At 51.0% G+C, this 122,358-nt stretch overlaps 4 protein-coding genes, 1 long non-coding RNA gene and 1 pseudogene across 19 annotated transcripts; 2 read left to right on the plus strand and 4 right to left on the minus strand.

The window, feature by feature from the left end:
- Nucleotides 1–13,593: 13,593 nt before the first annotated feature.
- Nucleotides 13,594–15,957, minus strand: LOC101725067 (opioid growth factor receptor-like protein 1 pseudogene; annotated as a pseudogene).
- A 32-nt stretch (nt 15,958–15,989) lies between these two features.
- On the plus strand, nt 15,990–37,144 carry Pomgnt2 (protein O-linked mannose N-acetylglucosaminyltransferase 2 (beta 1,4-)). Of its 14 annotated transcripts, XM_087210657.1 has the most exons (7): nt 16,172–16,529; nt 18,811–18,917; nt 20,512–22,745; nt 24,143–24,255; nt 25,142–25,589; nt 32,808–32,878; nt 33,877–37,144. In XM_087210657.1, exon 7 carries the CDS (start codon nt 33,982–33,984, stop codon nt 35,722–35,724), a length of 1,743 nt encoding a protein of 580 aa, XP_087066783.1. In that variant the 5' UTR covers nt 16,172–16,529; nt 18,811–18,917; nt 20,512–22,745; nt 24,143–24,255; nt 25,142–25,589; nt 32,808–32,878; nt 33,877–33,981; the 3' UTR covers nt 35,725–37,144. The 14 variants fall into 14 exon arrangements, with proteins under 14 accessions (XP_087066786.1, XP_021113437.2, XP_021113439.2 ...); XM_087210655.1 differs by adding an exon at nt 16,005–16,136 and having other exon boundaries at nt 16,422–16,529; nt 20,512–25,589; XM_087210654.1 differs by adding an exon at nt 16,007–16,150 and having other exon boundaries at nt 16,422–16,529; nt 20,512–25,589.
- Nucleotides 37,145–38,084: 940 nt separating this feature from the next.
- On the minus strand, nt 38,085–78,730 carry Gask1a (golgi associated kinase 1A). 2 transcript variants are annotated; one of them, XM_021257753.2, is made up of 5 exons: nt 78,447–78,730; nt 46,650–47,912; nt 40,015–40,137; nt 39,197–39,300; nt 38,085–38,986 (listed from the first exon to the last, which is right to left on the minus strand). In XM_021257753.2, the coding sequence occupies exons 1-5, from the start codon at nt 78,447–78,449 to the stop codon at nt 38,971–38,973; spliced, it is 1,509 nt and encodes a 502-aa protein (XP_021113412.2). In that variant the 5' UTR covers nt 78,450–78,730; the 3' UTR covers nt 38,085–38,970. The 2 variants fall into 2 exon arrangements, with proteins under 2 accessions (XP_021113412.2, XP_004835137.2); XM_004835080.4 differs by having other exon boundaries at nt 38,085–38,866; nt 78,447–78,728.
- Nucleotides 65,370–69,635, plus strand: LOC110348971 (uncharacterized). Its single transcript, XR_002394618.2, has 3 exons — nt 65,370–66,081; nt 66,255–66,352; nt 68,660–69,635. It is a non-coding gene; the product is annotated as an uncharacterized LOC110348971 (long non-coding RNA).
- A 12,058-nt stretch (nt 78,731–90,788) lies between the features above and the next one.
- On the minus strand, nt 90,789–93,461 carry Krabd1 (KRAB domain containing 1). Its single transcript, XM_087210650.1, is given in 4 exon segments — nt 90,789–91,863; nt 92,278–92,370; nt 92,969–93,095; nt 93,447–93,461. Coding segments are annotated over 4 exon segments (294 nt in total). The 3' UTR covers nt 90,789–91,804.
- An 11,532-nt stretch (nt 93,462–104,993) lies between these two features.
- On the minus strand, nt 104,994–119,733 carry Ackr2 (atypical chemokine receptor 2). The gene is given in 3 exon segments (XM_004835085.3): nt 104,994–106,058; nt 106,061–107,199; nt 119,596–119,733. Coding segments are annotated over 2 exon segments (1,146 nt in total). The 5' UTR covers nt 107,172–107,199; nt 119,596–119,733; the 3' UTR covers nt 104,994–106,023.
- Between the last annotated feature and the right edge of the window lie 2,625 nt (nt 119,734–122,358).

A 122,358-nucleotide genomic window follows, 5' to 3' on the forward strand; every position in this document is an offset into this window, starting at 1 on the left:
AGACAATGAGGATCACAACCCCAGGAAACCCAGCAGAATGAATCCATTGGGCGTGACAAATTAAACGCAAAGGGGGAGAATCCAACAAAAAGAAAAAGTCATGACAAGGCTTTTAAAACTTTTGACTTCATCTCCCTAATGAGTGTATAATTCAATCTTATTATTGTACTGATTAGTATTTTTCTGATTCTAGAATTGCACACCATTCCTTGTGCTATACTGGCTATTTATCATCTTCTTATGTCTACATTTTAATTGGGTTGTCTATTAATGAGCTCTAAGAATTCTTTATATATTCTGCTCATAGGTTATATGCATTATAAATATGGTCTGTTTAAGGACTACTTTTCAATTTAATGATGTCATTTAAAGTTCTAAATTTTGATGGAATCTCATTTATCAATTTTTTTTCTTTTATACATCATGTTTTTTGTATCCTAGGTAGTTCTTGCCTACCCTGAATTCATAAACATTTTCCCTTATAATTTCTTCTTAAAGTTTTATACTTTTAGGCTTTCTTATTTAGGTTCATAGATCCCTTAAGTTATTTTCATGTATGGAAAAAAAGGGTTGAGGTTAATTTTTTATATAGGGATACCAGGTGTTCTAGTGCTGTTTGCTGAAGATATTATCTCTTCCTCGGCTCTTGAATCGAGTTTATATTCTATAAAATGCTAATGTTAAATAATCTTTCAAAACTCAGTGGACCATATATGTGTGGTTCTATTTCTAGATTCTCTGTTTTATTCAAATGATCTATATATGTCTTTCCTTACACCAACACTGCCTTGATTACTGGAGCTTTAGAAGAAGTCTTAAAATTGGGTGCTAAACATCTTCCAACACTGTTTTCGTTTTTGTTTTTGGCTTTTCTGTGTCCTTTGTACTCCTACATAACTTTTAAATTTCAATATTCAGGTCTTCATTTATAGCAAGTATACACAGACCTGAATTTTTATATATACCTTGTGTTTTCTAATCCTGATAAATTCAAATACAAGTTCTAGGGGCTCCTAGAGATTTCTTAGTATTTTCTCTGTAGATGGCCATTTCATCTACATATAAAGATTTGGCTTCTACCTTGCCAATCCTATCCTAGTTGTGTCATTTTATTCCCAGACTATTTTGGTTTAGACCTATGTTTCAAAGTTTAATGGACAGATGAAGAGTAGGCATATGTGCCCCTGTTCCCCACTTTAGGGAGAAAGTATTGTATCGTCTCCATTCATAGAAGGAGTTTTTGTTGGAAGTATGGAGTACATGTCTTTGATCTGTTGAGAAGGTTCTGTTCTACTTCTAGTCTGATAGCTTTTACCATGAACAGCTTTAGAATTTAGTCCAATACTCTTTCTCCAACTAGTGACAGAATCATATGGCTTTCTCCTTTCCTCTGTTAAAATGATTACTTTTGGGGGTGGATCTTCCAATGCTGAACCAACACTGCCATTCCTATAATAAAACCACTTTCTACATACTGCCAGATCTGACTTCTAAGAGTTTTTTTTTGTTAAACAAATTTCTATCTATGTTCATACTTTTTTCTTCTATTATCTTTATCCAGTTTTAGGATTAGCACAATGTTGATTTCCTAAAATGAGGGGAGAAGTGTTCCTTCTTTTTTCTGCTTTAAATGTTTGATATAATTTATCAGTTAAAATGTTTATGAGCCTGCGGTTGTCATATAGGTAGGTTTTCAAGCTAGGAATATACTTTCTTTAATAGGTGCTATTCAAATTTTATATTTCCTCCAGAGTTAGTTTCATTAATTTGTCTTCTAAATTACTTCTTAGAAGTTGTCAAATTTATTTCAAAAAAGATTTTTGTAATATGCTTTCTATAACCTTTTAAATTCTGTAAAATCTGTGGTAATGTCTCCTAGATCTTAATATTGTAATTTTAAAAAATGTATAACTGATATTGTGTAACAGGAAGAAAAGGTCTAAAAGAGCAGGGGAATTGGGAGGGGTAGGGGAAGAGAAAAAAGGAAAAGGAAAAAATATGAGAAGAGGAAAAAAATGGAAACAAGGTCTTTGCAAATAGGGAAGGGTGGAGGGGGTGAAGGGAGTGCAAGGGAAGGGGAAAAAAAATAAGAACCAGGAGACTCATGTAATGGTACAAGATCCCAGTGATGAATGTAACTGTATTTTATACCTAAAATGTACCAATAAAGTTAATAGGGAAAAAATTTTAAAAATTTAAAAATTAAAAAAAAAGAATGTGAGTCCCCAAGCCGAGCCACATACACAAGTTTGAGTTTTCTAGGAGCCACATCTAAAAAGATTTCCCACTGGGGAGTAACTTGGTACAGCACGAAGTGGAATGCTGTTGAGAAACAGGACCTCTGCTGAGAGCTTTTCCTCTCCCCATCAGCCCGCCGTCCCTGGTGATGCCCTGGTGATGCCGCCCTGGGCAACACATTAGAGTCACCTGTGATCCAAGCCCACAGCAGCTGAATTTCGGGTGGACACAGACATGGCTGTTTTTAAATGTGCAATCTTGGGGTTGGGGAATGGTGGGCTGGACCAGAGCTTCTTGCATTTATGCATCAGAATCACTCTGCTCCATGGAAAATTGACTGCTGCCTACTGGTATGTCTGACTCAGTAGGCCTGTGGTGTGAGAAGGCAGCTCCACGCCTACTTCTCTACCCAAACCCTCTGCCTGCCCGTGCTCCCCACCTCCTTGGCTGTCTCCATGGTTACAAGCTGCTCATCCTCAGACTGCTCCCAGGTCTGATCACTACTGGTTGTGTCCAGTTTCCCCTCTCACCCTCCTGGGCATGACTCTCTAGCAGCACTTCTTCTCCCTCCTCGCCTACCTGTCACCCTCCTGGTGTTGTGGCAAAGCAGAACAACTCTGTGCTATAGCCAAGTGTTACAGCTCTGAGGCCCAGCCGAGTGTTATAGCTCAGTGCCCCAGCTACCGCAATTTGAAGACTCAAGAATCTGAAGGTCACTCGAAGAGGTGGGGAAAAAGCTTTATTACACCAATGGGCTCAGTGGAGTTCATACTCTGAAGTCGGAGTGCTCTGCCAGAAATGAGAGTCTCCTTATACAGGGATTTCCAGGGTAGGCAAGCATGGTCCCTGAAGCGGGGGTGGAGTACAGAACATTCCTGAAAGGGGTGGAGCTAACAGAACATTCCTGAGAGATCATGAAGTTCAAATAGTTACAAATCATTTTGATACATTGGGCAGGAGCCTGCCCAGCAGCACTTACATTTCTGGAACAAAACCATGGAGGCAAGGCAAGGGCCTGCCTTTTTCTATTTATAGTATTGCTCTATACTGGGGCCTGCCCCAGCCGCAGCGTTCTATCTGTCTACCCTCAGCCCACAGGGCCAGAGTGTCCAGTTGGTTTGTCTGGGATCCCTCAAAGGGAAGTTTTTCTGGGGTTTTAAGGTGTGTCATTGGCTGGCTGTGGTAACATGCCTGTGATCCCGGTGCTCTGGGAGGCTGAGACAGCCTAGGACTTAGTGAGACCCTGTCTCAAAATAAAAAATAGAAAAAGGCCTGGGGATGTCGCTCAATGAAAAGGCCCTGGGTTCAATCCCCCACACTGAAAAATAAAAGAAGCAAGACATGTCATTTGCCAGCTTTATGATCCAAATCTAGTTTTGCCACCTTATCTTGGACCTCAATTTTCTGACTCATGAAATAAAAGGATTGAACTTAAATCATTGCTAAATTCCCTTTAATCTCTATAAAATAAGCAATTCCTCTATGACCTGAAGTAAGAGAGGAAACCAACCCTCCATATGGAATTGGGCAACTATGGGTTAAATGTGTTATTAGGCAACTATGGGTTACCTGGGTAGCTATGCTCTTTGTGGGATGCACCTGAGTAGCCATGACAACTTCTGTAATCTGTCACCAAAGGAGCGGAACAGACTCAGAAAGTCCTGCCAGAACTCTGCTCTCCCCGCCCTCTGCTGCTCTGCTTTGTGTAAATCCTGCTTGCTGTATTCCCAGGGAAGCTCCAATGGAATTAGGCTTCATAGATGTAAAAAGAGGTAGATAAAGAAGAACAAACTTCTATTCGGGACTCTCTAGACTGACAGGAGTCACTCGCTGAGCTGCCGGCATTAAAGCCAATTTGCTCCTTCTTCGTGTGTCAGAGTAGTCTGACTGGGAATCCCATGTAGTTTCCTGCTGCAGAAGGAGTGAACGATTGTCTCACTTTCTTGGTGCAATCCACCTTACCTCCATGGAATAAAGTATATTAATGATGAAGCAAATGGAAACAAGCACCCACAGCAACAAATAAAATTATGTGCTTATTAAAAATAGAAAATGATGATTCAAAAACGCCTGTGTGCATCTCCAAGGCACTTAAAGGAAACTGGTTTGGGCCAAGGCAGTCAGCTGCCCTCATCCAATCTGCTTGGAATCTCCTAAGAATCTCTGTCAGTTTGAAAAGTCTCTTTTGGCAAAACACACTCACTACCTATGGCTAAATGCAAAGGGCAGATCACAAAAGAATGTGCAAGGTGAGCTCCCTTTGCACATGGACATACCACACAGAGAAAACCTTTTGGCGGTGACATATCCATAGGCCAACTGCAGCCTCTCAGGATGATAGCTAAAGAGTAATTTTAAACAGTGTTGTTTTCGGTTATAGTTACTTTTACTTTTGCCTATAATGAACCTGTTATCCCAGCTTCAATATGAAAATTGCCAACCCTTTTTGGAAACACCTGTTTTTTCAAACCTGTACCTCCTGAGTAGTACACTAAGCCTTTCTGCAAGGAACTGGGTCACAAGTATCATTTTGTCAGCAGATCCAGCCACCTGCAACATGAGCAGGAGCCTGAGTCCAAGCATCTCCTGGGAAAAGAGACAAATTACTTCCTCTTTTCAGGCTTATAGATTTTATTAGGTGAAGGAGGCTCTTTCCAATTTTAGTGACCATGACCTCCTGTCCTTTGATTCTGAGCGAAGCAATGTGCCCTACTTTGGCCAGTGGAATCGCTAGCTGACTTGACACAGAAGAGGAGTGAGAAGGTATTTCTACAACTGGATCTGCAGTTTTCCCTTATCTATCGAAAGAACAGGCCTTGACACCCTGCTGGTGGCCCCAGGAGCTGGATACCAGGAGAAGCAAAGCCACCCTAGCCCCTTGTGGGTGTGCAGACTTGTGAGTTAGAGTAACAAATGATTGTTGATTTGTGGTGCACAAGAGCTAACTGATAAGAAGTTGTCATTGTATATATTTTAGAGAGAAGAAAATTAGCCCTTAGAGAGGCTCAACAAGTTTATAGGGGTCTCTGTGATGCCTTCACCCACTCCTTTACCCAGGCTTCTGTCTAGGCACAGAGCTTAATTAACCCAGCATATAAAGCCCCTCAGGCATCTGTGAAATAAGTTCTACTGTTGTTACCCTTTCACAGGGGAGGAAGCAACTGACTTGCCCAGGGTCACCAGTAGTGGTGTGTGGCTTGAAACTAGGCCTTTCTCATTCCAATTTCTCTTCATCTTGCTGCTGCTGCTGCAGTAGTCTTGATGCCAGGTGGGGAATCACAGGTGACACAGATAGAGGGATGAGTTAAACACCCCAAACCACAGAGTTTGTGTCCTGACACCCACGAGTAGAATATGTCAGCACCTAGGACTCTCCAGGCCGTGTCTCCAACTCCGACTACAGTGATGTTGGCACCTGTATTGGCTCCCTTTCCTTCCCTTCCTGTCTCATTGCTCACTCCCTGGTGGATCTTCCTGGCACCAACTCTCAAATCATCAGCTCAGCTTAAGAAAGGCACAACAATCAGGAGCTCCAGAGAGGAGAGTGCTCCCCAGGTAAGATCTGGATGCAATTTATGCAGCATTGTCCTAGTCACTTACCTCCTCCCTGGGACACAACACCGACACCCACAATTTAAAGGAGGAGAGGTTTATTTTGGCTCATATTTCAGCCCATAGTTGGCTGGCTCCAAGGCAGGATGGCATAGCAGAGGGGACTGGCAGAGAGCTGCTCAGGGCATGGTGGACAGGAAGTAGAGAGTGAAGGCACATAAACCCTTCCGAGTCACACCCTCATAATCCAGTCATCTCCCAAACACATGGGCTTTGGGGCGCATTTGAGATCAAAACCATAGCCAGTGTCTGGTGTGACAACTGGGCTTCGAAAGCCTGGAAGGGGAAAGGATGCAGAGGGAGCTCTGCGTTGCAAAGCTTCAAAGGAGAAAGGAGCAGCCACACTGGAGTCCCTTCCTGCCCCAGGGAAGGAAATGCTTCTCTGCTTAGCAAGGTGCCTTTGGCTTTAGAATTCTTCTACCTCCCCTGAAGGAATAATTTCCCTGCTCTGAACTGGAAAAGTTGAATGTGCCAGTGAGATCACTTGTTCTTTCAGTCACACTGATGGATCAAACTTATTATTATGTTTGCTTTTACAAAATGTCCCTTCTTCCATCCAGGATCAAGTACTTGACAAAAGAACAAAACCCAGGGCAGAGCAAATGATAAAGCCTGATCTGCACCCCAAAAGTCGGGCTGAGGGCTGGCCACTTCTTCTGCACACTGACTGGGGTGGGGATGGCAGTCTGTGAGGCTCGCAGGGGACAAATAGAGGGCTTCTCTGTCCCCCAGAGCATCTGGAATATGTGCCAGGTAATTGCCCCAGGTGGCCTGGCTGGGAACCAAACCAGAAGAGGTTTTCAAAAAATAAGGGAAGCAAAGCCAGCAGGCTCCCAACTTTCTCCTTGGAGGATGTAGCAGCCTGAGGTCATGCAGGCTGAAAATGTACCTTGAAGTCCCTCCAAAGCATTGACCAGTACCCAAATGATACATTGCCAAAGGAAAGGGTTGGAGAGCAGTGCTCCTCACTGTAGATACGTAGGGAAAGGGACAGATGGATAAGGAAATAATAGGATGAAGGCCTCGGTGAGCTTCCTGACGAATCCTGACCCGAAAGAGTTAAACCTTTGCTAGAGGGAGGAATTAAGAAGAAAAGCAAGGGAACTGATGAGCAGCATGGCTCTGCCAGGTGCCCCAGCTAAAGTTATTTGCCCCTCCCCACCAGGCAGTAAAGTATGAAAGAGATCAAAGGGGAAGGGGACTACATAACAAAAAAGTCAGTGTATAAAACATATACTCATGCCTGGATGAGTAGATATTCTCTCACTATGTCTCCCTTTACTTAATTGCTTACTTGACCTTGCATTTAAGCCCTCCGCCCATAAATTTTGGAGTTAAGACCTTGATGGGACGAAGGAAAATCCAACGGTGCTCACCTAGGAATTTGCACATAGTCAGTGGTGGGGTTCAGTACCTAAATTTAGGGTCTTAGGGCCTGAAATAGCTCATCAGGTTGTAACAAACTCCAGGAGGGAAGGTCTTTCTGCCACACTAATAAAAAGGGCTAAAGGGAAAGGCCCTCGGGTCCTACATTTTTCCAGAGCCCCCTACTCTGATTTACCAGGGTAGCTAGTGCTCCCTTTTCTCCCTTTCCAATAAGATGTCTTCCTTTCCTTAAACTTTGTGTCTTTGATCCTTTACTGATATGGAGTTTACAAATCCCGGTGAGCTGCCCACCTGCGGCAGAACTTGTCAGAGTGTTGGTGCTTGTGCCCTGGACACAACAGGCCCAGAGCCCGAGCTCCCCTTAGTCCGTAGCACTTCCTGTGGGGCCATGGGGTCCTGCACAGCATCCAGGTGACATCTGTATCATCATGCCTGCAGTGTCATGGTTTCCGGTTTCTGAGTGAGAGATTTGAGGATGACAAAGGTCACACCACAGCCAGCACTCCCAGTCAAATCTGACTGCCCGTCTGAACCCCAAATGCTGCCTTCTCACATGCGCCTCCCACAGTGCACCCCCGGGATGGCCATAAAGCCACATGGAAGCACCAAGGAAGAACACGTGATAAACACGCGTCGAGCAAGCAGCATGCAGACAGGGGACAGTCCCTGTGCTGATCAGCCCCAGCCCGCCCCCACCCCACCCCACCACCCCATGGGCACTGCAGAGTTCCGTGTTCTTGCTGTGTGGCCTCCATTCTCCAATCTCTCCTTCCCTAGGTCTCCTTGTTCTCTCAGAGACCCCCCAGCCCATATGGCCCCAGTGACACTGTCATGGTCTAGATCTCAAAAGCCCCGAAAACCTGCATGTGTGGAAGGTGAGCGGATCGTGGGGGCTCATGGTCAAGTTGCTCTCAGGAGGCGGGGCCTGGCTGGAGGTGGGCACTGGGGTGGGACCTGGAAGGGCGTGCCTCCCTTCTTCGCTCCTTCCTTCACCCTCTCTGCTTCCTGGTTGTCATGCCGTGAGCAGCTCTCCTGCACGCAGACCCTTCCGCCATGCTGCTTCTGCCTGGAGCCACCAGACATGCAAGGACTGGACCCTCTAAAGACGTGAGCCAAAATAAACCTCCTCCTTTAAGCCAAGGGAGTCTGGTATCATGTCTCAGCAGAGAAGGTGACTAGGACAGGCACCAAATGTATGTCTTTTTCCCTTCAACCCTTCCAAGGCAGCTTAAAGGGTGGAAAAGAGAGACCCTTCCCAATGCCCTTGTCTATCAGCTTGACCCAAGTGGTGGAAACCTTAGTTAAGCTGGATCAAGCAAATTGAGGGGGAAAGGAGAAGAGGAATTGATCAGCTCATGTTTCTGGAAAGCACAGGGATTTTAGCTTCAGGTCTGGCTGGATTCAGGGGCTCAGGTGATCTATTACTTTCTCGCCCCTTGCATGGTCACTAGGGGAGGTGTCTGGGCCTCACTCGCTGAGGCTTCAATACTGACGGCGAGGGGAGGAGACCCAGTCGGGCTGACACACAACGTACAGCACAGGACAAACTGATAGTGCTTCATTAGGACGACCCTCAAACACAAATCCCTACAGGATTGTGGCTGTCACACGGCTGGCTGGGGCCGCTGAAATCGTCATTCCTCCACCTCCCTAGTGTCACAGCTCTGCCTCCCCAACATGTCTTCTGGGTTTGGAGAGCCTGCGAGGCTGCCTCCAACGCCCCCGCGAGGGCACCCTTAGGGCCTCATTCAGGAAGACAGTTTAGGATGGTGCCACAGGGGCCACCTGGATCTGGGCTCTGAGTGCTGTCCTCACATGGGTCCCTCTCCCGCACAACCCTGAGTTTGTGGAGGATCGAGCAGCCCTGTCATGAGGGCCACCCAGTCACCACTGCTCCCCCGAACACGAGGTGACCCTAGGAGAGGACAGCAGTCAGACAGTGACTGGAATGCCCAGAAGGTCTGCGAATCACCTTGGGGCAGAGGACCTCTAACAAGGGAACCCCGAAAATCGCACTCCCCTTCTGGGCCCCCCCTGCCCTCCCTGGGCCTCCTCGGACCCCGGAGCCACAATGTGTCCAGCAGCACCCCAAGTTTGAGGGGAGCACTGTGCCAGAGACCCCACAATCCTGTGCATCTCCGGATGCCTGCAGGGCCCAGGGGGAGATGTGTGTGCCTCTCCCCACCTCTGTCTTTTGGCTCAGAGGGGCCCCTGCATCCCCTCCTGCACCCACCTCCTTCCGGGAAGTGCTGTTCACTTCCTGTTTTTTTCTTTTGAGTCTGTATTGCCGGTCTGGCCTCCAACTCACAGCCATTGTCCTGCCTGAGCCCCTGCGTGCTGGGATCACAGGTGGGTCCTACACCCCTGGAGTGTTGTTTGCATGGTTTTCCATCTTGGGAAGAGGAGCCGCTGATCCCTGATGCTCACCAGGACATCACATCACTTGCAGTGAAAACCCATGTCCCCTGCCCCTGCCCAAGCAGGCAACTGCGCTGGGTGGGCACACAGGCAAACACATCCCCAGGACACTCCCAGCCCTGGGACTTCCAAGGCGGGAGTTCACGCATTTAAAGATTTTCCGTTCTGACATCTCCTCCACCAGGACGGCACCTCTGGGACAGAGTTCCAGAAATCTTCCCAATATCCATTCTCCCTTAATAATCAAACAGGTACAATCCTGGGCTTCCCTTGGGGATACAGCTAGCCAGTGAGATACAGGCAGAAATTCTGAGTGAGACTTCTAGAAAATATCTTTATTTCCAGCCCTTCTTCTACTTCCTCGATGTATTCCTGTTATGATGGTAGGAGATACAGCAACCTTGTTATGACCTCAAGCATGGAAGAAGCTGTGTTTTAAGGATTGAGAAACAGAAAAGCATACTAAATGTGGGTACCCGAATGACCCCTTATTTCTCATAAGTAAACAAACAAATGTCTAATTATTGCAACGTACTTCAAGCAGGCCTGCAGTGATCCATGCTTAGTACTGAGAGTGTCTTTCTCCTTAAACCCTCCCCAGTATTAGGCCTCAGGCACACCCCATATCTGAACATTAGCTGTCCAGTGGGATTATCCTCTAAGAAATGCAGATTATGAAGCTGGAGATGTCAAAACCAGCTATGTACAGGGGCAGCCACATCTGCTTGGATAAATGAGCCCTGGAGAGAGACAAGGAAGTGACCCAGGATGGCTCTGCAGGTGGGGATGGCCGGTCCAGGGTGCTCAGCGAGTCCCCGGCGTGTGTGGCACACACCCCGCCTTTCCAGGGCCTCTCCCTTCTCCATGGGTCCCAGACAGAAACTTCTCCCACTAGCCCACCCAGGCTGGACAGTTCAGACAGCGGCCATCTGTAGGGGCAATGGGAGAAGGCCGCACCAGGGAGGCAGTGAAAGGCTGGGGAGATTTTTCATGGTTTTGTGACACAGGGTCTCACTATGTAGCCCAGGCTGGCCTTCAACTCATGCCAAGTCCTCCTGCCTCAGCCCTCTGAGTGCTAGGATTACAGGTGTGTGCCACCACATGCCTGACCATGACTGGGATGATTTGGAATCATGCAAGTTGCACACCTTACAATTTAACATTCACAAAAAGCTGCAATAGGTTACACTTCCGCCTCAGGACGCGAATGTGTCTTTTGATGCTTCTGCCGCCAGGCAGCGTTTAATCATCCCCACAGCCAAGGGCCCACAAAGGCCTGGCCCAGCTCCTGTGTCCAGGGCAGCCAGTGGGGGTCACCTGTGGCAAGCGGACTTGGCAGCCAAGTGCCGGCCCCACCACCTGTCAGTGCCATCGGCCCGCAGGCCAAGTAGAACCTGAGTGAATGGAAATCGTGCGAGAAGGAAGATTTGAGAAAATTACACTTTCTCCATAGAAAGTGTTTTCAAAGCATGTTTAAAAGCCTTCCACCTCATTTCGCAGCCGTCTGGAAGAGCAGCCCCAGAGAGGGCCCAGGAGGCTCCACCTCAGCCTTCCTGTCACCCAAGCCCGGGCCTCCCCCTGGCCTCCCCATGTGCTTGCTATAGGCTGTGACCAGCTGCCTTCCTGGGTCTCAGGATTCCTCCTAAAACCCAGATAGATGCATGGGCTTGACACCTAGGTGAGCTGTAACAAGTTACAAGAATACACACCCAGGCCCCCTTGGACCAGAACAGTAGGAGCAACCAGGGCGGGGGAGGAGAGCAGACCCTGCTGGCTTGGAATAGGTGTTTGGGTGAGGCTGGGCCAGGGGCACCAGAAGGGAGATGTGGCTGCAGAGTGGGTGCAGGGCCCACCCCGCTGGGCCCCATTTGCTAGCCACGTGGTAGCGGGCGAGGGTGGAACTGACTCCTGGTCTCAGTGTCCTCATCGGGAACAGGGACGGGAGGGATCAACACAAGGGGCTGTGGGGAGACAGAATGAGTGACTTCTACAAGGCCCAGCTACACGACCTTGTTCTGAAACCTAGTGGCTGGAAGTTTCCAGGACTACTTTATTCGCTCCGTTTCTACGGGTCAGACAATTAGGCAGGCACACGGGAACTGCTCCTCTCGGCCTTGTGGTGTCTCAGGCAGCAGCATGGCTTGGAGGCAGGGGCTGGACCCCACTGAGGGCACATCGCTTGGGTGGCTGTTGGTGGTCAGGACCTGGAGGAACTGCAGCCAGCTTGCTGTGGACTGAACCACGTCCCCCCAAATGCACAGGTAACCTCCACCACCTCCAAGTGACGACACGCTGGGCCGAGCCTTTACGTGGTGACTGAGTTAAAAGGAGGAGCTCAGGCTCGTGTTCAGGTTAAGCCCGAATCCAACGTGACCATGACTGGTGCCTTCACAAGGACAGCAGGAGACAACAGCACATGCACAAGTGCAGAAGAGCCTTGCCAGGATGCCACCTATGAGCCACGGAGCAAGGGCACAGAACACACCAAGGCTGCTGACTCCTTGACCTTAAACTTCCAGCCTCGAGAACGAAGTTACACAAAGAGAACCATGGAGCACATAATCTTTTGAGACCTTTTTCACCTAGCATGATTGTATATATCAACTGTTTGCTACTTTTTATTGCCAAGCAGTATTCTATGGTATTGAACATATCATAATTTGTTTATCCACTCATCTATTGACAAACATTTTGTTTATTTCCAGATTTGAGCAATTACAAATAAAGAAGTTATGACCAATTTCATAAGAACAGGAGTTTCCATTTGTCTGGGATAAATGCCCAGGGCTGTAACTGATGAGTCATAAGTGTATGTTTCATTTTTTAAAGAAATTACTGAACTATTCCCACCAGCAATGTATGAGAGATCCAATTTTCCTCACGCCCATTAGGATTTGGTTTCGGAACGTTCTCTTTATAAAAACTTTTTAGCTGTTCTAAGGGGTGTGTGGCGATGTTCCATCATGGTCTGAACTTGCATTTCCTCTTAGTGTAATCTTGAACATCTTTTCATGTGTGTATTTGCTATCTCCATATCCACATGGATAAAATATCCGTTCATGTCCTTCGCTCATTCTAAAACTTAACAGCCCAGGATGCTGTTTATCTTAACACATGCATCCTGTGGGTACTTTAAAGGAATGTGTCCTGTTGTTGGCTGGGGTGTCCTGACAATGTCAACTAGACCACAGACTGGCGCTGGTGTTGGTGGAGCTTTTCTCTGACCTCAGTGACCTCTGCCTCGTTGTTCTATACGTTGTGAAGAGACAGGTGTTGGGGTCTCAGCTATACTTGCATATCTATTTCTACTTTTAGTTCTATCAGTAACTGATTGGTTTCTTTTGAGGGTCTGTTATGGGGTAAATTGACATATAGGTTTACCTATAATTTTATAGGTAAATTGACCTTTTATCATTACCTCTTTTTTATTCTGGGTAATTCCTTCCTGCTCATGATTCAACTTTATCTGAAATTAGCCTTCTAATTTTCTATCACTATAAAAAAAAAGTCTGCCTTTGTGCTCATTCACACTTACTAGAAATTGGTTATAGGCTTTCAACTCCAAGTATTTAAAGACTTTTGACTATTGACAAATTGCCCTGCATAAATATACTGCCTCAGCACTTGGGCATTATCAGCTTAACATAATTATAACTTTTCAGGGGTGGGAGGCAGAAATGTTATCTCCAATTCTTTGGGGGTGAGGGCAGACCTGGTCAGTGCACCCCCAAATGACTTAAATCCTCATGGATCCTAGCAAAAAGTCAAGAGTTTTAAAACCCATGAATCAAGAAATGGAGGCAAATGTGTGTTCTGAAGCTCTGCTTAAATTCCAGCAGCAACAGCAACAGCCCTAAGAACTGGGAGTAGGGGATAGCCAGATGTGCTAGGGCACAGGCAGGCGGCTGGATCCCAGCAGCAGAGGGCTGGGGTGTTCATATTTAAGCCCATCCGGCATTGCATGTTTTAAAAGCAGGTCACCTACAAGCACACCTATGTTTATAGCAGCACAGTTCACAATAGCTAAATCTTGGAAACAGGCTGTATGTCCATTAGCAGATGAATGGATAAAGAAAATGTGGTATTGGGCCAGGGATTTGGCTCAGCGGTTTCACCGTCTGCTGTGCAAGTGTAAGGACCCGAGTTCAATCCCTGGTACCAAAAAAAAAAGGAAAAAAAAGAAAATGTGGTATTTATACACAATGGAGTACTACTCCACCATAAAGAAGGACAAATTTCAGTCCTTTGTAGGAAAATGGATAATGCACCTTGAGTAATGGCAAGTGAAATAAACCAAACACATAAACTTAAATATCGCATGATTTCTCTTATATGAGAAAGTATATATAAACTAAAGAGCAAAATAAAAGACAGATGATAGGAAACAGGGAGATAGATCTTTTCCAAACAGAAAAGGGACCAGGAGATGTAGGGGGGGAGGGAGGAAGAGGAGAGTGGAAGAAGTAAAAAGAATTAACATGTGTTATGTACATGTACAAAACCCCACGGTGAATGTAATCATTATGTACTACAGATAAGTACTAAAAACATTAAATAAATAAAAGCAAGTCATATATTACTTATTTTGCTGCACTTGGTTTATCAGCAGAACTTGCTTTTAAATTTATTACCAGAACTCCCATAGCTGTGTAATTTTTTTCCCCTAAAACATTCATTTATTGGCTCTCATTTTAAAACTTAAGTATCTGACTGTCATCCAAAATAAAAAAATGACGAGATGTTTACAATGGAAATCACAATCAGAGGGCTGACATTTGACATGTGACCTTGTCGCTGTTCTTTAACATAAAGTCTTAGGCAGCTTTTCCCTCTTAACCTAAACTGGGCTGTGGCTTTCTGGGGTTTCACTGTCACGGAACCTCATGGTGGCAGCTGGCACTCTCAGCCTTGTTCCTGTAGTCTTTGCTATGATTTTCACCCTCTTCCTCTTTTTCAGAAGGTGATGAGCTCTTGGTGTTTTCTGCAGGGTTGACGGCTGTTTTTCCAGTTGCGAACTTGCACTTTTAGCCCCACTGTCCTCGGGGTTTGTGGGCTTTGCAGGGTCACTGCGGGGCTCTGGGCTGGGCTTCCCCGTCTCTTCCCCGGGCTCTTTGGGTAACACTTTCCTCTCTTCGGCTGTTTTGCTATTTAGGTGAACAGCGGTGGAGGAATTTCTAGCATCCTTGGCTTTTTTTGTGCATAGAAGTCCGACCGTTGTGACTGGAACCGGGAGGGGCAGCCACCTTCTGGTCCTTGCCGGCCTCTGCCTGCTCTTTCCTCGGCGGCCCCTAGATAAAGTTCTCAGAAGGCCTGTGATGTTTCTGGGCAAATCGCAGGAGCTTCTCCTCTCTCTCCTGTCTCTGATGCTATAAACAAAATACTCCAGCGCACTCTGCTTAATATTGGGAATGGAGTTTTCCACAAGGGCTTCGTGAAGAATAAATTTTACAAGAGGAGATTTAAAACTTTCATATCCCAGCTCACCGAGGCTTTTAAGAATACGGGTGATTCTAAGATAGTTGTGCCGAGACATTCACATAATGAAATCTTTCCTGCCAGTTAACAGCCCGAGGAACATTACCCGTTTTATCAATCAATTTTATTCCAAAAAACTCTAGCATCATTTTATAAGCCAGGAGGAATCTTTTAATTGCTTCTTTTGTCTTTTTGAACACCTCGATTTCGTATGTAGTTAGTTCTTTAGCATAAAAGTCCAAGCCTTGCTCTCTCAGGGGAAACAGCATTGAATGTAAGTGTGGCTGTGCTCCCCCTTTCCGTAATCTCCTTTCCATTTATTTAGAACTTCGTCAATGTAAACACCATCTGGCTTAAATGGAATTTTATTCTCATAAAAACGAAAATTGCTCAAGTCATTTTGATATCGGATATCTTTGTGGGTACTGGCGTCGGTATTTGTACAAATCTCTCGCAGCATAAAAACTTTTCTTGGTTTAGCAGTTGCTTGAGTGGAATCACCGTCCTGCCCGGCGCCCGCCGCCTCCGCGTCCCGCGCGGGGCTGCCGCGCTCCTCCGGCTCGGGCTCCGGCTCCGAGTCGGTCTGCCAGGTGGAGTCGCAGTCCTCCACGGTGGTGGGCTCGCGGAGGCCGACCCCGCCGAGCAGGTTGCCCATTGAGAGGCGGCGGCGCGGCTGCAGCAGCTGTGTAATTCTAACGAGTAAAAGCGGCTCAGGACACAAACACTACTCCGATTGCGCAGATGAAGCTGGCAGGGTGCCCGCGGATGTAAACTACAACTCCCAGCATTCCGCGAAACTGGGCGGTGCTGGCCGAGGCTGGCGCAGAGTTCCCTGTCTGCGCACGCGCACATGTCGCTCCGGGCTCGCCACCCGGTAGGCGCACGGCGGCACCTGCGAGCCCTCGGCTGCTGAAGAGCTGGACAGCTTGGCGGGGCTGCCCTCGCTGCCGGGGCCTCCCGGGCTCGGGCCGGCGGCGGAGAGGCCAGGGCGGCGGCGAGGTCGCGAGGTGAGGGGCTCCAGGTGAGGCGCGCTGGGGGTCAGCGCCCGGAGGGGACGCGGGGCGCCGGGCCAGTGAGGTTCACGTCACGGCGGCGGGGCGAACTGGAGGGCGGGCCCGAGTCGCAGGTCCTTGCTGAAGTGGCGGGGCGGCGGCCGGACCCCCGCAGAGACCAGCCCCTTCCCCAAGAGTCCCGATCCAGGTGCAGCCCCTCGGTCCTGGCTCCCCGTTACCGGCTGCGTGCCCGGGAGCCTCTCGCGCACGCTCCCAGAGCCTCAGTTCCTGTACCTGCAGACCGGGGATCAGGCATCTCCATCGCAGAGTGCGGTGAGGAGGGAGCGCCATCGAGCTGGGCAGGCCTTCGGCGGACGTCGTGCGTGCGACACACGGGGCGTGTTAGAGGTGAGACTGGGCGCTGGTCTGACCGACGGGAGCCCGCAGCCCCCACCCCCCGGGGTTTGGCGATTGCCTAGCTGATCCCTTTCCATTCCAGATGAGAAACCTCAGTCCCAGGAGGTAGCAGAGTCAGGAAAGAGCACAGGTCCCACGTCCTCAGGGGAGCGTGCTGAGACTGGTCCGGGGTGGCCAGGCCAGCGTCCTGGTGGCCTCAGTGTGCCGGATATCCGAGCAGCCTTCCGGGTGGCCGGTTCTTGTTATGAGCCTTGCTTTAGAAAATAGCAATCGGTAAATAAAGGCTTCTAGTGATCGCTGAGCTAACCAGAAAATTAAATTACTAGTGTTCCCCAAGGGATGGCGTTCATCTCATCTTGGCCACCAGAGGGGTACTCTCCCCCAGGACCTGCTTGCTCTGTGATTCTCTGGGTTTTTCAAATTGGATGAAATAGAATGTGAAAGGCAGAATCCAGAGATGTCATTATGGGGTTGGGAGTCAAGCTTGGGTTCGAATCCCAGCCCCAGCACTGAATAGCTATGCACAGAACAGCCCTGAGCATACGTCCTTGCATGAGAGATGTAATTAATGATGCCTGCTTTTGGGCTGTATTGGGGAGTGAGTCAAGCTTGTAAAGCACTAGTATTGTGCCCGGCATAGAGTAAGGACGGGTAACTAGCTGTTATGTTGTTATTATGGTTAAGGATGCTATTATGAAGATAACTGTCAGGCACAGTGCTTTGCCTGTGTTGCCTGTTGGCATTCACAAACCTGGAGCCTCCCTGTGCAGTCGGTGTAATTGTGCCTGTGTCTCAGGCCAGGAAGTGAGTGTCTGGAGGGGTGAAGCGCTGGCCTGGTGCTGTAGCTGCTGAGACAGAACCAGAGTTCCCGTGCCTTTTCATTCTCCTGTTCCGCTACCTGTGGCCTTTGCTCTTCTCGGACCGGGTTATGACCTGGCAGCCTCTGGTGTCGAAGTTGGCTGCACGTGTGCCCTCTGTGACTGTGCTTGGGTGACCGGTGACACTGGAGGGTTTGGGAGTGAAGTGTTTGAAGGAGGCAACCCGGAAGCCAGAGGCCTCTCCAGGCTCGAATACTCCCGGGTGGGAGAGCAGCAGCAGGGAGGGCCCTGAAGGCTTGGTTAGGATCCGGGTGTTCTTGTTTAGCTACTGGGAAAATGGCCTGAGGAGCAGCCCCAGATGGAGCCGGCGGGCTGCCGCTTTCACCCTGCTGCCTGTGATCTCACACTGCTCCCAAGATCTCGTCCATAAAATAGTTGGAGAAAACCATTCTGAAGGCTCTTTTAGCTCTGAAAAGTGGCGGTTTTGTAACTGTGTATTGATGGCTTCACCTTCTTAGCACAGAACCAGGGCAGCTGGGATCATGATGACCCCAGGTGCTGCCTAGAATCTCCCTGGGCCAGGGAATGACCGCAGCTCCCTAACCACACAGCGGTGGGGAGTCATGACAGCAAGAAGTCTTAGTTGCTAAGTTACCAGCTAGGACCTGTGAGACTGTGTTCCCAGAGCCGTCCACACCTGTGTGCCCTCGAGTAATAAACATTCTCTGGTTTGTGGTCTACCCTGCTTCTCTGCCACTGACGTTCCTTCAAGTCTGATGACAGATGAGCACAGTACTTAAAAACAAGAACTGTGCGTGAGAGACAGTCAAATCCTGGTGCTCCTGCTTGAGCTGTAAGACCTTAACCAAGGGACTTACAGCCCTACTAAGCCCAAGATTTTTCATGTTAGAAGAAATAGGGTAGGGGTGTATCTTCATAGTAGAGCTACAAGGAGGGAGGGAGGGAAGAAGGGGTAAGGAAGGGAAGGTAGAAAATACTAGTACCTGCATTGGAGCTTTTTTATGAGGCTTAAGTGATACAGGGCAGGAATGGGGTTTAGGAGACCCTGGTACATAGGAGGTGCTCTGTAAAGTAAGATGGTGGTAAACTGACCTTCGCCTCCTCCCCCAGAGTCAGCATCCTCTTCTCCTTAGCAGGCCTGGATAGGGATTGATCTTTTCATTCCTCCTGGATTCCCATGTCCTCATTGGTACCTGCCCAGGGCCCGGTGTCCGTGAGAAAGATCTTTCACTGTGCCAGTGGCGACTGCTATGGCTACAGCCTTATGCTAAGAGGTTTTCTCTTTGCTCCATTTTGCGGAATACAGCAGAGAGCTACCTTCTTTGCAGTATAGTGGGTACCCAGCCCAAGCAAGCCTCAGGAAGGGGTTGGAGACCCTTGTCTGCTGTATTTCCACTCTTCCCAGTACAGGTCCTTGTGTGGCATCCTTTTAGGCATACGCAGTGATGAAGCACAGCCCGGTCCTTTGACAGTGAGGGTTGGCGGCAGGAGTCCTGGCCCATCCTGAGAGGGAATCAGGAGTTGTCCTTCCTGTGTTAAGGTACTGGAGAAGCTGCCTCGCATGCTCTGTTCAGGGGCTTCTTTCTCAGGGCCTGCCTTCTCTCTGCTGGTCAGTGGGAGGGCATCTCTGTCTCCCACCGGTGGCTGCTTTAGGCCAGGCCCACCCTTGATCTAGGGAACTATAGCCCAGAGACCGGGACTCATTTGTTGCCACTTGCATGCCACAAGCAGTGCCATTTGTATGGGAAGGAGAGGTTTGGGACACCTTTTTTAGCAGGCTTAGCATGTGGCTGCTGCTCCGTTTCCCTAGAGCTCAGCAAAGGCTGGGTCAGAACTGTTCTAGCCTTTAGGATGGGGAGGGTTATCCTCATTTAAATCATTCCTTTACCTGGGCTAGACAGAAATGCCTTGCTGAGATTGCAGAATTACATAGTGTTGGGATAGTTTAAAAAGCCTCGAAGCAGTTCCTGTTAAAATCAAGCACACATAAGAATCCCGTGGAAGGCTCCTGGGCCCTGCTTGCAGAGAGAATCTGGTGCAGCAGGTCTGGGGTGAATGGGGCCCAAGGTTCTGTATTGTGGAGTGGGTTTTTTTGGTACCAGGGATCGAACCAGGGACCTTGCGCTTGCCAGGCAGGCAGCGGTACCACTGAGCTACATCCCCGGCAAGGCAAGGTTCTGTATTACTGATGTCCCAGTGACCCAGAATCTACCGGTCCTGCTTTGGAGGTCCCTGTGACTTGCCTCTCTCCACTGGTGCACTGTACCCCAGGCTGGTCCTGAGCAGGGCCACTTCCAGGCAGGGCCTCTGGGCTTAGACAGCTCTGACCTTCAGAGAAGTCCTTTTGCTGCCTGCACACTAGAGTGGGCCTGGTAGGTAGAGTCCTGGGTGCCTGGGGCCAAGGTAGTGCAGGTCATGTCACGCCCACATGGGTCCACACAGGTGGAAAGGGTTGCACCCATCCCTGGAGCAGCCTCACTCTTGAGTACATAGCTTCATAGCTGGGGTGGGGCTTCTTGTCTCAGGGACGTGAGCATCCATGCAGGATGAGGTTGTTGACCTTGCCTTATCCTGTGTCCCACGGTGAGTGTCCCAGAGAGTCCCATGGAGCAGGCTCATCTCAGAGATCAGGTGAGTAGACTGATTCCTGGCGAAACCAATCATAAGGAAACACCAGACAAACCCAGGTTGAGAAGCATCCTAGGAAACAGCTGTCTCTGGCTTAGGGATTGTCAAGGTCATAAAAGTCAAGAAAGGATGGAGGAGCTGCCCTGGATTGGAGAGCAGAGGGGCAAGGTAACTGGAGGCCACGCCTCACCCTGGATTAGGTTGTGGACCAGGGTAGAGACCGTGGACTAATAATAGTATCATGTCAATGTGAATTTCCCGCATTTGTGTTGTGAAAGAGAATCTTCTTGTTCTTCAGAAATAAAGTATTAATTGTTAGGGCCTGAAGAGGTAAGATGTCCCCAACTTATTTTTAAATGGTTTAGAAAAAAGAGTTTGTATATATAAAGAGAATGGTAAAACAAGTGTGTCAGAAAAGCAACTGATGGATTGGTGAAAGGGTAGGAGAGTTCCTTGTACTACACATGCAGCTTTTTTGTAAGTTTGAAATTATTCCCAAATAAAAGGAAGAAAAGACCTCAGACACTAGCAAGCCTGCGGGGATGGGGGTCTCGTCGCTGCTTTGCTGTAAGATGGGCAGCTTCCTAACCGCCCTGGGCTTTGGTTCTGCCATCTGGATGATGACGAAGCTCACAGGGAAGCGGAGAACCCTGCACGTTGTGACTGGTCAGTGGACGTGAGCTACAGTCGTGTCATCGTGGTTAGGAAAGGGAAGAGTCCGGGTGACAACATAGTAATAGGACCAAAGGAAAATCCACAGGGAGACCTGCCACGCCCTGCCACTTGCTGATGTGAAGTTCCTGCCTCCCTGGACAGGGACTGCTGGTTGCCTGGCCACAGCAAGGCTTCCCCTGCGAAGGGCCACACTGTGCTCACCCAAGCCCTGGGGCTCTGCTTGCAAAACCTTTCACCCCATGCCGTCCCTGTCACTGCTGTGGTGCCCGGCAACAGGGGCAGCCCAGTCTACCTGCCTGTGCATCAGACCTGGCCATCCCTGTCTGGGGTGGCGGAGGACCCCCAGCTCAGGGCAGACAGTGGTTCAGCAGTGCTTGCTGTGGACGCCTCCCAGGAGCTACTGAGAACTCGGCCTGCCACACCTGCTCGTGTTTCCTGTGTCTGATTTGTGCCTCCTTCCACAGTGTCTTCTGACTACGTGAGTTCAGCCCTGTCGCTCTGGGCCCAGAGGCCCATCGGGATCTGTTACACACTGGGGTCTGAGTGTCGCCTGTGAGAACTGTTTTTTTTCAATTTGTAGTTTCACCTTGAAAACTTGGCACACTGAGTGCTGCGTCCCCTTTGTGAACCTCATGTCAGGTTCCCGTTGTTCGGTTCCTGTCTGTGCCTGTGTGTGAGCGCAGCAGGGTGTAGTAGTGCCACTCTGTACCCTGAGAGGACCACAGAGGCAGGTTTTACTTCTAGTGTCCCCGTGTGCCCAGCAAAAGCAGATGACACAGCAGGCTGCGGCGAGCAGAGGGGCTGTGTCACTTGGAAGTGGGGCAGTCAGGTTGCTGGAGCCCCTCAGGCTGGAGTGGCCCCCTGCCCACGCACACACCCTGGGCACAGCCTTCGCTGAGACTGGCAGCACAGGCACCAGGTGAGCCAGACCGGATTCCACAGGTTCCCCCTCCTGCGTCCAGGCATCAGCTGCTGGCTCAGGATTGGCATCTGCAGCTTTGAGTTTGCTTTCTCTTTCTCCTGTCACAGTGTTAGTTTAAGAATGTGAGCTCTTAGTGACTATTACATGTGCTTCAAAATTAAACATGCTAAGTTTACAGGGGCACTCGGAAGCTGGCGGTGTTTTGCCAAAGGATAGCCATCTTTGCCAGAAACTGTGCTCGCCTATAAATGTGCCAGTGTCGGTAACACTAGAGTGACCTGCGATTTGGTGCACATGTAAGCATCTCTTACTAGTGCCGACACCACATAGCACTTGTGGTGGGAAAGAGATGATGCTGAAGGTAAATTTGGTCTTTACCCACCGTGTGTAGATGCATTCATGCAGGGCCCAAGGCTTCCGTAGTTCAGCACTCGTAAATTCAGCCTGCATTTGGGATAAAATACTTTTCAGTGAGAAAAGGAATTCTGTTGTTGTCAGGTGTAAATATGAACAGTCCTTCAGATCTGATTTTGCTCACCTAAACCATGCCACGTTCCTGGGCTGGGTGTCTGGTGAACCTGTGTCTGGCAGGTGCTGGCTGCCTGCCCCAAGTCCCATGGCCCTGCTGCTGGAGGGCTGACTGACGTCTGGCAGTCTCACAGCTGGACGCAGAGTGAAGCCAAAGGAGGGAGGCGTTAGACCAGAGCTGGCGGGTGTGGCCTGTCCTTACCAGGCAGCAGGTCCCCAGCCCCCACCCGCGGGCCGGTGTGGTCTTCTTCACTCCCATCCTTGTGGTTGCCAGGGGTTATAGAGTGGGACATCGCACATTTCAAATGGATCTGGCTTCTCCGGAAAAATCAGGGTGTGCCACCTTCCTCCAGTCCACGTGTCTGGCCCTGACCCCGGTTACTGTATTTGGAGATGGGGTCTTTAGGGGAGCTGTGGCCGGGCCCTAATCTGACAGGCCTGGGGTGCTCCTTTCTCTCTCCCAGCACGCACAGAGCTAAGGCGGTGGACACAGTGCAACTGAAGCTGTCTGCAAGCCCAGAGGGGCCTCGCCAGACAGGGGCCTCCAGAACCGTGAGGAAATACACTTCCCTCGTTTACGCCCCACTGTGGCGGTGTAGCAGCCCACGCTGACTGGTATGAGCAGGTGCCCTCCTCAGGCCCACAGCCCCAAGGCTTCTCCCCCTTCCTGGCCCTCAAGCCCCTGGGGTCGCCCATGCCCAGCTCTGGGCGAGTCACAGACGTGTGTGCTTCTCAGAAGGGTGCGTCCAGAGAGGAGGATCGTGTTCGGGAATCTGTCAGACTGAGTCACCCTGGGGCCCAGTGAGTGGCTGGGTGAATTGGCAGCATCCTGCCATCTGCTTGAGTGTCTGAAGGCTTTTTATGGCATCTTTTAGACTCTTTGCTTATCGCTTCTTTCTCTTTCTTTTGGAAAAGAATCTTCACTCTGTGATGCTTTGTCCTGGCTGAGCTGCTGAGCTCTTTGCTCCTCATGCCAGCTGGGCCCTAAATCTGGTGCCTGAGGTGCAGGAGGCAGGGCTGGTAACCTGGGACATCCAGGTGCCCTGAAATGCGGAGGAGATGTGGTTTGGTTGGTGCCAGGGCTGTTAGCTGAGGAGTGCCGAGCGTCTGTGTCCAAATCCCGCTCCGGGCCACACCGGCTGAGGGACTGAGACAGGCTTACTTCCGCCTCCCAGCCTCCATGTCCCGAGCCGTAGAATGGGGTATTAGAAAGATCGTTAGCCTCTTAGTGTTGGTTTGAGGATTAAGTGAGAAAATGAATGTATAGGGGTTTTTTGTTGTTTTTGGGTTTTTTTGAGTCAGGGTCTCCCTTTGTAGTTCAGGCTGGCCCTGAACTCACTTTGTAGCCCAGGCTGGCTTCGAACTTGCGGCGATCCTCCTGCCTCAGCCTCCCGAGTGCTGGGATTACAAGCCTGTGCCACCACGCCAGGCTCTTATAAATATTCTTTTTTTTTTTGGTGCTAGGGGTTGAACTCTAGACCTTGCACTTGCGAGACTGGCATTGGAACCACTGAGCTAAATCCCCGGCCCCCGAGTGTATAATTTTTAGTACACACGACCTGGAACATAAAGATATCAGAGGTGGTGGCTTTGATCCTTTATTTTTATTTTTGGCAGTACTGAGGATTGAACCTAGAACCTTTACTCTGAGCTACATCTCCAGCCCTTTTTTTGTTTTTTATTCTGAGGGAGGGACTCACTAATTCACTAAGTCGCCCAGGCTGGGCTGGAACTTGTGATCCTCTTGCCTCAGCCTCCCAGAGTGCTGGGATTATAGTCATGTGCCACCTTGCCGGGCTTGATTGTGTATTCTATCCAGAGAACTGGCCAGCAAGGCAGGGAAGAACTTTTGTCAACTTATGGAGCCCTTGCAACAGGGGAAGGGAAACAAGTCATGGGGTGAGTCCCTGAGTGCGCCCCCTAAAGGGGCAAGGTGAGTGGGGTGCAGTCCCTGTGGGATGTGAGGTGAAGCTGTGTCGCTTACTTGGTTCCTGGCTGTCACTGTTGAGTAGAAAGAAGCCCTAACGGAAATGTAGCTGTGGCAGCCGAAGTGTTCGGAGGCCCGTGTCAGAGACTCACTGGTGATCCTGTCCACATGGGAGCAGACTGCCTGGCTGCCTGGCTCGTGAGTTGTGCAGTTGGTTGAAGCCCGGGCAGCCCAGTCTCCAGACCCCTGCTTTACCTACCACACTGTTCATTTCTCCACTCCAGCAAAGCTCTCTCCCCGTTTTCCCCCTTGCAAGGCCACTCAGGAAGCGGAAGTGCCTTCTGTCCTGCCTTCTGTCAGTCCCATGCCCGCCTAGTCCGGGGCCTTCCACCTCCCACCCTGGCTCCTGTTTGCCCCACAGGCCCCACCCTCCACGTCTCCCAAGTGCGCGCTTTGCCCCACGGTCCCGAGCGCAGTGCTTGGCTGCCATTGGCCACCGCGCACACAGCCGTCTGGGCCCAAGGAAGACCCTGGTCTCCTGCCTGCTGATGGCCACTGCCCACGTCCCCACCACTCCCCAGGCTGCCCTGGACCACGGACGCGGGGGACAGGGTGTGCAGGTTGGAGGTGGCCGCCCCTCTTTCCCGAGGGCCTTGCTGCCGGACGGCCCCTGGGTGGCTCAGCTTTTGCTTCCCAGCTGAGATGAGCGTGAAGCGTGTGCCAGTTTATGCTGTGTGCACGCCTGCCTCTCACCTCCCCAGGGAGAGTATTGATTCATTTCTCCAAATACTAATTTATGTCTTTCCTCTCTTCACAATTCTCTTGGCATTTGTAAGCGATTTATTTATGTTTCCCTTTAAGCTTTCTCTTACATCAAACCCACACAGAAGAGTCACGTAAAGGGTCCCGTTCCCCTCTTCCAGCTTCAGAATCCTGCCTTCCGCTCAGTCTCCATTCCTGTTCCATGGAGTGTTTTAGAGTTCACAGTATATGTATCACTTCAGCCATAAAGACCCATATTCTCTTGTTTCTAAAGTTATCTGTTTTTATAGCTTTTTATTTTGAAACAGTTTTACCTTTGCAGAAAAGTTGCAAAAACTACTTCGGCCATCTTCCCTTCATGGTGACATCTTGCATAGCCATCGAAGAATGACCCAAGTCAGGACATTCACACAACACTTAGCAAACTGCAGACCTTGTTCCCGTTCTGCCAGTTGTCCTAGTGTTAACCTTCTTCTGGCGAGGACGCAAGCCAGGTCCCACGCTGCATTTCATTGCTGTGTGCTGAGTGTCCGGCTGTCCTCTGAGCAGAGACAGCTCCTCACCCTCCTGGTTCCTGGGCCCCTCACTCTGCTGACGAGAACTGGCCAGATGCTGGGAAGAACGTCCCTCCATCCCTCCGCTTGAGTTTGACGTCTTCTCCTTCACTGGCCCGCAGAGCTCATTCAGAGCTAGAACTGGAGCTGGAACCGAAGTTCACGACGAGAAACGGACAGAACCGGTGTAGGTTGTGTGAGCAACCACAAAAACAGGTGCCCTCCTTACGGCATGGCATGGAGGGCTGTGGGGTCGCTGTGTTCTGCTGGGGATGAGGCCAGTGACTCTGCTCAGGGCTGTCTGCAGGCTTCTCTACTGTACCTCTTGATTTTGCCTTTGAAAGTAAGAATCTCATGGGGGAGAAATTTGAGACTGCAAATATCCCAGTTCTCACCATTCTCTCCCCCGCTGACCTAAGCCTCTATCAGCAGATCTCTGTGCAGTGGTCACGTGGTGACTTTCTTTTTCCATCATTGTTTCTACAGGAATTGGAATTCTTCGAGGAAGATCTGTCTCTTCTTCCCTCTCTATTGATTCAGCTGTGGTTATCAGTATTGACTCGTGGGTGTTATTGTATTCCACAGGCTGCAGGCCGTTGCTGTTCCTTTTTCTCACGTTGTTCCATATTCAGCTCCTGGGAGCTCCACCGGGTTGGCCCCGTGTCTTCCCTGTGTCCCCATTTTTTAGAGCACCTCCTTTCACCTCGGCACTGCGTGGTGTCCCAGGCTCCTCTGATACTTTCCCTGCCCTGCCCTGGAGTCGGTCACTTCTCCAGCAGAGGTTCCTTCTAGTAGAGGGAGATACAGTATTTAGAAACCAGGATCTGGGTGAGTGTGCGCCTTGCTGCTGCCATGTTGCTGCCCCAGGCCCTCCCTGGGGAGAGGACTGGGAGCTTCCATGTGAGGGTGCACACTCACACGTACCCAGCTGTCCCTCCCTGTCAGCCTGTGGCCCCTGGGCTGAGGATTTCGGGCTGGGCTAGCCACCTCCTGGGGAGACTGCTCAGCTTGCCTTTCCATTCCCTCCTTAAGCTTTCTGTACCTTCCCGTGTTTTCTGCTTTCCCCTCTCCCACCCTTGAGGGTGAATGAACTCTCCTCCATTCTCTTTCTGGCCCCTGGCTCCTGCAGCTGCTGTTGTGTTTCAGCACACAGGTTTTCTCTCTGAGCAGTCCACAGCAGTGGTAAGGTAGCTGGTACCTGTGGCACGGCCAGGGACATTGAACAGACATGGTCATAAAACCACTGTTGAATGCAGTTCAGCCTCAGCACAGTAGTTGGTAGCTAAGTGGACTGGATGGAGAATTAGCAGGTGGGGGCCTGTGTATTAGAAAAGCATATGCAGTGAATGATTTTATATCAGAAAAGTGAAATAAAGCAATGTAGATACAGATACACAATACCGACTTCAGGAAGTGAAGTTTGATGAAATCTTTGGGTCTCAAGGGGCAGATATTAAAGGAGAGAGAGAGCCAGTGACTGAAGGAGTCTCAGGAAGGGGATATGGCTTGTTTGGGCCATGAAGGTTTCTCTTATCAGTGGGTCTGTGGGTCTGAAAAGACTAGGAAACACTCAAGTGTAAGCAGCTCTCACTTGCAGGGTTCCCAGGCTCAGAGACCTCCCCTGGAGAGCGGGAGGCCAGGCTGCAGGTGCAGTTAGAAACTACCGAGAGGGCAACCACAGCTAGCCTGCAAGTTCTTGGCCTCATACTGTGTAGGCCCACTGTCCTCCTCACTGTAGGCCCCTGGGGCAGCTGTGGCTTCACCTTCTCTCGTAGCTGAAACGCCCACTGGGAGGTGAGCAGTGTTTCCTAAGGGATTAGCTTCAGGTCTGTGGCGTTTCTTTAACACTGAAGTCATCTGCAAACTCAGACTTGCCGTGAGTCTGGTCTCCTCTACCCTAGCCTGGCATGGTCCCACCAGGCCCTTGTCCCCTGTGAGAGTGGGGACTGAGCCCAGAAGGGAGCTCCTGGCTGGCTTTCCCCCCATTCTCTCTGCCCCTCTGGACACATCTCCAAGTCCACATTCCCTGAGCTGCACCCCAGCCTGCTGCCTTGGCTTGGGCTCACATTTCTGAGTTTCTCCCCACCCTCTCTGTGTGAAGCGTCCACTCCAACGGGTTGGGCTCCTTGGATGGTGCCTCCTTCCTTCCAGCCCATACAGCAAGTCTGGCCCTCATGGTTCCGGGAAGCGGAGAGCGGGAACAAAGTGGGCGCCTACTTCCTGTGGGGCTCCTGGAGCGCCTGCTGCCTGCACCGAGACACTTGCTTTGCCCTGGCCCTCCTTCCCTACCAGCAGATGGTGCCCAGGTGTGATTTGTTTCCATTTTCCTTGCAAAGGCCTTTTCACCTGCTCCAGTTAGAAAGGCCACAGGGAAACTAAGTAGTGCCAGGGAATTCCACTGGGGCAGAGCCCAGAATTGAGATGCAGGCAGACCCGGTGTGAGACCCTTTGCAAAGCCATCTCCTGTGCCACTCAGCCGCTCCTGTGTGTGGGATGCCGGGACCCCTCCCAGCCTGGACTCTCCGATGGGGAAAGTTTCACCTCTTAGAGCAGGAAGGTCAGGGCCTGGAGGTGCCGTCCCTGCCTCACGTGTGTCCTTGGTGTTCTGTCTTTGCCCTCGAGCGGGTTTCTGCTTGGTCAGCGATCCAGCCAGCACCACGGGCCAGCACCTGCCCCCCTCTGTGCGCTGTGTGTTAACCTGGAGTGGGACTCCTCCCCTGCGGGCTCATGCCCTCTCGGGCAGTGTGCGTGCAGGGCCGGTTGCAGGTCCTGACGCATGCTCCATCCCCAGAGCAAGGGCTCTTGGCTTCTCTGAGCTCAGTGAGGGTCGGAAGGCAACTGCGCGAGTCGGGGCTGTTGTTGGGAAGAGGAGGACGGACACTGGGTAGAAACCAGAGTGCCTGATGTCGTGTGTTAGGATGCTTGGCCGGGCCTCACGTGCCACGGGCCTCACGTGCCACGGGCAGCACGGCTGGTGTCGTTCACTGCCTGGTCTCGGGCTCCGTTTCTTCGGAAGTGAGCTTCTCTGGCTTAGGTTAAAGTCCTTTGTTTCCAGTGCCTGTGCTTGGAAGTGACAGTGCTGCGTGGGCACTGAGCAGCTTTTGCTCCGAGCTGGGCAAGGCAGCTGGGCGTGTCTAGAGTATCATAATCAGCTTTCTCTCTGACCTCTCTTTTCCTCTCTGCTGCATACTTCACCTATTAGGTAGAAACAAACGGAATGAAATTGCCAGTTTCATACATCTGCATTCAGGAGTTTCACCCAGTATGTTTATTCTGACTTTCCACAGCCCTGTGAGGAGGGTGCTACACTCTCGTATTTACTGCTGAGAAGCCTGAGATCAGAGAAGACCCCAGAGTCCAGGGAGGTGGAGTTGAATCAAGTCCATCTGGCCTTTAATCTCCCACACTTAGTGTGTACCCTCTTTGGGGAACTGCCTGCAGCCCACAGTGCACCCTAGAAACTCAGCCAGGCTGGCTTGGGATGCCACATGATAGATATGGTTGCTTAGCACCAGTGTTAGGGGTGTCTCCAAGAGAGCAAAGCTGTCTGTCCAACTCATTGCGGAGTTGGCTGCCCACGGCTGAGGCCAGCCCCAGGCAGTGGCAGAGGCATGGTGTGGGCCAGTAGAGGGATTGGGGGGGGGATCTCCTCAGGTGCAGCAAGTGCCAGGGATAGAGTGGGCAGAGAGGGGAGGAGCCCCTCGTAAGTCACACCTGGCCCAGGCCCAGACCAGGCAGGTAGATGAGAAGCAGAGATGGTCACTGGGGATCATCAGCTTCATTAGAGCTGAACATGGATGCAGTGTGGCACCTGCTGCTGACCTGCAGTTCTCCCCAGCTCAGGGTGCTCTGTCCCCACTGGGAGGCTGCTTTGTTTTACATCCCAGCCATGCCACAGATGTGCAGTGTGGTTATTAACAGCAGCATTCCTCCTTTGGTTAGTCTGGCTAACGATTTATCAATATTGTTTATCTTTTCAAAGAACCAACTCTGTTTGATTGATCCTGTATATTGTCTCTGTCTCATTAGTATCAGCTCTGATCGTTATTGTATCTTTCCTTCCAATGGACTTGGTTTTTGGTTTTGTTTAACTAAGACTTTGAGACACATCATTAGATTATTTATTTGAGATCTTTTTCTGATTTTTTGATATAGGCACTCATGTCTACAAATTTCCTTCTTAGAATTGGCTTTGCTGTATCCCAGAGATTCTAGTATGTTGTATTTCCATTTTCATTTGTGTCTAGGAATTTTTTAATTTCCTCCCTGATTGCTTCAATAATCCACTGGTCATTCAGAAGTGAATTGTTTAATTTTCATGTGTTTGTGTAGTCTCTGTGGTTTCTTTGCCAATTTCTAGTTTCATTCTGTTATAAGCCAATCTGATAAGATACAATAAGTTATTTCATTTCTTTTGTATTTGTTAAGGCTTGCTTTATGATCTAAAATATGATCTGTTTGGGAGAATGTTCCATCAGCTGCTGTGTATTCTGTAGTTGGATGGAGTGTTCTGTCAACATCTGTTAAATCCATTTGCTCTATGGTGTAGTTTAACTCTGATATTTCTCTCTTGATTTTTTTGGTGGCAGGGGGTGGTCTGGATGACCTTTTAGTGAAAGTGGAGTATTGAAGTCACTCACTGTTACTGTATTTGGACCTGTATATCCCTTTATGTTGAGTACTGTTTGTCTTTTGAAATTGGGCACATTGATTGTTCTGTGCATATTTATTTACAATTGTTTTGTTTTCCTGGTGAATTGTTCCCCTTTGTATATGCAGTGGCCTTCTTTGTCTCTTCTAATTTTGTTTTGTTAGATATGAGTTTAGCTACTCCTGTTTGCTCTTGGTTCCATTTACATGGAATATTGGTTTCCACCCTTTTACTTTCAGTCTGTCTTTGCTAGTGAAATGTGTTTCTTGCAGTCAGCAGAATTGGATCTTGTTTTTTAATCCAGTCTGCCAATCTGTGTTTTTTAATTGAAGAATTAAAACCATTCTCATTCAGTTGTTTAGAAAGGTATGTACTAATTCCCATCACTAAGTTGTTCTTCTCATATTTAGTGCTTTCCTCATTTTCAGTAGTTTATCTACCCTTCCTCCTCTGGGTGTAGGATTCCTTTAAGTATCTTCTGTAATACGGGCTTGTTAGTTGAGAATTTCTTTAGTTGTTTTTTTTTTGTTTATCTTAAGTTGTTTATTTCTCTTTCAATTTTTAAGGATAGTTTCACTGGATATAGTAATATGGATTGGCTATTACTTTCTTTCAGGGCTTGAAGTACATCATTCCATGCTCTCCTGGCCTTTAGGGTTTCTACAGATAAGTCTGAAGTTATTTTCATGGCTTTGCCTGTACAAGTAGCTCTGCATTTTTCCCTTGCAGCTTTCAGTATTCTTTCCTTGCTCTGTATTCTTGCCATTTTAACTATGATGTGTTGTGGCGAGATTCTTTTCAGGTCATGCCTGTTTGGTGTCCTAAATGGCTCCTGTACCTGATGTGTCAGTTTCTTTCCCAAGACTTGGGAAGTTTCCTGTTACTATGTCATTAGATTTTCTGTACCTTTAGTCTCAATCTCAGCATCCTCTTCTATACCAGAAATTCACAAATTTGGTCTTTTGACCATGTCCCAGGCTTGCTATGTAGGTACTGAGTCTTGCCCTGTCTTTCCTGCTGGGTAGGGCAGTCATTGTGTCTGCCTCGGGGCTGTGTTCACCCTAGCAGCTGTTATTATTTGTTTGTGCCTTTCTGTGTCCCCTAAGCCACTGCTGTTCCCCACTAGCTTTGCACCCTGTGGTCTTCTGAGGTGCCCCACTGGCTCCAGAGGCCCCTCTTCCCGTAAACCCAGGGATGTGGCAAATGTCCAAGCCGAGGCATAGTCCTTATCACATTGCAGATGGGAAAAGCAAACAGATCATTGAGTTCTGTCCTGGAAGGAGAACAAGGCAGTCTGCTGGACTCAATCTCACTGCTTTCGGATCCAGCTCCTCAGAAAACCACACATAACTGGCCTGGCTCCCCACACAGAGGGCCACAAGCCTGAGCTCCCACTGCTCAAACTTCTCAGGGGTCTTCACCCAGCTCTCCCTCTCTCCATGCCTATCTCTCGTGGCCCTCTTCCCACCCGGTCACTGTGGTAGGGTGACCCCAGAGACTCTGAAGTGTGGTTGTTCTGCCTCCTGTTTCCCAACATAGCCCATTTTCAACAATAAGGCCCTCTCAAAGTGGCTTCAAATTCTGTCCCTCCTAGATATGCAGGTGCTGCGGTGGATTTCTTCTCCAGTGCCAGCCTGCCATGCAGAGGGAGTCACTCTTACAGTGAGACCTACTCTGTAGTTGCAGCTCACCTTGACCATGGTTTTTCCTGGACAGGTGCTGCAAGTCCATTTCTCCTCCCTAGGGCCGTGGGGCTGACCCTGTGTTTGTGGAGGTAGGTGTCCGTATACCCTCCAGGTGTTCATGTCCCCACCAGCTGCGGTCAGTGCCCCAGGGGGCTTCATTCCTTTCTCTGCATTGTCTTCTGCCTCTCCACGATTTCTAACTTCCCTGCCAGCTCTCTTGATTCCCAGAGCTCTTCTCTTAATCCTCACTAAGTATTTGTTCTCCAGTTGTCTCTACTCCAGGTCCAAGAGAGGCTGTGATCTGCCAGCTTGAGTCTGTCCTATTGAAGCTCCCTTTCCTGTCTCTTATCAGGGCACTTTTATTGGAGGTAGGGTCTCTCCTAACACAGTATGTGCTCACTTCAAGATCCTTAACTGCTGACTTGTACAAAGACCCTCTTTCCAAAATAAAGCCGTCTTCTGAGATTCTGAGTAGACAGGAATTTAGGAGGACACCGTCCAATCACTGTGGAATCTCCAGATGGGAAGGGGTCTGGCTCTTCCTGGAGCCAGGCGGAGGCCTGGGACCTTGACCTCTGCCATCCTCAGCAGCCCCAGCAGTGAAAGTGTGCACACTGTTAGGCACCCTGGCATGCTGGCAGCCCTAGTTCACCTCGTCCTGTATCCTCATTTCTTAGGGATAGTGTCCTTCTGGTTACCATGGCAGATGACCTTTGAGTGGCTTCCGTTTGTCCTCAGAGCTGGGAAGTGCAGAGCCTGGCACCAGGCCATCAGCCTCAGTCCCTCCCTCCTGCTGTGCCCCGGCAATGTGTCAGAAGGTGTCCAGGGTTGGGCTTCATGCGGCCCATGGATAGGATCACGGCAGGTGACTCAGAAAGCCCCAGTCCATTCCTTGGGGAGGGCCACATGAGCCGCTTCTCCTTTCTCCTCCCTCCAAGAGCAAAGCTAGGAAGCTGTTCCTTTGTGTCTGGCCTTAGCTGAGCTGTGTTGCTCCTGGTACGCTGCTTTATACTGGGGTGCTAAGCCGGCCTGGGCTTCTGACACTGACCTGTCCACTGTCACACAGCAGAATGACAGGCATGTTCTCTGGTTCCACAGGGAGTCCAGAAGATGTGCACAGTGAGGTGAAGCAGGACAGCAGCTCACAGGGCCGCTGCCGTGCAGAGCGGGTAATAATGCACAGGCTGCTTTTGGCCTGGGAGTGGGGCTGAGATGGACCAGAAAGCAGCTGGGAGACAGCGGTGTGATTAGAAGGGTGACAACAAACCGACTGAGTTTATACACATGCTCAAGCTTGTAACATGACTTAGACCTGGGTGTGGTTAAGAAGCACTTGGCCTTTCCCACCCCTGGCTGCACCTCACAGTGCCCTGGACTGGGAACACAGGCAGACGCCAGGGAGACAGCAGGCTCTGGTCAGCATGGGGTAGGCAGTTCATCTCCGTCCCTCCCACTGACAGATCTGAAAACACTGTACATGATAGGCCAGGGAGCGAACAGGACCAGTGGGGAGTGGAGCTTGAGCAGTAACACAAGATGAATTCCCTGCGCTGTCACCTTCCGTGTGCTCCAGATGGGGCCAGGAAACACAGAGTGTAGACCACAGCAGCACCCAAAAAGCATGGACTTCTTGCAAAGGGCGAGAGAAGGAGCAGACGAGCAACCACCTGGACTCTCCGCCCTAGAAGGCCTGGGTGGAAAACCGGGGTCGTAGGGCCTTTCTGACGGCCTCTGCCTGTGACGCTGGAGCTGCTCCTTCCAGTGTCTGCTGGCTGAGCGTGGCTGGGTGTGGCGGGTGGCTGGCTCCACTGACTGTGTGGCTTTCGGGGGTCTCTGGGGCTGCGGAGCTGGACGGGGCCTGACAGCCACCCTGCCCCATGCTGTGCCACTGCTGGGGCCAGCAGGTGAGCCTGGGCACACTCCTCTCGCGGCAGGGCCGTTGGGGGCACTGCCCATCTCTGTGTCTGCTCGCCTCTCACTGGTGGAGCAGGTTGTGCAGTCTGAACGACAGTCGGGCGCCCGCCCATAGCCCCCTGTGTGTGCTCTGCGGTGAGGGCCCGCTGCTGGATGGCTCAAGGAGCCAGCAGTGCTGGGCAGCCTGGGAGCAAAGGGTGCTGGGACCCACACTGCCTGTGCCAATTCCTTGTCCTGTGCTTTCTCCCCTCAGGCCCGCATTGCTCCTCGAGTGCACACAGTGATGGGCACAGCCCGCCTGGCCGGAGGCTCGTCCCCACGGCTGTCATCCCCTTAGCCCTGCAGTGGTGGCCTTAGGATGCACCTGTCTGCAGTGCTCAACGCCCTGCTCGTGTCGGTGCTGGCAGCCGTGCTGTGGAAGCATGTTCGGCTGCGTGAGCATGCAGCCAGCCTGGAGGAGGAGCTGGCCCTCGGCCACCAGGCCCTTGAGCCTGGGGCAGCGCTGCACATCGACTACCCCAAGGCCCTGCAGATCCTGACAGAGGGCGGCACGCACATGGTGTGCACAGGCCGAACGCACACGGACCGTGTCTGCCGCTTCAAGTGGCTCTGCTACTCCAGCGAGGCTGAGGAGTTCGTCTTCTTCCACGGCAACTCCTCCGTCATGCTGCCCAACCTGGGCGCCCGGCGCTTCCAACCGGCGCTGCTCGACCTGTCCACCGTGGAGGACCACAACACGCAGTACTTCAACTTCGTGGAGCTGCCCGCCGCCACCCTGCACTTCATGCCCAAGCCTGTGTTTGTCCCCGATGTGGCCCTTATTGCCAACCGCTTCAACCCCGAGAACCTCATGCACGTCTTCCACGATGACCTGCTGCCCATCTTCTACACACTGCGCCAGTTCCCAGGCCTGGCGCGTGAGGCCCGGCTCTTCTTCATGGAGGGCTGGGCCGAGGGCGCCCACTTCGACCTCTACAGGCTGCTCAGCCCCAAGCCGCCCCTGCTGCGGGCCCAGCTCAAGACCCTTGGCCGCCTGCTCTGCTTCTCCCATGCCTTCGTGGGTCTCTCCAAGGTCACCACCTGGTACCAGTATGGCTTCATGCAGCCGCAGGGCCCCAAGGCCAACATCCTCGTGTCTGGCCACGAGATCCGGCAGTTCGCGCGCTTCATGACAGAGAAGCTGAATGTGAGCCACGCCAGGGCCCCGCTGGCCGAGGAGTACATTCTGGTCTTCAGCCGCACCCACAACAGACTCATCCTGAATGAGGCCGAGCTGCTGCTGGCGCTGGCCCAGGAGTTCCAGATGAAGACGGTGACGGTGTCCCTGGAGGAGCACGCCTTTGCAGACATCGTGCGGCTGGTCAGCAACGCCTCCATGCTGGTCAGCATGCATGGGGCGCAGCTGGTCACCGCGCTCTTCCTGCCCCGAGGCGCGGCCGTGGTGGAGCTCTTCCCCTACGCTGTCAACCCCGACCACTACACGCCCTATAAGACTCTGGCCACGCTGCCCGGCATGGACCTGCAGTATGTCGCCTGGCGGAACCTCATCCCGGAGAACACAGTCACGCACCCCGAGCGGGCCTGGGACCAGGGTGGCATCGCACACCTGGACCGCGCTGAGCAGGCCCGCATCCGGCAGAGCCGCGAGGTCCCACAGCATCTCTGCTGCCGGAACCCCGAGTGGCTGTTCCGCATCTACCAGGACACCAGGGTGGACATCCCGTCCCTCCTGCAGGCCATCCGGCGTGTGGTGAAGGGCCGGCCAGGGGCGCGGAGGCAGAAGTGGGTGGTCGGTCTGTTCCCTGGCAAGGTGCGGGATGCACGGTGCCAGGCAGCGGTGCAGGGTGCCTCCGAGGCCCGGCTCAGCGTGTCGTGGCAGATACCCTGGAACCTCAGGTTCCTGAAGGTGCGGGAGGTGAGGTACGAGGTGTGGCTGCAGGAGCAGGGTGAGAACACCTACGTGCCCTACATCCTGTCGCTGCAGAACCATACCTTCACTGAGAACATCAAGCCCTTCACCACCTACCTGGTGTGGGTCCGCTGCATCTTCAACAAGATGCTGCCCGGGCCCTTTGCAGACGTGCTGGTGTGCACCACGTAGCAGGCAGGCTGTGCCGGGCAGGGGGCCCCGGGCCTGTGACCCGCCCAGGTCCGGGCCTGCAGGGGTGACTGCAGTGATTGGTTAGTTTATTGAGCAGACTGCCCCGCACCCTGTTGTCTCCCCGCCAGATCCCTCCTCTGTCCTGGTTGTCCGTAAGGAGAGCTCCTTAGCAGGAGGAGGGCGTGAGAAGGAGGGGAGTGAGAACCCAGGACCCGCTGTGGCTCAGTGACCTCGCTCTTTCCTACCAAGTCCTGGGGTTGGGGTTCAGGCCCCCGGGAGCCGTGTGATCGCATGGTTGGCAGTTGCTGTGGTCACGAGGTTCACCAGTGGCCCAGTGGCAGTGTGTCCAGAGCAGTCAGTAAGCGATGGTGAAGGCCTCTGTCGAGTGTCCTCGCTGGGCCAAAGGAAAGTGTCAAGGTGGGTGCTCTGCCACCTGTCGTCCGATGGTCTCCCGAGGAGGTCGTGGAGCGGCGGGCTGCGCTGCTCCATCCCCAGCCCTGTGAGGTAGAAGCTGGAGTGGGTGGGAGAGCGTGTGGGGAGGAAGAGGCATCCCCGGGGCCTTCCCTCGGGCTCAGCCAGATCCTCAGGCCCAACACCTGGGCATACTGTCCCTGCTGGCAGGTTCCCCTGAAGCTTCGGGGCCCCTGAGGGCCTCTTCTCCCGGGGACTGCTCACGTGGGACGAATGCCATCCTCTTCAGCAGCTGCATGGCCGCCTTGGCTCAGGGGCCCCTCAGGTCCCAGTCCCTTCAGAGCCCACGGTCACAGCCCCAGTGCCCAGCGCTGCTGAGCTGAGGGGCCACAGCGGTGGCTTCTCAGCCCATGCAGCCCAGCTGCCGCTCACCGTCCTGAGTCCTTCTTCCCTCAGCAGCTCCCCAGCCCTGCCCCTGACGTCCAGGAAGTCTGGCTCCAAGGTAAGAGGGCACTGTTCAGATCATCCTGGGAGGAGGAGACTGTGCAGGAAGAATGGCAGAGGTGTGGCTGACCAGAAAGAGCCCCAGTCTGTGGCTCTGTGCAGAGAAGGCACCTCCAGCCTTGGGTTCCTGGGCCAAAGCTGTCTTCTGTGGTGTTCCTGCTGCCCAGTCACTGGCCCATGGCTCATCTTCATGGGTGCCATGTGCCTTTCCCTGACCGTGGCCTCCATCTGCCACTGTCCCAGCTCCCACGTGAGTCCACACACAAGACCTAACTCAGAGCCAGAAGTCTGGACATGGATGGGGGAGGCAGCCACATACTAGTTCATCTGTAAATTTGATATAATCCCAGTCAAACCACCAAAGGGATTTGGAGGGCAGTGGGAGAGGAAAGCTTGATTCCTGTCATATTTCAGAATGCACAGAAGTCGCAGAGAAAAAAGGATGGAAAGATGGGAGCTGGTCCTACCGTATAACAAAAAAATAAAGGAACTCATTAAAACAGTGTCACATTGATGCAGAAGTTGAAAAATTAGTATCAGTGGGACAACACAGATGCCCCTCTGTGTGGAACATAAGGTAGGACATGACACTTGGAGACCAGTACAGAAGGAGGAGTTGAACACTGATGTGGAACAGCTGGGTGTCCATTCGGGGGAGGATGGAACAAGTCAGATCCCTAACTCAGACTGCTCTCAAATCTAAATTTCCTATGGATTTAGAGTGACTATAAAAGCAGAACTACGTGAAGAGCATTTTAACAAGCTTGAAGCAGTGACAGCCTTTCTAAGCAGGCATGAATCTAGGAAGACTCAGAGTCTTCCACCTGGCAGACTCCAAAGTCAAGACACATGTAACAGACTGCACGAGAACGCAGCCACCAGGTCTCCCACAGGCGAGCGCGAGACCACACTAATTACGTCCAGAGATCTCGAGCAAATTGGCAGCACCCAGAGAAGGCTCGAGACTTGTGCATAGGTAACTTCACTTGTGAGAGTGGAAATGCACTCTTTGTTTTTTTTCTTTTTGGCACCGGGGATCAAACTCAGGTCCTTGTGCTTAGGGGGAGGTGGTGGAACCACTGAGCTAAATCCCCAGCTCCAGAAATGCAGTCTTTAAAATAGGTTTTCCCCCATATTTATTTAAAAAACAACTCTGAGAAGATCAAGTGTTGGTGAGGGCAAAGGGAACTAATCCATTCTCTGCGCTCATGGAGAATGTAAATGGACACATTTCAGAGCAGTTCAGTGTCTGTCAAGTGCCAGGCCTTTTGACCCAGAAGTCTGTGTGTGGAAGCCCTGATGTCCGCAGCAGCAGTGTCTGCAACTTAAATGTCCATGTTCATGGGGAAGGCTGAGTACAGACAGCACATTCCTCCGAGATTCCCTGGAATCGGCAACAAAAAGTAGCCAGTCCAGATGGAGTCAGTAAAGTAAAACCAGGAAACTGACAAGCATGATGTTATTTTAATTTGCATGTAGTGTGAGTGTGACACACATACACATCTCTAGGGGGTTCTAGGACTTTCACTTTTTGTCTTCTATGCTATAATTTGCAAACTTCTTTTTAGGGAGCATGTATTTATAATTTTTAAGCCAGAAACAACTAAGAATTGAACTTTGAAAGCCCACGAAGACAAATGCTTAGTGCCTAATTTCTCAGCACTTGGGGCCACAGGTATTCCCGGAGACCCTTTATTTGACTTTGTGTTGTGTGCGGTGCATGCACGGCACACTGCTGCTTCCCTGCCCCGTGCACACAGGCAGTGCACCAGTGTAGGTGTGTGGTGCAGTTTCCAGAGCGCCCTTGGAGCCATTTAGGAGTGCAGGAGGATGGAGGCAGCCCTGAGAAGGCAGAAGGGCAAGCCCGGCCCCACCTCTGCCACTCAGAGCAGGTGATGCCCACATGTCCTGCTTTCTAGCACCGAGGAAGCCTGGCCATCAGGATGGATGCTGTCAGCTCAGGGTCACATCCCATGGCACCCAGCGGCTGAGCCGGCCTGCCTGGGCAGTGGTGGCTTCCAGGTCCTCATCCCGGAAGAGCGTGAGGTTGTGCTTCCGGATGTGTTCCAGCAGGACCTGTCCCCGCCACTCCAGGGTCTGGAGGACCCGTGTCAGCCCCGGGGCCCTGCCTTGGCTCTCCCAGAACACCGGGTCCATCTGCAGGGACTTGAGCAGCAGGTTCTGTAGACAGCCGGATGCCAGGACCCGCACAGCTGCCTCTGGGAACCTGGAGCCCACGACAGGAAAGGCAAAGTGACCTCAGAGAGTCCCGATGAAGGTGAGGCAGGTGGGCAGCCTGCCCAGGCCAAGTCAGCCTGTGAAGTCCCCAGGTCACCCTGCTGACCCTCTGCAGGAAAAAGCACACAGAAAGACCTGACAGGTCACCCCTGCCACCCAGGCAGGGCCAGCATGAGCTCCAGAAGGCTGGGCGTGTGGCTTGGGCCCAAGAGGCTTCTGGCTGTGGTGCCCGGGGAGCAAGCTCTGGGCTTCCCAGCACCCCCTGCCCCAAGCCCAGGTCCAGTAGAGTGGGCTTCCACCCCGTCTCTGGGCCCCTTACCCATCTATGCCCTCCAGCAGCCGGAAGTTCAGCTTGTCCTTGTGGTGCTGAAGCATGCCGGCATTGTCGATGTAGACCAGGCGAGATGGGTCACTGCTCCGGACCTTGGAGGAAGGAGATGGGCAGAGGCGGTGGGCACGGGAGCAGGTGGTGGGCAGCCCACCCTGCGTGTCCAGACAGTCCCTGTGGCTGAGCACCTCCCCTGCACTGGGTGCTGTGCTAAGTGCCTCCTAGGTATTATTTATCTCTGAACCCTGCCCGCGACCTCAGGAGGAAGCACTCGTGTCACCCGTGACAGGAACAGGTGTGGAAAGGTGAAGCCACGTGCACAGGTCACAGCTACCCCGGGGCCAGGGCGGGGCAGGGGGCCTTCTCGCCCTCGACTCATCCCACCGCCACCCTCTGCCACCTGTGCCTCGGGCCGGGCAATGTCCTTTACCTTGGAAAGCCCTGGCCACGCGCCACTCCACGGGAGTCTGCCTTAGGCCGTCCCCAGACTAACAGAATTCCTGGGTGCCTTAAGAATGAGGTGTGGCTGGGAGCGCCCCATTCTGAGGCCCAGTCCTCAGATGCCTCTTCCAGAAGCCATGGGGTTCCCTGGAGTTTCTTGGGGGCCCAGCCCTTGCCCACCTCACCCACACCCCCAAGCTCCATCTGGCCTGTTTTCTCCAGTGTGGCTTCGAGAAATACCATTGGCGGGGGGCGGGGGGGGCGGGGGGGAAGAACAGGATCGGAAAAACCGGTGCAGCACCTCAGCCACAGCATCGCTGCAGGACACAGCAGACCCAGGCCTGGGGGACAAGTCTCAGGGTCCATACCAGGATGTGCACCAGCCGCAGCTCAGCCGGGTTCTGGCATTTCTCTCGAAGCCTCTCTTCCACACAGGGGTCTGAGGGCTCAGGCTGGAAGCCGCAGCAGTAGCGATCCAGCCGGTCATGCACCTGTGGGGACAGCCAGCCCCTGGGGCAACAGGGCCGCCTCCAGCCATAGGGGGGTCTCCACCCAGCTCCTGCCTCAGTCCAGCCATGCTCCCCTGGGCCACTGGTCATCCACACGGTTGCTCACCCATCCGTCTCCATTACTGCTTAGGGCCAAAGGTGATCTCAGGAGGTCCAGGTGTAGGAGGACTTGTTTGGCATGAGACAAAAAAGGTAGCCTGTTGCTGTGAGAGGGGAGAGGCCTAGAGAGGGAGGGCACATGCAGGGACAGCAGGAGCCAAGGGCGACCTGTTCTGCTCCCCCTGTCTCCTGGGTGCTGGTGAGGGCTGAGCTTTGATCCTGGGTGGCGCGAGGCACGAGGAGGGTAGGACTCACTCAGGGCTTGTGAGATGGGGCTGGTGTGCCTGTGTCCCCCGGGGGACCCTGCTCTGCCGACTCTGTGGAGCTCTGCAGGGCACCTGGGACACCTCTGGGAAAGAAGACGCCAGCGAGGACTGGAGCGCTGGAGGGACGTGTCAGGGCGGAGCCAGGGGTGGCAGAGCCGGGTCAGAGCCGGGTCAGAGCCCACAGCGAGCCCAGGGCAGCTGACCCCCCCCCGCTCGTCCTGGCAGGATCTGAGGGCCCCCACCCAGGGCAGCTTCCTGGGACAGAACCCTCGCCCACTTCATCCCACAGCGTGAGGCGGTACCCGGCTCCCACAGCGCCCCGAACTTCAGCTTCTGCATGGAGCCCTCTGTCCAAACTCACAGGGACAGAGCTGTGCCTAGGACCCCCCCGACCTCCCCGCCCGCCCTTCACCTGGCTGTGCACGTTCCCTGTGAGGCAAGTGTTTCCAGAGCACTGTCTCTCCCTCAGACTGCTGATTCCCGGAGAGCTCCTGCGAGATCTGGCTGTGACTCCGTCCCTCAGCAGGACAGGCGACCCGAGACCTGGACTGGCTGGCAGGAGCCGTCCTGTGGGTCTGACTGACTCCGTAGAAGTGGGAGAATCTAACCAGACGGCCGGCCAGGACGCAGTGGACAGGGGACTGGTGTCAGAAGAAAGCGCCACTCCGGCGGCCAGGTGGCCGGCATCACCGCCGTCGCTCCCCTCACCACTCCTCCGGCACGCGTGCAGGGAGGCCGGCGGCCCTGCCAACTCCTCTCACTCTCAGGGCCGTGGAGTTCGACGTGCCCGAGGTCGTCTTTGCAAACTCAGCACAGCTGGGACGGAATCGGATGAGTGTGTCCCTCGTTTGTGTTGCTGAGACTTTCATGGGTTCCCTTGGTGCCCAACCTCCGGGTCTCCAAACAAACAAGCAATAGGAAGGGGGACTGGAAGGGAGCTGGCCAAAGCAGAACCACGTCTGTGGCTTGGAGATAGAGCTGGAGCGTGTGGGCACCCAGGGGCCACGGGGCCACCACTGCCCTGGTGCAGCTGGGCTGTCTCTTGCTTCCTCCGGCAGTGTTGAGGGCTCCCCCACCACAGCGGCGCCTGCCTGGGATCTCTGTCAGTGGCCGCCTGTCCTCACACTGCTCCTCGGGGACCCATAAGCCTTCCCTGCTGCCGACTGACCCTGGCGTCCTCACTGGTCCTCTGCACGCCAGGCCCAACGTGAGAAGAGACCCGCACTCCCGGCCTCCCTCCTGCCCAACTCCCCGGGCTTCCTGGAGCCTTGCCCGGGGGACCTCAGTGTCCTGCCCGCTGCACACTTTTCTCACCAAAGCCAGCCAGCTGCCGTGTTGCTGGACTCAGGGTCCCCCTGGGTTTTCTGCCCCGGGCTCCCCATGCTTGGTTGCTGAGACTTTTGTAGGTGCCCTTGGTGCCCGCCCTCGGTTCTCAAGGCAGGGAGCTCTCTGGCCTGGGACAGGCACAGCCCATCCGTGCAGCCCACGGAAAGTGCCAGGAGATTAGCATCCCTCCCCGGGAGCAGCCCAGCCCGGGCCTTGTGGGGTTGCACACCGGTGTCACAGCCCGGTGACTGCTGGAGTGCTCTGTGCCACTGCACCTGGGACCCCAGTCCCTCCCCGGGGGCTCCAGGGGGCCAGGGGCCAGGCTCTTCGGGACCAACATTCCCATCGCATGGCCACCAGCACTGCTGCGAGGTTCAGTGCAGAGCGAGGCTCAAGCTGCCCAGGACATCGTCAAGACCAGGCCAGCACCTGCTGGTCTCGTCCAGTCCTTGACCCTGTTCTGTGTGCCCCAACGGCTGGTCCTCCAGCCCCAAGTGAGTCTTGGCGGTCAGCACTTCCGTTTTCCATTCCAGTCACTCTCTGCAGCCTGTGGATCTGTTTCTGGATCGTTTTGCTTCCCCACCCCTGCCTGTCTCAGGTCATGTGGTGGCCACACCAGGAAGCCCCTCTGGCAGCACGTGTTTCTGCAGCCACGAGGCACAGGAAAACCTGACTCAAGGAGATTAGGGTCATGCATAGCAGGAAGTCCGAGGCAGGGCAAGCTTCGTGTTCTGCAGCTCCAGGATAAGGATGCCCCCTTTCCCACCCCCCTTACCAACACCTGCTATTAGTTCAGTCAGCCTGCAGGGGGCCAGTGTGGCCATGTGTTTCCTTGTCAGTGTCCTGCAGTAGAGGATGAGAGAATTTCTCCCAACCACGGAATCCAAATCCTTCCCCTGCTCCAAGTCAGGGAGCAGCCAGCCAGCCAGTGGAGGATGGAGGGTTCCAGAGCCCTCTTAAGCCTGTTTCCCCATCTGTAGGCTGTGCTCAAATTAATCGACTTGCCTGGACAGACAGATTTCCAGAAAGGATCATGGAGCACTGTGCTTATCTGTGGACTCACTGATGCTCATAGATGAGTGTGCAGCCAGGAGAAGGCCCAGTTGAAAGAGGTGGTCACTGTGGGGGACTTAGAGGGTCTGTCTCCTGCTGGCCTCTTCCTCCAGGCTCTGCTTCCCAGCCCCCATGAAGTGAGCAGCTCTGCTCCACCAGGCCCTTCCACCAAGATGCTCCTGCCTCGGAGCCGCAAGCCAGGGACTGCACCCTCTCAAATCATAAGCCAAAAACCTCTCCTCCTTTATATTGTGGGTATCAGGTAACATGCAAGCTGCTGTGCATATCGTGCAAATGCTGCAGCAGTGTGAAGCATTGTCACACAGGTCTGTTCTGGGTCACTGACCTGCCAGAGGCAGGGGTGGGTCATGACTGTCATCCTTTCTGCCTCTGCCACTGTTCTGTGGGCTCTAGAAGAAACGGCATCAGCCTTGGGATGCTTTGGGCTGTGTGGGAAGGAATGAGAATCGAGGATGCAGAACGGAGTGTCGCTCAGAAGGAAAACTGTACAGCGACCCTGGAAGTTCGTTCATTCGTTCGAAAGGACTCAAGTAGGATCAGCCTAGGTGTCTTAATCACTTTTCTCATTGCTGGGACAAAATATCCAAACACCTGTAATTCATTCATTTATTTATTTATTTTTCTGGTAACAAGATTTTTTTATTTTGTAAACTATACATAAACAGTAAAAAAGAAAATTCATTGTACTTTAAATATTATATACGGTCAACATTAAAGATTTTATTTAGAAAACACCTGTAACTTAAAGGAGGAAAGGTTTATCTTGGCTCACAGTTTGTAGAGGTTTCAGTCCATAGTCTGTTGGCTTCAAGGTGGGGAGGCCTGGCAGAGGGTCCTGGAGAGCAGCAGGGAGCTAATGAGGAGGGGCGGGAGGCTAGGAGAAGCCTTTGCAGGACACGCCCCCGTGACCCGCCTCTTCCACCAGACAGGATTCCCTAACAGCAAGTCAGCTGCCAGAGCCCCACCTAGAAGCTCATGAGGCTTGGGGGTCATGTAGATATAACCTCAACAAAGGGCTTGCTTTGTTTGTCAGGTGCTGAGGATGTTGTAGTGAGTCTCACACACACACACACAGGACGGGGTAAATATGGCAGCAGATGATTATTTGTAAATATGATCACATAATGTGCTGATGAGAGTCAGGCGGAAACAAGATGGCTGCTATGAAAGAAACGTGACAGCAGTGAGGAGGTAGACGCCATCCAAGCAGGAAGCCTGACGAGGAAGGCGGGCGCAGACGCCCCAGGCCCGGAAGGGGCTGCCAAGGCTGGTGCCGAGAGAAGCCAGAGAAGGAAGGGACTTTGGGGTCACTGCCTTCACTGTCCCAGAGGAGGACTAGGAGCCTTTCACCAGAAGAAATGCAGCTCTGGCTGCAGGCAGCCCCGACACTAAGCGGAGCAGAGGTTTTGAGCTGGCTCCTCCTCCCGGACACTCCTGCATGCACGTGTGCAGAGTGCTCGACGTGTGTGTTTGGAGAGGGAAGCACAGCACGACTGGTTTGATCACGGTCCACAAACCTCTCCCCTCGCTCCAGCTGGGCAGAGCCGCTCTTCCCGGGCGCTGGGCCAGGCTCCGACTTGCTGTGGCCAATGGGATGGTAGCAGAGGTGACGCTGGCAGATCTTCAGCTGCTTGTGTGGTTTGCTTGAGCTCCTGGGCTTCTGCCAGTCGAAGGGCAAATTCTTGTGTGGCTCCTCCGGGCCGGGCGGCAGAGTGGAGAAGCAGAGCTGTCCTGAGCTAGCCACCCACCGACCCACAGACCCTGCAGCAAGAACTACAGAGCTGGCTCTGAGCCCTGTGCTTGGAGAGCTTTGCAGCCATCACTAACTCCGTGGGGCTCTGAGGCCAGCGAGGGGTTTGGTGAGTGGAGATGTGCGGGTGGCACTGGTGTGCTCTGCCACGGCCAGCTCTGTGGTATGTTGGGAGCCCAGGAACACGGGTGTGGACCACCGCAGTGCAGGGTGTCTGGGGTTGTGCCCAGCCCTGGGTCGGCAGCAGCCTTGCGTTCCTGTGCAGAAACCCCATTCCACAGTCCGGCCAGGGCTTCTAGGAAGGAGGCATCGGCCAGACAGGGGTGTTTGACTTGGCCAGTGTCCAGCAGGCAGAGGAGAGGCTGCTTGAGCCCAGCCAGGCAGCATCTGACTGCACCGCCCACCTGCGTGGGCCTTGGCTGGGCCGTTCGTCCCCACAGCAGGCCTCATGGCCAGGGACTCGAACAGAGGGGCTCTGTGGGGAGCTTGGGTGGCACTCAAGACCCTGGGCTCTCGCAGCGTCCCCTTCCTGCCCTCGTTCATGCCAGCTGGACTCGAGCTCCTGTGGACAGCACGGGCTGTGGACTTGACCATCTGGGCTGCATCCCAGTCCTCCAGCTGTGACCTCAGGCCAGTGGCTCACCTGGCCGGGCCTCAGTTTCCCAACTTTAAAGGGTGATAAGCGTAGAGTCTCGCCCGGAGGGTCCCATGAGCAGGGGTGAGCCAGCCCCTGCGCGTCGATTGAGTGCCTGCTCACCCGGGCACGGCGCTGCCCTGGGCACTGCTCAGCTCTCACACACAGAGGCCATGGGACCAGGGGTTCATCTGGCCCAGGCTGGAGCCCAGAGACCGGGCTGGGCCCTGGAGACAAGACCCACAAGGCAGAGTTGGGCCCCAGGACAGGGAAGCCAGCGCTGGTTGCTATGCCGGGTAACAGGACTTGGGTCCCGCTGAGGAGTCAGGCCCAGGTACCCATGGAGCCTGTCCATCACAGAGCAGGAGGAGCCCATGGCTGTCGGACAATGGGGGTGCAGCTGTGGCCAAAGGAGAGGGTGGCAGACCCTTCAGCTTGGGTGATTGCCACCCTGTGGGAATGGAGGCCTGGTGTCACCAAAGGATCTCAGAGGAAGTGGGATTTTTATGGGCAATCTCCAAAGTAGTACATGTGGCCTGGGGATTTTTCAAGGCTCTTGGGAACCGGGCCTGGACACACCCAGCACAGCACGCTGGGACCTGGCAGCCCAGTCAGGACCCGGGGGTCTGCCCACTTCCTGATGGAACCCAAGGACAGGGGAGCCTCTTCCAACAGCAGCCGGAATGGCAGGAGGCAGGACCTCGGGCCAAGCTGGACTTGGTGACCCCTCCACCTCTGTCCTCCTTTCTCACTGTCTCCGCTTCTCCCCCGGCCCCCATCAAATTACACAGCCACCTCCATTTCTTGTGACTCAAAGAGATAAAGTGATAAAGGGTGGTGGACTGGAGATGGGCAGCAGCAGAGGGAAACCCTGGTTTGCAGCATTTTCTGATTTCCATGGTATAAGCCTTCGCTCCCTGTCAGGTTTCCACTATCAACCCTATCAACCGAGAGAGCGTGGGGTTGGCAGCGCCAGGCATAGCACCGCACAGCAGCCACAGCAAAGATACCACAGGGAGAGGTCACTGCGTGGGCACAGTTGGCAGCAAACACATAGTGCAACCATTAGAAAGTGGCTGCCCCCTCTGTCTAATAGAATTGTTTGTTAGCTTGCATAACTTCTTGTTGGTAATGGGTGGGGCTCACAGCTGCACCACAACATCCTGGATATCTTAGCCATCGGCTCGTGTGAGTTGATGTGAAATGGCTCCAACTCCACTGCATAAGTGAACGGACGCAGAAAAATAACAAACAGGTGCTTGGTGGTCTTGGAACCAGGACTGCAAGGAGCATGCCGACCCACCCTGAGTGGACAGTCCAGGCCCCCAGATCCCTGCCCACTTACCTGCAGCAGGAAGTCAAAGAGCGCCAGGCGTGCCCACTCAATTCGGTGGATGCCCAGGCATGGGGCCTGGCCTGGCCCACTGCTGCAGCCGTGTGCCAGCAGGGCCTGGTACTGCAGCCAGCCCAAGGCCAGAGAGTTCTGGTCCTCTTCCGGGTCCTCCAGATGCTGCACATCAGGTGCCCACCAGATGACAGGCCTGGCAATGCCGTCTGTGTAGCGGTAGGGGAGCAGGGGGCTACGGAAGCGGCGGGCTGCAGCAGGCAAACTCCGGCACAGTCCCAGCACACGATCCAGGTGGAAGGACAGCACTTCTAGCAGGTCCCGGGGCCGCTTGATCAAGCCACAGAGGCCCTGGGAGCAGTGCAGGCTGAGCCTAGGAGGGGCCGCATCCCGGTGGGTGCCCTCAGCAGACAGCTCCACCTGCAGCACCTGCCCATGACCAGGGACGCTGGCTTTGCCCACCACCTCACCCTGGGCCAGCAGCTGCAGTGTCTGCACATCATGCTCAGTGAGCCAAGGGGGCCTCTGCCCATCAGACCCTGGGCCAGCCAGCGGCTCAGTGTCACACCACATGGACCCCTGCAGGTCCCCAACAGAGCCAGGCCATGGATGGGCCCCTGACAGCAGCATGGGGTCCCCTGTTTGCTTCCCACCCATGAAGACTCTGTCCCCCACTCCCAGCAGACCCCTGCCTTCTGCCAGATGGAACCAGGGGGTCGGCCTGGCATCAGCTGCCCCATTGGTCCATGCATGCCGGCTGCCTGGGCTGCCTGAGTCATTCTGCATCTCCTCCATGGGAGCCTTGTGCCCTGGCTGGGCCAGGCCTTTGTCTCCTGAGTCTCTGACCTCTTCCTCTCTCAGAAGACGCTGGGTGTGGAGTCCTTGGTCTCCTGTCCAAGTCACATCCCTCCTGATTCTACCTGGATGCTTGCTGTCCCTTCCTGGGGGCTGCCTGCTTCTGTCCGCTTGCCCCCTGTGGTCTTGTTTCTCAGCACCAACAGTGGTTGGATTCCTAGGCCAAGCCTGGCCTTGCCTGAGCTCCAGCATCCTCATCCGCTGCCTCTGACTGGAGCTCAGGACCTGCCAAACATGGGGCATGAGGGTGCCAGTGTCTCCCTGGGGTTCCAAGGAACCAGGGTCCGGGTGGGTGGCTGGACGCTGTCGGGGGAGGCAAGTGATGGTCACCGCCAACAGGGTCACCAACAGGCAGAAAGCCACCACTGTCCACCTCTTCCCATGCAGCCTTCTCCACAGCCAGGACGCCTGGGGAGGGACACAAGAAGACCACTTGAGACCTAGGAAGGGTAACAGCCCCAGCCCACAGGACAGTGAGGACAAACAACGGAGCACCTTGATGCCTGGCGGCATGAAAACACACACGCCAGAGAGGAGTCCCCAGAGTGGAGGTGGTGGCCAGCCAGTGGCATTGGACTCCTGAGCCCAGCGCATTCTGCCCGTGGGCACCTTTGCTGCTACTTCCCAACCTCCTCTCTGGATAAACAGCTACAGAGCACTAGCTACCACCCTCACAGAGGACTCTTCCTGTACTTGTCCCCACTGTGAAGCACGGATGACTTTACCTGGCCTCCCTTGCCACTAGCATGGTGAGAAACTAGACCGGAGATGGCAAACCTTTTAGAACTTTCAGTGATAACAAGCATCTGGCTGTGACACACATGCTATAGTTTTTCGCCACCTCTGGACTAGATCCAGTAAGTGTGACTCTCAGAGGTGGCTGGATCTAAAAGTGCTGGCATCAAGTGCAGAAGTCTGCTTGAGCCCTCTGCCTGCATCCAGCAGAGACCAGTGGTCTGACTGCTTTCCCCATCCATCAAGTGAGCAAGGACATCCCTCAACTTTGATGGTTGCCACAGTCTAGGGTGTATGGACAGAGGTGCCTCTAGAGCAGTGAGGCACCTTACAAACCCACAGGCCCTAAAACTAGGAGAAGAAAATCGTGACTTGCTGGATTCCAGAACTACCAATCCTTAGAAAGAAACCACTCATTCAAAAAGACAGAAGAATTTTTACTACTCAGTTTTTCTTTCTTTCTTTTTTCATCATTGGTGTTTTAGGGTTTGGGTTTTTTCTCCTTTTTCCTTTTCTCCTTTAACCATTCTTTTCTTATTATTTTTCATTTTCCCTTTATTTTGCTCTCTTTTTCTTGGCTGTTCTTTTCTGTTTCTTTTACCTAATACTATTAATTTCCTTTTACTGAATAATATCCTTTACCTCACTTTTCATTTCTCCTCATCTTCCATTGATTAATCTTTCAAATTCTACTTTTTCCATTTTCTGGTTCTCCACACTGATTATCCTTACTAACATAACCATTAAGTGTTATGAACGCTCAGCTAGAAAGTTAATTCTGTACTGTTACCATTGAATACTGACCTATTGTTAGTGGAAGTATAGTTGTTGTACTTAGCAGATAGTTCCTGTAGGTCAGTATTTGATTTGCCTTAGTGTTTATACTATAATTATAGATGTTCTTAGATTATGTCAATATCCAGCTTGTCTTTGATGCTATTATTGTTGTTGATTTTATTGCTATTGCACAGCAGCATAGTTGTTGCTCTTAATAGTTCTTCTCTTTATTCCAGTGTCTGGATTGTCTCTGTGTCATTAACAACATTGCTGCCAATTCCCAAAGAGCTGGGTGCTGGACCAAATACATTGCATCTTCCCTTCCTAAATAAACAGAGGTGGCTGGATTTGGGGATAGAAACAAAGGCCTATAGATAGCAATGCCCAGAGTGCATCACTGAAAAGCAGACACTAAGTAAAGAGGCCTCCATACTAGCAACAAAGTCTCCCACCATAATCAACCTGTAAAGCATGCACACACATGCACACACACACACACACACACACACACACACACAATACAAGAAGACAAGGCAACAAAATGCTCCCCAAAACTTCCTACTCCCCCAAAGCTGATCCATGAGGGATGGAGGGAGAGAGAATGAAAAGTCACACAGCCAAATTGTTTGAAAAGATAAGAGGAGATTAAAAATAGATCAAGAAGATAAAAAGTAGATCAATAAGATACTCAGTGTGCTCAGAGAAGATAAAACTAAACAGATAATGGATTTAATAAAACAATTACCAAGTTTACAGAAGACATTAATAAAAACCTAGCTGAGCTAAACAAAATGATAAAAAACTTAATGACCAGTATAGCAAAGAATTAGAGGCCATAAAAAGATATAAAGAAAAATTTAAAATTCTTTTAAAAGTATGAGCAGCAGAAATGACCAATAGAGGACAGAGTGTCACAGCTAGAAGACTGCTGTTAGAGACCACTTATTCAGAGATATCTTAAAAACAACAAGAGAACAAGAAAAAAATGGATCCAAAAGCTGCTAAGATTAATTAGAATTAGTGAAAAACCAGAAGACAGCACAAATGGCATAAAACCCCTGTTTACTGAAATAATAGCAGAAAACTTTCTAAATATGGGGAAAGAATTCAACATACAGATAAGTGAGGCATATAGAAGGCCAAATTGCCATGATCAGAAAAGAAACTCCACAACACATCATAGTCAAAATTTCAGAAGTCCAAAACCAGGGTCAAATCTTAAAAGCTGTTAGAGAAAAGCAATGAATCACATAGAGAGCTAAACCCGTTAGAGCTACAGCAAATTTCTCAACACAAACCTTAAAGGCCAGAAGAGCTTGGAGTGAAGTGTTTCAGGCCCTAAAAGAAAACAATTTCCAACCCAAACTGATATATCTTGCAAAACTGTCTTTCAAAACTGATGGATAAAGAAGGTATTTCCATGACAAAGAGTGAGTACCTTAAGAAATTCATGACTACCAATCCAGCACTTAAATTTCTTAAAAATACCCTAGAAAGAAACAATGAAGCTAACAAAGCCAAAAGGTCTAATAGATTAAATACATCCATCAAGGCGAGCTGTTGTGTAGAAGGTGGGGAGGAGGGAATCAGCAAAAGGAAAAAGGAAACTAATGCAATGACAGGAATAAGTCAATATCTTTCAGTAATAACTCTCAGTGTGAATGGCCTCAACTCCCCAGTCAAAAGACATACTTTGCCAGAATGGATTGAAAAGCAAAACCCAGGGCTGGGGATTTAGCCCAGTGGTTCCGTCACCTGCCTTGCAAGCACAAGGACCCAAGTTCGATCCCCGGTACCAAAAAAAAAAGAAAAAAAGAAAAAAGAAAAACAAAACCCAAAAGGCAGTATACAAAAACCACATTTAACCCAAGAAGAAATTCATAGACTAAAAATCAAAGGATAGAGAACATTATGCCACATAATGGAAATTCAGAAATGAGCAGGAGTAGCTATCTTATTTTCAAAGTGGGCTTCAAGTGAAAACTGATCAGAAGAGGCAAAGAAGTCATTACATATTGGTTAAAGGAACAGTTCAACAGAGGAGATAACAATTGTAAACATATATACACTGAACACCAGCGCACCTCAACTCCATAAAACAAACACTGCTGGACATAAAGATCAGATAAACATCAACAAAATTATAGTGGGGAATCTCAATACCCCACTGTCACAAATAGATGAATCACCTAGACAGAAAAATGAACAAAGAAATATCAGAGTTGAACCAAGCCTTCAAATAAATGGACTTTAGAGCTACAGAATGTTCCACCCAACAATATAACACACATTCTTCTTAGCAGCTCATGGAGCTTTTTCCAAAATATACCACATACTAGCCAATAAATCATGCTTACATAAATGCAAAAGAATTGAAATTATCTCATGCCTATTATCAGATCATAGCACAATGAAACTAGAAATAAATGGCAAAAGAAACCACAGAAATTATGCAAACATGTAGAAATTAAATAATGTTACTCTTGAATAATCAACGGGTCACAGAAGAAATCAAGGAAGAAATTAGACAGTTCTTAAAGTCAAAAGATAGTGCCAGACAACATACCAGCACTTATGAGATATGACAGAAGCAGTCCTAAAAGGGAATTTGTAGCTGTGAATGCCCACATCAGAAAAACAGAGAAAGCCCAAATAACCTAATCGAGAAAAATAAGAAGAATCAAAACCCAAGGTTAGTAAGAATAAGGAAATTATAAAGATCAGAGCAGAAATCAATGAAATGCAGACTAAAAAAATACAAAGAATTAGTGAATCAAAGAATTGGTTCTTTGAAAGAATAAAAAAAAAAAATAGACAAACCTGTAGCCAATCTTACCCAAAAAAGGAAAGACACAAATCAGTGCAATTAGAAATGAAAAAGGTAAGTCGCAATGGACACTACTGAAATCCAAAAGATTATTAGCAACTGCTTTGGAAAACTGTACTCTAATAAATTGGAGAATTCAAAAGAAATGAATAGATTCCTCAATACATATGAACCAAAGCTGAAACAAGAATATTTAAAAATTCTGAATAATCCTATATCATTAAATTAAAGTAGTAATAAAGACACTACCAACTAAGAAAAGCCCAGGTCCAGTTGAATTCACTGCTGAATTCTCCAAGATCTACCGATGATCTGATATCAATACTCTTCAAACTCTTTAATGAAATTGAAAAGTAAGGAGTAATCTCAAAGTCATTCCTGGAAGCTATCACCCTGATTTCAAGGTCAGACAGGGAGCCAACCAAAAAGGAGAACTACAGGCCAGTCTCTTTAATGAACATAAATTCAGGAATCCACAACAAGATATTGGCGAACAGAATGCAGCAAATTATCAAAAAGATCATACATCACAACCAAGTAGGCCTCATACCAGGAATGCAAGGATGGGTCAACATACACAAATCAATAAATGCAATACATCATATAAACAGAAACATGGACAAAAATCACATGATCATCTCAATAGATGCAGAAAAAGTCTTTGACAAAATCCAAACCCCATTCATGATAAAAACTCTGACCAAAATAGGTATAGAAGAACTTTATCTCAATTTGATAAAAGCCATTTATGACATACCTACTGCCAATATCATATTGAATGGGGGGGGAACTGTGAAAGCATTCCCTCTAAAATTAGAAACAACAAAAAATGTCCACTATTACCACTCCTGTTCAATGTAGTACTCAAAACATTAGCCAGAAAAATCAGGCAAGAGAAAGAAATAAAAAGGATATGTATAGAAAAGGAAGAACTCAAATTATTCTTATTTGCAGACAACATGATCCTCTACATAGAAGACTCAAAAAATTCCATCAAAAGATGCCTGGAATTAATAACCAAATTCAGCAATGTACAAAATTAACATATAAAATTCAATAATGTTCCTCTCTACCAATAATAAACTCACCGAAAAAGAAATTAAGAAAACAATAGCATTCACAACAGCATCAAGAAAAATTACATACTTAGGAATTAACATAACCAAGGAAGTGAAAGCCATCTACAGTGAAAACTACTCTGAAAAAGGAGATTGAAGAGGACATCAGAAAATGGAAAGGTATCCATCCCAGATAGACAGAACCAATATTGTCAAAATGGCCATGATATACAGATTTAATGCGATCCCAATCAAAATACCAACAGCATTCTCCACAGAACTAGAGAAAACAATCCTAAAATTCATATGGGATCAGAAGAGACTCAGAATGGCAAAAGGAATCCTAGGTCATAAGAGGAAAGCAGGAGGCATCACAATCCCATATTTCGAGTTATATTGGAAAGCAACAGTGACAAAAACAGCATGTTACTGGCCCAAACAGACATGTGGATCAATGCAACAGAATGGAGGATACAAAAACAATCCCAGCACACTCAGCTATCTGGTCTTTGACACGGGGTCCAAAAACATACACTAGAGGAAAGATTATCTACATGCAGAAGATTGAATCTAGACTCAAATCTCTCACCATGTTGTACACTCAAATTAAAATGGATCAAGAGCCATATATTAAAACAGAAACAATCTGCTGGAAAATATTGTAAGTTGAACTCTTGAAGACATAGGCATAGGCAAGGACTTTCTGAACAGAACTCCAAAAGTATAAGAAATAACATCAAGAGTCAACAAAGGAGGCTATATCAAATTTAAAAGCTTCTGCACAGGAAAGGAAACAATCAGTAGAGTGAAAAGACGACCTACAGAATGGGGAAAAATTTTATTTTAGACAGAGGACTAATATCTACAATATATAAAGAACTCAAAAACATTCGACCCCCCCATAAAATAAAAGACCCAACAAAAAAAAATAGGCAACTGAGATGAACAGACACGTCTCAGAAGAAGTGCAAGTGGCCAGTAAATACAGGAAAAAATGTTCAACATCTCTGGCTTAGAAAAATGCAAATTAAAACAACACTGGGATTCTGTCTTGCTCCATGAAGAATGGCCATCATCAAGAAATCAAACAATAAGAAACTCTGGCAGGGCTGTGGGAGAGGGGAAGGAATCCTTCTACTCTGTTGGTGGGAGTGTAAACTAAGACAACCACTATGGAAATCAGTATGGAGATTCCTCAAAAAAATAAAATAAAACTAGAAATTCCATTCAACCTAAGTATTACCCTTCTAGATCTCTTCCCCAAAGAATTGTCATCATATTGCCACAATACATGCATGCCCATGTTTATAGCAGCACAATGCGTAATAACCACATTTTGGAAGTGGCCTATATGTCCATCAACAAATAAAAGGAAACATAGTATTTATGCACAATGAGTACCAGTCAGCCATGAAGAAGTATAAATTTGGGTCATTTGTAGGGAAGTGGATGCACCTTGAGACCATAATTTTAAGTGAAAAGCATCAGACACACAAGCTTAAATATCACATGGTTTCTCTTACATGAGAAGCCCAAAATGTAAATAACAAGCAAGATAAAAGACAGATAATAGGAAATAGGGAGACAGATCTTTTCCAAATGGGAAGAGGACCAAGTGGTGAAGGGAAGGGAGAGGATGGGAAGGAAAAGGGACGTAAAAAGGATTAAAATGTGTTATGTCCATGTACCAGCTCCACACAAGGAATGTGATTGCTATATATTGCAAAACGTGGACTAATAAAAAATAAAACTTGAAAAATAATTAAAATAGGCCCAAGATTTGTTTCTAGCAGTTTTGGTAAACACATGGACACAGTGATGACTGCCATGAAAGGGTTATCAAATCCACAGTTCCCTGGAAGCAGGAGGTCCGCGTGCCACCCAGGGCCACGCAGGTGAGCAGGCAGGGGAGGGCGGGCCTTGACTGTGGTCTCCGGGAGGGGCGGCCACAGACAGGAGGACACTGAGCAGGTTCGGGACCAGGCGGTGCGGACCGGTTCTGGACCGTGAGGGCCGGCCACAGGGTCCAGACTCCGAGAGCCTGATAAGGGGCAGGTTGGCTCGCAGGTGACTTTCATGTTCCCTTGACCCCACTGCCCCGCTGTCCCCAGGTGGACGACCTTCCTGTCACTCTGTTTTCTGGCAGGAGAAATTAACACCTTTGGTGACAACTCTCCACCGCTAGGGGACGTGAGCCTGAGATGAACAGAGCCCAGCTTCCTTCCATCCTGAGAGGGGCAACTCTGAGAAACACGGAGCACCTCAGGGTCCTCCGGGGCTGAGCTTGTCAAAGGATGGCCTGTCGCCTGGGGCGCCTTCACCTGATGATCCTTTGGAAGTCAGATCCCATGTCTTCGCCCTGATAAGATATGTTTTTAATTTGGTCTTTATTACCACAGATGAAGCATGAATCAAAAGCACTCGGGTAACACTTAGGATTTTGGAACAGAGCATGGACACCTTCTCCTGCCCCAGGGAACCACAGCTAGCAGACTGCATCCCGAGTTTCCCTTCTTCGTGTCACAATAGCGCTTGCATTTTCTGTAGCCACTGTAACAAATGACTACAGGCCTGGTGGCTGCAGGCAAGAGAACTGTGTGGCGTCCTGGGTCCCGAGGCCGAAAGCACAAAAAACCAAGGTCTCGGCAGTTTCCAGTTTTTTATTATAATGAGTGGAGCTGCCAGGGCCCAGCACACCATCTGCTGGGGACTCTGGGGGTTTCTACAGCGGGGTGCTGAGAGAGGGAGGTGTGGGTCTGACTCCTTCCTGCCCTGAGCCCCGCGTGTAACAGTTTCTCTCTCCATAGTGCTCACAGCAACCTGGGGAAATGGGAACCACGTAATTCCTACTTTACAGCTGAGAAACAGCCCAGAGGACCACCGTCTGCCAGGGCCACGGCACCGGCAGGAAAACCCACTTTTAAGTTAACACTGGAAGTGGAAATGGCCATGGGCATATTTGTTGGGTTTCTCCTTCTAAAATGAAAAATGTGTTTTCAAGTTGGATTCATAATCTGTATCCCCAAAGATACCACGGGGAGGCGTAAATCACCCTCAAGCTGTCCCGAGGAGACACCATTGGCTGTGATCCTGCCCTGGGCTCACGCAGCTTCACAGAGCCTGGGGAGCATTGGCAGTCAGCAGAGAGAAGTTCAGGACAGCTGTGAGCAGGTGGCTGCAGCAGGGCCACCAAGTCAGCTTCCAGGAAAGAAAAGCAGCTTTGATCAAACTGAAAAATGGCGAAGCCCAACCAACCTCCACTGCTGCTTGACAAAGTTCCAGCTGGGGGAAAGAAAGGGTGGAACACATCGTACCCTCATGTTTTATTTTTTCTTGCCATAATGTTTATAATTGTTACTCTGATTACAGGAGTCATTGTGTTTGTGACTCACAACAAACTCTCCATGAGGCACATTGGTCATGATATATTGAAATCCGATCTGGCTCACAAGTCCCAAATTCCAGTTTCTCTTAGTTCTATTGCCACATCCACTCCTAAAGAAACCTCTCCTAAAACCCCCTTTGTTTCCCCCACTACTATAACTCCCCCTCTTATTGCTGACATTCTTTTGACTAAAGGGGTCTTACGAAGAGATTGGAAGGACAGACTTTAGGTGTAAGAAATAGTGAGAAATGAAAAATAGAAAGAACGTTAAGACAGGTAAATGCATTAAGGAGACAAGTTACTCAGTATTTCTCAAAGTGCTGTCAATATCTCCTGCTCATGGACTATGAACCCAAATGACATTTAGGTAAGATGAATAGAGGTAAAGTAAAATAGAGAGCTAATAGCAAACTATATTAACCATTGTGCAGTTTCTCAAGGGCCAGCTGGCGACCACAAGTTTGACACTTAATTGATTGAATCTCGCTTGAACCCCCGCTGATATAAAGATTTTGATTAAGTTACTTTCTGTTCTGTTTAGGTGTGGGTAAATAAGGGGACAATTGTAATTTTTAAATATGTATTCATGATGTTCAATGAAATGAAACAGCTTAGAGGAATTGTACTTTGTTTAGCAAAAAAATAACCTTTACTTCAATAGAAATTGCTAAGGCAACTTAAAATGTAAACATGTTCCGCCCAATGCCTCCCAGCTATTGCTTAAAGAGATAAAAATAAATCAGACCCGGAGACTTCTCAGAGGGAACCTGAACATTGCTTGTGAAGGTGCTTTTCTCATTGCGGGCCCAGGACATCTCCCCTTCCTACCCTGCATCGACTGCACATCGACTGCAGCTGGTCTGCGGCAGAAAAAACAGGCCCTGAAGAGAAGCAGTTGGATATTAAAGAGCACATAGAGCAAAAGAGAAGGGAACGATGCATCTGATATGCCGGGAGGTTTGCCTGGAACCCCAGCTGCCCTAGGGCCACCGAGGCTGCTCTGCCCAGCAGTGACCAAGCCAAGGAGCGAAGGGCGGTGTCCCCACAGCTGCTGTAGCCCTTCTCCCTCTCAAATCCCATCTCCCCCCAAGAGCCCTGGAGTCCCTCAGAGAGGGCGCCCTGGCCCAGGACGCACCCACCCACGGCTGCAAGGGAATCACACAGTGCCCAGGAAGACACCTCGGGCTCTGTGCCCACCGCCCTCAGCTGTGCACAGTGCGTGTCGTCCAACCTCTCTGTCCCGTGTCCTGGTTAGAACCTGGAGCGCCTTTCTTCCTCTCAGCATTGACGTGGGAGCTAAATGGCTGGAAGTACGCAAAGGCCCACTGCAGATTTGGATGCATTTGGGGGTCAGAGCCGTTCTCTCCCCAGTTTCTGGGGTCTGAAAAACACCCACTCCTCTTCCCAGATTTTGGCACCTTGTTGCGTCCAAGAGCGCATGCAATGTTTGGAGCATGACTGAGGTAGATGCAGAAAGGGAAGCTCTTCCACTGTGAGACCACAGTGAGAGCAGGAGGAGGCCACCTGGGCAGTGGGCAAAGGCTCTCCCCATGGACAAGGGCTGAGTCACAGGTCACCAGGATGGAAGGAGACAGCACTCAGCTTCAAAGCAAGCAAGAAGCAGGGGGAAGGGTCGAGCCAAGAATTCAGTGGAGAGGAAAAGACGCAGTCCAGCAGGTGTGGGCAGGGGTTCCCAGCATCGTGAGTCCCGGCACTGAGAACCCGGGGCTGTGCTGAGTGGGGTGCAGGAGCTGCAGCACCTCCACCATCACCTCCTGCAGGGTGGAGGACAGTGCTCACTGTGCAGTGAAGACACTGACATGAGTGGTTCCGTGCACGGTTCTTGCTGTCTACCTGAGCACCGGTCCACTGCAGATGTAGAACCCATCCCTGCCTGCCCTGGCCATGGGATTTGCCTTTACCAATGGAATGTGAGTGGACACAGCACATCCACTTGAGTGTGCATGGGCGTTTGCCTGTCTCCTTCCCAACCTGTCCTCACCATGAGAAGGCTATGCCCAGGTACAGGCCTGGAGTAGACCTGAACCCATCCCCAGCCTGGAGCCAACCAGCCAGGCCTGCTGGGTGCAGCCGACCCACAGCCCTGTAACCTAGGCACAGATGGGCACATGTGTGGAAGCCATTGAGACCATGCTTGCTTGTCAGGCAACATTTGCACAGCAAAACCTAACTAACACAGAAGGTAATCTCTGTGGGGCCCAGTGTCTGCCCTGGGCCAGGTAACAGGAAGGCAGTTTGGTACTGAAGCAACGCACCATCCTCCTTGACTAAGAAGAGTGCGGTGCTGTCACTATAATGGGGCTCAGGCTATGATGCAGAGGATGGTGTGACTTGGTCACAGATAGCGTCCTTGGGCCAGTCTCTCCCATACTGCAGGCAGATGGCATGGAAAAAGCCTGCTGTCAAATGGGGACCAGGAGTTTCTTAAGAAGAAATTTCTTGAAAAATTCTGACATAAGCTGGTAGCATTTAGCACAGAAATAGCTGGAGAAATAGAGACATTTTAGGAAAAAGGCTCAAGGACAGTTTGTACTGTAATACCAGAAGGAGACTTCCTTCCTTTCTATGGGGTCACAGGAAGGGACATAGAAGGCTCTGCTACTGCAGGAAAGTCTGGTCAGGATTTTACCCCGTATTTGGGCGCTAGCCTTCCATTTACCGGCCAACTCCAGGCACTGACACACCCGCCCCTGCTTCCAAGTAGCTGCCGGCACAGTGACCGGCTGGCAGAGGCAGAGGCAAAGTCATCTTTTCTCAACTCCTAACACCAGTAACAGATCCAGTCCTCGCGAAGAAAAGAGGAAAGATGTTGAAAACCTATTTCACGACATAATGGCTGAAAATGTCCCCATCTTTCAAAAATATATTGGATATCCAGATTCAAGAAGCTCAAGGAACCCCAACTAGATTCAACCAAAACAGACCTTCACCAATCCATATGACAGTCAAAATAGGAAAGGTACAAGTCAAAAAGAATCCTAAAAACAACCAGAGAAAAGCATCAGGTCTTATATAAGGGAAGGCCCAGCAGACTTGGAGCAGACCTCTCAGCAGAAACCTTATGGCCAGGACAGAATGGTATGATATATTCAAAGCACTGAAAGAAAAAGACTGCCAAACAAGAATATTATTCCAAAAAAATTGTCCTTCAGAACTGAAGGAGAAATAAACTGTTTCCCACAAAGGTAGAAACTGGGGGAATTCATCACCACCAGATTAGCCCCACAAGAAATGCTTAAGGGAGCCCCATAGTAGAAATGAGAGGATGATATTTACTGTCATGAAAAACCACAGATATACAAAACTCACTAAAAAAACAGATATGTGAAAGAGGAAGGGATGAAAAGCAAACCTTAGCATGACAGAAAACTATCAAATTTTAAAAATAAATAATAAGTGGAAAGAAACAAAAAATATATAAAGCAAGTAGAATACAATAGAATGACAGCAAGAACTTCATACTTCAATAATTGGTAATAACTTTTCATGTAAATGAATTAAATTCACTAATCAAAAGACACAGACTGGCTGAATGGATAAAGAAAAACAAGACCCAACTATATTCTGCCTACAAGAAACTTACTTCACTGGCTGATGCACACAGACTAGGGCTTGGGAAAGTTATGTCACACAAACGGAAACCAAAACTGAGCAGGAGTAGTTATACTCATTTCACATAAAATAGATTTTAAATCAAAAACTGTAAAAAGAGACTAAGAAGATCATTATATATTGATAAAAGGATCAATTCAATAAGAACATGAAACAACTGCAAACATATATGCACCCAACATAGGACCACCCAGATATATAAAGCAAATGTCATTAAATCTAAAGGGGAGGTGAACTCTTCTATGATAATACTTAAGGATTCAGCACTCCCCTCTTCTCAGTGGACAGATCATCCATACAAAAAAATCAACAAGGAAACGTGGGTTGAACCATACTTTAGAGCCAGTGGACCTCATAGACATTTACAGCACATTTCATCAATATCAGCAAATTACACATTGTCTTTGTCAGCACACAGGGTATCTTTCTGGATAGACCATGTGCTCAGCCACAAATCCAGTCTCAGTGAAATTTCAAAAAATTGAAACCATACCATATACCTTCTCACACCACGATGGATGAAAACTACAAATCAACAAGAATGGAAAGTACACACACACATGGAAATTGACTAACACGCTCTTCAGTGATCAGTGAGTAATGGAGGAAATTAAAAGAGAAATCAAAACATTTCCAGAAACTAATGAACTTGACAGTACAGCATACTAAAATCTGTGGGATACAGCAAAAGTAGTACTGAGAGAGAAGTTTATAGCAATAAAGGCATACACCAAAAAACTAGAAAGATCTCAAATAACCTAACAATGCACCTTGAAGACTCAGAAAAGCAAGAACAAAACAAACCAAAAATTAGGGGAAGGAAGGATATGGTAGAGATCATAGCAGAAATAAATAAAATTAAAAGTAAAAGAATACAAAACATTGATGAAACAAAGAGTTTTTTTGAAGGAACTGACAAACATTTAGTTAGACTAAAAAAGATGAAAGAAGAGAGAGGAGAGACAGAAATGACTCAAAAAAAATCAGAGATGAAAAATGATTCACATTACAACCGATACCACAAAAATACAAAACTCAGAAGAAATTACTATGAAAAGTTATATATGAAAAAAATCTGGAAACCTAGAAGAAATGGAAAAATTCCTAAACACATACAATTTACCAACCTGAACCATAAAAAAATAGAAAATCTCATACTCTGGTTTCTCTTCAGATCATATAAATCTTTCACCTTTTCCTAAAAAATAGAAAATCTACACAGACTGATACTGAGTAATGAGATTGTAGCAGTAGTTAAAATTCTCTCATCTAAAAACAAAAACAAACAAAAAAACAGGGCCTGATGGTTTTACAGCTGAATTCTACAAAACATTTAAAAAATAGTCAATTCCAGTTCTTCTTAAACTATCCCCCCAAAAAATGGAAATAGAAAGAACTCTGGCAAACTTTTTATGAGGCCAGCATTAACAATACCAAAACCTGGGGCTGGGGATTTAGCTCAGGGTTTTTGCTGCCTGCTGTGCAAGCACAAGGACCTGAGTTCTATCCCCTGTACCAAAAAAAAAAAAATACAAAACCCAAATACCACCAATACCCATACCCATACCAATTCCAATGCCAATACCAAAGATAAAAAAATAGAAAATTACAGACTCATATCCCTGATGAACATATATGCAAAATTTCTCAATAAAATTATAGCAAACTGAATTCATCAGTGCACCAAAAAGATCATACACCATAATCAGGTTAATCCTAGGGATTCAAGAATGGCTCACCATATGCAAATCAATAAAATACATCAACAGAGTGAAAGACAAATGCAGAAAAAGCGTCCAAGGTGATTCAGCATCTCTTCATGATAAAAACTCTCAACAAATTAGATATACAGGGAACACACCTCAAAACACTAAAGGCTATATATGAAAACTCCAACACTAGTGTTAGACTAAATGGGGAAAAGTTAAGGCTTTCCTCTAAGACTGGGACCATGACAAGGATGTCCACTTTCACCTCTCTTAATATAATACTGGAAGCCTCAGCAAGAGCCATTAGCCAGGGGAAAGAAAAGGCATCCAACTCAGAAAGGATGAAGTTAAATTATCTATGCTTGCAGGTGGCATGATTCCACACATAGAAAATACTGCATCAAAAAATTTTGGGAACTTATATACAAATTCAGTAAAGCTGCATGATACAAAGCCAACATAAAAAGTATAAAGCACATAAAAAACTATAAAATGTTGATAAAGTAAATTACAGAAGATACAAAAATGGAAAGAAATCTCATGCTCATGGATCCAAACAATCAAATTGCTAAAATGACTATACTAAACACAAAAATGGAAAGAAATCTCATGCTCATGGATCCAAACAATCAAATTGCTAAAATGACTATACTAACCAAAGTGATCCATAGACTCAAACCAGTTCCCATCCACATACCAACAACTTTCTTCACAGAAATAGAAAAAAGAAAACCATATGTGTAAATAGCAAATAGTTTCCCTAGTATGAGAAACTGAAAGTGTAAATAAGGACTAAAAGGTACAATAGATAATGTGAAATAGGAAGAAAAGGGGCAAAGAGGAGGGGGAAGTGGGAGGGGTAGGGGAAAGGAAAGAAGGGAATGGAATTAATATGAGAAAATGGAAAAATGGAAACAAAATCTTTGTAAATAGGGAGGGACAGAGGGGTTGAAGGGAGGGAAGGGAATGGGGAAAAAATAAGAACCAAGATACATCATGTACAGGTACAAGTTCCCCATGATAAATGTAAATGTATTGTATACCTAAAATAAAAGAATTTAAGGAAAAAAAATCCTAAAACTGATATGGAGCCACAAAAGACTCAGAGTAGCCAAAGTTGTCTTGACCAAAAAACAAACAAAACAAGACTGTAGATATCACAACACCTGACTTCAAAACATACTGCAAAACTATAGTAACTAAAACAGCAAGGCACTAGCCCAGAGACAGATGGACCAATGGAAGAGGATAGAGAATTCAAAAATTATCCACACTCATGCAGCCAACTCATTTTTTTTACAAAGACACCAAGAACATACAAGGGAAAACAGTGAGTCTCTTCAATAAATGATGCTGTTAAAATTGAATATGCATGTGTGAAAGAATTAAACTCGATCCCTAAGACCTAATCCTTAAACCCAAAGCTATGAAATGATTCCCAGAAAACATAGGGAAAACACTTCAAGACACTGGTGTGGGCAACGCTGTTTTAGATAGGATTCTAAAAGCAGAGGAAACAAAAGCAAAAATAGACAAATGGAATTACATCAAATTGAAGTGTAGGCTTAATTTGCACAGGAAGTCAAATCGACAAGGATGTAGACAGCAGGGAGGCGCTGGTGCAATGTAAATTGGTACAGCCACTATGGAAAACAGCACGAAATTCCTCAAAAATAGAAGTAAAAATACACAGGACCCAGCAATTCCACTTGTGAGCAGTAAGCAAAGGAGATGAAATCATCATTCCGAAAAGATACGCAAACTCCCATGTCTACCACAGCACTAGTCACAGTAATCAAAACAGGGACTCAGATGCCCTGCCGGGCTGCACGGTGAGAGGAGAGGTGTGCATTCATGTACCAAGAGAATCCTGCCTTGAAGACAGAAATCCCCTCATCTGCAGCAATGTGGGTGGAACTGGAGGTCGTTATGCAGGGGGCCAAGCTAGGCACAGAAGGATGCACCCTCCGTGTTCCTTCTCACTTGGGGAAAGCAAGAAGCAGCCAGAGATATCTTTCAACACGGCCACAAGACTGAAACTGCCCAGACCGAAGAACAATCGACGGTGCGGGGAAGGGAGGGCTCAGCGCCCTGACTCGATTCACACACCGGGTGCCAGGTTACCACAAATGTATCGAAGACACAAAACCAACAAACTGACCTTGCCTTTGACCAGACTGTCACAGAGGCCAGGCTCACAGGACAGACGGGCAGAGGCCAGGCTCACAGGACAGACGGGCAGAGGCCACATGCTCCTGCCCCAACAGGAGAGACAGCACCAAAGAGCATGAGCAAAGTGCTGCTTCTGAGGAGGGAGGCCATGTGACAGTGTGTGCGTGCATGGTCGTGTGCGTGTGTGTGTGCATGTGCGTGTGTGTGAAGTCGAGTCTGGCTCTGATTCCAGCCATCACTGAGGTCCTCACAACCCGTTGATTCTGCCCCTTGACCTCTGTGCCCTCACCCCATGGACCCATCCTCCGCTGACTGGCAGTGATCTGGGCTTTGGTGTTTCTGTGCCTTTCCTTTAAGCTTAGCTAAGCAACTGGCATAACAAAACTATGCTGGGCAGAGGGGCCCGGGGAGCGGTCTTCAGAGCACTGGATTAAAACCACATGTCCCATCCCATGAGTCACTGCACCAGACCTGGCCGGGCTCCGCTGCATGGCTTCCAGAGCCAGCCCCCGGGCAAGGACAGCTGGTGGCACAAGCCTCTAGCAAAGGGGACAGCCCAGCCTTAGAGCCACAGGCCACGGGGACCCTGCCGAGGGGAGTCCCAGGCCGCCCGCCCAGAGCCACCTCAGGCCCCCACTTGGGCCCCTGGAGGGTTGTGATTTTCCTTCCACATCAGCAACTTCAGAACTGGAAAGGACTTTTGCCCCTATAATTTCTGACCTGACCAATTTAAAGGAAGAAGAAAGAAAACTAAGGAATGATTATTGACATTTGCTCAGCATGTGCTCTACTGCTGAGGGGCTTCCTTGTGTGGGCTGCAGGGACTGGAGTACCCACCCCCAAGCTCCAGGGCGGAGCGCAAGGCTCACGCGGCCAGTGGGGCAGCGCAGGGCGGCAGCCAGGCCACTGCAGTGTTCAGGCTCTTTCAGTCCAGTGGGAGAGACGACGGCGAACTCGGTCAGGAGACTGGGCGAGTTTAGGGGGGCTCAGAAGCAGAGTGCAGGAAAGGACGCTGCCGGGAGCCCCTGCCTTTGTTTATCTGTGTGTTTATTCTTTGTGGAGCTGGGGATTGAACCCAGGGCCGTGTACATTCTCCTGCCTCTTTTTCGGCTACTTCCACAACTTTCTGTGACCTTGCAGGCTTCCCCCGTGACTTCCGGCTGGCCTTGCCTAGAAGTAATTGGCGGTACAAAGCCCAGAAGCCAGCACAGCAGGTCCATAAGGACAGGACGGCGTCCCTGACCAGGAGAATCGATCACCTTGACCTCCGCTCCCCTCCCGACCTGCCCAAGCCAGCGCTCTCCTTGCCACATTGGAAGAAGAGCACTGAGCAGGCAACGGCACCACAGATATCTACACGCGGGGCCTTGCAAGGATCAAGTGGGGCTGAGAGCCCACGGTGGGGGCATTTGAAGTTTCTCCAGGCTCAGATCCAAATCTCACTTTCCCAAGCAAATAGGGTAGGAGGAGCCGGCCTCACCTGGCGCCTGCCAGGTTCTGAGCTGCTGCCAGGCAGGGTCGGGCGCAAGCCACCTCAGAATGGGACTGGCACTTTCTTGTGCACTGATGGCAGCGTCCTGCAGAGGAGAGAGGTAAAGACCAGCGGAACTCTCCCAAAGCGATGTCCCCTCCAAACCCCAGACAAGGCACCCTCACGGAAGAGCAGAGGAGAGAAAGCGTCAGATTTGGAGATGGCAGAAAGCCTTGCTCCAGACAAAGCCCGCCCTTGTGAAATGAGAGCAGCACTTCAAACACTGTTCCATAAAGAGCTTCAGCCACAAATGAAAACTACATTTCAAGACCAGTAAGAGAAATTGGGATTTAACTCTCAGCCCGCTTTATTACACGTTTATACGTAGACGCTACAGGGACAGGGATGGTGGGGATTTGAGAAAGCCTCCAGAAATGGCCCCGAAGGGTTAGGGTTCCGTCGGGGACCGCGACCCAGGGTTCTGGGCTGGGGGACCCCAGGTCCTTGCCCGCAGGGAGAGGCTCCGGCTGGGGAGCACTGGAGCACGGGGTCATCTTAGCCTCCCTGCTCCACAGAGCCGGGCTGTCGCCACCCGCCCAAACCCCACCCATGATTGTTGTGCCATGGAGCAGGGGGCACCAGGCATTGTGAGACCCTCAGGACACCCCGGGACAGGACTCAAATCACTTCCTCCGAAGGACAGTTCAGCATCAGTTTTGTCCCATGCAGAGCCCTGGGCCAGGAAGCGGAGAACCCAAAGTGAAGCAGCCGGCCCCACCCTCAAGCGACTCACTGTCCCCCAGAGAAAAGGTGACCCATCGGATCATGTCCCACTGCAGCCCAGACCACCCCACAAAACTGGCCTGGCCTCCACCCAGGTCCCTTCTCTTCCCGGCCCAGGTCGAGCTGGCAGAGCCTGCAGCAGAGCCAGAGCCAGCTGGGGGCACTGCGTGGATGCCTTGTGAGCTCTCTCATTTGCCTAGGGTTCTTCAGTGTCACTCACGACCAGGAAGACGATGTCCCCAGGGTTCCCACGGTGACTGGCAGGTAGGAGGGGGCTCTCGTCACACGCATGTCACAGGTGAGAAACTCGGTGCGCAGAGGCCCCCAATCACCTGCTCAGGGGACACACTGACTGCGGAGAGGGCCCAGGATTCCTGGGGTCTTCAGCCTCCAGAGACCATGCCATCCTGGCAGGGGTGGGGAAGGATGCTCCCAGCTGGTACCCGGAAGGAGCCTGGTGGGACTTTAGAGGACCTCGGAATGCCAGACCTGTGTCTTCACTACGTGCACTGGAGGCACAGGACAAACAGCCATCACTCAGGATTACAGGTGTCCGGTTCCAGGACACCCAGGCTACCGAACTCTGTGGAGCTCCAGTCCCTTCCAGAAAATGTGTGGCCTTAGCATATAACCTGTGCATACCTCCCTGTGAACTTTAAAGAATCCCTGGCACAATGCCTCCGTGGAAACAGCCGTTATCCTGCATTGTTTAGGGAGTGACAGCAAGGTGAAAATTCCCCACAGACAGCTTTCTTTGGATACTCTGAGTCCACGATTAGTGGAATCACCATTGGTCGAGGCCTCGCTGTGGAGCCTGCTCCAGAAGGATGGGCCTGGAAGGGTTTGGTGGAGGACACAGGAGCTGGATGACCTCGCCCAGACCCAGGCCTGTTGTCCAATGTGACTTCGCAGGAGTTTCTCCATCCAGGAAATGGACCTGATGGTGGTTCTTACCTCACAGAGTGGTCAGGGCCCATGGGTTTTAAGACGTGCGCGTGCTAATCGAGTGAAGTGCTGGTATATGCCTCAGTCGTCACCACCTAGCAGTCACGAACCCCCAGGTGGACAAATCCCTGCGGTGCCTTGAAACTCCGCATCTCTTCTGGGTTGCTACCCAGCGCCTGGCTCTTTCCATCTATGGATGGGCTGGTGCCAGGGTCAAAGCACCAAGAACTGGCGGACAGAAAGTCGAGCAATGAGAGAGCGGGTCTCAGGGACAGCCCCAAATGTGTTCTCAGCACCACTCCCTGCTCGGGGCACCAGGGGAGTGCGGCAGGCTCCCGTGCACGGCTGCTCTGTGAGCGCCTGCAGAGTGGAGAGGGTCACAGGGGTCCCCCTAGCAGTGGGCACCACTAACAGGGCCCGAGGACCAGCCCTCAGCGAGGTGAAAGCAGAGCTGTGCCCGAAGCCTGAGGTGGAGAAACTACACCTTTGTTTTCCTTCCTCGAGTTTATCCCCGGGCAGTCTGTGGGGGCCTTGCAGTGGACAGGCTTGTGGGGTGCCCTTCCCGGTCCTCAGCCCTGCATGGGGCACAGGAGCCTGGCCTGTCCCGGCTTCAGCTCCAGCTTGCCGTGCAGAGCGTGTAATGGGCAGCCTGTGCCGGCCGCTGCTCCAGGACAGCGTGACCTGGTTGCTTGTAGTCAGAAAGATGAACGACCTCCGAGCGCTGTGTACGTTCTCCAGAGGCCGGCTCAGCCTGGATGGCCTGAGGCCCACGGGCACAGCCGCTCACCCTGGCCCCCTGTTTCGTCTTCTGAGCTGTTGGATACAAAGCATTCAAGACAAAGCTTGAGAGCTAGCCCTGGTGGTGCGGGCCTGAAACCCCAGCACTCTGAGAGGCTGAGGCAGGAGGATCATAGGTCTGAGCCCCATCTGAGCAACTTAGCAACTTAGTGAGACCCTGTCTTGAAATTTAAACAATAAACATTTCTAAAAAAATATTTAAGGGCTGGGGATACAGCTCAGAGCAAAGGCCTTGGGTTCAGTCCCTAGTACAAAAGCAAAAACCCCACAGAAACAAACCCAGAGCCTGCCAGTTACATTCGGTCATTGTTGGTTGTGGTGCCCTTAGCACCACCAGGAGGCTGATCTTGGAGTGGGGAGCGTGGGAACTGCCTGGGAACAAACGCCCAAGACAGAGCAGAGCGCTCACCCTGTGCCGGCCTGGGCCCGGCTTGAAGGGAGCCCCGCACCCCCTCGCCCTGCCCGCTCTGCTCCCACCCTGGCTGCCCACAGGTTGGGCCCCGAGCCCACTCTGCGCCCCACAGCTGAATGAGCATTTTGTTCGGCTCCCAAGGGCAGCAGTGTGGGGCACCACGGGCCGTGGAATCTGGAGACCCTGTCATTTGCTGGGGATTTTCTCTGGCTGCAGGCACCGGATCAGCCACACATTTTGCTCTGGGCCTGGGAGTGGGGCTGGTTTGCGGGAGGGGTTGGGACTCTGCTTAGATACAGCCAGCTGCTCCTGAGCGCTTCCTTTCCAGCTCCCGGCTGGGCTGCCCAGGCACAGATGAGGGCCAGGCCTGCGCCTCCTGGCAGCCCGCTCTGGGCTGCTGGCCAAACTCCAGCCCACCTGGGGGCTGAGCCAGCTTCCTCTCTCCCTCAGATCCCCCCAGGCCCCTGCAGGAAGTGTGCACAGACGTCAACAGGACAGGACCTGGAAGAGCGAAACCCAGCCCTGCGGGCAGATCTGGCCTGCAGACACGTTTTGTTTGGCTTGAAGTGATTTAAATAAATTTGAGCCGATGTTGAAAATCCAGCACATTTCACATGAAAATCCAGCCTTCCAGCTTCCCTTGAGAAGAGGAAGTTGCAGCCACGTTTACGGCCCATGTCCCCGCATGGCTGGAGGAGAACGCGGCTCCCTCTCTTGCTGATGTGATCCTGGGGTCACCTGAGACCCCACTGCTCGCTCCTGCCTCCCCACCCCAGGCCCTTGCCACTTGTGGGCTTTCCTGTTCTCCTTGGAGAGGTTGCTGTGGGTTACACCTAGACTCCCCAAAGCCTCTGGGCTTCAGGCTGACTCGCTGTTAGGAGGTGGGGCCTGGTAGGAGGAGGAGGAGGTCACTGGGGGCATGGGCTGGGCTCCTCCCTTGACTCTGCTTCCTGTCCACTGTGTCCTGAGCAGCTCTCTTCCACCAGGCTCCTCTGCCATGCCATCCTGCCTTGGAGCCAGCGGACCATGGACTCAAACGTGAGCCAAAGTGAAACTGTCTAAGTTGTGGGTGTCAGGTATTGTGTCCCAGTGACGAGAAAGTGGGTAACAAAGGTGAACTCTTTCTGACCACTGTTTAGTTAAGCGAGGATTTGTTTTCACTAGAGCCAGCAGCCTGGGCTCATCAGCATTTCCAGGCACATCTCTTGGTCCAGGGATGCCTGTCCAGTATGACAGCCACTGGCCCAAGTTACTATTTATGCTTGAATTCATTAAAGTTTGACACTGCCATTCTTTTTTGTTTGTTTGCTTTGGTACTGGGGAATCGAACTCAGGTCCTTGCACTTGTGCAGCAAGCAGTGAAACCACTGAGCCAAATCCCCAGCCCGACACTGCCGTTCCTGGTTGTCGAGGCCATACATCTAGAGCTCAAAGGCCGCCTGTACAGAGTGGCCGCTGTGTGGGGCAGCACAGCACAGGACAGTCCCACTGCCTCGGCAGGTTTGAGGCCAACTCTGGAGAAGTGGGCCCGGGAGATGGGGAGTGAGCTGAGGGTGAGACCCTCAGCTATGCACGTTCCCTGCCATGCCAGGTGCCTGTGTACCTGGGGGAAGCCACAGCTCCAGACAGACCACAGGGAGTGCCCCACCCACCCGGACCCTCTCAGGGGCAGAGAGATGGCCTCCAAGTCAACACACAAAGAAAGTGCTCTGCCTGTCCACACACACCCTTCAGCCCGGTCCCCAACAGAAAATGGCGGCAGATGCTTCCAGAAATAGGAGCCCCAGCCCCTTGTGGAGCTGCTGCTTAGGTGATGGGGCTCAGCCCCTGTGTGCTTTGGAGCCCCCCAAGCAAAAAGCAGTCTGGCTGGCTTCAGAGCCCATCCTGCCTCTCACTGCTTCCTCCCAGCTCTGGCTCCCCAAACCTGCACCCAGGCCCACCGCCTGCCCGTGTCCTCGGGCCTCCTGCCTCACGGGGCGGGCCGGGCTCCTCTCCCCAGGCCTCCCACACACCCCCAGCCCTCCCTTCTCTACCTGCACAAGGTGCTCCTGGGACCCAGACCCTCAGGGCTGGCTCCAAGCAACTGATTTCCAAGGATATTTACATTTAACAGGAAGTTTCCCAGGACTAGACTCCAGAATGAAGGGGTTCCACCCAGGTGTGTGACGTTTCTGGTGGATGGAGTGGGAAGCATCTCATTTGTGGTCTCAGGGCTCCCGTGAAGTCCCGCATGCTCAGGGTCTGCATCTCTGGGCCATTCCCAGCCAAGCCACAGAGCCTCTTATTTACTGATCTCTAAAACGAGTCGGCTGCTCACCGTCTGAACATTCACTGAGCTCATGAATAAGAAAGCAGGAGAGCTCCACGCTTTGGCCTTGTTCTGATGCTTTTATCCCACAACACGGTGAGTGGTACGGACTCTGGTACCACCCAGCACGATGCCTCAAACACACTCCTCTGCTGCGGGCGAGGCTCTGAGGCAGCTTTTGGGCAGTGGCCTTCGGCCTCCCGACAGTCCCGAGGGCACTGCACAGAGGCGGGCCTTCCTGGGGAAGCCACGGGCTCTTCCCAGGATGCCTTGTCCTTTTTATTGTTCTTTTCCTTTCAGTTACATTTTTATTTTCATTAGTACATGTTTGGAGTACACGATTGCCTTCATAGACATGACGAGGCTTGGTCCCTTCCCACCCTCCCCTTCTGCACCTCTTCGCCCTGCCCTCTTGGAGAGGTTCCATCTCCAGTTCCCGCAGGAAGACACAGGTTACAAACCAGTGACACTGAAACGTGCTAATTAAAATAAAAACAGTAAATGAGTGGCGCGATCTCACACGTGCCTCCCTGGAACACGTAACTAACAGATCAATCAGGACAGCAGCAACAGGCGGCTTCCAGGGTGTGAGGCATGGAGACTCTGTTGCCACTGTCATGAGATTATAAATGGGCAGGAAACAGCAGGCAGCCAGGGAGGCCTTGGTCGGCTAAGCAGGAGCAGAGCCACGAGCCAGCAAGCGCCGGGCGGGCAGTGCAGCCTGGGATGGCGCGAGCAAGCTGCAGACACACAGACCCCTCTGCTCCAGCCTACCTGGAACAGCTTTGCCTTCGCTTTGCCCTTTCAATGAGCACCCTGCATAGCACAGGCTCCTTGCTGCGACTCCTCCCCTTTCTAGTTTAGGTGAGCGGGTTTAGTCCCACAGGCGGGCCTTGGTCTGACTCGCTGTGGTCTGGGCCAGGGCGGTTTTTTGGTATAAAGACTCCTAGATAGTGTCCCTGTGACAACCCGCTCCTGGGTCCCCTCCTGACTACTGGGAGCCATTTATCTCTTCTTTATAAGCACTCCTGCTGTCCACCTCTTGTCCTAGACACGGATCCAGGTTACACCATCACAGGGACACCGTGACAACCACAGGTGCCCCCATCCAAAGAAACGCCAAATTTCAGCTAGAGACGGATGCGAATGGAGAAGGGTTTTCTCCAGCAGGTTCGGGGCTCTGCTGGACTCTGGGCAGGGACTCTCACACAAGGCAGCCCTGCCAGGCTCCCATTCCCCATCTTTAGGTTACATCACAGGGAAGGGGCAGGGAGCTGACTGAAGGCAGCCCCTTGACAGCCAGCAGCCCCTCACAGCCCCTCCGTGAGGCCTCCCTGCTGCCCCCCGGTGCACAGGACCTGCTGGGATAGTCCCAGAGGGCCCAGTTCAGGACAGTGTCACACTTACCACTTACCACAGTGTTCCCCTTACCACTGTGTGCCCGCTCTGTGCAAGGTGCTTCGTGCCCTGTGACCTTGGAGGGAAACTGAGTCTGGGAGGCTAAAGGTGCCGAGCAGGGTTTGAGTTCAGTTGTGATCATAAAGTACCCTCTGAGCCCTTGTGCTTTAAAGCTGTATGAAGGAGCCAGGCCTGGTGGTACACTCCTGTAACCCCAGCACTCTGGGAGGCTGAAGCAGGAGGATCATGTGTTCAACCCCAGCCTGGGCAACTTAATGACTTAGTGAGGCCCTAAGTCAAAATGAAAAACAGCTGGGCACATAGCTCAGTGCAAAGGCCTCCATTAAATCCCTAGTAAACAACAACAAAAATTGTTCCAAGGAAGGGACTGTGACAATCATGATCGAAACCCAGTCACCCAGGCCACTGCCAGGAAGAAAAGTTCACATAGAAGAGGAGCTGAGCCTCTGCTGACACAGGTGTGGGTGTGCAGTTTCAGGGTGGGGCGTTCTGAAGGCATCTTTGTGGCTGCAGTGGGGGCTCAGCACCAGGGGCGTGGGGTGGGGTCTGCTTCAGGGACTGGCCTTATGGACTGGCCACTCAGACAGCTGCCTGCAGACAGAGGCTGGCTGTGTGTGGGGATCCCCTAAGGGGTGGCCAGTCCCCGACCAGGGCCCGGTCCCAGCAGGTGCACACGGGGCCTCTGTGTGGAGACAACACAGCCGCCGTGTGTCCTGGCATCCCTCCTGCAGCACTGGATGGACACCTACAGGGCCAGCCGGTGACCACCGCAGCCTCTGTGCCGATCCGGGTCAGGCAGCTGGGCTCCAGCCGCCCCAAGCCGTTGAGCGTCACTGCCCGAGAGCAGGCAGGCATGGGCCCAGCACACCTCTGCAGCTGCTCTGTGAGTGTGCACAGGAGTGGGGGAGGAGTGCGTCGGCGTTAGTGTGCGCTGCACGTGAGTGTGGAATGATGGATGTGAGCAGGTGTGTCAGTGTGACTGCAAAGTGGGGTGAAGAGCTGAGATACTGTCGCTCCAAGCGGCTGGGGGAAGGGAGGCCATCTGGCCACCAAAGATACCCGAAGGAGAGTCCCCAGCCCACCGCAGCCTGTCCCACCTGCCCTGCTGCTTCCACAGACTTGCCCGAGGGAGCCTGAGGGTCCTTCCAGGGTCCGCAGGCCTCCTCCCAACTGGCTCTTCCCCCTCCCTCTGAACACGGCTGCTGCCGCCACCGCCCCTCAAACCAGAGCAGGTGCAGCTGTCCACGAAATGCAGGATGCGTTGCTCAGACTCCTCCAAGGAGACTGGAAACCAGGCGGCACTTCCTGCAGCCAGCAGGTATCACTCTTATAATTTTTTTTAAAAACTGCAAGGGAGATAAAACAAGAGCTTTTCAAAACACTCTCAGGCCCCAAAAAAGAAAATGTTCCTCTCTAATTAGGTTCTGAGGAGAAACAGCAACAATATTTTTTAAAAGTTTGTAAAAGTTCCATCTCAACTCTGTGTTCACCAAAAAGATGAGTCAACAGCATTCCGAGTCCAAAAAGGGAAGTCCTGGCAGAACTGGAGGCCAGGAGGCAGAGATGGCTCAGAGGAGGAGGCAGCAAACAGCAGGCCATGCCCCTCCAGACCCTCTGCTGTTGCAGGCTTGAGGGTCTGTGGGCCTTCCCTTTGCACCCAACAGTGTCACCGAGCATTCATATGTACGAGGGAAACTTTAAACCCTTGCCAGAACATCTCAGGAATTTCCTACTGCCCAGTGCACAGCTTCTCCGGCTACAGGGAGAGCAGACAGCAGCGGCAGTCACCCTCACCATCAGCACTGATGGGAGCCAGCCCAGGACAGTGAGCCTGGCACAGCCGAGCCCCACCATAGGGGCTGCTCAGGGACAGGGCCCTGCAAGCCAGCCTCCCTCTCCACCAGGGCCCACATCTCCTGCTTGGATCTCTCTTCTCTCCTCCTCCTCTGGTCCTTGCCTCTCTGCTGCCTTTGACCAGTTCTTGGCAGATAGATAGCATTTCCGGAAAAAAATCACTACCTGACTTGGCTTCTAAACACAGAACCACAAACCTGCTGTCCTGGCCAAGAGCATCTGTACTGTCCAGGTGGCTCTGGAAGAGGCTGTTTGCCTTCTGAAACCAAGCAACCTCCAAAGGCAAACAAATCTGCCCACAAGTAAACAGCTGCTGCAGCCCCTTCCCACAGCCACTTAGGGACAGGAGCCCGCAGCAGGCAGAGAAGCTGAACCACAGCCACTGCCCTGCCCCAGCAGGCACCAGGAGGAGGGCAGGTCTGGGACCACAGGCCAGGCAGCCAGGATGGCTGAGTAACAGTGCACTCATCTGTTACTGGAACTACCAAAGCAGTATGCACAAAACAGACCCAGAGGATGAAGGGAGACCATTTTACCCTTGCTCTTAAAATAGCATTGTAATCCAGGTCACAGAATTAAAACGATCAGTGTTGTTGTAGGGAGGTCACTTTACTTCTACATCATAAACTAAGTTTGCCAACTAAGTGTGCTAACTAACTGCTGAGTGTGACTAGTTAAGAGATAAATAAAAACAAAGAAGGCGGGACCTCAGAGACAGAGACCCAGACTCCCAGAGGCTGAACAAGAAGCAAGAGTCCCTCGAGCCTCCTCAGTCTTCCTGTCCCCGTATCCTTCCTCCTAGCCCTCTGGAAAGCCCCATCCGGACCATTCCTAGGCGCCTCACCCCCTGCAGCCTCACTCCTCCCCATCACAAAACCCCTCTCTAGGTGCTAAGAGCCCCGCCTCTGGGCTCCAAGCCCTCCCATCCTGCTGTTCTGCCTTTGGACAGGAACACAAGTCCCTAGCAGAGTGGGGCAGCTGCCCACACCCAGGAACCACCTCTGGCCCCTGCTCTGTTTCCCGGGCCTTCTCCTGCGGTCTCCTTGGAGCCCTCCCAGGCCATTCTAATGGCCATCTTTGCCTCCAGAGGCTTTTCACTCACTGTTCCCTCTGCTAGAAGGCTCTTCCCTCTTCTTGCTATATCGGTTTTTTATCTACATGTGGTAAAGCTATTTTTCGTGTGCAGTTCTATGAGACTTAACTAATGCGATTCATGCAGCCCCCACAATCGGGACACAACACTTCCGTCATCCCTAAAGTCTTTGTGCTGCCCCCTTGCTCAGCCTCCTGCCCGACCCCTGCAGCTGCTGATCGGCTCTCTGCCCTCTTTCCAGAGGGCCACAGAAGCTCACACCAGAGCGACCCTTTTACGTTTGATTTCTTCCATTCAGCGCCAGACATTTGCACACGGATCCCTTTGCAGTCCACAATACGGATGGACCATGGTTTGTTCATCCAGTCTGCACTAGCAGGTCAGCGAGGCTACTTCCGGTGTGGGCAGTTATGAGGAAGACCACTGTAAACCTGTGCACCCAGGCTGTGGTGTAGACATGTCTTTGTTCCTCTTCGTAAATACATAAGAATGGGATTGCCGGGCTACACGGTAAGCACCCATTAACTTTATAAGAAACTGATCAACTGTCTTCTGCTGTGGTTTTATCACTGCATTTACCCCTTTATTTTGGTTTTTAAATCTTTGTTCGTTTGCTTTTTGAGACAATGCCGTGCCATGTGGCTCAGGCTGACGTTGGCCACCCCCGCCTCAGCTTTCTGAATGCTGGGATTGCGGGTGTGCACCACCACACCCGCTCATTGTTCCCTTTAATGGAAAGAGTTTCAGGTACGCTGCAGCCTGGCCAGCTTGGCAGTAGCAGGGTGTTTTTGTTTTGCTTTTGATCAATAATAATAGGCGTACACCGGCGTTTCCCTTCCTCCTTCAACATAGTCCAAGTCGCCCTCACACTGCCCCTTTCCCAGGTCTCCCGGCCCCGCCTTCCCCTTCCCCGTGTCCCCGCTGAGGGCCAGTCACAGGGCCGCGGTGGTCTCTCGCTCCTGCCCCCACACAGGGACCCCTGCGCACCTCCAGAGAGCGGGGCCCTTCCCCTCTGTGCCGGGATAACCCAGGGCCGGCTGGGGTAAGAGTGAGCCCCTCCGGTCCCCACCCTCGGGCGTCCTCTTCCACCTTCCTCCCCTTACCCAGGACACCCAGCGCTGTCCACTCCTGCTCAGCAGGCTGGGCCCTGAGCAGCAGGGGAGCAGGGCCAGGCCAGGCCAGGCTGGAGAGGGTGTGGGTGGGCAGAACCCCCCCTGCACCCAGGCCCACCCTCTCACTCGGGCCAGCGCCTCTTCATGCGGGGCTTGTGCAACACACACACACAGTGCTGGGACTGAGCCCCGATTCCCACGGCTACTCTTCAGCCTCCACAGAATCAGCCCTGGGGCTCCCAGCACCCACGCAGCTGCAGGGAAACCGGCGCCCTCTGTGCCACTCGGAGCAGGGTGGGGAGTGGGGTGGGGAGTGGGGTGGGGACCCGGTGGGGTCGGTCAGGGGGCCCAGTGCCGTGTGTTTCTCGGGAGCCAATCAGGAGCTAACTCCTCAGTGTGCCGTTTCCACACTCACCCACCCACTGTTCTCCAGACCAATGCTCCTGGCTTCTTGGTCTGACTGAGACTGATCGGATCGATCAAGATGGACCCCAGGTGGCAGCCCTGGGCTCCCGGTCCAGTCCTGTGCGGCTCGCTGAGGGTGACAGGAGCTGCAGGTGAGGGGAGCCCACAGGAGAGGGGGAGGCCTTTTCCCAGTGACTGCAAGGCTAGGTTCCGATTCCAAAACCGGTTTATCCTGTTCTCCAGCCAAGCCTGGGGACTTGTGGAGCTGCTTGCTCGCTCGCTGCGGCGGTAATTGGGCTGAGCACAGTGGGGGCTGTGGGGAGGGCCAGGGGTACAGGCTGGACTAACATCTCTGCGGTGGTGTTTGCTTCCCGCTGAGGCTGAAGCTACTGGAGGTGAAATCGGCTCTGCTGGCTCCCACTGAAGCAGCTTCTGGAAGCACCAGGGGGCTGGCGCTCAGTGAGAGTTGTCTGACTTCCTCACTGTTGTGTTTTTAGGAGCTGGCAAAAAACAAACCTGGGTGTCCCGCAAAACCCCTCTCACAGCATCTGCGGGCACTAGGAGTATGCCTCTCTGATCCTGTTGCTCCCCGTGGCCCCCACTTTACAGATGTGGGCTGGCCCAGCAGGCCACGCTGTGACTGCCTGGCACCAACCTGGGCCTTTTCTCTGTAACCCCAAACCACATCAAAGCCCTCAAGTCGTGATGAGCCGCAGTGACCGTGCCCTGAGCCCCCACAGGAGAGGATGAGAGGCACTAGGGCCAGCCCCCCACCAGCTGAGGGACCCAGGAGGGAGGCCAGCATCTCAAACGACATCTGGTCAACCTCGCATCTTGCAGGGAGGAGACTGAGGTCCTGGAGGACTTCCAGCCCCTCCTGTGAGCCAGGCTCCCCCAAGGCCTCTGGACCTCTGGACTATGGGACCTAGGCGAAGACCTCATCACATCTGCAAGGCCGCTTCCCTGCTCCTCAGCCTGCCACTTAAGCCCGGCACCGTGGACTGAGGGCTCCCGTCCCTTCCTAAAGCAGCCCCAGCCCAGTTGCGGTGTCACAGGCAGAGGCTGCTCGGCGCCAGGCCCCCCCAGTCCCAGCCGCGCTCCCTGGGCTCCCTGGGCCACCTGAGCAGGAGGCGCGGGTCAGTCCCCTCCTCCCTACGGCCACCTTTGAAGGGGCCAGCACTCGCCCACACTGGGGTTCACATCCTGTACCTCCAGTTGCGCCTTCTCAAGTTTAAAGCCCCCTGCTCCTTTCTCTCCGGCAGCTTCAAGAAAGAAGCGAGAGCCCTGGGGAGAAGAGGCGCCGGGAAAGGTGATGTATACAGTCCTTCCCGGCCGCTCTCCGCCAGCCCTGCACGTCCACACGCAGAGGTGTCCCAAATTCCAGCCCACACCTAAGCCCTCCCAGCAGCCCCAGGGCTCCGGTCAGCCCTCTGAGGGCTTGAAGGGGAAGGGAAGGGGCCTGGCCGGGGCTGCAGGGCTCCACTGGGGAGCACAGCCCACAGGCACCAGTCCTGAGGGCTGCCGTCTGCTCCTGCACTCAGCCTGACCCGCGCCTTCCTTGCTCTGTGGTCCTGTCTAGGCGGCAGAGGCTGTGGGCATGGAAGCCAGCGATGGAGCCTCACTAGTGCGGTCTAACTTCAGCCTTGCACTTCCCTTAACGCGAAGGGGAGAGCAGCACAGAGCTGGCAGGCTCTCTCGGGGGAAAGGCGGCTTCAAAGGCTTTTCAAGGCCGCGGTGTCAGTGCCAGTGCCGGTGCTGGGGCCCTCGCCCTCCCTGCCCTGGGTTCTGGCTCAGCCCAGCGGCACTGGTTGGTCAGGAATGAGCCCCTGGTCACCCCACCCACGGTGCCTGCAGAGCTGAGCCCTGGCTCTCTGCGCAGGGATGAAATCTGGGGACAGCCATCAGAGGCAGTGCCTGGAAGCCGCCTGTCCAGGTGTCCCCCACCCTGGCCAGGTGTCCCCTCCTCCCAAAGCCACCTGGCCAGGTGTCCTCCCATCGTGTGTCCCCTCTGCCCAAGGCCACTTGTCCAGGGGCCCCCACTCCTACCATGTCTCCACGCTCCGTGGGATCCAGCTGGGTCCCCCCTTCCAGTGCAGCCAGACCCCGATCTGCAGTGCAGCGCCCTGCCTGGCCCAGTCTCGCCCAGCCCAGCCCAGCCTCCGTCCCGAGGCGGAAGGGGGCTCCTTTCACAATAAAAGCCCTGCCCAGCTCGGGAGCAGAACCCAGGTCCCCTGTGGGGTGTGCGGGGGCCACAGGCCAGGCTAAGGGTCCCCACACTCACACCTCAGCCAGCCACACAGCCTGGGCAAGACAAGTCTCTCTTGGCACCTCTTTCCCGGCTTGGGCTCAGCTCCCAAGGGCGGTGTGGAAGGAAAAACCTGCTGACCGTTTAGGGTCATTAACAAGGAGCAGATTCTCTGCTGCAGAAGGGCTCACTGCTGGAGCTGCCGGGAGTCCGGCCAAGCTCACTCTCAGGCTGGTCCCTTGGATCACTTGCTGCCCAGTACAGCCTGAGAGGGCTGCAGGGTGCCTGTCCCAAGTGGGGAGAGTTCTGGGTTCAGATCGACAGCCCAGAACTGCCCTGGTGGCCTTGCTGCTAACAGCTGCTGGCATTCAACCAGTCCCTGAGGCTTTCAGCTGGCCCGTATTTGGAACTTCGGATTCTTAAGAGCTGGCAGGCAGTGGGTGGGTGCGGGGCGGTGTCCTCAGGAGGGTACCCTGAGCATCCCGCTGGACTGGGCTGAAAAGTGCCCTGAGACTGAGACCAGTAGGAACCTGCCCTATGCGGCAGAAACCCCCAGTCGTCGCCTGCCCCAAGAGGACCGGGGGAGTGACAGGTGCAGGGCACTTACAGATCCCACGAGGAGAGAGAAATGGACCTGGACTGAGAGATGAATCCTGCCACTCCGGGCTGTGTACCCTTAGCCGAACGACATGCCCGCCCCTGCCTCGATTTCCCCATCTGTGCTGGAGGAATGGTGCCTACCTCAGGAAGTTTGTTAGGGAGGCTTAGTAGACAATGAATGTCAGGAGCTTGACACCTAGTGGGTGCTCCCTGAATGGCGACTTCACCAAGCCTGGCTCAAGAGCATTCAGTGAAGCTGTGGTGACTTTCTCACCTTGTCCCAGCCCTGAGCAGCAGGCTCGACAGTGAAGGAAGGGCAGCATCAGCCCAGCGTTCTTCCCCGTGCCAACCACTTCTGCAGGGCAGGAGCTTGTGGTGCGGTGGACACCACCACCCAGGATCCAAAAACGCCACTCAGTCACAGGAACCCTGACTTTCTCTCCGCATCATGGACAGTGGTCCCCTCGGAAGGGACAGAGGAAAAGCACACTGAGCTTCCCTGTCAGCGGGCAGGCTCGACACATCCAAGCTGATGCCAGGGTCAAGAATACCACAGAGATGCACTGTCAACAGTGAGGACGTGGAGAGGCCGACATTCCCCATGGATGCTGCTCTGGCCCTGACTCAGGTCTTCCCCAGCTGCCTCGTCGTATCCTGGCCTCATGGGGTTGAGAAGAAGCTAAGACAAATCCAGGACAGTGCATACAGCTGGTTCCCACCTGTCCCTCACCAAGAAGTGACCTCGTGCTGTGTGTCCAGGGCCTGCTGTCTCCACAGCCAGCTTCTCATTCCACAGCATCTCCCAGAGGCCCTCAGCAGACAAAGCCCGCATGGAGGTCATACTGCTCCAACTGGCGGCCAGCTGACCTCCCAACCTGGCATCCTGGAAACTCTGTCCTTTTTCTGGACATGGCTGCCTAGCAACCTGAAAGGGACTACGTTAGTTTCCCCAGAGGCCTGAGTGTTAAAAGGCCTGCACCAGGGTGGCACTGGCAGGAGGCAGCAGGACCTTGGAGAGGAGGAGCCTAGCGGAGGTCACCACTGGGAGCTGCCTCTCCACAGGCCCAAGACAACGGGGTCGAGTGATTACGGACAGAAACTTCCAAACCTGTGAGCCAGAAGGAACCTCTGCTTGGAGTTAAAGATCTCAGGTGTTTCATTATAGCAGTAGAAAGCTGGAAAAACAGGAAATGGTACTAAGAGTCGGGCTTGTGGCTGTTACTGGATTCCCCTGATTCCCGGTAGTACAGAGGAGACTTTGTAACTGGTTTATGGAAGGCGTTTGAAAGAGTCTGGAGGTGTCGTAGCTTCTCATCACTGCCACACAACATCCAACACCCACAGCTTACAGGAGGGGAGGTTTATCGTGGCTCGCGTTTTCAGACTGTAGTCAGCTGGCTCCGAGGCAGGACGGAATGGCGGAAGGGGCTGGCAGAGCAGAGCTGCCCACCTCACAGCACTCAGGAAGCAGGAGGAGTGGGGAGCAACTGGGGAGGGAGCCGCACCCTTCCAGGCCACAGCCCCACCTCCTAACAGGAAGTGGCTGCTGCGCCCACATCTGCTCACCTTGCACACACGGGAGGCTCTGGGGTCCATTCAGAGCTAACCCATGGCAGAGGCACAGCTGGAGAGAGCCTTGAATGCTGTAAGATCGGCCTCGCCAACCTGGTGAGGCGCAGAAGAACCACATGCAGACAGAAGAGGACGGTAACTCTATGCCAGGCAGGGATGAGGACTCTGGAGAAGCCACCCTTGCTGCACTGTTTCAAAGTGGACAAAGCAACGTGCCATCACCAAGACACCCAGGGCTGTGCCCAGAGGCTGCATCTCACACAGGTTTGCAGCCACGTGGTGAGCTGCAGTAGTGTGCCAGGTGCCCCAGGCAGCAGAGGGCTCAGCAGGGGCAGGGACTGATCCGCCAGCAGGGGTGGTCTGAAAAGCACTAGTTGAAGCTCTTGACTAAATTTTCCAAAATGGATCCAGAAAAGCTTATCACAGTGCTTCGCGATCTTTTTCATTAAAAAAAAAGGTTTAAAAAATACGAACAGCAAGGGGAAAGGACAGAAATATAACATGATCATCTCTTTATTTTTCAATAAAAAGTATTTTTAAAGACACAGTAAAGCCTGCAATCTTCATGGTTACTCGGTAAAAGAAAGTTTTATTGCCAAAAGGAGAAAATGTAAGTTCCCACGAACCATGAGTCTTGAATAGACACACAGCACTCTGCCTCTATGCCAAGTTCACCTTCTCCTGGTTTTCTCCCCTCACCTTGGTGGTACTGTCGCAGTCTTCCACCAGTCCTCATTTAAGTTCTGCTGGTCTATTCAGTTTTCCTGGCTTTTATTTCATCCACCCTTATGTCTTCCCACCCCAAATGACCTTGCTAGGATGCAAAGCAGTTGCACACACAGCCCCACTTTAGACCCCAGCAAGGTGACATGACTCACCTTCACCTGGCCCCAGTTTCCGATTAGGGACTGCTCCATCTCCAGTGTTAACCCATAGTCAGGTAATGCCAGCACCATGCTAAAACAGTTAGTCCCCTGGCAGCTCAGGTGGCCCAATGTGCCCCAGGCGGAAGGCGTTCCATAGGCTGGGGATTATAAATACAAGAGTTTAACGGAATCGAGGTGGGCCAGCTTAATATGCAAGCTGCCTGATGTGACATCTCTGCTTCCTTTGTCTCTGCTTTGACCTCATTCCCTCTTGATCTCAACAATAGATCTCAGACAAGTTCTGTTTTTTCCTTTTTCCTTTCTTTCCCCCTCCTTCCCTCCTTCCTTCCCAGGCTTTTTCTCCTTTTTTTCCAGTGCTATAGATGGAACCCAGGGCCTCATGCATGCTGAGCAAGCACTCTACTGCTGAGCTGTATTCCCAGCCCTTTTTGAGACAGGTTCTTGCTAAGTTGCCCAGGTTGGCCTCGAACGTGCCATTCTCCTGCCTCAGCCTCCTGAGTAGCTAGGATTATGGTCCTGTGCCATCACACCTGGCTAGACAATTTCCCTTTTGCTGCTTTTCTAGAAACAGCCCATGAATTCAATTTACCAACCATCAATCACCAGATAATGCACTTGGCCCATCCGCATCGCACTCCGGACCCTCCAGTCTCCTGTCTCCCTGCTCTCTGCACTGATGCTGCCACCCTTCTGTTCCCAAACTCCTTTGATATTTAAATAAGCCAACTTGGTCCAATTACTCAGGCCCTTGTTAAGACAAGGCCTCAGTATCTCCTCTTGGTGACTTCTTTAAACAGGAAGCTGCTTCCAGCTACAAGAGCTTGTTCCAAGTTCACACTTTCTGCCCTTGGACACAGTGATCTCTAAATAAGTTGTAATGATCCAAGCTCCAGGGCATCAATACCCAGCCCACATCTCAGTCAGAGCCTACATAACAATGGAAGGCCCTACATGCAAGGTGGCCCCTTGATGGAGATGAAAATCTTCTGTCACCCAGTGGCGTGGTGGCTACTGGATGCTGTAGCACAAGGCATTTTGTGCCGGTGTGTGTGGTGACAGTGGTAGAAGCAGACGTACCATGCTGCTGGGCACCTAAAGAGCCAGAACCTCCAGCCATCTGGGCAGGATGTGGTACTTAGTGATGCCTGAGGACCATGTTACTGACTTGCAAGTCCAGGACACATCTGATCACCAGTGCACTCCTATTATTGTTCCTGAGGTAGGTGAGGCCATGAGAGGACATGTGGCTTCCAGAGTGGGGACAGCTCTCGAAGGCAGGAGGTAGGACCAGGCCAAGGACAGGCAGGCCTACTGGCCTGCAGGTGGGGATACCCGAGCCAACTATTCCATTTAAAAGTTCCTCTCCTGAGCGAATACTCTGACAGTGAACAAAGCCTGAACTCTGAACGTGATTTCCCACAACCTTTATGTTCACAGTACACCTCCGTGTCACGGAGTCTCTGGGGCTGTGCCAATCCTGAGCCCTCTTTGCATCTGTCTTGCAAGGGTGTGTTTGCTGATGCCGATTAAACTGACGTTCTGCTGAAGGCCGTCCTGCCCTCCTCTCGCGACACACCCCTCGGCCTTCTCCCAGGGGGACTGTCTGATGCTGGGCCAGGCTGGAGCTGAGTTCCCAGGAGAACCATCATCACACTCCTCAGGCCACATGGTTTCTCACCAGTGTGAACTCTCTAGCACCGGATGCAAGTACCTCTCCCTGAAGGCCTCACCGTCCCTGCAGTTGAGGGGCTTCTCTCCAGTGTGCATGCTCCAGTGAGGAAAGTGTGCGTTCAGAGGCATAGGCTCTGTCACACCCCTTAACCTCATGGCCACCTCTCCCCAGTGTGGATCCACCTGTGCTCTGGGCAGTGGGAGCCGCACCTGAGAGCTTTACCGAACTCCCCCCTCACCTCACGAAAGGCAGCTCTCCAGCATGGATCCTCTGGTGAGGGATAAAACTGGAGTTGAAGCTAAGATCCTCCCCATACTCCCTACATGCAGGGCTTCTTCCTTTGTGGCCTTGCTCGTGTGCCACACGTGCACTGGCAGTGGCCCCACATGCTTTGCACACTCGGAGCCATTGGTCACTGTGCATCCTTTGGTGGCGTTAAGGCTCGAGGCTCTGCCATACTCCATGCACTGATGTGAATTTGCTCCAGCTCATGCTGAGGAAGTCCAAATCGCGAAGGCAGTGTCTGTCCCTGGTATTAGATTCATGGGAAATGTGTACTGAAAGTGGCAAGTGAATTTCAGGCTGAGAACCAACACTGACCTTTTTTTCTGATCGCTTTTGCGGCTGGCTTCCATTTTCTATAGGAAGTCTCTGGCTATCTCTCAGAACCTGTTTTGTGCATTTCACCCCCTAAGAGAGGCCCTGTCTGACTCACAGGCATCTTGAAAATCAGGTCTTCCTCTCAGGCACTCATCTGATACCATGGCACAGGGTCTGTCTGTCAGTAATTACTGAAATGCTCGGTCTCAGCCTGGGTGTTCCACCTGACGAGAGAAAGAACACATGAATGCCACCTCTAGACACCAGTGGAGGACGCAGACGAGGGCTTAGCAAACTGTTTCTGTAAGGGCGCTGTTTCAGGTCACTAGCCCACACCGTTTCCCTCACGGGCACTCCACTGTACTTCGGCGGTGAGAGCAGCCCTGGATATGTACAGGAATGGATGGGACTGGATTCCCAAAGAGCTCTATTAAGGACACAAAAATATAAATTGCATACAATCTTTATGTTCTACAAAATATTCATTTTCCTTCAATAACTTAAAAAACCCCAACCATTCTTCCCTCACAAGCCACCCACAGAAAGACAGAAGACAGGCTGGATACAGACAAGGCTATCTTCAAGTCAGCAAGGAAGTTTTAAAAGACAAATGGAATCTCATCAAAAGACTGTAACATATTTAAAAAATAATTATATAAAACAATATGTAGCCGGGGATTTAGCTCAGTGGTTCCGCCGCCTGCCTTGCTAGCAGAGGGACCCGAGTTCGATGCCCAGAACCAAAAAGAAAAAAAAAAAACCAATATGTATATAATTGTGACATCTAGAAATATATGTGACAGTATCAGCACAGAGGAGATAGTAGGTGGAAACAAAGCTGTACTGAAAGAAAAGACACCAAATGATACTCAAATCCACAGGAAGAAGTGCAGAGAACTAAAGATAATAAATAAGGTTAATATAAAAATTCTACAATATACACTTGCTTGCCTTTCTTCTCCCAGCATCTTTAAAAGACATAAGCAGTAATTCTGGGCTGGAGGTGTAGCTCAGTAGTAGAGCACTTGCCTGGCATGTTTGATACCCTGGATTTAATCCCAAAATCACAAAAACAAACAAACAAAAACCTGGTAAGTTTTTTAAATTAAGTTTATTGGTACATTTTAGATATACAATACAATGGCATTCATCATTGGGAAGTTGTACCTTTAAATGATGTATCTTGGTTATTTTTTTCCCCTTCCCCTGCCCTCCCTTCACCCCCCCCTTCCCTATTTACAAAGACTTTGTTTCCATTTTTTCCTTTTCTCATATTTTTTCCTTTCCCTTCTTTCCTTTTCCCTACCCCTCCCAGTTCCCCTTCACCTTTAGACCTTTTCTTCCTATTTCACATTATCTGTTATACATTTTGAGCCTTATTTACGCTTTCAGTTTCTCACACCAGAGAAACTATTCAGTATTTACATGTCTGTTTTATTTATTTCACCTAAGAGTATGGCCTCCATCTGCATCCATTTAACTATAAATATCTCTAGTTTCTCATTCTTCATGGCTGAGTAGTACTCCATTTTATAAAAAAATCCCACAACTTTTTTTTTTGTATTAAATTCTTTTATTGGTACATTGTAGGTATACAACACAATTACATTTCTCATTGGGAATTGTACCTTTACATAATGCATCTTGGTTCTTATTTTTTCCCCATTCCTAGCCCTCCCTTCATGCCCTCCACCCTTCCCTATTCACAAAGACTTTATTTCCATTTTTTCCATTTCTCATCATTTTTCCTTTCCCTTCTTTCCTTTCCCCTGCCCCTCCCACTACCCCTACCCCTTTGGACCTTTTCTTCCTATTTTACATTATCGATTATTCATTCTAATCAATGGTACATTTTAGGTATACAATATAATGACATTCATCATTGGAAATTTGCACCTTTACATATTCTGTCTTGGTTCTTATTTTTCACCCTTGCCCAGCCCTCCCTTCAACCCCTCCAGTCCTATTTACAAAGATTTTGTTCCTATTTTTCCATTTTCTCATATTAATCCCATTCCCTTCTATCCTTTCCCCTAACCCTCCCACTTCCTTCCCCTTTGCCCCTTTTCTTCCTATTTCACATGACCTATTATACATTTAGTCCTTATTTACACTTTCAGTTTCTCACACCAGAGACACTATTGGTATTTATACATGTGTGTCCTATTTATTTCACTTAAGAGTATCGCCTCAATGTGCATCCACTTAGCTATAAATGTCTCTAATTTCTCATTTTTTATGGCTGAGTTATACTCCATTTTATTAAAAAAACCACATTTTCTTTATCCAGTCTCCAACTGATGGGCATTTGGGCTGTTTCCAAGTTTTAGCTATTACAAACTGCACTGCTATGAACATGGGTGCACATATATCACTGTGGTAAGATTCTTTTAATTTTGGGGGGAAGATCCCCAGCAGTGGAATAGCGGGGTCAAATGGGACTTCCAGTCCTAGTTCTTTGAGGTATCTCCATACTGATTCCACAGTGCTTGCACCAGTCTACACTCCCACCAGCAGTGGAGCAGGGTTCCTCTTTCCCCACAGCCCTGTCAGCATTTGTTATTGGTTGATTTCATGATAGCAGCCATTCTTTCTGGAGTGAAGTGGAATCTCAGCATTGTTTTCATTTGCATCTCTCGAATGACCAGTGATGTTGAACACTTTTTCATGTATTTATTTGCTATTTCTACTTCTTTATCTGAGAAATGTCTGTTCATTTCAGCTGCCCATTTTTCGATTGGGTCTTTAAATTTGGGAGGTCTGATCTTTTTAAGTTCTTTATAGATTCGAGATAATAGACCTTTGTCTGAGGAAGAGCAGGTGAAGATTTTTTCCCACATTGACCCACAACTTCTTTATCCAGTCTCCAGTTAATGGGCACTTGGGCTGTTTTCAAGTTTCATCTATTACAAACTGTGCCACTATAAACATGGGTGCACATATATCACTATGGTATGAGTCTTTTGGGAAGACATCCAGCAGGGGAATAGCGGGGTCAAATGGGACCTCTAATCCTAGTTCTTTGAGGTGTCTCCACACTGATTTCCACAGTGATTGCACCAGTCTGCACTCCCACCAACAATAGAGAAGGGTTCCTTTCTCCCCACACACCCACCAGCATTTGTTGTTGTTTGATTTCTTGATAGCAGCCATTCTTTCTGGGGTGAGGTGGAATCCCAGTGTTGTTGTCATCTGCATCTCTCGAATGACAAGTGATGTTGAACATTTTTTCATATGTTTATTTTTTTGCTTTTACTTCTTTGAGAAATGTCTATTTCAGATGCCCATTTTTGAATTGGGTCTTCAAATTTGGGGGGTCTTATTTTTTTTAAGTTCTTTATATATTCTAGATAGTACTCCTCTGTCTGAGGAACAGCTGGTAAAATTTTTTTCCCACATTGTAGGCTGTCTCTTAGCTCTGTTGGTGGTTTCTCTTGCATTGCAGAAGCTTTTTTTTTTTTTTTGGTACCAGGGATAGAACTCAGGACCTTGAGCTTTCGAGGCAGGCCGCAAAACCACTGAGCTAAATCCCTGGCCCACAGGAGCTTCTTAATAAGATAAGATCCCAGTTGTTGACTCTTTGTGCCAGTTCCTGTGCTACTGAGGATTTGTTCATAAAGTCTTTTCCTATGCCAATGTCAAGACTTCTACCTAACCTCTCTTCCAGCAAGTTTAGTGTTTCTGTTTTAATATTTAGATCTTTGATCCACTTTGATTTTAGTTTAGTGCATGGTGAAAGATATGGGTCTAGTTTTAATCTTTGGCAGGTTGAAATCCGGTTTTTCCAACACCATTTATTGAAGAGGCTATCTTTCCTCCTCCTTTGTCAAAGATGAGGTGGCTGAGTGTGTCTGGAGTTGTTTCTGCATCTTCTAATCTATGCCACGGGTCTGTTTCTTTACCAGTACCATGTTGTTTTTATCACAGTGGCTTTGTAGTATAGTTTCATGTTGGGGATTGAGAAAGCCCCTGTCATAAAAACCTAGTAATTCTGTGAGTATTTTACTAGCTTTGCAAAACATATGTATAATAATCACCAAAATAGCAGGAAGGGAATAGAGCAATATATGAGTGAAGTTTCTATCTTACTGGAAGTTTAATATAAATCTGAAGTCGATTCTGATAGACTAATATGTATACTGTATGCCTTAGAGTAATGATGGCAAACCTTTTAGAGCTTTCAATGATAACAAACAGCCTGCTGCAGCATGCATGCCATAGGTTTGCCATCACTGCCTTAAAGTAATCTACAAAGAAAGTACCTCAAAAATAGTTCAAAAATCATGAAAGAAATAAAATTACTATACCAGAAAGAGGTCATATGATACAAATGAAGGAAGTAAAACAGGCACAGAAAAGCAAAAAAAGATTAAGACAGAGGACAGTACAAAGTAACAGACATAAATCCAACCATATCAGTAACACATGGATGAGTTAAATGAGTCAGTGGAAGGGCAGAGATAGGACTGGACAGAAAGACAAGCTCCAACTACAGATAGTCCCTCACTTATGTGTTTCACCTTACAATTCCTTGACTTTACAATGTTGTGAGTGACCCTCAGTCAGTAGAAGCTGTATTTGGAGGTCTGAATTCCACTCTTCTGTGAGCCACTGCAGTAAGCAATGACACTCAGAGTGCTGGGTGGTGGCAGCAGCTGTGTGGCTCTGTCAGCACAGGCTGAATAATGGGTGCTGTGCACTGGTGTTGCTAAGCTACAGCTACGATGTTAGGAAGCTTAGGTATATTAAAAGCATTTCTGAATTATGGTATCTTCAGCTTATGATAGGAGTCTACAGTGTCTGTGAAAGACACACTGTGTCTGGGGTGCTCACAATATTATTATAACATTTGATAAAAATCATCAAACAAAACATGTTACCAGAGGTAAAAAGATGCCTTATAACAATTAAAACATCCATCCATCAGCAAAAGCTAGCAACTGTAAACATGTATGTACCTAAAAACAGAACCCTGAAATACCTGAAGGAAAAAATCAGAACTGAAGAAGACAATAGCAACAGATGAGACTTTAATATCCCACTTTTGGTAGTAGATAGAACTGGCAGATGAACATGGAAACAGGGAACTTGAACACTACTATAAATCTAAGAGACATCAACAGAACACTCTACCCTACGAGAGCACACATTCTTCTCAAACAGTAGTATTTAGAGGAAAATATATATTTCTATTAAATGCCCTTATATAATTTCCTAATTAAATGCTTGCTTCAGCAGTATATATAATTTCCTAATTAAAAATCTCAAATCAACCTAACCTTTCACCTCAATAGAGATCTTTTCTTAAGAGCAAACTTAACGAAAAGCAAACTTAACCAAAGCAAGAGAAGAAAAGAAAAATTAGGAAAGAAATGAAACAGGAAATAGAAAAACACTAGAGAAAATAAATGAAACCAAAATTTGGTAATTTGAAATAATCAACAATATTGAGAAAGTCTTAGCTGAACTCATCAAAGAAACATTCCAATTACTGAAATCAGAAATGAATAAGAAAACATTACTGTAGAATAAAAACTGTAGGAAAATGGTATGAATAACTGTATCACAGGAAATCAGGTAATTCGGCTGAAATGACAAATTTCTTTAAAGACACAAACTACCTCAACGGACAAAAATTGGGGATACACCTATAACAAGAAAGACACTGAATTGGTAATTTTAAAATTCCCTCATAGGCCAGGCATGGCTGAAGCAGGAGGACTGCCATGAGTTCAAGGCCAGCCTGGGCTACATAGTGAGTTCAAGGCCAGTCTGAACTACATAGCGAGACCCTGTCTCAAAAGACAAAAACAAAACTAAAAAACCTTCCCACCATCTCATGTGCAGATGGCTTCATCTGTGAAGTCTTATCAAACACCAAAAAATTTAGTACTAATATTTCACAAACTCTTTCAAAAACACAAGAGGAAGGAATATGTCCCAACTTATTCGGAAACCAATTATTGCTCTGATACCAAAACCAAATTAACGCATTACAAGAAAATTACACATTCTTACAAAAATAAATATGAAAACCCTAAAAAAATATAGCAAACTAAATGTAGCTATATAGGAAAAAAAAGGATTCTATACCATCACCAATTGTGATTTGTTTAAGGAATGCAGGGTGGGGAGTTTAATACATAAAAATCAACCCATGTAATATGCTATAGTAATAGAAAAAAGGACAAGAACATTGTCACCTTAACAGCCACAGAATTATCATTTCACAAATTACAATACCATTTCATGATAATAACTCAAAAAGCAGGAATACAAGGAAATTCTATAATTTGATAAAGAACATTAGTGAAAAAACCACAGCTAACACCATATATTATCAAACAAGTCTGATATATTCATAGAAAACATAAAGCAAGACATACTATTTAAAACACGATGAAGAGGCTGGGGACTTAGCTCAGTGGTTCCAGTGCCTGCCTTGAGAGGGCAAGGTCCTAAGTTCGATCCCCAGTACCAAAAAAAAAAAAAATGATGAAGATATAATATCCCCTCCCTCTGTCTCTTCACTAAACTGGGAACTTAACACCAGACTTAAAAGACTGACAGACAGGGATGCTCTCACTCTTGCAACTTCTGTTCAACATCGTGCTGAAGTTCTGAGCAGGGTAGAGGCAAGGGAAAAAAGTGAAAGACACGCAGATTGGACAGGAAGAAATAAAACTATCTTTATTTGAAGGTGATATAATTTTGCATACAGAAAATCCTAAAGCATTACATCAAATTTGTGCTTGCAAGAACACTATTAATAAAATAAACTAGGACCACAATTCCTAGAGTGGGATAAAATATTTACAAGTGATATATTTGATAAGGATTCAGCCTAGAACTCTTACAATGCAAAAATAAAAAGATGAACCAATTAAGAATGGGCAAGGGATTTAAACAGACATTTCTGCAAAGATTATATACCAATGGTCAATAGCACATGAAAAGATGCACAAAATCATTAGCCAGTAGGAAAATGCAAATCAAAACCATGAGATGCCACTTTATATCACTAGCATAACTATAATAAAAAAGATGGACAGTAATAAGTAGTGAGGATGTGGTGAATTTGCAAACCTCATACACTGCCAGGGGAAAATAAAATGATTTAGCTACTTCAGGGAAAAAATTATGGCATTCCTTAAATAGTTCAGCCAAGAGTTACTAAATTACCCAGCAAATGTATAGCTAGTATACATACCCATGAAGACTGAAAGCAAGTCTCCATTAAGCCTCATACACTCATGTTCACAGCAGCATAATCCATACTGCCAAAACAGTGGAACCCAAATACCCACTATGAACAGAAACACGAAATGTGATACAATCCATCCAACAGATACTACACACATATAAAAAGGAATGGTATGGATGCAAGTTACAAAATGGATGAATCCTGAAAACATGGTAGTGAAAAGCCGGTTGCAAAGAGCACATATTATCCAACAGGCAAATCTAGACACACAACTAGGCTAAGCTGCTGCCCGAAACTGAGAGGTCAGCAGGGCAAAGTAGAGTGACTGCTACTGGATACAGCATTTTTTAGTGAGGGCTGATAGAAAAAGTTAAAAGTAGATTGTGGTGATTTTTGTACAACTCTTATGAATATATACTAAATGTCACCGAATTGTTAAATGACTGGAATATATGGTTTGTGAATTATATCTCTATAAAGCCGTGTAAAAAAGGACAAGGGAGCCTGCTCTGTACATCAAAATGAGCAACTTTAATGAACATGCAATTGAAAACTGGTAAAAGTCAAGAATTAAGCTTGTGTCCTGTCTTCCCAGCACTGAGGATTTCCAGAAATCTTTATATCTTATTGGATAAAGTATCTGTAAGCTAGGTAAGTATATCTTCTTAGTTTTAAGATGTAATCTAAAGGAAAGAAAAATCATATGTGTAAGATATCTTAAAACATTTCAATATAAAATGACTAATGTGATATAATAATTATTATGAAAAGCAAAAACAAGTTACTCTACTGGTTCTATAGGTTACGGGACAAGATAATACTGCACCATATTTAATAATTTTGTAAAAGCAGGAAAAACTGGAAAGCAGTATTTTTTTCCCATATCCCCAAGGATAAAAGCATTCCAGCGTGTAAAACACTGAGGCAGAGTGTTGTCCCCTGCAGCTTCAAGGGAGAAACAGACCAGTCAGCAACGGTGTAAGCAAGGCTCCCCATGTACTCCGTGTACTCTCCATAGTGCAAGGCACAGAGAACATGAATCTTTTATTTTAATGCAGCAAAGGACAAGCTGGAGAAGACAACCCTGCTTAACTCACCTGCAAGGCCTGGATCCCAGCCGCCCCTGATTAGGGCTTCCCTCTCTTGCTCCAGCTGAAAGTTCAGAGCTGGTCTCTCAACAGATGCTGCTGCTTGAAGAGAAGAAAATGAAACCCGATGATCAACAAAGTCACAGGGTCAACTTCATCCTGAGACTGCAGGGACCAGCAGGGGCGGCAGGGACGGTAGGTAATTCCTGGATGGGCTGTGCAGAAGGTTCCCTACAGTCTCAGGAAGGGATGCTGGGAATAAGCCTCAAAGGGTGCTCCCTAGGAACCTGAAACATGTCGGGAGGCAGATTCCTCCTTACCTGGAAACAAGTCTTCTAACTTTGTTAGAGAATGTTAAACTCCCATTGTGGGAAACAGATTCATGGTTCCTAAGAGCAACTCTCAAAGGAGACAGAGGGACTGGCTTTCTCAAGACAATGTGGAAATTCAATACCAGGGTAAGGGTACCACGATATATCTCAAGCCCTGCTGGACCCAGAAAATCACTTCTAAGGCAAGTAGGGAAGGAAGGTAACTTTTATGATTAAAAAAAAGAAGGAACACACTTTGGAAGTCAACAGACCCCAGAGCTTTCCATACCTGCCAACCTCTGACACTGCCATTTGAGGTCATCTGGTAAACAAAGGAGTCCTTCCATCTCTGAGGGCCCAGGCAGAGATGGGTAGCAGAGAGGCCTTACCCAGGGAAGCCATGGCCCTGCAGTTCTCCATCATCACTTCCGTGTACAAGGCCTTCCTGGTGGACTTCAAGCTGGCCCATTCCTTCTAGGTGACTTGCACTGCCATGTCCTCAAAAGTCTCTGAGTCCTGAAACAATAACTTCTACACTCTCAAACTTCAAGGTATGATGATGGTCAAAACCATCACTGAGAGGCCAGGGAAGGACTCTTACAATAACACCAGTTTTGTGTGAAATGTGGAAGGTGTGGCAGAAAAGGATGCAGAATGTGAGGCAGCAAGCCGGAGCTCAGCACACTTTCCCAGTGAGAACCAAGTATATCTCCACACAGAGAGCTGAACCTGCTATGTGGCAGCTGGGCTTGGATCTGCACATGAAGGTAATTATGTGGAAGGAAACGGCCAGCACCTTAGTCCCAAGCCTCGTCCACTCTATATATTCCAGTAGTCATCTGGGTGACTCATACTCCTGCCATTTACCAGCGCTGCATTCATGCCAGTCCTTCATTCTTGCTGGCTTGCCCTATGCAGGCACCCAGATCTCTGATCGGCCAATGACGTCCTACCTTGCCCCACCTGCATGCAGAGGAGGAAGAGGCAAAGGGTGTTAGAAAATACTGCTTACTCCGGAAAGGTCCCTAGGCCAGCTTGGTGCAAGAGGCTGGCAATGGGCCTAACAAGGCAGCTATTAAGTTTCAACCCCTGAAGCAGGAGCTCAGCAGTGTATTTCAGAACCATCTCTCTACAGGAAATGGTCTTCGTGTAGAGATGGGAACCTATAAGCCAGTGCCAAAGACAGACTTGCCAGCGGTCTTTCTGAGACATTAAAATTACCTTGGAGAAAAGCCCTCTGTATTAATTACACTGCAAAATTATTTTACTGCCCCACCAGCAGTGAGTGCCATAGGATCCTAGTTCAAAGACAGACAATGAGACCAATGACTTGAATAGGGAGTTTAAAAACAGACACACAGTAGATATAGAGACAGATACACAGTCCCCAAGTTTATGACAAAGTAACAGTGCAATTCAATGGGTAAAAGATAGACTTTTCAATAAATTCTCCTGTATAAAGTGGATTAAATGTGGAGGAGAAAAAAAGAACTCTGACCCATAAGCTCATACAATTAATTTGAGAAGAATCACAGCATAAGTAGAAAGCTAAATTATAAACGCTCTGTGAAAAAAAATAGAAATACATCTTTATGACCTTTGAGTAAAAAAAGATTTCTTATACAAAACAAACTGATATTCTGGGCTTCATTAAAAATAAGAAAATCGGGCCGGGGATTTAGCTCAGTGGTTTCACCGCCTGCTGTGAAGTGCAAGGACCCAAGTTCAATCCCTGGTACCAAAAATAAATAAATAAATAAATAAATAATAAAAATAAAATCAAGAACAGTATCATGGTACGCACCCATAAGCCCAACTCTGGGAGGATCTCCAAATTCAAGCCCAGTGTAGGCAAGTTAGAAAGACCCAGTCTCAAAAAACAAAAAAGGGGAGCCAGGGTTTAGCTCAGTGGCAGCATGCCTGCCTTACAAGCGCAAGGTCATGAGTTCGATCCCCGGTCCAAAAGAAAAAGGGCTGTAGCTCATTCCCCAGTACCTAAAAAATAAAAAGAAAGAAAGAAGAAAATCTGTTTATCAAAGGACACATTGAGAGAATAAAAAAGCAAGCCACAGACCGGGAGAAGATAGTTCATAAGATATTTATCTGGCAAAAGATTTATATCCTTAACAAATACAAAATTACTGTAACTTGGGGAAAAAAGAGGTACATAATGTAACAAAAAATAGGAAAAATATCTGAATAGGGACTTCACATGAGAGAATATTCATGTAGGCAATAGCCCTATAAAATGTTGCTGACTGAGCATTACTGCTTATTGGAGAAGAAATTTTAAAAACCTCAATGAGATACTATGAACAAATGACACAAGAATTAGTAAACATGTGAAGCAATGGTATGCTGTTGGTAAAAATATAAACTAGAACAACTATTTTGGAAAATTTGGGGGCAGTATCTACTAAAACTAACTAAAGGTATAACCTGCACTCTAGCGATTTCACTCCTAGAGATAAAACCAAAAGAATGAGTGCTTGTGTCCACAAAATGTCCAATGTATTCTTATTTTGCAGGAGTGAAAAACTAGAAACAACAAAAGCCCATCTATAGTAGAATGAAGAGATAAAATGTGGTATAATCAGATAGTGGAAAGCTAGTTAGCGATAAAAAAGAATAAATACTGGTGTATGCAACACCATGGGTGCCAAGTTCACAGACATAATGTTACATGAAAAAGGCAGATCCAAGAGTACATACTGAAGGATTCCATTTATACAAGGCTCCAGAATAAACAAAATCTATACTGATAGAGATCAGAATAGTGGTTAACTTTGGGACAGGGGGATGCTTAGGAGAGGACATAAAAGAAGGCTTCTTGGGATGCTAATAATGTTTTAGATCTTGACATGGGTGATGGTAATATAGGTGTGTACATTTCTAAAAGTGAGCTATACATTTAAGACTTGTGTTGTAAATAAGTTAGTTCTCAGGAAGAAATTTCCATATAAAATGTTTTGCATATCTATTAACACATGCACAAAGTGCATAAACAAAGATATTTATGAATGCACATAAACAAGCATGTATATATACATATATGTCCAAAGGAAAGCCAGCCCACCTGGGATCTGGATGTTAAGGGCACAGCTGTCATCATGTGACCTCTTTTATTCCTTGGGGAAAGGCAAAAGTCTCAGGAGCTGAAGGTAAAGAGAAAAACATTAGTGACAGTAACTTTACTGACCATAACTCCTAAATACCTCTGAGCTATCCTGTCTTGAAGGCTATGTGAAGTATTGTTTTTTTCATCAGTTATTGCTTGTTATGAGCAGCAATTCTAGACTCAAGAGAAGTGAGATGGCAGGCACATAGGGGAATGCAGAAGGGAAGCAGGGATCATTCAAGGAATTAGTAATGAGAAGGTAGACTGACAAAACTATAACATCAATAGTCCAGAGAAGACATCATAAGAAAGACAGAAGAGGAAATCACGGAAGACAGTGCACAGAATGTTAGGGGCTGAAAAGCAAGCTGAAATTCCAGTAGTTAAAGATTCCACACAGTACAGATAGGAAAGAGGTGTGTACAAGAAATCCATCAAACACGGAAGACCTCAGCATCTGTTTTTCCTCCTGTGCTAGTTTAATATTAGGACAGGATATTTCTGTTACTTTACTGATAGAAGTCAAACAGAATTTGAAAATAGTTTATTAGGAATACTTTGATGTCATCATAATGCCATTTTCCCCTAAATACAAAGGCTGATTATAAGACATTTATTCAGTTTTACAACAGGGTTGGGGATTGGATGAAAGGGAAAACACTATCATATTAAAGGAATCCATCAACTTCATGAGATGTCCCAAATACTTCCAAGTTCCAAATAATACAGTGCAGGGAGCTATGCAGCTTCATTTCTAAACCAGCTGTACTTCCCACTGTTAGTAAATTGATTGATTCTTCATTAGGAAGTAAGCCTGCTGCCATTACAAAGAATGAATCAGCAAGATTTATGCCTTAATGACAACACCTGAAATGCCAACAGCTGCCATCAGGTAAATTGGATATTTCACAATCATATAAAAGTAGTTCTACTCAGAGACCTTAAAAACAACTTCCATTTTAACCCATATATGTGCAGCTTGCTGTAAGACTCAGGGTACTATAAGAGCATTAGACAACAGACTTCAGTCAGTGCACTGTTCTCCCCACAATGGCCCTTGCTAGTGATTCAAGAAAATCATTCAGTAAAATAAGGCAAGCTAAAGCTAGGACAGGGCTGACAGCATTAAGGTAGAAATTGTGCCTTGGAAGCTAAAGGGAGTCCAGTAAAGAGAAATATACTCAGAAGGAAAAACAGAAGGACTTTCAAAGAAAATACAATATAAATCTACACAAATATTGCTGCTAAACCCTTGCACGAAAACAGCAGCAGAAACTACCCACAAAACACTCCCTCCTCCTATTTTTCTATGGGGAAAACTGTATAGAAGCTGATACATAAATAAAAGCCAAAATGGGGAGCAAATCGCAATCCAACACCCTTCAGCACTAGCAGCGACCACATGTTTATAAACCAACTGATTACAAACTTCGATGATCTTGTGACAAGGGAGTGACGTCAGTGAATTTAAGGAGAAGGGCCTGATGGAAGATGAGAGGTGAGCTGGGTCAAGAAATCCTCTCACGTCTCGAACAACACACACCGAAAACTACGTTAAAGACTTCGAGTACACACACACACACACACACACACACACACACACACACACACACAGAGCTTGATTGGCATGACTCACCAGAAAGCTTTAGACTCAATATTCATGAGATGCAGAGGGGAGGTACAAATAATCAAGATGTGTTATAAACACGTGCCAACTCCCTATGACAAATGTGTTCATTACGTACTGTAAACGCGGACTAATCAAAATTTTAAAATTCTTATGAGCCAATCCGGATGGCAGGGTTCACTACTATTCGCCCATATTTGAACAACTAAGCGGGGGCCATCCTGGAAGGAAGCACACACGCGTTTCAACGCTCCAGACATCTGAGCCGGTCTCTGTTCCACCTAGGATCTCCGTAATGCCGGGTGGGCAGAGTTACCGCAGCCCAACCTCCTGGGCCTCTCAGGGGACAGAGCAGCCGAGCGGACCAGAGGTGCAAATGACCATGGGCCCCGACGGGAAGGCTTTCTGAGGATGTTGATGCCAACCAACCCTCGGTGAACCTGCATCCCAGGCATCGCCCTTTTTGACCCTACCCAGCCGCGCCCGATGTAGCTATGAACCACCCTCCCTCCAGGCCCTCTCCGGGCCTCAGGCCTGCTCACTGGAGCTCCGGGCAGCCTCTAGAACTTTCAGCAAAAAAACGGTCGAGACACCGAGCAACGGTCCTCAAAAACGAAGCCCTCCGGAATTAAAATAAAATGGCTGTCCGGGAAGTATGTCATCACGCTACCCAGCTATGCCATACCCTTCTTAGCATTCCCTCTAGGAATCTTGGAGGACCCTGTCCTCTTGGTTGTTCCAATGAGACCAGCCGGGAAGAGAGAAGACTGGTGAGAGGCTACCGGTGAAAGGAGGCGGGAGCAAAGACGAGCTGTTTGTTCCATTTGATAGTGGATGAGAGGCGGGGCCTGAGGGGACCAATCAGCACCTAGGCTCATTCTCCCTTTGGTGGCTCAGCCTATTTTTAGCCTAAACAGGCAGAGACCCCGCTTGCCTGTTCTTGCACGTGGCTTTGTGTCCCTGCCTTGGCGTGGTGGCCCACACCTGTTATCCTAGCTCTAGGAGGCTGAGACAGGAGCAACCCCAATTCGGGCCCAACCTGGGCAAATAGCGATTTAACAAGACCCTGTCTCAAAATTTTAGGAAGCGGGGAGCGGGCTGGGGATGTAGCTACACACACAAGCGTAGATGAGGAATCCAACACCTAGCACATCTGAGCAGCGCTGACTTTATTAGGAAGGGGCTCATGTTTCCCAGGATGATTTTGAGGGCTGGCTCGCTCAGGAAAGAGGAGCCTGGGAAAGGCTTGCTGGGTGAAGGGAAGTGAGGGTCTCTCTTGGAGATCTTCCCGTATACCCAGAAGACCCTTGGTGTCCAAAGGCGCTGACTCTGCCCTGCAGGGGGACCGAGGACGAGGGAAGAAGGGACCCACGCACATGCTTCCTACTACCTAACTCAGAACGTTCTTCCCACACCAGGCCACACTCGTCTTACTCCTGCGGCTGCCGTGACGTCCCACAAGGCCCAAGGCCCACACTCATCCTCATGTGCTCCTCCCCAGACACCCAGCACCCTGCCATGATGCCCCGTCCACAGGGCACCCACTGGTCAGCCACACCCCACCAAGGCCAGAATTTCCCCAGCACCCTTGGGCCCTGTGCCACCCCAGCCATTCCACCCGTGGTAATTTTATCTCCAGTCCTAGGTGGTTGGATCCTAGGGTAACTTTACTGATCACCCCCAAAATCTTTGAATACGAGAGAGCAAGTATTAAGGTGTCACTCCCTGCTTACCACAAAATACGGGGTTGGGTAGGTATTCTGAGGCCAAATCAAAAGAATCTATGCCACAGTGGGTAGTATAATATCCATTGTAGAACAGTGGTTTCGTTTTAGCAAAGCGTTACTGTTCCTAATGTTAAATTGATGCAATTTGAGTATAACTGAATTTGAAGTTTCCACTGTAATTCTGTAATAACTTATAAATATGGAATTTATTATTGTCAGACCCTCACCCAAGCAGAAGAGAAAAACTTTCCAGGAAACACAGTTACACATCCTTCAAGGTGCAAAGGATAACCGGAAGCCAAGGGCTGGCTTTGAGATAAGAAGCCTGTCCCATGCAGCAACACCTTCGGGTCCAGATGCCCCTGGAGACCACCGGACGTCCTCTGCCCCAGAACAAAAGGCTTCCTCCACCCCGGGACAAAATGTCCCTCTCCTCCTGGCACCACCCCTCCCCTTCCCAAACTCCCCTGTAAAGTCTCCCCTCACCCAAGCCCCCAGGGTCAACAGCTCTGTCGCCCTTGACTAGCCTGCACCCAGGCTGGAAATAAAACCTCGTTTGTTGCTTCATTTTTGCCTGCTCTGGTGCACTTGGTCATGCCTCGGTTTACCCTAATAATTATCAAGCTGTAAAGATACACACATTTAAGTACATTTTTTTACACATTTAACAAATTCTCACACATCTACTTGCTTTAAATATAACTCAAACGAGCACGTGTTAAAGAAGTTAGAGCCCACCTGTTTTGCACAACCGTGTAACTGCACCCACCATCTCCTGGTTATAGATGAGACAAACCCTGTGGGATAAACTCTGACCCAAAAACTCCCACCTTGCTGTTGACCAACTTTACCTTGACATGTAAATGCCCCCCGTAATTCTCCTACCTCCCAGGAGTTAGCTTCACACTGAGCTACATCCTCAGCCTTCTTTATTTTTAATTTTGAGACAGGTGCTTGCTAAGTCGCTAAGTTGCCTGGGCTTGCCTCACATTTGTGATCCTCCTGCCTCTGGGTTTGCAGGCAGCCCCCGTCATGAATGACTCCCCTTTAAACAATTGTGTGCAAGTGCTGCCCAATAAAACCAGTACAATGCTGCCATCTGGTGGGCGATCTTTTCCTTCCTCGATCCGCCTTGAAATCCTCAAACTCACCATTGTGTTCAGTATAGATCTTCTTGCCTCTTTGCGGCCTTTCTTTAACGCTGGCTACGTCATTACTCGTGACACTGCATCATCATGCCCAGTATGCATTCTGGCCTCCAGTGACTTTGTCAAAATTTCTTACAATGACTAAAAATACAAGTCTTACCCACAATACACAGAAAAATATGAACAGCAAGCTTGTTCTTAATTGTGTTAAATTTACCACATGGACTGTTACCACATAATCAGTGAACAGCATCGTTCACAACACTGACTTCTCTTGAATGACTGTAATCACCGCAGCCCTAGAATGTGCCACCTTCCAATGTTGCTCAACCTACCCTTTCATATGTGGCCAACAGCAGAGAGGAAAGTTAGTGGGCTTATAGGCAGAGTGGGAAGAGCAGTTCAGAATTCAGATCCATCCCCTGTAGAGCAGAGCTCAAGGCTGCCCCAGGATGCCCTGGCACCAATGCATCAGTCAGAGGTAGGAGATGGCATCCTTCAGAAAAGCTGTTGAGGCCCTTAGAGGTGATATGGTGTGTCTATCTCAGAGGACTCCCTGCCAGGTTGTGCAGAGACCATGAGGGGGTATCCTGGATGCCAACAGAGAGGAGTGTGGAGGAGAAAACTTCTACCACCACCATTATCCTTGGATGGTGTAGACCACAGGCAGCATTGCAGGAGGAACATGAATTGGCAAGAGCTGATACGGACGCAAGCATTGGCCAGGAACCCCTAGGATCCCAGACTCCTGAATTCACCCTGTGCCTAACATGAGTGAGGGTTGGCCAGAGTCATGATGGCACCTTTCTGGTGGTTCATTCCATGACAGCTACCACCGTGGAACTGAGGTGTAGCCGCAGGTTCCTGGGAAGACCCTATAGGTGCATTTTGGAGCTCCTTGGGATTCCTGGTCAACCCCACATGCTGGGTAAGAGGTCATAACATGCCCTGTTGGGAGAAGATGTGGACCAGGGCCCACATGGGTTACAGTCTATCCTTGGAGCTCCCGATTTAACAACACTGCTGGGCCCAGCCACTCCCAGGCAACTATTGGCAGCTTTGAAACAGAGGAGAGGAAGGAAGCCCCTTAAGGGACATGCCCTAGGACTGGACAGTTTTCAACAGGGTGTGATGGTGGGATGGGCATGTGTGGTATGGAAATTTAAGGCATGGTCGGAGAGTTACACTTGATCACAATGGCCAGAAGGTGGCCACAGCACTGAGCTCCCAGCACTGAGCTCCCAGGCCAAGTCTTGTGCTCTCTTCCCTGCCCTGTGCCCCAGCAGGGGGCGCCCTGCACTACACGGTGCTGCCATGGTTGGGGGAGAGCAGGTGGAGGAAGTCCCTTGGCTTCCTAGGCTGATGTGAAGCTGGCTGTCACCTGGGTCACAGCCACAGGGACCTGCACAAAAAGTGATCCCTGCAGCAGGTGGGGGAGGTGAGTCTGTCCTGCTGCTGAACATGTGTCTGCCTAGTGCTAGGCCAACCTGGAGCCTCTGTCTGTGTGCACTGACCTGGGGAAGGGAGTTTGGGCTCTGGCTGGTGCCCAGGCACTGCAGCAGGTCCAGCAGAGAGCTGTAAGGCAAATACCTGTGCGCACTCTCCTGCCCTGCCCTGGCAGTGCAGCCTTGCTCTTGGCTTTGCTGCCTGAGGTTGTGGAGCCAGCCCCTTGGCAACCTGGCCACTGCAGAACCAGAAGCTCAGCCCGCAAGCACTGGGATAGAGCCAGGGCCTTGGGACTCTGGCAGCACTGGGTTTCCCACGCCAGGCTTGGTCCTGGGTTCTGTGTCTAAGGCCTGAACTCCCTTGTGTCTCCATGTGCCAGTGGGAAATGTCTCTCCCACACTGCAATGCTTACCGCTGGAGGAGGGGTGAGAAGCCAACTCTGCTTTCCATCTTCTCTTCTAGTTCCTATTCCTAACTCCAGGGGATCTGGTCTCTCTCGGCTGCCTTAGGTCTTATGAGGGAAACTTGCTCCACAAATGCACTACTCAGGTTGGGGTCCAGAAGGCACCGGTCAGGAAAGGCAGGGCACCCTCGGCACAGCCCAGGCTCAGTGCCGAGTCCCCTGCATCCCCCACCCCCAAGCTATGGCAGAGCAGGCACCTGGCCTGTGACCTGCAAGTCAGCTGGAGGCCTGAGCCCGAGTCAGGAGCAAGGCTGTGACTGGGATGGACCCCACACACATCCAGGAACTCCGCAGGGCAGGGGCTGCAGGATTCAGCCAGAGGGAGGGGAGCAGCGTGGACCCAGGGCGGGAGCCCAGTGCCCACCTGCGTGCCACCCTGTGTCTCAGGGCCCCACGTGGGCACTGCTGGAGAGACCTGGCAGCCGCCTCAAGGCAGGAAGATGAGACCCCCGGCCTGGGAACCGCCCTGGGTCCCCCTTTCTGCACCAGACACTGCCACGCTCTCGCCCCTTTCCTGCAGGGCCCAGGGAGAAAAGCGAGCAGCAAAGCTGTCAACTTCCATGGCTGGAATCCAGGCACCTGGGAGAAGAAGGTGCTGTCTCCCTGAGGAGCGAGGCCTCTGAGGGAGCAGGGAGGCGCCAAGGTCCAAGCTGCGGTGAGCTCAGCTGAGAGCCCAGAGCCGCGGGGCATGGGCCCTAAGACAGGAGAGGGACGGTGGGGACCTGCAGCCTGACCCCCCCATCTGGGCACAGCTGCAGGCTCAAGTCAGGGTGCAGCTGTCTGAGTCTACGTAGAGAAGATCCCACGGGAACAGAGAGGAAACCCATGGCTGCGCCCAGCCCTGGGGGACAGGGACAGAGCTCCCCATGGCCACATCAGCAGCGTCTACCCTGTGCTCAGCCACACAGCAGCACGTCAGGCCTGTTGTGACGTCGACACGCACACACAGGCTGTGCAGACACACCGCAGACACACACACATGCACTCACACACGTACACATAAGCACTCACACACACACAGGCACACATCCGCCAAAGCTGGTGACAAGCCTGCCGGTCACTCTTACCTGGCTTTCCTCGGCCCACCCATGTCCAACACCTGCACCAGGCCCTCTGGGTGCCAGATTTTGCTGGACAGCTCAGGCTGTATCATCTGCCCCCTGGCCTGTGAGCAGGACACGACGTCCCTTCTGGGCAACATTTGAGGAGCTCTAAGGAGAACCTGTCTTCCCTGGCCCCCACCTTCTGAGCCGGAGCTTCCCCCCCAGAACCAGGGAGCTCCGGGCCCTTCCTGAGGGAGGGGAGCCTGGGTCCTCAGGCAGAACCGAGGCCGCAGAGATGACTTGGCCAAATCTGGGGACAGGGAATCAGGACATGCTCTGGGGACACTGGCTAAAGATGAGAGGGGACAGATATGACACTGCTCAATCCTCTGTTTACCAGGCATCCATTCTTAAATGAGTGTAGAGAATTAGATTTTTAAAAAGAAGGAAAACGGGCTGGGGATTTAGCTCAGTTGTACCGGTGCTTACCTGGCAAGTGCAAGGTCTAGAGTTTGATATCCAGTGCTGGGAAAGAAAGAGAGGGGGGGAGAGAGAGAAAGGGAGAGAGAGAGAGAGAGAGGGAGGGAGGGAGGGAGAAGGGGAGAGAGAGAGGGAGAGAGAGAGGGAGAGAGAGAGAGAGAGACAGAGAGAGGGAGAGAGGGAGGGAGAGGGAAAAGGGGAGAGAGAGAGGGAGGGAGAGGGAGAGAGAGAGGGAGAAGGGGAGAGAGAGGGGGAGAGAGAGGGAGAGACAGAGAGAGAGACAGAGAGAGGGAGAGAGGGAGGGAGAGGGAGAAGGGGAGAGAGAGAGGGAGGGAGAGGGAGAGAGAGAGGGAGAGAGAGGGAGAAGGGGAGAGAGAGGGGGAGAGATAGGGAGAGAGAGGGAGGGAGAGAGGAGAGAGAGGGAGAGAGGGAGAGGGAGGGAGAGAGAGGGAGGGAGAGAGAGAGGGAGAGAGAGGGAGGGAGAGAGAGGGAGGGAGAGAGGGGAGGGAGGGGGGAGAGAGAGGGAGGGAGAGGGAGAGAGAGAGGGAGGGAGAGGGAGGGAGAGAGGAGAGAGAGGGAGAAGGGAGAGAGAGAGGGAGGGAGAGAGAGAGGAGAGAGAGGGAGGGAGAGAGGGGAGGGAGAGAGGGAGGGAGAGGGAGGGAGAGGAGGAGAGGGAGGGAGAGAGAGGGAGAGGGAGGGAGAGAGGGAGAGAGAGAGGAGAGAGAGAGGAGAGGGAGAGAGAGAGGGAGGGAGAGGGAGGGAGAGGGAGGGAGAGGGAGGGGGAGAGGGAGGGAGAGGGAGGGAGAGAGGGAGGGAGAGGGAGGGAGAGGGAGGGAGAGAGGGAGGGAGAGGGGAGGGAAGGAAGGGAGGGAGAGAGAGAGAAAGAAAGAAAGAAAGAAAGAAAGAAAGAAAGAAAGAAAGAAAGAAAGAAAGAAAGAAAGAAGAGAAAAACATTTTAAAAGAGGAAAAACCAAAAAGAACTCAGTGGACATCAACCGCTTCCTGCGCAGAGAAGGTTGGCAGAGGCAGGTTTTCCTTGTGACACCGTCCCTAGCCCCCTGTGCCCGCCTCCCTGCCATCTGCTCTCCCACCCTCGGGCCCTCTGCCCTGCCCTCTGCATCCCTCCAGCCTCCCTCATCCTTTCCTGGCCCCAGGCTCCAGGTGCAGTCTCTCCTGTCAGAGGTCACAGAGGGGCAGCGTGCTGGGCGGTCCTGTGACTTGGAAGGAAGCAGCGAGTGCTTTAGAAACCTGGGGAAGAGTCTTGTCCCCCCCACCCCACCCCGCCTCGGGTGCCCACCTCTCTTCACGCCCCTGCATGTCCCCACTCCACCTGGACCCTGTGTCCTCTGGAGACGCACCTTTGCTGTGTGGCAGAGGAAGGCTGTGGTTGGTGTGTGTAGTGATCCCAGGATCTCAAATAATCCCATTGGAATCAGAAAAACCTTTATTTGTGCTCAGTTTGGGGGAGGTTCCAGTCCCCGCCTGCCTAAACCCATTGCTCTGAGCCTCGCGTGGGCAGCGTGTGGCGGAGCAAACCACTCGCTTCGCAGGCCAGAAAGCAAACGTGAAGAAGGGGACGGGCTGCAGCCTCACAGTGCCCACCGAGGGTCTGCCCCTCGTGCCAAGGACCGCCTCCCAGGCCCCACTTCTGCCAGCGCCACCCTGGGGACGGGCCCCAGACGCTTCCCTGGGCACGTGGGAACCCTACCCCGCACCATGCTGCTCTGTCCTGGGCTCTGCCCAGCCTCCACCCAAGCACAGGGCAGAGAGAGCCCCCAGGTGCGGTGCCCAGCCCTGGAGCTTGCCTGGGATGGGGGCCGGGGACAGCGACAGAGGGAGACACACACGAGGCGAGAAAAAGATGAGAGTTACGGAGAAGCAGACCAGAGGGAGGAAGGGGAGACACAACAGTGGCAGCAGGCAGGCCTCAGTGGGGCGGACGGGGCATCCACGGAGGAGGGCACAACTGAGCCAATGCCAGGAGGAGAGGGAGTGACCGTGCTCTCCCCGGGGGCAGCAGCCAGGACGGAGGCACTGCTGGGAATGAGCCCAGACCCGAGAAACAGCGGCAGAGCCCAGGGCGTCCCAGCAGGGCAGGCAGGAGGGAAATGTGGCCCGGCTGGGGGCAGGCGTCCCGGGAGCCCTCGAAGGATCACCAGGCGACCTGGGCTGTCTGGCGTCGTCGTCGTCGGGAGGAGAGCGGGCGGGCCAAGAGTGCCGCTCTCACTCTGGCTGCTGGCCCCATCAGCGACAGCCATGCAGGCCGGTGCAGGGGAAGAAGCCACGGAGGGCTGGAATGGGCCGCCCAGGCCCTGAGGGAGGGCGCTCTGGGTGGAAGCCCAAGCGAGCAGAGCGGCGTCCTCCTCCTGCGCCAGGCTGGCATGGCCCGGCCTTAGTTACTCCCCACGCTCGCCCGGCTCAGGGAGCCCCAGCCTGCCCCTCTGCCAGTTCGTTCAGGCCAGCCATGTCCTCTTGAGTGGTGAGACTGCTGCTCTTGGATCCCCTGGACAGCGAGGCCCCGGTGAAGCCAGGTGCCAGGCGCCCTGGGAGCACAGTGACCAGCAGAGCCTTCAGGTACTGGCGGAAGCGGTGGCTGGAGAAGCCATAGAGGATGGGGGTGAAGCAGCAGTGGAGGAAGGCCAGGCTCTCAGTCACCTGCATGGCATAGTCCAGGCGCCGGCTGATCTGGCAGTCCCAGAGGACCTGCAGGTCCAGCAGCGAGTACAGGAACAAGGTGAGATTGTACGGAAACCAGAAGGTGAAGAAGGCCACCACCAGGGCCACTGCCATCCTCAGCGCCCGGCCCTGGCCCCGGGGCTGCAGCCTGACCAAGACGCAGCCAATACGGGCATAGACAAAGATCATGGCCGAGAGGGGAAGGAGGAAACCTAGCAGGTTCAACTGGAAGCGGAGGAAGAGCTTCCAGTTAGCCCCAGGCCCCCCGAAATCAGGGTGGCAGCTCCATACTCCCTCAGGGTCCTCGTGTACCCGCACGAAGACCGTCTCAGGGACAGAAATAGCCAGCGCCACGGCCCACACCAAGACAACGAGAAGCCAGATCTTGGCTTGGGTTCTCAGCCTGTGCAGGGGCTGAGCGTGAACAATCTCCAGGTACTTGTCCAGGCTCATGCAGCTGATGAAGAAGATGCCGCTATAGATGCTGATGGTGTAGAGGGTGCTCACCACCTTGCACAGGAAACTGCCGAAGACCCAGTGCCAGACCACAGAGATGGTCCAGAAGGGCAAAGTCACCACAAAGAGGAGGTTGGAGATGGTCAGGTTCAGCAGGTAGACCTCTGCCATCCGCCGGCGGGGCACGCAGCAGAGCAAGACCGCAAACAACAGCAGGTTCCCTGCCAGGCCCAGCCCGAAGATCAAGCTATAGAAGACTGGCAGGAAGACAAGGCGAAAGGACTGCACATCATCCTTCCTGCATACCAGGAAGACCGAGTCCAGGTAGTCATAGTCATAGTAGGAGGTGCTGTTCTCAGCAGCAGCACCCTCGGTGGTGACCAGTGCAGGGGAAGCAGTGGTGGCCATCGCAGGGAACACACCCAGGGCTGGGGCTCTGCAGAGGGGTGAGAAAATGAATCCAGTGAGCCTGTGTGCCCACCCTCTCTCCTGGAGCACAGCAGCTGCTGCCCTGAGGTATCCCATGGATGATTCAGGCGAGGACACTAGCTCAGGAGGACCATCATGCACCTCAGATGAGTGAGTTCACCATTAAGTTTTTCAGAGTGGCTTTGCATCTTTATTTTTTTCCCTCGCCATTGAAAGAGATCTCTAATATCTTTCAGATTCTTCTTTATTATCAAGGGATACCTCAGTTTATCATGCCTCAGCACCTCAGACTGAAACGGAGCACTCCAGACTCTCCCACAGACCCCTCACTAGTGCTGTGGGTCAGTCTCTGACTTGACTCTGCCATCCTGCCTCCAAGCCCCATAAAAATATATACATAGTATTCCTTTTTAAAATTTCAAATAAGTAAAAGCAAAACTATTTGAAGGAGTACAAACCAATGAAAGGAGAGGGAGGGGAGTGGCAGGCACAGATTCAAGATGGCAGCTGCCTGGGTAGGAGGAGTCACGGGCAGGGATGGCGTGGGTCACCATCTGCTTCCTGCTGGGGCAGTGGCTACCCGGGATTTTACTCTATTATTTAAAATAATATTGGTATATTATAAGCAGCAGACTGTGTAGCTATTTTCATTTTTATTTTTATTATTTTTATTGAGTAATATCCATGCCACACATAGTCACTGGGCACAGTATGACAGTCCATGTAGACAATGTGTCACAGCCATATTAAAGTACTTAACACCAACATATACATTACTTTGTCATTTCTTTGTGGTAAAAACATTCAAAATCCCCTCTTTCAGCTTTTTTGAAATGTTCAATAAATTACTGTTAACTATAACCCGCCCAGTGCTCTGAAATGCTGCCAGAACCCTCTCCTCTTAACTGACTGTAACTTTGTACCTGTTTACAACCTCTCAGTCCTCCACCCCACCCCACCCCGCCCAGCTTCCTGTGCCCTCTAGTCCATTCCCTACCTCTAGGAGAGGAACTTTCCTGCTTTCTGGACATTAGTGACAACTAATGGGCAGTTTTGTGGGGCGGAGCCTGGCTTTTCTCATGTAACACAATGTCCTCAGATTCTATGCTATTCTATGGCTGAATATGATCCTATTGTGTGTATATGACACATTTTCCTTATCTGCACTGATCAATGGTCAACTAGAGTGATTTCCTGTCTTGGCTGCTGTGAACAGTGTCGCACAAACAGGGCAGGTGTCTCTTCAACATCTGACTTCATTTTCTTTGCAAAATACCTAGTAGTGTGATTAGCAGATCTTATGCTGTTTCTTTATTTTTAAATTAAATTTATTTTTAACTGATACATGAGCTATAAAAATTATACGTATTTATGTAATGCTGTGTGGTGCTTCAGTATATGTAAACATTGTACAATATTTAAATCAGGTTGAGTATATCTATCTGTTCAAGCATCAATTATTTCTTTATGATTAAAAGACTTTGATCCTTTTTTCTGAATAAAAAAATGTATATATATACACATACTGCCATATATATATATATACACACACAGACAGACAGACACACACACACACACACACACATTGCACATGCCTGTAATCCCAGCACTTTGGGAGACTGAGCCAGGAGGCTCACAAGTTCAAGAGCAGCCTGGGCAACTTAGCAACTTAGTGAGACCCTGTATCAAAATGAAAAAATTATAAAAAGAGCTAGGGATGTAGCTCAGGGTGAAGGCCCTGGGTTCAATCCCTAGCACCAAATAAACACATACATATCCCTAGTCATCCTACTATGCAATAATAGCATGCCAGAACTTCCTGTTCCTGTCTGACCATAAATTAGTACCCGTGTTAACCAACCTCCTCACCCGGTAACAGGGCTCTGCTTTCAGATTCTGTGAGATCCACTTGTTAACACGCCACATAGGAATGCACGTGGTGTTTTTATTTCCAGGTTTTCCATAATGGCTGCACTAATTCACATTCCTCAAAGAGTGTATGAGCCCCTGTCTCCAGGGCGTGTAACAGCGGGTAAATAAGCAGAGGGATAGTGCAAAATATGTTTTTAGAACAGTTCCCCTTCCCCACATTCTTGCCAGCATTTATTTATTATCTTTGTCATTTTTATACTAGCCATTCTTCCTGGGGTGAGGTGACATCTCAGTGATTTACATTTCCCTGATGATTAGTGATGTCGAGCTTTATATATATATATACCCATGGGCCGTTTGTCTTCTTTTGAGAAATGTCTACTCTGACCATTTGCTTGTTTTTAATTCAGATTATTTGGACATGGGTTTTTTGAGTTGCACATATATTCTGGATATTAATCCATGCCACATAGTTTGTAAATATTTTCTCCATTTCTGGAGGCCCTCTTTTTTTTTTCTTTTTTTTCCCCCATTCCTAGCCCTCCCTTCACCCCCTCCACCCTTCCCTACTTACAAAGACTTTGTTTCCATTTTTTCCATTTCTCACCATTTTTCCTTTCCTTTCTTTCCTTTCCCCTGCCCCTCCCACTACCCCTACCCCTTTGGACCTTTTCTTCCTATTTTGCATTATCTATTATTCATTCTAATCATTGGTACCTTTTAGGTATACAATATAATGACGTTCATCATTGGAAATTTGCACCTTTACATAGTCTCTCTTGGTTCTTATTTTTCACCCTTGCCCAGCCCTCCCTTCAACCCCTCCAGTCCTCCCTATTTACAAAGATTTTGTTCCTATTTTTCCATTTTCTCATATGAATCCCATTCCCTTCTATCCTCTCCCCTAGCCCTCCCACTTCCTTCCCCTTTGCCCCTTTTCTTCCTATTTCACATTACCTATTATACATTTTAGTCCTTATTTACACTTTCAGTTTTAAAAGCATATATATTGGTAATTTCTTTTTTGTGTGAATTACCTGTCCTTCTCTTCAGTTTCCTTTTTCTTTTTTTTTAATGATTTAATTTCTATTTATTATAATAGTAAAACAAAAAACTACAAAAAGCCAAAACTAACAAGAACCTGCAAAGTGTCTCCATATCGCCTCCAAATGTTGTCATATTCCCATTCTCCCCCTCTGTGATTCTCTTGCTTTGCTTCATTTTGTTCCTTAGTTTGGCAAATGCAAGACTAAGGCCTGAAGCACCACCCTCGACCCCATCCTCCAGGTGTTTCTTAAGCATCCGCATATTGGGGAAGACCTGGTAGCAGACCATGCACCTAAAGCCACTGTACAGGTCCTCCAGCCCCGAATCCCGGGCCAGATTCTCAGTGGCTTCTCAGCCCCTTCCCTTTCCTCCTGGCCTTCCCCGTGCAGGCCATTTTCACTGTCAGTTAGGCCGTCTCTTGGGCACACAGAAGACAGGCTGGCTTTTGAAGGGATCTTCTCAGGAAAGGTCATTTTTGCTATTCTTGTCCTCTTTGCAGGGGGCTCCAAATCTTCTTCTGTATCCCCGGAGGAAGCCATGCCCCTTTTCGTTGGGACAGGCTTATAGTAAACATTCAGGACTCTTTTCTTTTCAGTAGATGTTGCAGACTCTGAGGGGTTATTGGCCAAGGAGAAAGGTAAATGGGAATGTTCCATGAAGGAGAAATTTTCCCTCTCCATCAAATCTTGATTTAAAAGCCTCTTGGAGGATCCAGGACCATCCTGGTCCATAGGAATGCACTTGCTTGAAGAAGGGATGCAGGGCAAATGCTTTGAGACTGAGAAATTCTCTCCTGCATCCAGATTTGAACTTGGGACCATCTCATGTGTCTCAGCAGTATCCTCTGGAGAGTCGTGCAGCTCTGCATCCAAGAATTTGTCTTCATAGGAGACGTTCCCTGAGGTTGAGGAAGAACTGTCTGCCACTTTGGGGCCTAGAGTTTGGGCCAGTACCTTGGCTCTACCCTGCAGAACGTCTTGTAAATCCAACTTTCCTCTTGTACCCCTTGACTTCTTCACAGGTTGTTTTAAGAGTTTCTTCTGGTGTTTTTTCTTCTCTTTATGTTTCATGGTTCAACTCTTTGCAGAATTGCTGATATCAAGTAAGAGTCTGAGACTGTTCTCAGAGAATTATTAGTAATGATAAGAAAGTAAATGTATACACCAAAAAAAGCAAATAAGGCACTATCTGTTCACCAGATCACTGTCCTTCATAACGCTCAGTGTGATACCCTGGCTGGTATGATACCAGTTGTCACTCAGGCCTCAGCAGGGTTCTATGACCTACTGATGACATCCATGGTGTTCCAGGACCCCACCCATATTCACAGCACTCTGCTGACTGTTTCCCATGCTGCGCAGAAGCCTTTTAGCTCTATATAATCCCATTTGTCTAGTTTCACTTTTCTTACCTGTGCTTTTGAGATCTCAACACCCCAAAATCTTTGCCCACACCTTGGTCCTGTAGTGCTCCCCCTGTCTTTTCTTCTAGCAGTTTTTGGTCTTAGGTTTAAGTCTTGAATCCATTCTTCGTTTAATTTTATATACAGTAGCATACAGGGGTCTAGCTTCACACTCCCCCATGTGGATAACCAGTTTCCCAGCCTTGTCTATTAAGAAAAGCAGTTGTCTGCTTGTTTGTTTGTCTTGGACAGCACCAGGGACTGGGCCTGCTCCTCACACATGCCAGGCAGGCGCTCTTTCCCTGTGCTACACCCTCAGCCCAGAAGGAAAGGCTCTTTCTGAAAGAGCCTCACGTACATCGGCCCTGTCAGTCTGTCATGACTAAGAATTGTGCTCAAACCGGTGCTGTGTTCCCGAAGGAGAAGCAGAGAGGCTGACTTCATCCTCAACACATGAAATTGCTCAGTTGCTCACTCGTAGGGAAGGGGCTTTGGGAGCAGAAAGGAAGATGAGGTAGGATATGTGGCCCAAGCAGGCCAGGAGGCAGGGCCACAAACTAGGGGCTTTAGCTGGGTGAGAAGAGGGGTTGCAGACTGAGCGATGCCAAATCAGCTCTACCCACACGTGTGCGTTTCATTTCATACTCTGATTTAGGTGAGACAGAACTTTCTGATATGTTCAATGCCAGTTTGTATTTCTTCTGTGAATTATTTATTGTTTTAATGGGTGGCGTCTTGTTTTACAAGATGTCTTATATGGTATAGATTTTGTCTCTTTTCATGTAGACTGCAGATGTTTTCCCTAGTCCTTCCTGCCAGGAGTTTTGCATTTTTTTGTTTTTTGTTTTTTGTTTTAAGGAAATGTTAGCAGGATAGAATTTGGAAGAACTGCAGACTCAGGGGCTGCATCTGGCCCTGTTAGTGCCCATGATACTCTGAGCTCACAGTGAAGGATGCTGCCCAGGCAGAACCAGACCTGGGGTCCTCCCGCTCTGTGAGCTGTGCCCACCCCAGGTTTCTAGCAAATGGCATCTGGAGGATGCTGGGGAGATCACACAAATGCTCTGTCCCCACTCCCAGAGCCCGTTGGGTGCAGCTCTGCCAGGACCCAGCTCGGGACCATGGCCTGGGCCTCCTTTGCTGCTCTTCCACTTCCTCCCGTGGTCCGCGCTCTCCTGGCCCTGGGCCCCTCTCCCTCCTGGCAGCAGTGGGGTACGCCCCCCCGCCATGGCTGCTGCTGGAAGGGGAGCAGGGAGCCCTTCTGCACTGGAGCCTGACCAGGGCTTATTGGGTATGGCCAATTCCACCGCAGCCCTTCTGAGCTGCTAGCACGGCCCCGATCTTGGCCTTTTGCTTTAGCAAACAACTGAGCCTGATGAATGCTGAAATCAAAAAGCCAGAGGTCAGGGTAAGCCAGTGACAGCTGGTCCAGCACCATCAAAGGCTTCCCCAACTTGCAACATTCTGTCCCTTTCCCACACAGATGTCAACCTGCTGATCTGTCCCTCTGGGAATCCGTCCGGGCCCTCTGCCTGTGGGGCCACCATCCCTCCCCTCCCCTCCCCTCCCCTCCATAAGCACCGCCAGTGATGACACAGCACTCAGCACTCACAGGCACCCAAGGAAGGGCTGGGACCCATGGGGAGTCATTGTCCAAGCAGCGTCTGAAATTGGCTCTTCAGAATTGCAGGCCTGGTGCCTTGTCTCTGCCCCACCCAGCAGGCACCAAAAGGGGACCCTGGGAGTTTGGTGACAGAGGCCCTCAGTGGCGTCGAGGTCCTGCCTCCACATGCTCTGCCCACCATTATGCCAGCACTCTGCTGAGCCTCGTGCCACACAGCCCCCGAGGCCCACCGCTGCCCCAGCCCGGAGTCTGTGTCACCTGACGCAGCTAAGGGGTCTGTGCCAACGTGGTTCGGCAAGGGCCTCGGGTTGTCCAAGTGGGCCCAGCGGCATCAGGAAGCTCCACGTGAGAGGGAGGCAGGGTGTAGGAGCGTAGAAGGAGCGGAGATGGCGGAGCAGGGCTGAGTGTGATGCATGCATGGGGACAGTCGCGAGCCTGCAGAAGGAGTGCGGCCCTGCTGCCCCTTAGCTTAGCACAGTACGCCCGCAGTCTGCAGCCTCTCAGTGCGCGTCGTCAGGAAGTTCACACTCCGCCATATCTCTGTGTCACCAGCATTCCCACTCAGGCGGAGTATCAATGGGTGGCACCTCCCATCCTCACGCTGCAGGGGGCAGACCCGAGGGGGAGCAGCCCATGCACCTCACAAAGAGCCCACGAGAACTGGGTCCCATCTGCACTCTAGGGCTCTGTCCCATGCCCCTCACTGCCCTCTGTCTGTGCACACCTCTCTGTTTTCCGTTTTCCCTTTTCCCGCTTTTCCTCCTTGTCTGAATTCATCTGGCTTCTCCATCAGCGCCTGGAGAAGAAGGAGTGGGCCGCGAGTTGTTCCCATCCTGGTATAAACCAGCAGGCGGTGAGGCGGCCCTGGGAGAAGCCCTGCAGAGAAAGCTTTGGGGAGCCCAGAGACTCCCACAGGGGCTGGAGAGGAGCCTTCACAGAACAGGGGTGCCAGGCAAGGCCCGCTGCACTTCCCCTGCGGGGAAGCCAGGGCAAAGAAGGGAAGCGCCGTTTGGCTCTGGGTGGGAACAGGGACCTTTGGTGGCTCCCTGGGGCTGCCGGCTTCCGCGGGCTACAGTTTCGACTTTGCAAGACCCTCCGACTGCAGGAATCACCTGGGCCTCACTCCCCCGGCTCTTCCACAGGGTGCGGTTGGGGTGACCAGAGGAAGACAGAACCACGGGCATCCGGACAAGAAGGCAGCTGTGTGATGTCTCACCACAGCCGGGGAACACTCTCAGGATCCTCACATCCTGGAGGGGAAACCGAGGCTTAAAGAGCTGATACCCAATTGCCCGCAGCCCAGATTAGGCTGGGATGGCCCTTCCCCCAGCCCCTTGCGTTTGAAGGACGTGGCTGTGAGCGGGGACTGCGGCTGCTGCAGCCCACAGCACCGAAAGGCTGTGCGGCTGGGTACGCATTTGCCAAGTGCTTGTGGGCTGGCCAGCTCTGCACCAGGGACACTGGGAACGTGGACACTGGGAACGTGGACACGAGGGTGAATGCTGCAAACCAGGGCTCGGCACTCCAGCACCAACTCCCGCCCACCCGCCCAGAGCTGCTGTTCCAGCTTCACCGGTGCAGCCCTCACCAGGACCCCAGGGGCCTGCCCAGCCCTTCCGCATGCCCCAACCTCCTCCTCTTTCATCTTCCACATCTGGCTCACCCCCACCCTCTCCGGGCCAGCAGCTCCTCAGGACAGGGCTGAGTCCCCCGTGCTGTTTACAACGCAGCCGATAAGAGGTGACACTGATCAAACAAACAAGGCCGATCCTGACCCCGATGGCCACCCCAGCGTTTGGGCTGGGACACCAGGAGTACCACTCGTGGTCACAGGCAGTGGACAGGACCTGGGCTGTCTGTGTGGAATCTGGAAACCATCCTCACCGGGATGGGGGCTGCCGTGAAGGACAAGGGCTCCCCTGGTGGGCGCTGCATCCCCAGGACAGCACAGAGCCAGCTTCGGAGAGTCTCTGAGCAAGGGTTAGACACGGCCTCCTTGGGCCTGCCCCTTTTTCTCACCTCACCTTTTCCCCCTCTCCCCCCTCCGTCCCCTGGATGCCATGGAGCCAGGCCACTCCCTTCCCCGGCTGGGCCCGCTCAGTCCCCGCGGCTCGGAGCCCGTGCCCAGGTGGCACAACCCACTCGGGGACCCACTGCTTGTTTCCACGTGAGCCGTGTTCAGTTGCTGCCTCCTGCGGTCCTGGCATGGGAGGCAACCCTGTGACCACCCCTGCCCCGGGAGGCTCCCCAGGGGCTCTTGGGAGGGAGGCTGGGGTGCAGAGGGTCACCCGAGATGCCCCTCTGAGCCCCTGCCTGGCCTGCTGTGGCTGGAAACATTGAGGCCAGAGTCGTGGAGTGAGTCACATTCTGACCTCAGCGCTTGGAAACAGGTGACAGAAACCCGGCTGGGGGAGCTGGTAACAGCACCAGCTCTCTGTGCTCCTCCTCTGGGGCTTAGGGGGACAGCAGACATTGAGGCCTGACGCTGCACATAGTGACAGAAACACCTAACAAGCCCACAGCACTTCCTGCAGCCAGGTCTGTCCCCAGGGCTCTCCCTGCATCCATGCATTTCGTCCTAGCAGCAGCTCTGAGCAAGCAGTGTTAGTGTCTGCCCCACTGTCGAGGACACGGAGACACAAGAGGCTGAGGAGCTTGCCCAGGGTCACACAGCGAGGAGCAGCTGCGCTGGGATTTGAACCCCGGCCGAGAGCCCACGCTCGCTCCTGCGGAAGCAGAGATGGGGCCAGAGATGGAGGCGAGACCACGGGAGATCCGGGATTGGAACTCCAGGCAGAGGACACAAGGAAAGAGCTCCCAAATGACCCACTCAGGCAGCTGGCTCCCCTCCCCTGCCCTGGGGCTGCCCGCAGGCTGACACCTTCCTGCCTCATAGCCCCATTCCTGTCTGTAGAGTAAACCCCAGCGAGGGCGAAGGCTGTGTGGCTCAGTGTGACGCGCACCTGACTCACAAGGGCGAAGCCTGGCTGCCTGCTCGCCTGGGAAGGAAGGGCAGTGCGTAGACTGCATCTATTAACTGTGTCATCTTCAAGTTCAGCTCATGGACGTCTACACTGCGGTTAGCTCTGTCTGGAGCTGAGGTCAGGACCCGGTGCTCTTGGAAACCTGAGCTCATGCTTCGAAACACAACATCCAGGGCCGGGGATTTAGCTCAGTGGTTCCACCCCCTGCCTCGCAAGCGCAAGGACCCAAGTTCAATCCCCGGTACAAAAAAAAAAAAGACTCACAACAGCCACACCTGTCAGGAAAATAACCGGCAGGCGTGGGGTTCCTCTCTCAGCTGTATGCATGGCAATAACCCAAATGCTGACGATGACCCTGGGACAAGGCCCTGAAACTCGGAGAGGGAAGGAAATCTTCCAGACACCCAGCAGGGACAGCCGCAGCAGCGTCCTCACCCACAGAGTGAAGCCAGCCCGGGTCAGAGTGATCCCACGGTCGTCCCTCCTCGAACAACACAGCGTGGTGGTGCTTTCCCTGGTGTTCCCCTGTGTCAGGCTGATCTGAATCTGGAGACGAGGTGGTCTCGCTAGGACGTGGGCAGGGTGTGGTGGTTTGTGCTCCAGGGCTGACACACCCGACGGTAATGGGGAGTCGCAGAGCTGAGGGTCGTGGGGACACCCCCGAGCATCCGGGACCCCAGATAGCTGTCCTGGAAATCAAGTCCTATGGCTGGCTGCCAAGGGGGCCCTCAAGTGGCCCTCCTCACCCTCAGACCCCCGGGGCGGGGTGACAGGCCCTTGCAGGTCCGGATCCCACAGTTACAGCCGCCCATCCTGGCATTCCCACAGGGCTCTGCACTTCCTGCAGCAACAGAGGGCTGAGCTTCTCAGCAGTCAAACTTCTCCGCTGACAGGCTCCTGCCCCACACAGCCTGGGGGTTGTAAGGAGAAGGCATCCTTCCACACTGTTCGTGGGAATGTGAACTAGTACAAACTCTGGAAATCAGTGTGGAGAGACCTCAAAACATGAAAACTAGAAATTCCATTCAACCCAGCCCTGCCCCTTCTAGGTATCTTCCTGAAAGAGTTAAAGACGTCATATTACAGTGATCCATGCACACCCAGGTTTATAGCAGCACAGCTCATAAAAGCTAAACTGGAAGCAGCCTATATGCCCATCAACAGATTACTGGATAAAGAAAATGTGGCATCTATACACGTTGGAGCATTACTGTGCCATAAAGAAGGGTAAACTTGAGTCATATGTAGGAAAATGGATGTACCTAGAGACCATAATGTTAAGTGGAATACATCAGACACCATCTGAAATATCAAATGGCTTCTCTTATATGAGAAGCCCAAAGCATAAGTAAATTAAAGAGCAAAGGAAATGGCAGGTGATAGGAAATAAGGAGTTAGGTCTTTTGTGAAAGGGGAGGGGAACAAGACATGGAAGGGAGGGAGGGGAAGGAGAAGGGAAAAGAATTAAGGTGTGCTCCCCATGAGGGTGTGATCGCTATGTACTGCAAACACGTGGTAATCAAAATCAAAATTAAAAATGCATCAAGAGAAAGATTCTCAGCATGGGAACATCCCAGCTGCGCTCTGGCCCCCACGTGCCTCAGCTTTCCCAGAGAGGCGCAGGGCGAGGACCCCTGCCTGGGTGTGAGGACCCCTCTGCAGGGCCCGAGCTGCATGCCGGCTGCAGCTTCCTCTGCGGCTTTGGATGCTCCAGGCCCTGGAGGACCAGCAGAAAGCGGAGCCTTGTAGACCCAGCCAGGCACTCTAGAGCCCACGCCTGCCCCTGTGGACCGCGTCTCCCACCCTGACTGCTTGGGAGCTCGCCGCGGTGCTCCGGATCCGCCTTAGGCTCTGAGCTCAGCGTCCCCCGGGACCCAACCAGCCGGATGCAGCCACCCCAGGCCCCACCTCTGACTCCCAGTTCTCCACAGCAGGCACTCTCTTGTGCTCTTAAATATTTTTCCTGATTGCAAACATAACATGCTCAATGCAGAACCTGGAAATACACAGAACGCAGAAGAGGCTGCAAGCGCTCCTCCACCCTCCTAACCCCAGCAGCCCCAGACTTCCAGCATCGCCACTGTCTTCCTCCCGGAGCCATCTGGTCTGCGGCCGTGAGCTCTGTCCCCTCCCCCGCAGCCCAGGGGTCACCAGGATGCCCGCGGGGCTCTGCTCCCCACCCTCCCGGGGACCCCACATTCTGCGGTGCTTCCTGCCTCTAATCGGGGACTGCATATTTGTGACACTGACAACGCCTCCTCGTGGAGCTGGTTTCCCGTGGACAGAGCGCCTGGCGCTCCCTGCAGCGGCTGCCGCAGAAAGCAAGATTTTCTCATCTTTCCCCTGTCATTTTTCCCTTCTTTTCTTTTCCACCTTCCGCTGTCCCTGGAGGGTCAGCCCTGGGACTCCCTGGGCTTGTATTTCAGCAGGACGACTCTCCTGGCCACCCACAGGAAGCATGGAGACGCCAACAGAGCGCGATCCATCCCCTTTTGGGTTTTTTGCACAACTAGGAATTGAACCCAGGACCTTCACACCGAGCTACATCCCCAGCCAATATTTATTTTTCGTTCTCGCTAAGTCGCTCAGTTGCCCAGGCTGGGCTGGAACTGGCCGTCCTCCTGCCTCAGCCCCCAGAGTGCTGCAGTCACAGCAGTGCACCCCCACAACCGGCCTAATCCACTTCCTCGATTACTGAACTTCTCGGAGCCACAGTTTTCTCACCTGTAAGATGCCTCCTTCGTGGGTTTTTATGATACTCACTCAAGTGCCTGCACAGGGCTGTCAGTTCCTCCCCAGCCTCGACAGGAATAAACTGACTAAATGACAGTGGAGGGCTGAACATCTGGGGAGTAACAAGAGGACAGGGCGGGGGGAACCTCAGGGGAGAGGCCCTGAATCACAGACCACTCATCGCACCACCGTGGGGCTGGGGACACTGAGGCCGAGGAAGGGGCAGCCGGGCTCTCCGGGGCTGCCAGGTCCTCGGAGCTGGGCTGAAGAGGAGAAGCGGTCCTCGGGCCACCCTGCTCCGGGTGCTGGCGGTCGGGCGGCCCCAGCAGCTGCTGAGGGAATCCAGCCGCCACCTGATCCCAGGCCCCACGCCCCGCCCAGCACAGCCAGGCCCGGGACTCAGCATTATCCGCCCTGCCGCTGAGGCAGCCCCTGCCCGCGGTTCCCAGGCCTCGTCCTGGGGCCATCATGGCCGCGGTGCTCTCTCCAGCCTTGCCCTGGGCAGGGGGCCCCCTCCCGTGACCCTACAAAGGCCCCAAAGCCTTGTGGGAGCGCCTGGGGCGGCTGGGGCCACGAGGCCCCTGTCAGGTTTGCTGGGAAATAAACCTGTCCTGTGAGCGCCAGCCTCTGCTTCTCTTCCTTTTCCCTGACAATCGCCCCAGGTGGAAGCTCTCGGACCCCTGGTGCCTCCCATCCCCGCCGACCCACTCCGCTGGCCCGGCCGCAGATGCTGTGACCTACCTGGGGAGCAAGCTCTCTGTGGCCTGGAGGGGGGAGCGTGGCTCTCCCTGGGGACCTTCTCTCTGTGATGGCAGCCAGGGGTCCCGCTGGCTGGGGCTGGGGCCCCTTCCTGCACCCCAGCTGTCACTCAGCCACAGCAGCTTCTTTCTCTGACCCCATGTGGGGTTTAAATAGCCCCGCCCCAGGAAGGGGAGCCCCGGGACGAATGACTGGAACCGCGTCACCTGCAGCCCTCCAGCAGGAGGCCAGGCACCCGCACCCCGCCCACACCCACCCTGTGGACCACCGATCACCTCCCCAGCCCTGCTTACGGGCCCTGGGCTGCACCCAGGCAGGACTCCCCGCCCCAGGCTTCCCCCAGGCTCTAACTCCTTCCAGCTGCCCTGCCTCAGCTACACCCACAGCTCAGCTCCGCCGGCCTCCCGCCCATCAGAGACATTCTGTCGTCTAGACTCAGGCCAGGGGCCTCCCTCCCTCCCTCCTCATCCGACGCAGCATCCTGTTGTCCCCTCCCTCATGGCTGGGAGCTCCCAGGCAAGGGTGGTCTGTGATGCCAGCCCAGCCTGGCTGACCAAGCAGAGCCGGAATCAGGGCACATGTGTGGGACCCACGTCCCTGCCCTGGGCTCCAGGGTCAGTGTCTCAGCTGCCCTCTCCTCCCGCCACTGTCCCCCACCCACCACAGACCTGTGGCTCCCACCTGAATGCAGCAACGCGGAGCATTCGTGCCAGGTGATGAAGACACCAATGTGGGGGTCACTGGGCCTGCTTTGAATCTGGCTCTGCATTTCCTGCCTGTGCCTTAGGGTTTCTGGCTTTACTTCTCAGGGCTCAGTTTCAGTGTCTGTGTCAGGGATGGAACAGTCACCCGGCAGGCAGCAGAGGCCCAAGTGTCCCCGAGTGGTGGACATTGACTGAGATGGTTGCTCTCCTCTGGGCCCACAGAGCAGAGCCAGGCTGTGATGGGCTCCGTGCAGCCGGCCGGGCACCTTTCCACGCGGGAGTCCAAGCCTCTCTGGCCAGGTTCCCTTCAGCACTCACTCCGGAAAGAAGCCACGGACACCCGGTTCCCTGCCTAGAAGCAGCTAATTCCAGGACCTGACTCTGGCTTCCTCCTCCTGCCTTTTTGCTTCTTTATTTTAAAATTATTTTTAGCCTTGAAGGAATCACGCCCAGGATCCCCGTGTACCCGTCACCCAGCTTCCCCAGCCTGCCCGTCCTCCCACCCACAGTGCGGGGTGCAGGCCAGGGACAATGCAGGCACCATGCTGCTCTGGGCCTCACACACTGCCGGGCACACGCATGCTCTCCGAAGGCCCCTGTGCTGGGAGCTTAGTCCCCCACCACGGTGGCAGTGAGAGCTGGGGACCCCTGAGGTGGCGCGGGGGAAGGCCAGTCCCTGGGGCGCCTCGCGGGAACTAGATCGCTGAAGACCGGGCTGCTATGAAGTGAGCTCCGCTGCTGCTCCCATCCCCCTTCCTGGCTCATGTGTAACCTCTCCCATCATTGTGACATCCCCCACCTCGAGGGCTCCCCCAGAGCTGAGCAGATCCGGGCACCGTGCTCTGAGCCTCAGAACTGAGAGCCAAATAACCCTCTTCTACTCCCCAGCCTCGGATGTTTTGTTACAGCAACAGGAAAGGCACCACACACAGATCTTATTCAGCCCTCACCAGCTGCCTGGCTGATGCTCTGTTTCAGGCCCAGGAAGGAAACCTGAACCCCACGTAGCGTTTGGTGGGGGTCTCCTCAGCCTCCCTATTCCTGGGCAGCTCCCAGTCTTGCTTTGTCTTTCAAGGGCTTGCAGGTTTTGAAGAGTGTTTGTAGAATGTCTCCAGGAACCAGCTTGATGCTTCAGGGGTTAAGGTGAGGCATTGGGCTCAGGATAGCCCGAGCCCTGCAGCGTACTGCCGCCGAGCTGTGTGACTCCAAGGTGCCCCTTTGCTGGTGACATCGACATTGGTCACAGGGGTCAGGCGGCACCTGCCAGGTTTCTCTGCTGGGAAATACTGTTTATCCCTCCATAATTAATAAGAATCCTGAGGACAGAAACAGCCAGCTTCCTGTTTCTCGTCACACTTTTGCTTCCTAATTTTCGTCTCTATTGATATTTTCCAACAGTTATTGCTGTGGTGTTTGCCAAGTGATGGTTTTTCTCCTTCCATCATTCTTTCTCCATTTATTTGGTTTTTTTCTTTTGGTACCAGGGATCGAACCGGGGTCCTTGTGCTTGCAGGGCAGACGGCGGCCTCTTTCTCCATTTATTAACTGGAATTTTACTATGGGAAAGAGTTGGTTTCTCTCTTCCTCCTCCTACACCTTCTCCTCCTCTTCCTCCTTTCTTCCTCCTTTCTATCATGATGGACTCCTAGGCATTTATTTCATTCCATCACTATTATTATTTATCTCGCTAGATGTCCCTTGGAGCATCTCCGCCCATCTGCTTCCTGTTGAGCTGGTTTCCCTAATGAGATGTGGCCAGAGGCTGTCACCTGCCCTCCACGTCATGCTGTGACCCCAGCAGTCACTCGCTGTTCCCTGGGCCCTGGCTGGGCGCCTGCTCTCCCTGTGGGCCCCTGAGGCATCTTCCTGGCAGGGCTCGGGCCTTCTTGGAAGGGCAGGTTGCAGAGGAAGTGTGTCATCGCCCCGAGGCAGGGAGTTCCAGCAGGCACTGAGCCAAGAGGTCTTCTCCTGCTGCAGGGTCACCCGCTCTTCCCCCACAGTGCCAGCTGCATCCCCTGCCCGAGCTCCTCTTTCACCTGCG

This window comes from Heterocephalus glaber, unplaced genomic scaffold (genome assembly GCF_053883595.1).
Source record: "Heterocephalus glaber isolate CG9 unplaced genomic scaffold, H.glaber_assembly_v1.0 deba00001175, whole genome shotgun sequence".
NCBI classification, from domain to species: domain Eukaryota; kingdom Metazoa; phylum Chordata; class Mammalia; order Rodentia; family Bathyergidae; genus Heterocephalus; species Heterocephalus glaber.

Coding starts and splice junctions, on each gene's coding strand:
- Pomgnt2 (XM_087210660.1), top strand. CDS start 33,982: ATGCACCTGTCTGCAGTGCTCAACGCCCTGCTCGTGTCGGTGCTGGCA.
- Gask1a (XM_004835080.4), bottom strand. Junction 40,138..46,649: donor TCTTTGACTTCCTGCTGCAG/GTAAGTGGGCAG, acceptor CTGTCCCCACAG/GTGCATGACCGGCTGGATCG. Junction 39,301..40,014: donor TGCGGCTGGTGCACATCCTG/GTATGGACCCTG, acceptor CCTTCCTCCAAG/GTCCGGAGCAGTGACCCATC.